The sequence below is a fragment of the Oncorhynchus masou genome, chromosome 1, assembly GCF_036934945.1.
Source record: "Oncorhynchus masou masou isolate Uvic2021 chromosome 1, UVic_Omas_1.1, whole genome shotgun sequence".
Taxonomy (NCBI): Eukaryota; Metazoa; Chordata; class Actinopteri; order Salmoniformes; family Salmonidae; genus Oncorhynchus; species Oncorhynchus masou.
The window spans coordinates 30,950,512-31,094,690 of NC_088212.1; the positions used below are offsets into that span (position 1 = coordinate 30,950,512).

General features: G+C 43.1%; 2 protein-coding genes across 5 annotated transcripts in view; both read right to left on the bottom strand.

The window, feature by feature from the left end:
• Positions 1–43,221: 43,221 nt before the first annotated feature.
• On the bottom strand, positions 43,222–117,324 carry LOC135541787 (probable E3 ubiquitin-protein ligase HECTD4). 4 transcript variants are annotated; one of them, XM_064968193.1, is made up of 75 exons: positions 116,697–117,324; positions 112,094–112,650; positions 107,141–107,230; positions 106,907–107,034; positions 105,824–105,932; positions 104,776–104,914; positions 104,488–104,658; positions 104,201–104,393; positions 102,801–102,959; positions 102,576–102,689; positions 102,341–102,481; positions 101,951–102,186; positions 100,906–101,048; positions 100,719–100,789; positions 100,493–100,598; positions 100,169–100,289; positions 99,930–100,052; positions 87,146–87,270; positions 86,775–86,928; positions 86,473–86,573; positions 86,151–86,355; positions 85,789–86,013; positions 85,507–85,670; positions 85,068–85,313; positions 84,763–84,955; positions 84,581–84,685; positions 84,416–84,504; positions 84,144–84,310; positions 83,842–83,977; positions 83,584–83,728; positions 83,305–83,471; positions 78,299–78,445; positions 77,943–78,127; positions 77,352–77,505; positions 76,953–77,233; positions 76,692–76,881; positions 76,505–76,586; positions 76,133–76,335; positions 75,850–75,985; positions 75,513–75,695; positions 75,146–75,310; positions 74,837–75,006; positions 70,660–70,775; positions 70,411–70,514; positions 70,083–70,244; positions 69,798–69,946; positions 69,580–69,659; positions 69,214–69,377; positions 68,885–69,122; positions 68,461–68,597; positions 68,242–68,368; positions 66,676–66,813; positions 65,558–65,694; positions 65,280–65,440; positions 65,008–65,189; positions 64,621–64,826; positions 64,382–64,512; positions 64,063–64,268; positions 63,328–63,507; positions 61,756–63,143; positions 61,432–61,639; positions 61,116–61,339; positions 60,818–60,963; positions 60,289–60,389; positions 55,191–55,314; positions 54,645–54,835; positions 54,317–54,463; positions 50,194–50,313; positions 49,946–50,101; positions 49,748–49,851; positions 49,266–49,487; positions 47,726–47,892; positions 47,298–47,493; positions 45,746–45,968; positions 43,222–44,936 (listed from the first exon to the last, which is right to left on the bottom strand). In XM_064968193.1, exons 1-75 carry the CDS (start codon positions 116,841–116,843, stop codon positions 44,800–44,802), a joined length of 13,338 nt encoding a protein of 4,445 aa, XP_064824265.1. In that variant the 5' UTR covers positions 116,844–117,324; the 3' UTR covers positions 43,222–44,799. The 4 variants fall into 4 exon arrangements, with proteins under 4 accessions (XP_064824265.1, XP_064824248.1, XP_064824257.1 ...); XM_064968176.1 differs by having other exon boundaries at positions 99,924–100,052; XM_064968185.1 differs by having other exon boundaries at positions 102,801–102,962.
• A 15,713-nt stretch (positions 117,325–133,037) lies between these two features.
• LOC135551281 (uncharacterized) overlaps positions 133,038–144,179 on the bottom strand; it is a 17,777-nt gene continuing 6,635 nt past the window's right edge. Inside the window, exons 3-7 of the mRNA XM_064982556.1 lie at positions 141,317–141,451; positions 138,808–139,775; positions 136,608–136,737; positions 133,736–133,855; positions 133,038–133,520 (exon numbers count right to left, since the gene is read on the bottom strand). Of these exons, the coding sequence (XP_064838628.1) occupies positions 133,355–133,520; positions 133,736–133,855; positions 136,608–136,737; positions 138,808–139,775; positions 141,317–141,451 (1,519 nt within the window). The 3' untranslated portion in view covers positions 133,038–133,354. The remainder of the gene's footprint in view (positions 133,521–133,735; positions 133,856–136,607; positions 136,738–138,807; positions 139,776–141,316; positions 141,452–144,179) is intronic.

The following is a 144,179-nucleotide window of genomic DNA, read 5'->3' on the forward strand; positions in this document are numbered from 1 at the left end:
TGCCCTGATACCCAAAGGACTGGTTCAACAATAAAAGGAGTGCACTTAAAGCCTCCAGTTCTTCATTTCCGCATATACCATGGATATTCATACCACATACCAGGACTCCGAAACCTCATGGGGCCAGACCCTCAGGACTCTATGCCTCGCAGCCCAACATTCTACTCCCCCTTGGTAAGACCTGCGACACCCCCTACATGTACACAGCCTGAGGATGTGTTTGATGGGGTGGTCAGTACTATTTTTGTGGACACCATCAAGGCCTCTGTAGCCACGCTTTTAGAAGTGGTGATTGGAGAGTATATACGAGAAAAATGCATTGTTTGTGAGATCAATCTCCTCAGCCAGCGCCGGCATCCGTGCCTATACGACCCCCCAAGATACTACTTCTTCAACCATTTTGAGGCGCTGGAGAAAAGACTTTGGTCCTGCAGGTTTATACCATCACTGGTCAGAGCCCTGGAGTCTATGGGTCTTGTGCCGTCTATTCCCAGAGTTTACGGGGTAACCGAGGTTTTCCTACATGAACTGAAGGAGGCAATCAACATCCACGAGAAACTCAAAGAAATCCGACACACCCTGGTGGACAATAACAAATACAGGGACAAATAACAAATACAGCTGTGGTGGCTGATGTGATGACTTACTGGCTCAAGAGACCGAGTGACAATTTGTTATTTAGATGTAAAGCAATGGGTAACTATGTGTATACGATGTTTGAGAGAATACATTAAAATCTTTTGAGAGAACTTACAAATGTTATGCATCAAATTATTGAAAATAAAGTGAGCAATGTATCGTTCTACACAACCCACAATGCCTGGGAGAGTGAGTGAGTGTAGAGAGTGTGCTGAAAATGGAACAAATCATGAATCATGTACGACATGCGGGCGAAAGTCTACAATTGACACAACTGGTATCCCGTCTTGTGGATGATTCTGAAAAACTAGAAACAACTTTGTCTAAGATTTTACTTTATTTGTTTGAAACACCATTTAATTGTAACATGTATCATATTTGTTGTTTATATACTTATATAGCGGATGTGTGTTTTAAAAATTCAGCGACACAAGCCTGTTAATCTAAACCAAATATACAAGGTGTTGCATTTATTTTTCATTTTTTTATTTTACCTGTATTTTACAAGGCAAGTTAGTTAAGAACAAATTCTTATTTTCAATGATGGCCTAGGAACAGTGGGTTAACTGCATGTTCAGGGGCAGAACGACAGATTTGTACCTTGTCAGCTCGGGGATTTGAACTTTCAGTTACGAGTCCAACACTCTAACCACTAGGCTACCCTGCCGCATGCTGTGATCGTTGAGAAAATGGTGACATGTATCCTGCAAAGAATTCTGAATTGTCTGTATACGTAATACTTGGGGTATACTTAAAATAAAAATTCAAAAATTAAAATGAAATGTTGTTGTTATTTGAAAGTGGCTCATTAACGTTATTGTACCTCAGAGAGGCAAGAAGGATGGCGGAGCAGATGTTGAAAAACATTTATTATAATCCCTCTAACCCCGGGTCTTATGGGGGTAAGGAACATTTACGGAGAGCTATAGCCGAAGAAACAGGTAGCTGGTTAAGCGATGCTAAAGTGAATGAGTGGTTATCAGTGCAGGATGCACATACACTACATAAACCTGTAAGAAAACAATTTCCAAGAAATATAGCTTTTTCTACTCAACCATTGTCCCAATTTCAGGCGGATCTATGTGACATGCAGGCCCTTGCAGATAAAAATGATGGAAATTGCTACATGTTAACGGTTATAGATATTTTCTCTAAAATAGCATTTGTAAGGGTCTTAAAAAATAAGAGCGGGGCAGAGGTGACCCGGGCCTTTGACTCTATCTTGAAGGATGGAGGAGCCCCCAAGAAAGTGCAGACTGATGGCGGAAAATAATTTTTTAATAATATTTTTCAGAAACTCATGAAGAAGCACAATATAGTACATTTTGCTACAGGCTCGGATTTGAACGCTTCAGTTGTTGAACGCTTTAACAGAACTCTGAAGGAGCGGATGTGGCGATATTTTACAGCTCACAACACGCTTAGATATATTGATATAGTTCAACATTTAGTAAAGGGTTAAAACAACAGCTACCATAAGAGTATCCGTATGAAACCCTCCGAGGTCTCTTCTGAAAACTCTTTTCAAGTCTTTAAAAATCTGTATGGTTTGTTACCCCTTCACCATAAAAAAAAAAACATTTTAAATTCATAGTGGGGGACTTGGTGCGTATATCCAAGTTGAGGGGTGTTTTCAACAAAAAATATGAGCAAGGTTACAGCGATGAGTTGTTCACGGTTACCGAATGTCTGCCGCGCTTACCTCCGGTCTACAAATTGAAAGATTATGACGGGGAATTTATAGAGGGATCTTTTTTTATGAGAAGGAATTATAGAAGGTACAGTTGGGTAAAGACAAAGTATTTCACGTGGAGGAGATTCTAGATCAAAAGATAGAAAAGGGTCAAAAATGGGTGCTGGTCCGCTGGAAAAACTGGCCCCAGCAAGATGTGATGGAGGCATCGGGGGTTAACTTAAAAGCTCATGCATGATAAATACACCATAATTTGCGTGTACACAGGAGTGCATCATGGAATCATCATGTGTAACTCTGTGTCGTTGTATGTGTCGAACTGCTTTGCTTTATCTTGGCCAGGTCGCAATTGTAAATGAGAACTTGTTCTCAACTTGCCTACCTGGTTAAATAAAGGTGAAATAAATCAAATTTAAAAAACACAGCAGCTTCTACCTGACTCCCCCCAGTAATGCGTCTGCACATATACTGTATATCGTAATAATCAGAGTTCAAATTATGCAACCAATTTTCCAAAGCCTATAGAGTTATCAGAGGCCTGGGAAGTAGGTCTCAGCGAGATTACATACCCCCATAGTTGGTATGATATCAAAGATAAGGACCTGTGATTTTTATTGCAAAAGGATATCGGAATCTGCAAAACTTATTAAGCTTAAAAAAGGGTTCTATAGAACCATCGACAGGATCGTCTCAGAGTTGAATGAACACCTAACCCTGAACAATATGGAAACACTCCTGATCTACAACCCTATACATAAACGTGTACAAATCTCAGGGGATGCTGATGGGGGTATAAAGACCAGCGGTAATTTAGCCTACATGTTGGGGATGGGTCCCAATAAATGGACGTATGTGAAAGATAAATTATTCCCATTCCCTGTGGATATACATGCAGGATTTTACAACATATTTATGTATACCGATATCATATCCTATCAAAGGGTTGGAGACAACTGTGTGCCTCTCCTGAGAACAGTTCATATTACATTTACATTTACATTTAAGTCATTTAGCAGACGCTCTTATCCAGAGCGACTTACAAATTGGTGAATTCACCTTCTGACATCATATATCATATAGATGGAAAGGACGGGGACATAGTCACAACAAGCCACACTACGTACCTGTAAGCAAGAAATATATTGAAAACATTCTGGTTGAGCTTAAAACGGATCAGAACGAAAACATAGAATTTACTTATGGTAAAATGATTGTAAAACTCCACTTTAGACCCACCAAAAACCTCTCCACATATATAATATTAGTATTATATTTAGACCCACGGGGATAGGAGGTATATTTCGTAAAAACCTAGCCAAACTCCACTAAAAATATATAATATTAGTATTATATATTTTTAGAAACCAAATACAAATAAATTAAAAAGGGTTATGGACCACCAACATCTCGACCCTAACCGTAGCTGTAGTCGATGAACAGCATTCTCACATAGGTATTCCTCTTGTCCAGATGGGTTAGGGCAGTGTGTTACCTACCCTCACCACCAGTGTGGTTGAGAGGGTTGCATCGTCTGTGGACCTGAACAGCATTTTGGTATTCCTCTTGTCCGGTTAAGTGTGCAGTGTGGTTGAATTGAGTGGGTCTAGCAAATTGGGTGTCAGGTAGGGTGGAGGTGATATGGTCCTTGACTAGTCTCTCAAAGCACTTCATGATGACGGAAGTGAGTGCTACGGGGCGGTAGTCGTTTAGCTCAGTTACCTTAGCTTTCTTGGGAACAGGAACAATGGTGGCCCTCTTGAAGCATGTGGGAACAGCAGACTGGTATAGGGATTGATTGAATATGTCCGTAAACACACCAGCCAGCTGGTCTGCGCATGCTCTGAGGGCGCGGCTGGGGATGCCGTCTGGGCCTGCAGCTTTGCGAGGGTTAACACGTTTAAATGTTTTACTCACCTCGGCTGCAGTGAAGGTGAGACTGCATGTTTCCGTTGCAGGCCGTGTCAGTGGCACTGTATTGTCCTCAAAGCGGGCAAAAAAGTTATTTAGTCTGCCTGGGAGCAAGACATCCTGGTCCGTGACTGGGCTGCATTTCTTCCTGTAGTCCGTGATTGACTGTAGACCCTGCCACATGCCTCTTGTGTCTGAGCTGTTGAATTGAGATTCTACTTTGTCTCTGTACTGACGCTTAGCTTGTTTGATAGCCTTACAGAGGGAATAGCTGCACTGTTTGTATTCAGTCATGTTACCAGACACCTTGCCCTGATTAAAAGCAGTGGTTCACGCTTTCAGTTTCACGCGAATGCTGCCATCAATCCACGGTTTCTGGTTAGGGAATGTTTTAATCGTTGCTATGGGAACTACATCTTCAACGCACGTTCTAATGAACTCGCACACCGAATCAGCGTATTCGTCAATGTTGTTATCTGACGCAATACGAAACATGTCCCAGTCCACGTGATGGAAGCAGTCTTGGAGTGTGGAGTCAGCTTGGTCGGACCAGCGTTGGACAGACCTCAGCGTGGGAGCTTCTTGTATCACCTCCTGGTACGGCAACTGCTCCGCCCTCAACCGTAAGGCTCTCCAGAGGGTAGTGAGGTCTGCACAACGCATCACCGGGGGCAAACTACCTGCCCTCCAGGACACCTACACCACCCGATGTTACAGGAAGGCCATAAAGATCATCAAGGACATCAACCACCCGAGCCACTGCCTGTTCACCCCGCTATCATCCAGAAGGCGAGGTCAGTACAGGTGCATCAAAGCTGGGACCGAGAGACTGAAAAACAGCTTCTATCTCAAGGCCATCAGACTGTTAAACAGCCACCACTAACATTGAGTGGCTGCTGCCAACACACTGACACTGACTCAACTCCAGCCACTTTAATAATGGGAATTGATGGGAAATGATGTAAATATATCACTAGCCACTTTAAACAATGCTACCTTATATAATGTTACTTACCCTACATTATTCATCTCATATGCATACGTATATACTGTACTCTATATCATCGACTGCATCCTTATGTAATACATGTATCACTAGCCACTTTAACTATGCCACTTTGTTTACATACTCATCTCATATGTATATACTGTACTCGATACCATCTACTGTATCTTGCCTATGCTGCTCTGTACCATCACTCATTCATATATCCTTATGTACATATTCTTTATCCCCCTACACTGTGTATAAGACAGTAGATTAGGAATTGTTAGTTAGATTACTTGTTGGTTATTACTGCATTGTCGGAACTAGAAGCACAAGCATTTCGCTACACTCGCATTAACATCTGCTAACCATGTGTATGTGACAAATACAATTTGATTTGATTTGATTTAGAGTGTTTCTCCTTAACCCAACATTCAATAGAGAGGTCCAGTTATGTGGAGATAGCCCCCCTCTCTGCCATTACCGACAACGTTCCTATAGAATTTTTATACCAGGCCATGGTGACAACTATCTGGACCTCAACAACACCTTGGTACATTTGCGTCTAAAAGTGACCAAAAGAGATGGTACTAATATTGCAAATGATGCAAAAGTGAGTCTCATTAATTACCCAGTGGCCACCATCTTCTCCCAAGTGGATGTGACTTTGGGTTAACGCCTAATCAGTCAAAGCAGTGCCACATACCCTTATAGGGTCATCATGGAGTGTTTACTCAACTACCCCGAAGACACTCTCAAGACACAATTCAGCGCCGGGCTGTTTAGCAAGGATACTGCAGGAATCGACAGACCCTTCCACTGGTGCAAACAAAGGACTGGAGGCACGCGCTCGCTACTGTGCCAAATCTCGAGAGTTTCATCTGCTAGGGCCTATACACTCTGACATTTTCTTTCAAGAACGTTTACTCTTAAATTCGGTTGATTTAAGACTAAAATTAACCAGGGCCAAGGAGGAGTTTTGCCTGATGTCTACCCAGGACGGGGACTTTAGTTTAAAAGTGTTGAGGGCAAAGCTTTATATTAAAAAAGTGTCTGTATCTCCGGCAGTTTGTCTGGGTCACTCACAGGCTTTGATGAAAGGAAATGCCCTTTACCCTCTCCAAAGAATTACCATGAAAACCTTTAGCATACCTGTGGGCAGTAGAATCTGCAGTCAAGAAAACCTATTTCTATGCCCTTTACCACGATACATGGTTATAGGTTTGGTTGATCATGCCTCTAATACGGGCAGCTTAAGTAAAACCCCATTTAATTTTCAACACTTATATGTAGCTCTCTGTCAGGATGGATGTCAGGTCCCTGCTAAGGCTTTCCAACCGCAATTTAATAACATATCTGTGCGAGAATTTTACAATCTATTCCTGGCTACCGGGAGGCATCTAAAAGATCTCTCTTTACCTATTGACAGAAATTATTTTGCCGAGGGTTACACATTGTGTATGCTTTCAATTTATCACCTGATGATGACACCTCAGGAAATCCTTCGGTGGTGTCCCAAGCTAACCTCAGTCTGGAAATGCGTTTCCGTCCACCTTTAGCCTGTACCGTTAGCATGATTGTTTATGCATGCTCTGATTCAATCTTGGAAGTGAATACCCAAAGATAGGTCTTAGTTGATTAAGTTCATCATTAGACAGGGATTCAGGTATTCCTTCAACAAACTTGATTTTTATTTTCTTCAACAATTCATCATACAGAGGTTGATAACACCACACAATATTATCAGGCTTTTGAGATAACACATGTTCGGAATTCTCTAAAAATACTTTTTACAAAACAAGTTTTACCACTATTAGATGGGCCTGCGATTAAGGCCGAAAATGGTAGTTGCTACCGGGGGTCAAAACCTTCTACAGCAGTCAATATATATTAAGCTTTAATGACACACTGTGGCTTGTAGCATAAGTCAGTAGCCAAAGGGCAATGTGGTCCCGTCAGGCAAAAGCAGTCTCTTGTCATAGACTACCCTGAATCTTTTAATAAGTGGGGCATTCCTTAGATGGAAGCCCTTTTATCCCTAACAAGTCCCTATTCCTGTCGTTTATGAACCCCTCGACCAAGCGTGTGATTGATTCCAAGTTTACACGCGGGGCATTTTCATAGATTTGAGTCACGCCTTTGGCTTTCAACACCATGTTATTGTTTTTAGTCCTAAAAGCATAGTTTTTGGGACCACAGGAGGACCATTCTGTGATATGGTCACCATCTTCGAGTTCACTCATTAAGCCACCCAGATAGTTGTTGAGTGGGGGGATCCAATCCCCCTGTTTGCACAGAGTCTGTGTCGTGGTAAAGAACCCGCCTGTGAAGCTGCTCAATGAGGGAGTACAGTTCAAGTCGGCCATAGGCCGTGGTAAAAGCTGCAAGAAACACATTTACATTAGAACCCACTTCTTGTTGCGCCTCCATTGCACCAGGGCAATGTCTTGACTCAAGAATGAAAAATGTGAAATTTCGTATTGGTCCGAAAAAACAAATCTTTAATGATCGACGTTGTTAGCATATTACATTTCTGCGATAATTAGCCCCAAAGCAAGTTCAAGTACAATTTCGACACATATCTTTTGGTTTTGTTGACCTCTATTCTGTCAGGGTCAAGAAGTATGCCTTCTCTGTCGTGATAGTCTTGAATGTACCGGTCTTTGCTCTCTTGATCTGTGACCGATGCAGGATAGCCTGAAGCCATTTGCTTGCATCTCAAGAAGGTCTTGATGTACTCTTTAAAAAGAGTGTCTGATTTCCTGGAAAAGTTCCACACTTCAAAGATTTTGGCCACAAGACACCCCATCACTAGAGCCTTAGAGAATTCAACTGTGACCCATACCCCTGTCAGGGCTCTTTCTTGATCTGAGTGATCACATGGGTTTTGCTGGTTGTTGTTTTCACTGCAGGTGCGACAAAGGGAAAATAAAAGTTTTCCTTGAGGGCCCTTATAAGGCATCACTGGTATAAACAAACCCCTAGGAGGGTATACAGTTGCTTTGATCAGACCATAGTTTTGAGGTAAGTCAAAGTCGCGGTGAATAATTGTCTCGTCGGGTTGCGCTACATACCACAATGTCAAAGCATTGGCCTCCATAAGAGACCTGTCGTGGTTCCAGGGGTTCTGGTGTGTCATAGCTGGAAAGGAAGACTTGAACATGAGGATCAGACTTTTTGAGGGCGGCCATTCGTGCTCCCACAAAACCTCCACTTTTAACCTATAAGTAGCCTGTAAAGAATCCCATTTGTCTTGAAACTCTTGGTACATTTCCCCAAAAGTCTTTTGGGTTAGGACACACATGGCCTGGGGCACAAAGCAAGATTTACAACCGTGGAAGAAACAACCGTTGTACTCATACACGGTCTCAACCCCGTCAATCTGTGTGTATCCATGTACATGGTAAGAGCCAAACGCATTCTCCCCTCGATTCAAAGCATGTTGAATAAAAATGTCTTTATCCTGGGCCAAGTACTCCAACCATTGAATGGACCCACTAGAGTAGGACTTGAATTGGCGTTGGTAGTTGTCAGGCGAGGGGATAGCTATAGATGCTGTAGGTAGAAAGTGTGTACGATAGGTTTTCGTGCATGCCGATGCAATAGTTGTACAACTCCAGGGGTCAATGCCTCATCTTTGATTACCTCTTCTCTGAAGATTACCTCTTCTCCTTCACGAAGTATAACCACATCATTGTCGCAGTATGATTCCATCTCTTTATGGAAATCAAAGGTGCCATGTCTTACTGTCTCGTACCACGTCATGAATCTCTCACGCTCTTTGGAAGACATTTGATCACACCCATACATTTCGGGGCTGGGATAAGATCCAATATAATGTAGATTCTCCTCAGATGTGAAGAAGTGGGGGAACCAGCCTTTCAAAACCCAAGACCTCTGGCATTTGAGCCAATCTCATGGGTAAGAAGCTTAAACTGTCAATGTATCTCTGGTTGAAGGTGGGGTCTACAAAACACAATACTTTACTATCTTGAGCTATGACACTGGTGCACAGTGTTTCCTCCGACACATTGGTGCGGCTGGTTTCCGGGTTGGATGCACGCTGTGTTAAGAAGCAGTGCGGCTTGGTTGGGTTGTGTTTCGGGGGACGCATGGCTTTCAACTTTCGTCTCTCCCGAGCCCGTACGGGAGTTGTAGAGATGAGACGAGATAGTAACTACTAATTGGATACCACGAAATTGGGGAGAAAAGGGGATTGAAAAAAAAGTAAAAAATAATTTGGTGATTGACAGAGTCGAAAGCCTTGGCCAGGTTGATAAATACGGCTGCACAGTAATGCCTCTTATCGATGGCGGTTATATCATTTAGGACCTGAGGTGCACCCATGACCAGCTCTGAAACCAGATTGCATAGCGGAGAAGGTACGGTGTGATTCGAAATGGTCGGTAATCTGTTTGTTAAAACCTGTTGAGGCGAGGGGTTCCCCTAGGAGAACTCCAACCCCCCCCCCTCCCATTCAGCTGAAAAAGTGGCGCAGAGAATGCAAAAATATTGTTTTGAAATATTTAACCTCCACCCATTAACAAGTCCAATACCTCAAATGAAAGATAAACACCTTGTTCATCTACCCAGCGTGTGTCAGATTTTTAAAATGTTTTACAGCGAAAACACAACATATATTTATGTTAGACCACCACCAAACCAAAGAAAAAACGTAGCCATTTTTTCCAACAAAAGATAAAAATCACAAAAGCAGGATTTAAAAAAAAATCTATCACTAACCTCTTGAAAATCTTCATCAGATGACAGTCATATGACATGTTACACAGTACATTTATGTTTTGTTCGATAATATGCATTTTATATCCATAAATCTCGGTATACATTGATGCCATGTTCAGAAAATCCTCAAAAATATCCGGAGGAATTATAGAAAAGCTACGCCAGATAACAGAAATACTCATCATAAACTTTGACTAAAGATACATGTTCTACATATAATTAAAGATACACTGGTTCTTAAAACCTGTTACATCTATGGGGGCGCTATTTCATTTTTGGATAAAAAGACGTGCCCGTTTTAAGCGCAATATTTTGTCACAAAAAGATGCTTGACTATGCATATAATTGATAGCTTTGGAAAGAAAACACTGACGTTTCCAGGACTGCAAAGATATTGTCTGTGAGTGCACCAGAACAGATGCTACAGGCAAAACCAAGATGAAACTTCAACCTGGAAATGAGTAGGATTTTTGAGGCTCTGTTTTTCATTGTCTCCTTATATGGCTGTGAATGCGCAAGGAATGAGCCTGCCCGATCTATCGTTTCCCCAAGGTGTCTGCAGCATTGTGACGTATTTGTAGGCATATCATTGGAAGATTGACCATAAGAGACTACATTTGCCAGGTGTCCGCCCGGTGTCCTCCGTCGAAATTGGTGCGTCATCTTCAACTGCACGTCTTTTTCCAAGCGATTCACCGGAGAAAGGAGACTACCACGAACGATATATCAATGAAGAGATATGTGAAAAACACATTGAGGACTGATTCTAAATAGTGTTTGCCGTGTTTCAGTCAATATTATGGAGTTAATTTGGAAAACAGTTTGCCGTTTTGATGACTGAATTTTCGTTTTTTTTTGGTACCCAAACGTGATGTACAAAACGGAGCGATTTCTCCTACACAAAGAATCTTTCAGGAAAAACTGAACATTTGCTATGTAACTGAGAGTCTCCTCATTGAAAACATCCGAAGTTCTTCAAAGGTAAATGATTTTATTTGAATCCTTTTCTGGTTTTTGTGCAAATGTTGCCCGCTAAATGCTACGCTAAATGCTACGCTAGCTATCACAAATGCTTGTTTTGCTATGGTTCAAAAGCATATTTTGAAAATCTGAGATGACAGTGTTGTTAAGAAAAGGCTAAGCTTGAGAGCTAGCACATTCATTTCATTTCATTTGCGATTTTCATAAATAGTTAACGTTACGTTATGCTAATGAGCTTGAGGCTATAACTGGATACAGGTTTTTTTCATAGCCAAACGTGAACCAAACGGAGCGATTTGTCCTAAACAAATAATATTTTTTTGAAAAACTGAACATTTGCTATCTAACTGAGAGTCTCCTCATTGAAAACATTTGAAGTTCTTCAAAGGTAAATGATTTTATTTGAATGATTTTCTTGTTTTTGTGAGAATGTTGCTGGCTGAATTCTAGGCTTATAGCTATGCTAGCTATCAACACTCTTACACAAATGCTTGTTTAGCTATGGTTGAAAAGCATATTTTGAAAATCTGAGATGAGTGTTGTTAACAAAAGTCTAAGCTTGAGAGCAAATATATTTATTTCATTTCATTTGCGATTTTCATGAATAGTTAACGTTGCGTTATGCTAATGAGCTTGAGGCTATAAATAGAATCCCGGATCCGGGATTGCTCGACGCAAGAAGTTAATGCAACCGCTGTCACATTATTTTTAACGTTACGGAAAAAGCCTAACATTGCAATAATCTGAGACGGCGCTCAGACGTAACAATATTTCTCTGCCATGTTGGAGTCAACAGAAATACAAAATTACAACATAAATATTACCTTACCTTTGATGATCTTTCATCAGAATGTAGTGGAAGGAGTCCTAGTTCAACAATAAATCGTTTTGTTTCATAATGTTCAATTCTAGTGTCCAAGTAGCAGCATTTGCTACCACTTTCAGCTCAAATGCCCAAAAAATGACTTCTGGTCCAGGATAACTTTGCATCAAAACTTCCAAATGACATATTACAGGTCGACGAAACTGGTCAAACTAAGTGCAGAATCAATCTTCAGGATGTTATAATCATATAGATCCAATAGCATTCCAACTGGATCATTCGTTTTCATCTGGGGCTGATTGGAACAGCCGAAGCCCTCAAACGCAAACGCGCCTCAACAAAATGGAATCCTTTTGCGACACCAACTACTTTCCTTCCCATTAGGTCAAAGTTCACAGCAAATGCTCCATTACACTTTCTACTGAATGAGGACATCTAGTGGAAGACATAGGAAGTGTTTCCAGAAAGGGAGGGGGCGATGACGTCAATGTTGCCCCAACTTTCAGGATTTCAAAACTTGTTTGGAAGATTGCCTGCCCTGTTCTGTTATACTCACAGACATAAGACATAATTCAAACGGTTTTAGAAACTTCAGAGTGTTTTCTATCCAATAGTAATAATAATATGCATATATTAGCAATTTAGGACAGATTTTGATGCAGTTCACTATGGGCACGTAATTCATCCAAAGGGGAAATACTGCCCCCTATCTCTAACAGGTTTTAACCGTTCGAAGACCTTAGAAAGGCATGGTAGGATAGATATAGGTCTGTAGCAGTTTGGGTCTAGTGTCTCCCCCTTTGAAGAGAGGGATGACCGCGGCAGCTTTCCAATCTTTGGGAATCTCAGACGATACGAAAGAGAGGTTGAACAGGCTAGTAATAGGGGTTGCAACAATTTTCGGCAGATCATTTTAGAAAGAGAGGGTCCAGATTGTCTAGCCCAGCTGATTTGTAGAGGTCCAGATTTTTCAGCTCTTTCAGAACATCAGCCATCTAGATTTGGGTGAAGGAGAAATGGGGGAAGCTTGGGCGAGTTGCTGTGGGGGGTGCAGGGCAGTTGACCGGAGTAGGGGTAGCCAGGTGGAAAGCATGGCCAGCCGTAGAGAAATGTTTATTGAAATTCTCAATTATAGTGGATTTATCGGTGGTGTCAATGTTTCTTAGCCTCAGTGCAGTGGGAAACTGGGAGGAGGTGCTCTTATTCTCCATGGACTTTGCAGTGTCCCAGAACTTTTTGGAGTTTGTGCTACAGGATGCACATTTCTGTTTGAAAAAGCTAGCCTTTGCTTTCCTAACTGCCTGTGTATATTGTTTCCTAACTTCCCTGAAAAGTTGCATATCACGGGAGCTTTTCGGCTATGCCATTAAACTCTGGAACTGTTTTAAAGTCACCAACTGAGTTCGGAAGAATGCCTGTATCTTCGCAGCGACTGGTTTTATACCATCCAAAGTGTAATTAAAAACTTCTTAGGGCTGAAATCCCGTTAACGGTATCGATATGACAACAGCCAGTAAAAGTGCAGTGTGCCAAATTCAAAACAACAGAAATCTGAGGAATTAAAATTCCTCAAACATACAAGTATCTAATATCATTTTAAAGGTCATCTTGTTGTTAATCCCACCACAGTGTCCGATTTCAAATAGGCTTTACAGCGAAAGCACCACAAACGATTGTTAGGTTAGAACCAAGTCACAAAAACACACACAGCCATTTTTCCAGCCAAAGAGTGGAGTCACAAAAATCAGAAATAGAGAAAGAATGAATCACTAACCTTTGATGATCTTCATCAGATGACAATCATAGGACTTCATGTTACACAATACATGTATGTTTTGTTCGATAAAGTTCATATTTATATCAAAAAATCTCAGTGTACATTGGGCGCGTCATGTTCAGTAGTTCCAAAACATCAGCTGATTTTGCAGAGAGCCACATCAATTTACAGAAATACTCATTATAAATGTTGATGAAAATACAAGTGTTATGCATGGAATTAAAGATATACTTCTCCTTAATACAACCGCTGTGTCAGATTTCAAAAAGCTTTACAGAAAAAGCAAACCATGCAATAATTTGAGTACGGCGCTCAGACAACAAATACATATATCTGCCATGTTGGAGTCAACAGAAGTCAGAAATAACATTATAAATATTCACTTACCTTTGGTGATCTTCATCAGAATGCACTCCCAGAAATCACAGTTCCACAATAATAAACAATAAATGTTTGATTTATTCGATATTGTCCATAATTTATGTCCAAATAGCTACTTTGTTAGCGCGTAAACAAATCAAAACTCACAAAGCTTCCGTTATAGTCCGAAGAAACTTGTCAAACGATGTATTGAATCAATCTTCAGGATGTTTTTAACATAAAACGTCAATAAATATTCCAACCAGAGAATTCCTTTGTCTTCAGAAATGCAAATGGAACGGGAGATACCTCTCATGTGAATGCGCGTGACTGCTGGCAGACCTCTGACTCATTCCCCTCTCATTCAGCCTTCCTTCATAGTAGAAGCATCAAACAAGTTTCTAAAGAAGGTTGACATCTAGTGGAAGTGCAACATGACCAATATCCCACTGTGTCTTCGATAGGGACTGAGTTGAAAATCAATCAACCTCAGATTTCCAAATTCCTGTTGGATTTTTTCTCAGGTTTTTGCCTGCCCTATGAGTTCTATTATACTCACTGACATCATTCAAACAGTTTTAGAAACTTCACAGAGTGTTTTCTATCCACATATACTAATAATATGCATATATTAGCAACTGGGACTGAGGAGCAGGATGTTTACTCTGGGCACCTTATTTATCCAAGCTACTCAATACTGGCCCCCAGCCATAAGAAGTTAATAACTTCACTAAGCTAAAATGGATATTCAATGTCGACTGAGGGACCTTACAGATAATTGTATGTGTGGGGTATAGAGAGGAGTCATTCACAAATCATGTTACATACTATTATTGCAGACAGACTGAGTCCATGCAACTTATTATGTGACTTGTTTAAAACATGTTTAATCCTGAACTTATTTAGCCTTGCCATATCAAAGGGGTTGAATACTTATTGAATAAAGACATTTTAGCTTTAAATTTGTAACTAATTTGTAAACATTTTGAAAAACATAATTCCAATTCGACATTATGGGGTATTGTGTGTAGGCCACATCTCAATTTAATCCATTTTAAATTCAGTCTGTAACACAACAAAATGTGGAAAAAGTCAAGGGGTGTGCATACTTTCTAAAGGCACTGTATATCGTCCAACGAACTGCTTACCTGAAGGTTCCTTCTCGACAACAGTTAGAAATAATAAAAGATATGAATACAAACATAAAGTAAATGGCAGTAGAATAGAATAGTGGGTGTGACAAGTGGGTGTAACACCTACTCCCGTTACCTGCTGCACTGCTGCTTGGATTCCACCTGGCAATCTGTTGACCATCTGGCCTGTCTCCCCTTGTTTGGTACAGGTACCCCCGCCACACTCCCCCCTCTCTCCCGAGCTTTCTCTGAACTTACAATGACTAGCCTGAAGTCGTTATATTTTTTCTTGTGCTTTATGCTATTTACCTCATGACTTCTCCGTGCTTTGTTGACTATGAACTTGCTTTTACCCAACTTTGGGACAGACTGTTTTTTCCCACCCTCGGAACTCTGACTCTCTATTGGTTACACAGACACTTGGCCTCCCATCCTATTCTAACCACCTCTCGCTGGCTTTGTATTCATGTTACCTGATGAAATTGCTGTACAATATGACGTTGTTGCCATCTAATGCACATTCAAAATGTGCATGTACACCCTGGCCCATCTACTGTTGATTGCCCCAATTCTGAATTGTGCTCTGATATTTGATTCACTGATTTCTGCTCTCATAAATGCCTGGGTTTTCTGCACGTTAACACTAGAAGTTTATAACTTAAATTGATCAATTGAAAGTGTAGGTTCACAGCTCTAATCTAGATGTGTTGGTGATCACTGAGACGTGGTTAAGAAAGAGTGTTTTGAACACTGATGTTAAACTTGGTGGAGTGGCAATCTTTACCAAGGAACACCTTCAGTGATCGGTTGTCTCCACCAAATCTGTCCCCAAACAATTTGATTTACTGGGTTTAAGCATCAAAATTTCAAATAGCTCTTTGTTGACTGTTGCTGGGTGTTATCATCCACCATCAACATTGGCCTGTACCCTACTTGCCCTAAACCTTCTCCTGGCCCTTTACACTAAGTCTGAATGTGTCCTGCTAGGTGACCTAAACTGGGACATGCTTAAACCACCTGACCAAGTCCTAAAGCAACTGGACTCCCTAAATATTTCTCAGATTATTACCAATCCCACAAGGTATGACTCCAAACACTCAGAGGCTACTCTCCTTGATGTTAATCTCACTCTTCTGTAATGACCTTAGTGATTGCTGTTCTACAACCTGTGTCCGTAATGGCTGCTCAGTGAAACGAACTGTCCCGATATGTCATAGACGCTTGCTAAAAGAACTTTAATGAGCAAGCCTTCCTTTATGACCTGGTCTCTGTAAATTAGTATAAAATCAGCTTGATCCCCCTCTGTTGAAGACACTTAGACCTTATTTTTATTTTAGGTGGTATTGTTAATAAATACACCCCCCCATAAAGAAAATAAGAATTAAAAACTGGTTCAGCCCGTTGTTCGACCATGATCTGGCAGAGTTACTACACCTCAAGAATTCCATTTGGCAAAAGGCTCGGCGCACACATACTCAGGCTGACTGGCTCTCGTTCAGCAAATTAGAAATAAGTGCACTCAGGCTATCCAGAAAGCCAAAGTTAGTTACTTTATGAAGCAGTTCCTGCAGACCTGAAGAATAAACCCTCCTCCTCACAGCTACCCATGTCCCTTAATGTTGATGATGTGGTTGTTACTGGAAAGGAACACATGGCTGAGCTCTTTAATCACCACTTCGTTAAGTCAGGATTCCGATTGGACTCAGCCATGCCTCTTTGCCCATTTCCTCACCTCCCACCCTTTGTAATGCAACTAGCCACGATGCTCCTCCCCCTTTTCCCCCTGCCCTGCTACAAAGTTTCTCCCTGCAGGCAGTCACTGACTCAGAGGTGCTAAAGGAGCTCCTTAAACCTGACCCAAAAAAAACATCTGTCAGATGGTTTAGACCCTTTCTTCTTTAAGGTTGCTGCCCCTATCATCACCAAGCCTATCTCTGACCTTTTTAATGGGTCTCTCTTCTCTGGGAAGGTTCCCATTGCTTGGAAGGAGGCAACAGTGTGTCCTTTATTTAAAGGAGGAGATCTAGCTGATCCTAACAGTTATAGGCCAATTTCTATTTTGCCCTGTTTATCAAAAGTGTTGGAAAAACTGTTCAATAATCAACTGACTTGCTTTCTTGATGTCAATAGTATTCTCTCTGGTATTCTCTTGCTTTCTTGATGCAATCTGGTTCCGCTCAAGTTATGGATGTGTCAATGTAACGTTAAAGGTCCTAAATGTCACCATTGCCCTTGATTCTAAGCAATGTTGTGCTACTATTTTTATTGACTTGGCCAAAGCTTTTGATACGGTAGACTATTCCATTGTTGTGGGCCGGCCAAGGAGTATTGGTGTCTCTGAGGGTTCTTTGGTCTGCTTTGCTAACTACCTCTCTCAAAGAATGCAGTATGTAAAGTCAGAACATCTGCTGTCTCAGCCACTGCCTGTCACCAAGGGAGTACCCCAAGACTTGATCCTAGGCCCCATGCTCTTCTCAATTTACATCAACAACATAGCTGAGGCAGAAGGAAGCTATATCTCATCCATGTATATGCAGATAATACAGTCTTATACTCAGCTGTCCCCTCCCCAGATTTTGTGTTAAACGCTCTACAACATAGCTTTCTTAGTGTCCAACAAGATTTATTTGCCCTTAACCTCTCTGGGATATGTCCCACCTGGCCAAAAGCTAGGGAAAATGCAGAGCACCAAATTCAAATAAATTACTATAAAAATCTAACTTTCATTAAATCACACATGCAATATAGAAATTAAAGCTACACTTGTTGTGAATCCAGCCAACATGTCAGATTTCAAAAAGGCTTTTCGGCGAAAGCAAACAATGCTATTATCTGAGGATAGCACCATAGTATAACAAAGAGAGAAACCATATTTCAACCCTGCAGGCACGACACAAAACGCAGAAATAAAAATATAATTCATGCCTTACCTTTGACGAGCTTCTTTTGCTGGCACTCCAATATGTCCCATAAACATCACAAATGGTCCTTTTGTTCGATTAATTCCGTTGATATATATCCAAAATGTCAATTTATTTGGCGCGTTTGATCCAGAAAAACACTGGTTCCAACTTGCTCAACGTGACTACAAAATATCTCAAAAGTTACCTGTGAACTTTGCCAAAACATTTCAAACTAATTTTGTAATACAACTTTAGGTATTTATTTACGTAAATAATCATTAAAATTGAAGACGGGATGATCTGTGTTCAATACAGGAAGAAAACAAACTGAAGCATGCTTTCTGGTCACGCGCCTCGAACAATACACTTTAAGTGGCCCTCGTTCAAGATGGCCGTACTTCTTCATTACACAAAGGATTAACCTCAACCAATTTCTAAAGACTGTTGACATCCAGTGGAAGCGAAAGGAACTGCAAGAAGATCCCTTAGAAATCTGGATTCCCAATGAAACCCCATTGAAAAGAGAGTGACCTCAAAAAGAAATCTGAATGGTTTGTCCTCAGGTTTTCGCCTGCTAAATAAGTTCTGTTAGACTCACAGACATGATTAAAACGGTTGTAGAAACTTCAGTGTTTTCTATCCAAATCTACTAATAATATGCATATCTTATCTTCTGGGGATGAGTAGCAGGCAGTTGAATTTGGGCATGCATTTCATCCGGACGTGAAAATACTGCCCCCTGTCACCAAGAAGTTAACCTTGTTCTAAACACCTCAAAAACAAAGGTAATGTGGTTTGGTAAAAAGAATGCCCCTCTTCCCACTGGTGTGATTACTACCTCTGAGGGTTTAGAGCTTGAGCTAGTCACCTCATACAAGTACTTGGGATTATGGCTAGACGGTATACTGTCCTTCTCTCAGAACATTTTAAAGCTGCAGACAAAGGTTACATCTAGACTTGGTTTCCTCTATCGTAATCCCTCCTCTTTCATCCCAACTGCCAAACTAACCCTGATTCAGATGACCATCCTACCCATGCTAGATTACGGAGACAAAGGAATAGATTGGCAGGTAAAGGTGCTCTCGAGCGGCTAGATGTTCTTTACCAGTCAATCATCAGACTTGTCATAAATTCTCCTTATAGGACACATCACTGCACTCTATACTCCTCTGTAAACTGGTCATCTCTGTATACCTGTCGCAAGACCCACCGGTTGATGCTTAATTATAAAACCCTCTTCGTCCCCGTCCCCCCCCTCCCCCTCTCTATCTGAGATACCTACTGCAGCCCTCATCCTCCACATACAACACCCATTCTGCCAGTCACATTCTGTTAAAGGTCCCCAAAGCACACACATCCCTTGGTCACTCCTCTTTTCAGTTCGCTGCAGTTAGCGACTGGAACGAGCTGCAAAAAACACTCAAACACACAAACACTCATTCAAAGACTCAATCATGGACACTCTTACTGACAGTTGTGGCTGCTTCGCGTGATGTATTGTTGTCTCTACCTTATTGCCCCTTGTACTGTTGTCTGTGTAATGTTTGTACCATGTTTTGTGCTGCTACCATGTTGTGCTGCTGCCATGCTGTGTTGCTGTGATGCTGTGTTGCCATGTGTTGCTGTCATGCTATGTTGTTGTTTTAGGTCTCTTTATGTAGTGTTGTGGTGTCTCTTGACGTGATGTATTTTGAATCCCAGCCCCCATCCCCACAGGAGGTCTTTTGCCTTTTGGTAGGCTGTCATTGTAAATAAGAATTTGTTCTTAACTGACTTGCCTAGTTAAATTAAGGTTAAATAAATAATAATAATAAAATAAATACAAATTTGAGCTTAAGTATAATACAGGAAGGCACAATTTATAGTCCAATATTTACATGTGTATTCGGGAAGGGGGGGTGGGCGAGTGTATATATTTAGCAGTATAATAAGAGTCTGGTAGCAGCAGTTGTGATGTGTGTGTGTGTGTGTGTGTGTGTGTGTGTCTGTGTCTGTGTCTGTGTCTGTGTGCATGAGTGAGTGCATGTGTGCTAAGGTGTGGAGAATCAGAGCAGGTGGTCAGTCCAGTTAAAGTGTTCAGCAGTCTGATGGTTTGTAGATACCAACAGGGTCAGAGACAATTTATATCAGACGTCATGCTCCGATACCGTCTGCCCGATGGTAAAGGAGAGAACAGCTCGTGGCTGGTGGGGGTGGGGTTCTTGATGATGTGTGCCTTCCTCAAACACTGTTTTGAGTAGATGTCCTGGATGGTTGGGAGACGGTCCCTGTGATGTACTGGGCTGTCTTCACCACCCGCTGGAGGGCCTGGCAGTCGTGGACGGAGCAATTTCCGTACCAGGCAGTGATGCAACCGGTCAGAACGCTCTCGATGGTGCAGCCGTAGTATTTGGAGCAGACTCTGGGCAGCATGCCAAATTTCTTCAGCCGCCTTAGGAAGTAGAGACTCTGTTGCGCCCTCTTGACAAGAGTGGTGGTGTTGTTGTTGGTCCATGACAAGTCCTCTGTGATTTGGACACAGAGAAACTTAAACTCTACTGCAATCCCGTTGATGTGGATTGGGGTATGTTCACTCCTCTGCTTCCTGAAGTCAACAATCAACTCCTTTGTTCTGCTGACGTGTAGGGAGAGGTTGTTGTCATGACACCACAATGCCAGTTCACTTACCTCCTCCCTATAGGTTGACTCGTCGTTGTTGGTTATCAGGCCTACAACTGTGGTGTCGTCAGCAAACTTGATGGAGTTGGCGTCATGCAAAGCCATGCAGTCATGTGTGAACAGGGAGTACATCAGAGGACTGAGGACACACCCATGGGGAGCCCGTGTGTTAAGAGTCAGTGTGGAGGTGCTGTTGCCAAACCTCAGCCTGTGGTATAGCACACACACATGCTTTACTGATTGATCTCCATCTCCCTGACACCAACGACAAGCGTGAGGAGGACTGCCATTATAATAGTCACAAAGCTTTTAGGTCATCCAGATTAGTTGGTAACAAAGTTTACAAAAGGTACATTACTTACTGACTTATTGATTCATTAGCCCATTGATTCAATAACCCCATTTCTTACTAGCACTGACTTTGGGGGAAAAAAGACTGATATGCAGTTGACTCTCAGAGCTGTATTGGCTGCGTTTACACAGGCAGCCCAATTCTGATCTTTTCACATCGGAATTAGTCTGCCTGTGTAAACACAGCCATTAAGATGAATGCGTCCAACTGTAAGTCACTCTGGATTAATGACTCAAAATAACGTTACATTTTTTTTTGAATAATGTATACAATTATCTGTTCTATAATCATGTCACTCAAACAACAATTTGAGGCCATTATTACTACATGTAAAACAAATAGATTCAGGCATGCCAGTATTTCATATAACTGACTTATAGAACTGAAAGCTGCAATATGTAACTTTTTGGGTGTCCTGACCAAATTCACATAAAAATGTGAGTAATAGATCTGTCATTCTCATTAAATGCAAGTCTAAGAAGTGGTAGATCTGTTCTATGTGTGTTATTTCTATGCTTCCATTTTTGCATCTTACTTTTGGTTTTGTACACCAGCCTCAAACAGCTGAAAATACAATATTTTTGGTTATGGAAAAGATATTTCACAGTGGCTTAGATGATACAATGATTCTCTACACCAGGTATTCCCAAACTGGGGTACGCGTACCCCCAGAGGTACGTGCAATGCCGTTGGGGGTACGCCAAATAAAAATGTGATTCACATTTAAAAATATATATATTTCTTTTTAATTCTTCACATTCTCCAACAGGGCTATAAATTTGGGTGAGTTTTTTCCCCTCACCTGAGTAGACTCGTTTCACTGCCAAAAATAAAATTAAACCATCTAGTGTTCAGCGAAATAACAACACAATGTCAAATACAGGTAGCCTAGTTGAGTAATTAACATCCAATCACCGTTACTCTCTCGCGGGAATTCCATTAACAGTCTGTATGTAGCCAAACGTAGCTGCTGCTCATTCTGTTTGCTCGAAAATGGATAAAGGGTTAAAAAAAAGTAAGGCCCGGATCCATAGAGACACATACCAGCTGTACTGTTAGTACTGCTACTACCAGCAGTACTACACCTGCACCTGTCGACGACACAAGTCATTCTGCTTCCACGAGCACATCCAATGTTAGCATCAGTAATTCTACATTTGTTGTTAGCCCAGCTAGCATGGACACTGACAGTTGTGAATCTGATGCTGCCGAAGAGCTACTGCCCCCTTACCCAGGAAAGCACCGCACAACAGACAGGGACGTTGGACCATCGAAGAGGTGTAAATATGATGAAAACTATATTGATTTATACTGGGAGTAGTGCCTTTCCTAGGCCACAGTGTGTTATATGTGCAAAAGTACTATCTCACAACTCAATGAAAATTTCACTCTTGTGCAGACATTTAGAAACAAAACATGCCAATTTGCAAAATAAGCTACGGGAGTTTTTGGAGCGAGAATAGTAATACATGTATAAAAGCCACAAATACCATTAATAAGAAGGGGTTAGAAGCATCTTATATGGTGAGCTACTGAGTGGCTAGGACAGGCAAGCTCCATACTATTGTGGAGGACTTAATTATTCCTGCTGCCGCGGATATGGCTGGGACAATGCCAGGAGAAAAGGCCCAAAAAACTATACAGACAATTGATCTTTCTTCTGGAAACCAGGAGAGGATATTTTTAAAGTACTGGACCGCTTTGTGACATCAAATGTACATTGGTGGTCAAGATGTTTTGGTATCTGTACTGATGGTGCAAAAGCCATGACAGGGAGACATAGTGAAGTGGTAACACGCATGCAAGAAGTTGCTCCGGATGCCACTTGGGTACACTGCAGCATCCACCAAGAGGCTCTTACTGCCAAGGAATGCCTGACAGCTTGAAAGACATTTTGGACACTACAGTGAAAATGGTTAACTTTGTTAAAGCAGGGCCCCTGAACTCTAGTGTATTTTCTGCACTAAGCAATGATATGGGCAGCGACCATGTAACACTATTACAACATACAGAACTGTTCTGGTTATTAAGGGGCAAAGTATTGACCTGTTTTTTTTTAATTGAGAGAGGAGCTTATAGTTTTCTTTACTGACCATAATTTTCACTTGTCTGACCGCTTGCTTGATGACGGGTTTCTCACATGACAGGCCTATCTGGGTGATGTTTTTTCTCGCCTGAATGATCTGAATCTAGGATTACAGGGACTCTGCAACTATATTCAATGTCCGGGACAAAATTGAGGCTATGATTAAGAAGTTGGAGCTCTGCATTAACAAGGACAACACACAGGTCTTTCCATCATTGTATGATTTTTTTGTGTGCAAATGAACTCAAGCTTACGGACAATGTCAAATGTGAAATAGCCGAAGCACCTGAGTGAGTTGGGTGCACAATTACGCAGGTACTATTCAAAAACATATAACACAAACAAGTGGATTTGTTATCCCTTTCATGCACTGTCTCCAGTCCACTTACTGATGTCTGAACAAGAGAGCTGCATTGAAATTGCAACAAGCGGTTCCGGGAAAATTGTATTAAATCTGAAGCCACTGCCATATTTCTGGATTGGGCTGCGCTCAGAGTATCCTGCCTTGGCAAACCCCGCTGTTAAGACACTGATGCCCTTTGCAACCACGTACCTAGATGATAGTGGATTCTTGGCCCTCACTAGCATGAAAACTAAATACAGGCATAGACTGTGTGTGGAAAATTATTTAAGTGTGAGACTCTCCAATACAACTCAACAGAGTTATGCAGAGTTATGTGCATCCTTTCAAGCACACCCTTCTCATTAACCTGTGGTTAATTTTCGATTAAAAAACAAGGTTTTATATGTAAGATGTTTAAATAAAGAGCAAAGTTATTGATTGTTATTATATTATTATTTGTACCCTGGTCCTATAAGAGCTCTTTGTCTCTTCCCACGAGCCGGGTAGTGACAAAAACTAACACTCATTCTTATGTTTAATAAATGTATCATATCTTGTGTGTGTAGCAGGCTTACAATGTTGGCAAAAAACAACATTTGAGCATGCGCTGACCCTGGTGCTAAAGGGGGTACGCAGCTGAAGGATGAATGTTTGAAGGGGTACTGGACTATAAAAAGTTTGGGAACCACTGCTCTACACTATACTTGCTTGTTTTGTCACAAACTGAAATGGGGCGAACAATTATAATTTTAGCAACCAGGAAATGGCAGGGCGATTTCTGCATATTGCATCTTTAAGGCTGAGCTCTATCTTAGTTTTTTTATTATCTTTGTCTGTACCAGACCAGAGGAACATTAACATTGATCTTTCTTTATGCAATCATCATAGAATTTAAAACTGATCGATAGTCAATCACCATAGCGACTATATCACTGCATGACTGTCACATCCCTATACCAAACACAGATTGGTAAGGCTAAGTGAGAGGCATTCCACCCATTTACATTTTTTCTTACCAATTTGGAAGATAACATTGAATAAATGTATTGTGTAACAAATCTCAGAGCCATATACTGTATAATGGCTCTGAAGAATATGTGACAAGACTGTCCCCTAGTGGTGATCAGAGACAGGATAACAATTCAACTACTGCTTGAATCACACCTGACACAAAATACTGCTCCTTGACAAACAGATTTGGGACGACACAGAAGCTGCAGTGTTGTCATAGTGCAAGCAGAAGCAAACCAAAGCATCAGGTATAACACTGTGTGTAATACGAGGATAGGCTGGCTCAGTATTAACCATCCCGCAGTCAGAGACCACAAAGAGGTCATTCATTGTACTGGCCTATTAAAATAGCTTTTAGCTATGGTTTTTGAGTCCAGCATCCGGCCTGTTGTCTGTTTTGAATATTTATTTTATACTGTTTATTTATATGCACGGATGTATTGTGATTTATCTGACATCAAACAGAACTACCATAATGTTCCCTCTCTTCCACACCATTCCCATCCTCGCCATCAACTCCCACCATGGAAATTGCTTTGACACTGCTGGACTCTGTTAAATTCGGTACTTAGAAGTTTACAGACGACGACAATGTATCAACACCTTTCGGCCGTGAGAATGTGTTGGTGAATTGATTGATAACATCAATACGATAAATCAAGGTTTTCTTTGTGAAACAAAAAGAAACAAATCAAATGTATTTGTCACATGCTCTGAATAAAATTAGATTTCATTAGTTTATTTTTGTTTCACAAAATAAACATTGATTTATCGTACCTGAATATCAATCCAATACTTCCCTTGACCTCAGTCAGATGACTTGTGTGTTGATGAGCATTAAAAACAATCACATATGTACACACACATACAGTCAAAATCCTGCTTTTTCTGCCTAATCATTCAGCCAAGATTCTAGTTGGGTGCTGAGAGGAATGGCCCCCCTACTCAGCCTCTGTGGAGGGGCAATGTGAAATCTATGGTAGGTTAAAAAACACGCCTCAGACAAGACCACAGATAAGACCTAGCAAGTCTTCTTCCTTACCTTCCTCAACCTTACATTTATCAACTCCACTGACGAACAATCAAAACGAGAAACAAATGAATTATTCAGCAAACCATAGCACATAGATCCCAACACCAAGTGGACACCCATTCTTGTAACTCAGACTTGTGCACAAATCTCCCACAAATCTTCAGTTCAATCAGGTTATGTGAGCCAGACCTTAAACCCATGAACGGTACCTGTGAAAAACAATGCACTATTCTGTTTTGGAATGAATTTAGCCGTTTCTATGTTCACATATCCTTACTTATGAGGTTAAGATGGTGGTTCAGAGGGACTCACCTTGGGCCACTTGGGGTTGAGTAGACAGGCCTTGACAGCGTCGTCCAGGGAAGCCTGGTAGCGTCCCAATTTGAGAAGGGCTGCTGAGCGGTTGCTGTAGAGGATGCAGTTCTGTGGGTCGGCTCGAAGGGCGTCGCCATAGAGACTCACAGCAGCCTGGAAGTCACCGCGTTGGCAGGCCTCGTTGCTCTGCTGAACTCTCTCCATGAACTCTGCCTTGTTGAGGCCACATCGGCCCCCTTTCTCTTCAGCTTCACGCTGCGCAGCTCTGCCCACTGTCCGGGAGCCGAAGATTGAAAACTGGAGATAGAGGGCAAAGAGGTGGAGAAGTTCCATAATGAGGAAGGTTGAAAATGATAACCTTATAGAGTGAGGCAGGTCAAAAGCAGTGCAAAGTGAAATCATTAAACAACATTTAAAGAGGGAGATGAGAGCAGAAATGAAATAGTTTTCTGCTTTTACAGAGGATTTGGGTATAATATAAAACACTAAGACAGAACTTGTCCTATCATTGATTCAGCCCATTTCAAAGCCGTGTTTGCAGACCAGCAGAAACCCCTGACTCAGCATTAAATAAACAAAGTCAATATCTTCAGGCAGTAGTTCACTATAAACCAACTCAAGATTTAGAATTACTCCATTACCATTGCAGATCCCCAAAATACAGCTCTGTTTAGGTAGCAGAGGCGATCCAAGTCTTATTAGAAAATGACTAGTACGGAAATGTGTCAGCTGACCAGAGATGTTTTGTTAAGCATTATTCTATGACAAAACCCTCTGGGTTGTCCATCTGATGGAGCAACTTCCACAATACTACAGTCATACCACACCTCCTCCAGCTGAATTCTGGGATAGCGCCGGCCTCCGGCCTGGTAATTACTTCCAGAGGTTGAGAGAGTGAAAGGGTAACACAGGAGGAAGGATAGACGTTGGCTATGAGTGAAGTACAGTCAACATCACACTATTGTGGAAAGTGTGGTTTTGCTATTCCTTACTTTACATCCTTTCCCTCTGAAAATGTAATTACTGCAATTACAGCATCACTTAGGGCAGTAAAAATGCAAGAGAACTCTGATCTGAACAAACCCTATGCTAAATAATGTCTGCTGTTAAATGTCCTCCTTCGCTATGTGTTGTTTGTTTTGCATGCCGCCTTTGAGTGTTAAAACTGGAGAGAAAGCATGTTGTAGTAGGATAAATAATGGGATTGGGGTAAATCTAGGCTAATTGGGAGTGTGCATAGCTGGTGCAGCCACCCACTGGTAAGGACATGGTTTAAGATAAGAGCTGGTTATGATCTAAGAATACACATCAACCATTGGTAAATAACAGACTGGGTCCTGGTGTGGTTTGGGGGGGCTGTTTTTTTATGTCTGGGTGCATATCAATGCATTTATGTTGTGAGCTTGTACATGAGAGTGTTTCTCTGAGTGTCTAAGGGGAGGTGGACAACTGGAAGTTCTGGAGTCAGATTTAAATGCTTAGTCATCATCGGAGGAGGCGGATTGGCAGGTTTGCGTTCAAATCTAGTGACATCAAAAATAATACTGATGACAAATAACGTCTGCTGTCATTCTATTCATATCAACCACTTTGGCTGATGGATGTGTGAGTGAAGGTCCCCTCTGTGATCTAGACTACACTCTGGCAAAAAAGGCTTATGTTGTCCCCATAGGAGAACCCTTTTTGGTTCATGGCAGAACCCTTTTGGTTCCATGTAGAACCCTCTGTTGAAAGGCCTGTAAATGAAACCCAAAAGGGGTCTACATAAAACCAAAAGGGTTATACCTGGTACCAAACAGGGTTCTTCAAAATTGTTAACTTATGGTGAAACCATAGAACTCTTTTTTTCTAAGAGCGTAGGGTACGTTCTGATCTCTGGCCTGTCACATCCTGAGGTATCTCTGTGTGGGCACTACACTGGGCAGGAAGGGTGGCGATTGAGGGAGAGAGAGCTGAGATAATGAAGAACCTAAACTCCTAGGTGTCCCTATAGAGAAGATGGGGAAAACTCCCTAACATGTAATTCACAAGGACTGCAGAACAGAATGAGAGAAAACATACACACACACAAATGCACAACAGGAATCAGTGAGAGACATCTATTCAAATATCATGGTAAGTAACACCAGAGCACCAGTGTGGTGGTTTATGCCTTCTGACCAAAATAAAAACATGCCACATGCCAGCAATCACTTGATCTGCAACAAGTTACAGGGCATGAAAACTAGAGGGTTTATGCATGTTTTTCCATTAGTATAAGAATAACATTTAATTTTAAGAGATTATGATAATTCAATAGCTGATAAATGTTGCATGTAGGATCAAAGGTCCCACATGCATATGGCTCACTGACACTATGTTTCTACATTGTATTAACATTGAAAGATATACAGTGTAGAAATAAATATATACATCTTGTAAAAAAATATATACATGTATAAATATACAAATCTATGATTATTAAAGAGAATAGGCCTACTTACAAATGTTTCCTGCCTGGAGTTTCAGTACTTAAATTCAAAGATTTCCAAATTAGCTCACAATAGGCCTACATCATAGTACAATACTGGGATAGTGAAATGCATTAAACAGAATTAGGTTTAAATGCATTAAATTAGTAACAATGTTTGTAACAATGTTTCCATGCATCATCCGTGTAATAACTTGTAAAAAGCTTCTCTGCACTGTAGTTAAAATAACACTGTATTGTAAAGTGGGACAGGTCTTGAATTCTGATTTGCAGCATTGATAGCGTCATTCAGGATGTTGTTCGATACCATCGTTAGCGTTGACCCGGCATCCTTTTGTTTAAAAGCTGACTGTCGACTCGCTTCATCTGGAGCCTAATAGCTAAGCATGACTGGAAAATCGATAGAGTTTATGACGTTCTTGCAGTGACCATATCCAGTCGACAGAGCAAAAGTGAACGTGATTGTTATTTGAAAACGACTCACTAACTAAATTAACTAGTATGGTAGGCCATATATTTTTTAAGTCATATCACTTTACAGCAGTTTTGTGCTCTGTTTGTTTACCTTTTCCTTTAAAGTTGCTTGCTTCTCCATCCTGTGTGTATGTAGGTTACTTGGCTTCTGCAACGGGCTTCTCTCATCCCATGATAAACGCCACTAAATGTAATGCAAAGTTAGTTTTTTCACCACCAACAAGTCTTCAATTCTTTCCAAAGTCTGTCGGTTTTAGTCAGATAGTCGAGAAACTGTAAAAATGTCACCTTAAACGTGGTTTGTTTGCGTTAAACTTTTCTCAGGGAAAGTGCGCCATGTTGTCAAATTCTTGTTCCTTTTTTTTCTCGTCTTATCCCCTGTTGCCATAGCGGATTTCAGTGGAGCAGACGTATATTGAGCCAGTTTTATTGAATAGGCAGCCAGCGCAGCTAGCACATTTGGTTCCTTAGAAGTTGTAGGAACGTCAGTATTTGGTTTCCCATTTGTTCTGGGAACAAAGCCATATGTTTCCTGACCGGTAAAACCTTTTTATTTTAAATTTTGCCTGTTCTGGGAATTTACATTTGTTAGGTTGCAGGGAGATTCTGAGAATGTTTTACTATGGTTCCTTGAAAGTTTTTCCTGGGAGGTTTTATTAGTTATGTGAATGGAAATTAATTAAATAGCGTTCACAGAACATGTTTCAATAAGACTTAATAACACTGCTAGCTTAGTTTAGCTGTTTTGAAATCCAAGCACAGATATAACACATGGAATTTTATTTGCTTAGGCATTAATCATGCAAACACATTCCTTTTTTATTGTGGCATAGCATCAGTGAGATTCAAACCTATGATCTTCTGTTCTTTATCCCCAGAATTATACAACTGCGACACCAGGATGGACCTAGCATTCCATGTTTTTATTTTTTACTTATACAAAGTGTTCATTTTAGTCTATTCAAACAGATCCCAACAAGCACTCTTTAAGAACACACTTTATATATATTTATATATTTATATATATATATTTATATTTATATATATATATATATTTATATATAGCAGGGCTAGCAGGGAGGCTACCAGTGACAGTGGGGAGTTTGCCTACCATGTCTTCATTCCCTACACCTGTGTTTGTATTTGTTTAATGTGTGGTATTTATTCTAATCTAAACCACGTTGATCTTGAATATATAAAGAGTCTTCAAAACTCTGTGGAATGTTACTGCTTCCTTCTCACCCTTGATTGGCCTACCCTCAGCGGAAATGCTCTTCGAGAGACAGATTTTCTTCCATGGCCAGCAACACTTCTCAATACATACTGAATATGTGTTGAATTGTTCAATGTCCCCATGCATGCCGGACAGTTCGATACTTTCTGCCATTGCCTGTAGAGTTTTTTGACAGTATTATATTGAGGAATTTCTATGCATATCGGCATAGCTAGCCTATAGCAGGGGTGGGGGTATTATTTTGGGGTTAAAAAACACTCCAGGACACGGAAACCGAGCCCAGGTCACTCTTGAACGTCTACAACTTTAAACAAAGTATGTAGAAATTATAATGGACCTAAAAGTTTTCAAATAACTTATAACAGCAAATCATTCTGGAAAAAAATCTGTGCCGCCCACAGCTGAAATTTGAAATCCCGATGTGGCTCTCGAGATAAAATTATTGACCACCCCTGCCCTATAGCCTACTGGCCTATGTTGCAGGAACCTAAGGAGTCGAGAATGGACTCTTTCAATGTAAATAGCCTGCCACTCGAAGTTGTGCTTCTCATAGGAAATAGTCCATAGGCCTTTTTTCCTTTGTGTATCATCCTATATCATATTTTATGTTACACTTTAGTAGTTTAGCAAAGCAACTTACAGTAGTGAATGCATACATTTATATGTAAATGTTGTTGTCCACAATTGAAATGGTCTATATTTACACATGCATAGCCTATTTGCTTTTGGGCATATTTTAGAAAAATCACGTTTATTTGGGTATGTTAAGTATATTCAACACACGTGGGCCTACGTGGTATGCCCATAATAAACTTACATTTGGTCCCACCAAGACTGTCTCAGCACTCCGTTATTTAATCTCCAGTGGATAAAGTACACTGGCCACCAGAGGACGCTGCCAAAATACATGTAGACCTGTCGTATATGTCTCTGTCCTGAGCCTGGACTCCCTCTCTCAATGTGCCATCTAGTGTGTTAATTAACTGCACTGATACAACTTCAAGATAAAGATAGAAGTGGGCTAAATTATAGTCCTAAACATTTATACAACAGGCCTAATATGAAAGGGCTTTGAATAAAGATATGCCTCCACATAGCCTAATTAAAAGGGTTCAAGGGTCAGCATGCCACCTCAAAGTAGTGGGTGTCTAACCCCTGGAAATGTTGCAAATTCCATGATAATGCAGACAACGCACGCTGTGCGACCAGGTAACACTCTATTATCTAAATCGTCACTATCTGCACAACGCATCACCGGGGGCAAACTACCTGCCCTCCAGGACACCTACACCACCCGATGTTACAAGAAGGCCATAAAGATCATCAAGGACATCAACCACCCGAGCCACTGCCTGTTCACCCCGCTATCATCCAGAAGGCGAGGTCAGTACAGGTGCATCAAAGCTGGGACCGAGAGACTGAAAAACAGCTTCTATCTCAAGGCCATCAGACTGTTAAACAGCCACCACTAACATTGAGTGGCTGCTGCCAACACACTGACACTGACTCAACTCCAGCAACTTTAATAATGGGAATTGATGGGAAATGATGTAAATATATCACTAGCCACTTTAAACAATGCTACCTTATATAATGTTACTTACCCTACATTATTCATCTCATATGCATACGTATATACTGTACTCTATATCATCGACTGCATCCTTATGTAATACATGTATCACTAGCCACTTTAACTATGCCACTTTGTTTACATACTCATCTCATATGTATATACTGTACTCGATACCATCTACTGTATCTTGCCTATGCTGCTCTGTACCATCACTCATTCATATATCCTTATGTACATATTCTTTATCCCCTTACACTGTGTATAAGACAGTAGTTTAGGAATTGTTAGTTAGATTACTTGTTGGTTATTACTGCATTGTCGGAACTAGAAGCACAAGCATTTCGCTACACTCGCATTAACATCTGCTAACCATGTGTATGTGACAAATAAAATTTGATTTGATTTGATTTATGCTGAGACAGTAAAGGCTTTGTAGAAGACTACAATAATGTGCGTAATCGTTGAATAGCCAGCGTAGAAGGGCTGTAATTTCACCATTAGGACACTTTTCAGCTTTTCAGATGTTATTTGATAGAATAACTATATTTCAATGTTTGTATTTAGATGTCCATGTATACCTTTAAAGATAATGCTTGGTCTAAAGTATGTTGGTGCTATGTGTTTGAAAGTAGTTAAATTGTGTCCAGCAATGCATTTCTTAAGAGCATGATATATAGTCTATTTAACGTTGATATTTTGCAATGTGCTATTTTACTGTGAGTTGTCCATCCAGACAGCGATATTACGGTTCATACGGATCATTTATTAATTTATTGTCATCAAAAATGTCTGTTAATATACTTGTTATAATGCATATCCTTGCGGGAGCAAATGTCATGTTGACGACGATTTAAACCTGCCTGATCCGGTTTAGCGTCGGATCCGGCAGGTTTGAGTTGTCAACATAACATTTGCTGCCGCTGAGCAGATTCCACTCGTGGATATGTCACAGTCGAACCCGCCGGTTTTGGTAGTGCGGTGCAGAGTCAAAATAGTGGTGACTCTTTTGGCAATGCCGATGGTGTGGACCCCTGCAACAAGCCAGAGCAAAGGAAACAGTGTAAAAATGGTCTGCATGCAACATTTATCTATAGACTGACTGACCCATGATCCCATGATTAAATTATTAGTGGAGTAGTCAATAACGTGCGTAAAATGTCAATAAATCTAAAGCAAGGGACATAAAAGCAAGAGACACAACCGTGTATTTGTGAATAAAAGCTTTCCTACTATAGGGAGTGGAAATAAGTCGAGTATAACGTTGTTTCCATTATACAAATTCTGAGCATCATAATTTCAGCATTAGCAATGTTGTATCTGTTAGATCTATTACATACTGTAGGCCTGATGTAAGTTCAGGTGCCCTTTAAGAGTTATGATACAGTTCCTATAGGCCCAGCAACTCTAAATATAATGTATCTTAATATGCAGGACAGTTACAAAATAAATTCATTTCCAAAGATATGTCTGTTTCATTATAATTAAACCCTATTTTGCTGTCATTTTGAGGTTAAGGTGATCAATTTTAGTTAATGAAATTGACCACATCACCTTGGTATCTTAAATCAATACATTTGACAGAAATATACAATATATTATTTTGTCTTATACTTAGGCCTACTTATTACAGGAAAAGGGGGTAAAATTCCTTATTCGGTGGCATAAGGTCTTACATCCCCACCTGTCTCCTCTAAAGGAATTCGGGTGTTGTGACAGTGGAGGAGTTCCCAATGGTGATTGGTTGCAGAGGGAGGTCGCTGCTGCCTAGCCCTCTACTGTAGGAATAAATCCACCTACTAGTTCTCATCAGGGAAAACTCTACTGGAACTGTCTAGTGTCCCACAGTACTTGACTTTTGAGAAGTTAGCATTTTACTCTAAAACAGAAGTCTATTAAGGTAAAGTAAAACGTTTTGAAAATGATTCTTGCTTTGATTTTCTTGGTCTTAAAGCCTGAAACAGATGTGCTTGTTTGAATGATTCATATTTTCTGTTTATAGGGTCAGTGATTTTATACATTGTAAGTGCTTTGAAAGATAATTATGATAACACAGAATTAATTTGTAGTAGGAAATAGTAATGTAATTAATTATGCTATTATAAGCACCTGTCTGTTTGTTATAAGACACATTTACCACCGGTTGTTTTTCAGTATTCATCCCTGAGTTTCTATTATGTCTTAGATAGATTGGCAGTCTACTCCCTTGCTTGCTTGTATATAGGTTTATGTTCATCTTCTTTCTGTAGTGCTAATATAGTGATATTGAACTCAACCTTTAATGAGGGTGATGTTCATTGATATGGAGCTCTTTCTCTAATGCTTGTATCCACTGCTGATCATTGTGAATAAACACTAAGTGCACAAACTTAGTTTATTGATGTTAAGCTCTTCCTCCACAGTTATATATATATATATATATTATTTTTTTTTGTGTGGGGGGGGGTTAATCCATTGTTTTTAGTAAGGTATACAATTATTGAATGTATTGAATTAATTGTGTGTACGTATTCATTGTTCACACTTGGAACAGAGATTAATTCCTCAACTTGTCTGTCCTCAGCTCGAGAAATGAAGAACCCACAGGAGAGAGCTCTTCACGTGGCCACCCCACTGAGGGAGAGCCTTGCCCTAACCAAAGTGGCAGGCACCTCTGTCTATCTGAAGCTTGACTCATCCCAGCCCACAGGATCCTTCAAAATCAGGGGCATTGGACACCTTTGCAAGACAGTGAATGAATCACCCATATCTACAGCTTCGGCTCATGAGTTGGGAGAGGGAAAGGATGTGGGTGGAGGGAGGGTGTGCTTGTGATAAGACTGGGGGATGGTGTTACATAATAGGTTGTGCTAGTACGCCGTAAATCAGTAGTGGGTTGGGGGTGTGGATGGTGAGAGGGATTGTGTATATATACAGTGCCTTGCGATAGTATTCGGCCCCCTTGAACTTTGCGACCTTTTGCCACATTTCAGGCTTCAAACAAAGATATAAAACTGTATTTTTTTGTGAAGAATCAACAACAAGTGGGACACAATCATGAAGTGGAACTACATTTATTGGATATTTCAAACTTTTTTAACAAATCAAAAACTGAAAAATTGTGCGTGCAAAATTATTCAGCCCCTTTACTTTCAGTGCAGCAAACTCTCTCCAGAAGTTCAGTGAGGATCTCTGAATGATCCAATGTTGACCTAAATGACGATAAACACAATCCACCTGTGTGTAATCAAGTCTCCGTATGAATGCACCTGCACTGTGATAGTCTCAGAGGTCCGTTAAAAGCGCAGAGAGCATCATGAAGAACAAGGAACACACCAGGCAGGTCCGAGATACTGTTGTGAAGAAGTTTAAATCCGGATTTGGATACAAAAATATTTCCCAAGCTTTAAACATCCCAAGGAGCACTGTGCAAGCGATAATATTGAAATGGAAGGAGTATCAGACCACTGCAAATCTACCAAGACCTGGCCGTCCCTCTAAACTTTCAGCTCATACAAGGAGAAGACTGATCAGAGATGCAGCCAAGAGGCCCATGATCACTCTGGATGAACTGCAGAGATCTACAGCTGAGGTGGGAGACTCTGTCCATAGGACAACAATCAGTTGTGTATTGCACAAATCTTGCCTTTATGGAAGAGTGGCAAGAAGAAAGCCATTTCTTACAGATATCCATAAAAAGTGTAGTTTAAAGTTTGCCACAAGCCACCTGGGAGACACACCAAACATGTGGAAGAAGGTGCTCTGGTCAGATGAAACCAAAATTGAACTTTTTGGCAACAATGCAAAACGTTATGTTTGGCGTAAAAGCAACACAGCTCATCACCCTGACCACACCATCCCCACTGTCAAACATGGTGGTGGCAGCATCATGGTTTGGGCCTGCTTTTCTTCAGCAGGGACAGGGAAGATGGTTAAAATTGATGGGAAGATGGATGGAGCCAAATACAGGACCATTCTGGAAGAAAACCTGATGGAGTCTGCAAAAGACCTGACACTGGGACGGAGATTTGTCTTCCAACAAGACAATGATCCAAAACATAAAGCAAAATCTACAATGGAATGGTTCAAAAATAAACATATCCAGGTGTTAGAATGGCCAAGTCAAAGTCCAGACCTGAATCCAATCGAGAATCTGTGGAAAGAACTGAAAACTGCTGTTCACAAATGCTCTCCATCCAACCTCACCGAGCTCGAGCTGTTTTGCAAGGAGGAATGTGCAAAACTGATAGAGACATACCCCAAGTGACTTACAGCTGTAATCGCAGCAAAAGGTGGCGCTACAAAGTATTAACTTAAGGGGGCTGAATAATTTTGCACGTCCAGTTTTTGATTTGTTAAAAAAGTTTGAAATATCCAATAAATGTCGTTCCACTTCATGATTGTGTCCCACTTGTTGTTGATTCTTCACAAAAAAATACAGTTTTATATCTTTATGTTTGAAGCCTGAAATGTGGCAAAAGGTCTCAAAGTTCAAGGGGGCCGAATACTTTCGCAAGGCACTGTATATATATATATATAGCATGTTCCCAGGAGGACCAGACCAGTTTGAGGTCAGTCCAAGTCTGAACACCGGGTTATCATGGCAATGCGGGGGGAAGGTAGTATTTTTAATGTGGGGTTCTTCTTCTTCTCGTAAAGGGGAATAGAACTGTGAGTCATGTTACGTGCTCATTGTTGTCTTTCAGTGGGCCAAGGGAGGCTGTGAGAGATGTGTCTGCTGTTTAGGTAGGCAACTGATCACAGCCTTGCCTTGAAATCACCATTAAATGTTTTGTCACAATACAAGAAGCGTAACGTTATCTCAGAATTCCATAAGCTTATGGGCTCTTTCAGACAAGCACTCTCTGTATAGTATCCATTTTCCTAAAGTGGCTGGTGTCATTGCTCCATCACAGGAGGAAATGCTGGGATGTTGCTGCATGAACCTACTCGGGCCACCGCCATGATGTTGGTTACCTGCCACAGGGTGTTGTCCAGGATCACACCCAAAGGTTCTGGAGAGGCTCTGGGAGGAGGACACAATGGAGTTGTCACCGTGAAGGCGAGATCATGGAGCATTGAATAGTCCTTCAACCCGGGATGGATCTTCAGCTCCATTTGATGATCCGAGGTTCATCTGGTGAGGTGGTGATCCATCATTCACACTGATATGTCTGCCAGACATGCAGTGTTTCGCCACCTGGTCATCTTAGAAGGGAAATGAAATTAATTGTGGAAAGTCTGATAAGCAATGATAGGAAACCATGTGAGGTTATTGACAAGCCAAGTGACTTGGTGTATAAGCGAGATATTTTGTTATGTACATTTATGAACAGTTGGGGACACCAGTGGTTAGCGCGTTTACTGAGTAGAAATTCTCGTACATCATTCTCTATGCGACCTGTCAGGATAGGATGATTGGCAGAATGGAGCAGGATATCTTATCTCGGAGTGTGCTGGTGTTAACAAGAGGAGGATCTGATGGTTCACAGATCATTTAATCCGACAAGGTTCTAGAAGGATGATGAGCAGAGGAGATATTTCTGGTTTATTTCATAGCCAAACACTAATTATACACCTCAGCTGAATACACTTCAGTTGAATGACTAGTCTTGAAACCTGACTGATTTGGATCAAGAAGGTCATTCTGAGAGAGATAGCGGGAGAGCTGGCCAAGGACGGCACGTTCAAGAGATTTTGGAGAGAACTGAAAGAAGGGATACTGGTCTTTGTTGAATGACATCGGAGGGATCACTTTTTCAATGTCTTTTCAATGTGGGTGCAAGGGGGGCTCTCTTGAAGACGGAAGGGACGTAGCCAGCGGTCAGGGATGAGTTGATGTGCGATGGTGAGGTAAGGGAGAAGGTCCCCGGAAATGGTCTGGAGGACTGAGAGGAGGGGATACGGGTCCAGTCGGGCAGGTTGTTGGGGGGCAGTCTCGGCCGTCACAAGAAGCTAGATTTCATCTGGAGAGAGAGGGGAGAAAGTCAGGACGGAGCACAGGGTAGGGCAGTCACTGAAGCAGAACCAGCGGTGTCGTTTGACTTAGCAAACGAGGATCGGATGTCGTCGACCTTCTTTTCAAAATGGTTGACGAAGTCATCTGCAGAGAGGGAGGAGGAGGAGGATTCAGGAGGGAGGAGAAGGTGGCAAAGAGCTTCCTAGGGTTAGAGGCAGATGCAAGAGTGGTAGAAAGTGGCTTTAGCAGCAGAGACAGAGGAGGAAAATGTAGAGAGGAGGGAGTGAAAGGATGCCAGGTCCGCAGGAGGCGGTTTTCCTCCATTTCCGCTCGGCTGCCCGGCACTCTGTTCTGTGAGCTCGCAATGAGTCATCGAGCCACGGAGCGGGAGGGGAGGACCGAGCCGGCCTGGAGGATGGGGACATAGAGAGTCAAAGGATGCAGAAAGGGAAGAGAGGAGGGTTGAGGAGGCAGAGTCAGGAGAAAGGTTGGAGAAGGTATGAGCAGAGGGAAGAGATGATAGGATGGAAGAGGAAAGAGAGCGGGGGAGAGTGGTGAAGGTTGGGAGGCGCGATACCATCCAGTAGGGGCAGTGTGGGAAGTGTTGGAAGAAGCAGCTGGGAAAAGGATACAAGGTAGTGGTCGGAGACTTGGAGGGGAGTTGCAGTGAGGTTAGTGGAAGAACAGCATCTAGTAAAGATGAGGTCGAGCGTATTTGCCTCCTTGTGAGTAGGGGGAAGGTGAGAGGGTGAGGTCAAAGAGGAGAGGAGTGGAAAGAAGGAGGCAGAGAGGAATGAGTCAAAGGTGACGTGGGGAGGTTAAAGTCGCCCAGGACTGTGAGAGGTGAGCCGTCCTCAGGAAAGGAGCTTATCAAGGCATCAAGCTCATTGATGAACTCTCCGAGGGAACCTGGATAGGCGATAAATGATAAGAATGTTAAGCTTGAAAGGGCTGGTAACTGTGACAGCATGGAATTCAAAGGAGGCGATAGATAGATGGGTAAGGGGGAGAGAGAGAATGACCACTTGGGAGAGATGAGGATGGTGCCACCACCCATGACCAGAAGCTTTCGGGGTGTGCGAGAACACGTGGGCGGACAGAGAGCAGTAGGAGTAGCAGTGTTATCTGTGGTGATCCATGTTTCCGTCAGTGCCAGGAAGTCGAGGGACTGGAGGGAGGCATAGGCTGAGATGAACTCTGCCTTGTTGGCCGCAGATCGGCAGTTCCAGAGGCTACCGGAGACCAGGAACTCCACGTGGGTCGTGCGCGCTGGGACCACCAGATTAGGGTAATCAGGCCCACGCGGTGTGGAGCGTTTGTATGGTCTGTGCAGAGAGGAGAGAACAGGGATAGATAGACACATAGTTAACAGGGTACAGAAGAGGCTACGCTAATGCAAAGGAGATTGGAATGACAAGTGGACTACACGTCTCGAATGTTCAGAAAGTTTTATGTTCGTAGCAAGAATCTTATTGACTAAAATGATTGAAATGATACAGTACTGCTGGAGTAGGCTAGCTGGTAGTGGCTGATATTTGACACTACACTAATCATTCGTTCCTGAATATCGAGTGTAATAGTTTCTATAGTGCTGTTATTTAGGGGCATTTAGCTGGCTAGCTAGCAAGGTTGATTGCAGGTTCCGTTACTTTAAAAGATACGACAATAGCTGGCTGGCTAACCTAGAAAATGACAAACACTCTAGGCTACACAATTGTCTTAGATACAAAGATTGCTATGTAGCTAGCTAGCTACGATCAAACAAAACAAACCGTTGTACTGTAATAGTTACTACAGTGCTGCTATTCGGGGGCTCTAGCTACGTTAGAAGAACGACAATAGCTGGTCAGCTAACCAGAAAATCGCTCTAGGCTACACAATTGTCTTAGATACAAAGAAGGCTATGTAGCTGCAAAACTATTTCAAACAAAACAAACCGTTTGTACTGTAATAGTTGATTCAGTGTCCTCTAAGATCCTGTCGGGGGCTAGCTGGATCGGAACGTTAGAAGAACGACAATAGCTGGCCAGCTAACCTAGAAAATCGCTCTAGACTACACAATTGTCTTAGATACAAAGACGGCTGAAGCTATACAAACAAGATCAAACAAATCAAACCGTTGTACTGTAATGAAGTGAAATGAAAATGTGATACTACCTGTGGAGCGACGCGGAATGTTGACCGGGTAGTTGGAGTTCAATTCGGTAGAGGTTGGCTAGCTGTTGGCTAGCTAGCTAGCAACATTTCCACGTTAGGACTACAAATAGCTGGCTAGCTAACCTCGGTAAATTAAGATAATCACTCTAAGTCTACACACTCTAAACTGCACAATTATCTTGGAAAGACAACTATGAGATATCTCAGGTAATCGAGTCGTTTAGTTGAGTGTAATAGTTTCTACAGTGCTAGTGGACAGTGGATGTTAGCTAACCCTTATAAAACAGATACGCTTGAATGGAGAGTTTTCGAAATACGATAATTATGCAATTATCGTTGATACAAAGACTGGCTATGTAGCTGGCTAAGAAGTTTGCTAAGATTAGACAAATCAAACCGTTGTACTATAACGAAATGTAATGAAAAGTTATACTACCTGTCTTAGGTCAGTTAGATCACCACTTTATTTTCCAACCGGAACCGTAGAGAGAATAGAGAGAATTATTTATTTCAGCTTTTATTTTTTCCATCACATTCCCAGGGGGTTCAGAAGTTTACATACACTCAATTAGTATTTGGTAGCATTGCCTTTAAATTGTTTAACTTGGGTCAAACGTTTCAGGTAGCTTCCCACAATAAGTTGGGTGAATTTTGGACCATTCCACCTGACAAAACTGGGGTAACGGTTTTTAGGCCTCCTTGCTCGCGCACACTTTTTCAGTTCTGCCCACACATTTTCTATAGGATCGAGGTCCGGGCTTTGTGACGGCCACTCCAATACCTTGACTTTGTTGTCCTTAAGCCATTTTGCCACAACTTTGGAAGAATGCTTGGGGCCATTGTCCATTTGGAAGACCCATTTGCGACCAAGCTTTAACTTCCTGACTGATGTCTTGAGATGTTGCTTCAATATAGCCACATAATTTTCCTACCTCATGATGCCATCTATTTCGTGAAGTGCACCAGTCCCTCCTGCAGCAAAGTAACCCCACAACATGATGCTGCCACCCCTGTGCTCCACGGTTGGGATGGTGTTCTTCGGCTTGCAAGCGTCCCCCTTTTTCATCCAAACATAACAATGGTCATAATGGCCAACCAGTTCTATTTCTGTTTCATCAGACCAGAGGACATTTCTGCAAAAAGTATGATTTTTGTCCCCATGCACAGTTGCAAACCGTAGTCTGTCTTTTATATGGCGGTTTTGGAGCAGTGGCTTCTTCCTTGCTGAGCGGCCTTTCAGGTTACGTCGACATAGGAACCGTACCTGTTTCCTCCAGCATCTTCACAAGGTCCTTTGCTGTTGTTCTGGGATTGGTTTGCACTTTTTGCACTAAAGTGCGTTCATCTCTAGGAGACAGAATGCATCTCCTTCCTGAGCGGTATGACGGCTGTGTGGTCCCACGGTGCTATACTTGCGTACTATTGTTTGTACAGAGAAATGTGGTACCTTCAGGCGTTTGGAAATTGCTCCCAAGGATGAACCAGACTTGTGGAGGTCTACAATTATTTTTCTGAGGTCTTGGCTGATTTCTTTTGATTTTCCCATGATATCAAGAAAAGAGGCACTGAGTTTGAAGGTAAGCCTTGAAATACATCCACAGGCACACCTCCAATTGACTCAAATGATGTTAATTAGCCTATCAGAAGCTTCTAAAGCCATGACATAATTTTCTGGAATTTTCCAAGCTGTTTAAAGGCAGTCAACTTTGTGTGTGTAAACTTCTGACCCACTGGAATTGTGATACAGTGAGTTAGTTATAAGTATCATGCACAAATTATGCCAAATGTTCAGTTGGGTCTGGATGGTTACACTTAGTGAGAATGTGCTTTGGCCAGGTCAGTACGGACCTTGTTGCTCCTCTAATCCTATGGGTCCCTGCCTGAGATGACGGAATACGCTGGAAGTCAAACTTTTTCCCCCTCCCTCAACCAATTGGCCGGTCAGAGGTCTGTGACCCAGTTATCTTTCCTCATTGGCTGGCAGGTCGTTAAAAAGGAGGCAGCAGGCCCTGGGTCTTGAGGTGATCAGCCAACTGTGAAAGAGGCCCTCTGATGTCAGGTTTCCTTCCCCCTTTCAAATGAACCAAACTACCTTAAGAGTCCCGGCACAAAACATTCTCAGAATTCCTAACATGCAGCCCAAGATACACGCAGTCTGGGCTTTATATAGCATGCAACAGAGCACAATATGTAGCGTACCAAAGGGTGGAGTGGGGGTGACAGTTGTCAGACAGGCACAGATCCAGCTGGAACTGGCCTCGCACTTGCTGCTCTGAAAAGGTGTCTGGTTTATTTTGCATGCTTGGGTGATGTAACACGTGTTGGGACTAGCTAGGGCCCTTAGATAAAACACACAGCAGAAGGATGGCAATAAGGAAGCAGAGTAGCCAGCTTCATCTGTCATGGTCAGCACCCAGTCTTTCACACAATGGTCTGTGGGGACATAAGATAACCAGATCCTTTACCGAAAGGGTTTTGAAAGATAAACTCTTGAGGTTTTGTTGATGTGTGAAGAAAAGCATCACAATTTATCTGTCTGGCTATTTTTTGGCAAACACACATTTGAGCAAAGACTGTCAGATTAAATAGATTTACACTGTGATTAAATGCCAGTGAATGTGACTGGGGGAAAAAAACACTCAAATAGAATAAATTATAATATATAAAATACTGACAAACCTTTTGACCTCCTTGGGATCGTCGGGGCATCCACCATGGCTCTCCACTTCAACTTTTTCAGCCCGAGGGCTTTTGCCTCTTGCCAGGATGTTCTCTTTCCATGTGGGTTGTCGTCCAGCGCCTGTCTTATGTTTGTTTAAATTTTCATGTGTGTGTCCTGACAAGTGCAATAAGTCAACAAAACATGCTTACATCAAGACATGTTTTATTGTGACACAGAAATCTCAAACTCCATCTTATCCTTTACCCCTGTATAGTCCATTTTAAAGATCTGTGTTATGTTTGATGTGCAGAGGTAAGACAGTAAAAGTTAATTTAATGCAACCATAAATAATTGTAATAAATATCAAGTAAATGTACAGAACACATTTTCTTATCTCAACACCTCTTCGTATGAATGTCCTTTGTAATGGTCTGTTCTACTCCTCCAAAAGAGGTCGGAATAGAAGGAGCGTCCTTGTTAGCAGCGATTTACCCTTTAAAAGAACAAAACCAAAACTAAATTGGCAAGCAATCCAAACATCCATCTCAAATATTTTGCGGTAACTGTTGTGTTCTTCAGGTCCCGTCCAAGTCAAACGGCTGTTTTACTCACACAAGAAAACATGTTTCACCATGGTGTAGAAGAGAATGAGTGATAGAATCCATCTGAGTTACAAGACATCAGGGCCGGACGACTGCATTTGGGGCCCCGGGGAAACCAACGTCCCCAAAAACATAATGCATTTCAACACAGTAAGCCATGGTGCAGAGAAAAATGTGCAGTTTTATAATGATATTCTACACATTTTGTTATGAGGCTAAGATTTTTTTTGCAGAGTTAAAGCGAATTTCCTGCAATTCTACACTTTTTGCCAAGGGGCTAAGGTAAGATTTTCCCATTTTAAAGCTAATTTCCTGCAATTCTACACATTTTGCTATCATATGCTATTTTTTGGGGGGGTTGCCCGTTAGGGAATCCGGCCCTGCAAGACATTAAGGTGATATATTACTGGTAATTTCAAAATTTGTAAAAAATTAAAAACCAACAAACTGGATATCCAATAAAGAATATCCTAGTTAGCTCATTTTTAAATAATAATTTTCCCTGGAAGAATAGTGCAGAAAAAAAATAAATAATAATAATTGGTGAAGTGATGCAACAATTTAAAAAAACTGCCATCAAATATAACGTAGAAGTATATTTACATTTTTTCTTTACACAGCTAAACATTTTGGTTATGGGTAAAATAAAACAAAAAAACAAACAGAAATCCTGCTCATTCATCACAGGAAATCTATAAAAAGGCAAAATGAAAGTGAATTCGACCCCCTGGTGTGTGTATTGTGTGTTGGGCAAGGGGAGTCAGCCCACATTCAGTAGCAGTAGCACACAAGCAGCTCAGGAGAACATCTCTCTCTCATTTCACAAAGAAACACAGGTTTCGCAACCTGAAATGGAAGTATAGGAGATCTGGAAACACAGAAGGCCAGATCTGGCAACCAGGTAGAGCTTTAGTCTGGTAGTCCAGCTTCAGTGTACGTGACCTTACCCTTCTGCCACAGCTACTAGGATACCTTAATTAAACTCAAAACTGCAACTTAATAGATTAAAATGACTTTTTACATGACTTATATACCCTCTTTATAGATTTGAATAAAATATATTCACCGTATAATATAGGCAGATAGCTAGTTTTGTCCTTTAGCAGTCCAACTTTACAGGCAGTAACTATATAATGTCCTATACAGCGCTTGTCAAGGTTTTGAATGCAGAGAGCTGAACTGGTAATAAATAGGCAGCATCATAGTAGTCCACTTAATATCTAAAATTAACTCTAACATCAAACAATACTCAACTCTTGCTTCCAGAAGAATATTTGGGGTTCCCTTTTCACACAGAGCCTCCCTCTCCCCTTTTTGAGGAAGTACTGCTTGTGGTAAAGGCATGCCTTAGAAAGATAGACCCCTCTGGTAGTGAGTGGGAGGGGAACTGTAAGGACCTCTGAAAGAGAAGGAGGATAGGAAGAATAAAGAAAAGTGAGGGGAAATAAGGTGGAAGAGATTAACTTCCCCAATAAACAATAATGGTATGTGCCCTGTCACAGCTCCCTCCCACTCGGTGTAGTAATCAAAGAGTTACCTCAATGTCACTCTAAAACTCAGTGCAACCAGAAGAGACACCAACATCAGTGTCAAGGCAAGTGGGGCTGAACTCCCCTACATCAGGTCTGAAAACATGAGTCAAAACACACTCCTGAAAGGCTCAACCTGATTACAATGTTATTGAAATGAAGCGCTGGTACAAAGCCAAACATAAAACAAGCCGAGAAAGGAAAAGCTTCAGTGTGTTCTTGGTAAAGCAGGCTGGCCTTCTGTTCTGTGGGTAGTCCCAGCTGAAGGTCCAGGAGAGGGCGGAGGTAAAGGTGGGCGGGGGATGGGGATGGGGATGGGTGATGAAAGGGTGGGGCTGTATGGGTAAGAAATAGTAGGGTTGGTGTTGAAGCTGCATTTATATGGAGGTGGTGTACTCCATCCATCAGGTCCCTTTAGCCGCTGAGAGGGTCCTCACGGTAGTGGATGGAGTAGCGCAGCTTCTCCAGCATCACATCCAGGGAGCTGTACTGGGGCAGCTTCACCATAAACATACAGGTCTCCACCCGGATGTAGCGAGAGTCTGGCGAACCTGGAAACCACACAAATAGGTAAACATACTGTAGGAAGAAAAAGCAGCTTAAACATTAAAAGGAGCAACATGTAATATTTTAGGCCTAAATTGTATTTCTTCATGGATTTCGCAGGTGGAAATGTCACATGTATAATATAACCTTTAACAAATGTAACATCTCAAGTGCACTTCTACCATGTTCACATTAATCTGCAGAGAGTATTATGTAGTCTAGAAAGTTATTTTCAATCAATTCCATGTTCTCCACGTCAATAATGGCCCATACCTCTAATCATTCATTTTTTATTCAACCTTTACTTAACTAAGCAAGTCAGTTAAGAACAAATTCGTATTTACAATGACAGCCTACCCCGGACAAACCCGCCCCTAACCCAGAAGCTACATGTGCTCTAATCTAAAATGTGCAGTTCATACTGCTGTGATTGGAGTCTGACTTGGTGTAAAATGTTTTTGGGAGTCGTGTCCAAAATTGTGGGGTAAAAAGTCCTTTGAGCAGTTCCAAAAATCTTCATTGGAGCCTGATAAACTACAAGGCGAAAAACAGTTCCCTTACTTGAAGCCTATACAGTAGGCCTAATACACACAGCAGAGTTGTGAGGTCATTCGTTTTAAGAAAACCGCTCTGTATCTTCTCCCCATAGAACAACCCCTACTAATCTCCAGACATAATAAATCCAGGAAGGGTAAAAAATAGCAAACAAAATGTTCAATAATTCCAAGGTTTGAAGACAACAAATCAGATAGCAACACGAGTGACTGACTTGTATCTCTCTGTGACACACACATTGACTTTTCCCAGCACTTACCTGCTGCCCCTTCCGAAGGGGCAATCTTCATGGGGTAGGGGGGTACGTGGGCGGTGTCCGGGCCCCCGTCCTTGCAGGGGCAGGTAAAGGGGATGCGCTCCTGGTTGCAGGCAAACTTTATGAACTTGCAGAGCTCCTCCTGGGTGAACATCTCCAGGGCCGTCCAGAAGAACTCAATGTGCTGGTCTGTCTCCATCAGACCCACCTGGTACATGGTGTGGGCCTACGAAGGGAGAGATAACAAGGGTTCAGGCAAAAGGGCCAATGATGAGACTCTCCTAGGTAAAGACATTCACTATTACTGCCCTCCAAAAATATAGTGATTTCTTCTCATTACTCTATACCGAGACCAGGGTAAAAAAATAAAAATAATTGTAGCACTGGTGCTCCTAACTTAGAGAAGTTAGGAGCACCACAAAATGTAGGAGCACCAGAAAAGTCTTTTTTTTTTTAATTGATTGAGATACAGCCGACATTGGGCCTATATGAATCCTGCTTACTTTTAAAGCACATCTCCCAATGAAAATATCAATTTTCCTTTCTTTCTGTGCCACCAAAAGTTTGCATATACTTGTAAAAGTTACCAGCGCTGCACGATATGGGCAAAAAAATAGAACTGATTTTTTTAACCAAATATTGCGATTTGATTTGCGATATAGATCAAAACACTTGCGTGAACTGTTGAAATCATAGAATTAAAATGCTTATTCTAATTCTATGGTTGGTGTTGTTTGGCATGACAACAAATGAAAAAGCCAGATAGGAGGGTAGGAACCAAATTGTTGGTCAGTGTTTCCCAGGGGGCTCTAAACACATTTGAATAGATTTTGCATTTAGACAAACATTTTAGAATAATAATAATCAGATTGAAAACATGCCGTTCCACAAACACACTGATCTACACCACCACCGGTAGCAACCTGTATTAGAGCTAACATTTGCTTTGCACTAGCTAGTACATTTATCTCAATGGCATTTAGTTAGCCAAAAGCTAGTTAGCAATAAGCATTTGTGATTAGTACTATTTCAGGCACATGCCAACTAACAGAGATAGAGAACACATGTAGATTCATATTTAGAAGCAACTTGGAAAGCAGCATCATTCTTGTTTTGGAAAAATATATTGATTGCATAAAGAGACAACATGTTGAGAAAACAAACAGTAAGGAGTAACTGTGCTGGCTGCTTGACTGCCATGGGGCGGGGCTCATGTGTGTGGCCCAGGAACTGGAAGCAAGCAGCCGTGGGAGGCAGCCTGTCTTTTTTTAGCAGTTTAGAGAAGAGTGTTGCGGCCAAATATTGTCACGCATTGAATTTTTGTGGGACTTTCTGTAAGTCGCACTGGCGTCCCAAAATAAAACTACAGGTCGCACAGCAAAATATTTTGTCACATACGCAACCAAATTGGTCGCACTTTAGAGCCCTGGCTGTGACTATTACTTCTTACTGGTGGATAAGGATGAGGGCAGTGGAGTGTTGATTGGAGCGTCCTAGGGTTTCAGAAGGGGGTGTGTACAGCAGGTTTGAGGTGGCAGGTGTATGCGTCAGCTACCTTGAGGAACTCCAGGTTGATGTAGGGCAGGCCACAGGTTCGTAGCTCCACCTCCAGGGGGCTGAGCATGGTGAGGAGCTGCAGGGGGATGATGGAGCCCAGGCCCGCTCGCACCGCTGTCATACACTCCACATTCTGAAGCTCCTGCAGACGCAGGCCCCGCACTGCTCGCGCATACACATCCTTATTCTCCCAGCTACGCACGCACGCACACACACACACACACACACACACACACACACAGTGTAGAGGGATAGAGGGGTTAAACAGAGATAACACATTCTGTCAAAGTCAGAAAGTACTCTAGACTACATGAGCAAAATTATTTTTAGAGAAGAACTGATGGGTAAAGGGAATCATAGTACATCAACAGAGACCCATGTGAACTGAACAAATCGCCTGGCCATAGAGGCAGAATGTCCCTGTACCTGACACTGAGGTTGTGTCCCCCTTGGCACAGCTCCACCTCCTCTCCGGTCATGGTGATGTAGGTGAAGGTGCAGCAGGGCCGGCTGGGGGAGTCTGGGCTTTCTCCTGAGTGGTGCTGGGACGAGATCTCTGCACACAGGGCCTCCAGATCATCCTCCTCACTCACCTGGGGGGCAGAGGGCAAGGGTTGTGGAGAGGTCAATGGAACACTGACCTTGGGGACAAGAGGTGACAGTGGAATGGAGAAACTACAGTCTGGATGTGAACTGTAGAAAGCAGTGACCGTAGGGACAGTATAGAGTTACAGTAGAAAGGGATTGGTCAATAGGCTAGCTACTTGCTGAACCATGGAAAACCTGCTTCACCAGTTCTGATTAGTTGTTTAGATGATTAGATGAAGACTCATCTCTTCAGTGGGTCATATGATTGAGTGTCGTCTGGCCCAGGAGTGTGAAGGTGAACGGAAAGGCTCTGGCGCCACGAACTGCCCTTGCTGTCTCTGCCTGACCGGTTCCCCTCTTTCAACTGGGATTCTCTGACTCTAACCCTATTACAGGGGCTGAGTCACTGGCTTACTGGTGCTCTTTCATGCCGTCCCTAGGAGGGGTGAGTCACTTGAGTGGGTTGAGTCACTGATGTGATCTTCCTGTCTGGGTTGGCGCCCCCCTTGGGTTGTTCCGTGGCGGAGATCTTTGTGGGCTATACTCGGCCTTGTCTCAGGATGGTAAGTTGGTGGTTGAAGATATCCCTCTCGTGGTGTGGGGGCTGTGCTTTGGCAAAGTGGGTGGGGTTATATCCTTCCTGTTTGGCCCTGTCTGGGGCTATCATCGGATGGGGCCACAGTGTCTCCTGACCCCTCCTGTCTCAACCTCCAGTATTTGTGCTGCAGTAGTTTATGTGTCGGGGGGCTAGGGTCAGTTTGTTATAACTGGAGTACTTCTCCTGTCTTATCCGGTGTCCTGTGTGAATTTAAGTATGCTCTCTCTAATTCTCTCTTTCGGAGGACCTGAGCCCTAGGACCATGCCTCAGGACTACCTGGCATGATGACTCCTTGCTGTCCCCAGTCCACTTGGCCGTGCTGCTGCTCCAGTTTCAACTGTTCTGCCTGCAGCTATGGAATCCTGACCAGTTCACCGGATGTGCTACCTGTCCCAGACCTATTATTTGACCATGCTGGTCATTTATGAACATTTGAACATATTGGCCATGTTCTGTTATAATCTCCACCTGGCACAGCCAGAAGAGGACTGGCCACCCCTCATAGCCTGGTTCCTCTCTAGGTTTCTTCCTAGGTTTTGGCCTTTCCTAGCCAACGTGCTTCAACACCTGCATTGCTTGCTGTTTGTGGTTTTAGGCTGGGTTTCTGTACAGCACTTTGAGATATCAGCTAATGTACGAAGGGCTATATAAATAAATTTGATTTGTTTCTGGTCAGAGCTTTCAAAATCACCCATCCTTTTTCCAGAAAGAGGAGTCACTACATTACACGTATCAATGACACTGCCCATATGACTGTCTATATGATGACTGTCTCTTACACTCTCAATCTTCTTGACGTAGTTGTATGTGAGCAGATCGGCCTCCTGCAGGTCCTGCTCTGGGTCCAGGGGCTCACCCACCAGGCCCTTCCAGAAGGAGCCCAGCAGGTCCAGGGGCAGGGGCACGTCTGCTCGGATGGCGATGCCCAACAGCTGGCCAAAGAAGTGCAGCAGCTGCTCCTCCGCATAGCTGATCGGACAGGGCGTCAGAATATACTTCCCCTTTGGAACAAATCGGCACAAAAGCACCACAATCAAGTTAGACCCTTCGAGCCTATCAGTAAAGCTGTGATCATTGCCCATGCAGTGCTCAACTGGTTTGCAATCTAGACATGGTTCATACTCCTAGTATATACTGTGGGGAGCAGGATTAATACAAATGTACACAAACTATTTGGACATTATTCTCTCCCTGGTGTTAAAATGGTGCTGCAACCAGGGCATACTGAGGGAGAAGGCAGATTGGCGTGTCACTACAGTACCTTGTTGCGGTTGGCTGCTACACTGGGACAGGGGAGCAGCAGGGAGAGGGCAGAGCTCTGGAGTTCCTTACACACTTGCCACAGGAAATGACGGAAAGAGCCGCCTGGGGAGACACAGAGGTCAGGGATCAACAGACAATGTTTCACCTGCAGTCTGATCCAAGCGGACAAAGTTAGGGGAAAAAGGTTAATACTAACTGGTGCCGTGGACCTCCTCTCCAGTGAAGCGAATGTTGAAGGCATAGGTGGGGTCTCCTCCGCTGGCCAGCTTCACACACAGCTGGGAGGAGGGCACACAGGCCAGCTGGCGTGCCGCCTGGCAGAAGTAGGTGTTCTCTGACGAAGGGATCTCTCCTGGAGAAGTACACACACCATCAACACTCAAAGTAGAGGGCATAATGTGAAAGAACTTAAAACAGGACTCTGGGCTTGCACTATGAGCTCACCTCCTACAATCTCCAGGGGGTCCAGTGTGATCTCGGGGGCAGCGTGGTCTGCAGTCCGCTGTACTGTGGCGTTCAGCACCTGGTTCATCACTATCACTTTGGTATCATAGAACACCAATCCTGCATAGAGATAGGGTGGAGGTAGAATGGGTGGAAGGTAAGCAAGCTTTAATCCAGTTCATATTAGATATTCAAGATTCAAACAAACACGATATTCCGAGATCCGACCCAGGACCAGAACAGGTCCGGGTCATAAATTCAGAATTTTGTCTCGTATTTGGTCTGATAAAATTACCATGAGCCTCGTGTATGTGCAAATCAAATTGATTTAACAACTGGACCCAATTGGCCCTGTACTCTGTTAATTTAGTGTTTGTGTGATGAGAACTGCCTTAGTGTCAGTCAATTGTAATTCAATAAAACATATAGCTTATGCCCAGCTGAAACTGGTTCCGGATGCTCACCTCATGTGTGCCTACTGCTGGGGGGATAGAAAGAAGACTAAAAGGGGCCTTGACCTAGGCTACTGTTGATTGCCAAGTGCTTTTTCATTGATGTAAAACCAAAAGTTAGAGAAGAAAGAGTAGAGTGAAAAGAAACCGACAAGGGGAATGTCCTCGGGGATGTTTTAATATTGTAGTGGACAAAGATGAGAAGAATATTGGTGCGGCCAAATGGACTGTGCACAACTTGCAATTCAGGTTTGATGCAATTTTCTACCTTTTATTTATTTTCGTATTTATTGTCAAATGTTTAGTCATTACTATCATCATCATCATTGTAAATAATTATTATTATTATAGGCCAATTTAATCATCTAAACAGTTCTCTAAATAGCCTACGCAAAAAGTGTTTTGTTTCATTTTGCTGAGACATTTTCATTGGCTAAATCATGTTCTGTATTTTTAAATTTTGTGCTTTGTATTTAGTTGAAGGTTAAAAGCAGGCTTGTTGTAAAATAAGTAGTAGTAGCCTATTGCTGTCATTTGTTAGGTAGGCCTACAGTAAGCAATCGCAGTTGTTGGTTATAGCCGCAATATAGGCCTAGCCTGTTAAAACCTTTTTGAAGGTTTTATTCTGTTGAGACATTTGTTGGCCAAATTAAGTTCCAGTTGTAATGTGTTTGCCGCAATATAATAGAATTACCAGTAGGCCCACTATGCTACTCGGATTCAAACCATGAAAAGGAAAAACCAAAAGATGCTAAACTTAATTGAATGCCACAATAAAATAACCTGTTCGTATTATATATAGTTAAGACACTTGGTGAAGGTTTGGTGTGCTATGGCTATCATTAGGCTTAACTACTGCAGGCCTGTGAAGGCAATGCGTGCGCAACAGCACTCCAACTGACTCTGACAGTTTCCCTTAATCTAACAAGATAATGCTCATCTTTGGACCCCTTGTCGTTTTCCATATTTTGTTAGTAAATTTTAGAATAAGGCTATAACCTAAATAGTTTTCCCCCCTCATCAATCTACACAGAATACCCCATAATGACAAAGCAAAAACAGGTTTTTAGAAATATTTGCTAATTTACTCCAAATAAAAACCGGAAATATTACACTTACATAAGTATTCAGACCTTTTAACTGTTGAAGCACCTTTAGCAGCGATTACAGCCTCAAGTCTTCTTGGGTATGTATGACACTACAAGCTTGGCACACCTGTCCAAAAGCCACTCCTGGCTCGTGTTGGCTGTGAGCTTAGGGTCGTTGTCCTGTTGAAGGTGAAACTTCACCCCAGTCTGAGGCCCTGAGCGCTCTGGAGCAGGTTTTCATTAAGAATCTCTGTACTTTGCTTCGTTCATCTTTTCCTCGATCCAGACTACTCTCCCAGTCCCTGCCGCTGAAAAACATCCCCACAGCATAATGCTGCCACCACCATGCTTCATGGTCAGAGTCTTTAGGTACCCTTTGGCAAACAAAAGCGGGCTTTCATGTGCCTTTTACTGAAGAGTGGCTTCCATCTGGCGTACTCTACCGTAAAGGCTTGATTGGCAGAGTGCTGCAGAGATTGTTGTCCTTCTGGAAGGTTCTCCCATCTCCACAGAGGAACGCTAGAGCTCTGCCAGAGTGACTATCGGGTTCTTGGTCACCTCTCTCAACAAGGTCCTTCTCCCTCGATTGCTCAGTTTGGCCCGGCAGCCAGCTTCAGGAAGAGTCTTTGTAGTTCTAAAAACTTCTTCCATTTAAGAATGATGGATGCCACTGTGTTCTTGGGGACCTTCAATGCTGCAGAAATGTTTTGGTACCCATCCCCAGATCTGTGCCTTGACACAATCCTGTCTCGGAGTTCTACGGACAATTCCTTTGACCTCATGGCTTGGTTTTTGCGCTAGCATGCACTGTTAAATGTGAGACCTTATAGACAGGTGTGTGCCTTTCCGAATCATGTCAAATCAATTGAAATAACCACAGGTGGACTCCAAGTTGTAGAAACATCTCAAGTATGATCAATGGAAACAGGATGCACCTGAGCTCAATTCCGAGTCTCATTGCAAAGGGTCTGAATACTTATGTAAATAAGGTATTTAATTTTTGTATTTTTTTTGCATACAATTGCAAAAAATAATTGAAACCTGTTTTCGCTTTGTCATTATGGGTTATTGTGTGTAGATTAGCGAGGATTTTAATTTTAATTTATTCAATTTTAGAGTAAGTCTGTAACGTAACAAAATGTGGAAAAACTCAAGGGGTCTAAATAGTTTCGGAAGGCACTGTATGTACAGCAGTAGTAGCATATCTGAAAAGTATAAAGAAATCTGTCGATGTTGGGAACATAGCGCTGGCATACCTCCATCTGTACTCCATTGCCCTTAGCCCCCGCGAAAATCTAACTAACATAAAAAACATACATACATAAAAAATACCCATCAAAAGCGAGAGATATGTTATTTTTGCATGGGCCTGCATCTCAATAAACCACATCCACCGATATCGACCTTCCGCATCTGCGGTGAAAGGTGGCAGAGCAACTGTAGAGCGGTGTTTGTCAGACCTTGAGACATCTACGAAAATCGGTCTTCTCACAAAATCGCATGTAGCGTCCAAACAGTTTGGACTATTGAAAGTTTGGATTGAAAAACGAGACTCTCAAACACAGTTGTATTCTCTAGGACGCCCACAAGCCTCACAAGACTCGTCTGAAGGTCCCCAGTACCAGTTTAAAGTAATTATGGAAGTATATATGGAGATAGTTTAGAGCCTAAAATATGGGGATATTTCTCTTAGATATATGGCAGACACTTCAGAACAAACTTCCTTTAGATTTTGGGGGGGGGACTATCTGTTGTAGTTAATCTGTTATTCAATGTGTTTATGTTAGCTCATAGCAGTAATGCCATATTCAATGTTTCATCCAATAATTTTTTTAAATATATATATTTTTTTAGACCTTAGTGGGTCTTAAAATTCTAAATTAAATAGCAAAATAATCCTTGGTATGACCATCTTAAAACAATTCCATGTTCGCTTAGACCCCTCTCCCCCGGCTTAGGGTTGATATATATATTATTTTAAAATATGAATACCATATAGTCGACACTTATAATGCATGCAATGCCCTGATGCATTTAGTGGTCAGATCTCAGACAGCTGAACAATTATTGTTTTAGGGGAAAAAACAATAAGACTGAAGTTTTTAATATGGTACACATCAAAACAAGTATTTTTTAAAGACAATTAACTGTGGATATTTTGGCCAATATCGTATTTTTTATTGATGGCGCTGGCAGCACCCCGTTGGAGATTTCTTTCTCACACTTTTTCTACTCTCAGAGCCGAACAAGCACGGGTCTGTTTTCTGTGGTCCTTTTCGGAACATGTCGGACTGTCCTCGGGTCCATTTGGAACAGCTCTCCATTTAACTTTATTTATTTATGAGTATGGTGGGAAAGCTACGGATCCATTTTGGAACTTTTTGGACCCATGAAGACCTCTAGTTCATATGCCCCACCTAGAACCCCAGAGGCAGTCACAATATAAAACGTTTTAAAGATTTATCAACAGGTCAATGCCCTGATACAAAACCAGTCCTTAATACCAGTCCCACATACAGCACACTGTGTGCCTTTGACCTGACAAAGCTGTGCTGAGAAGTTATTGTTATGTGTGTGTGTCACCTTTGGCCCCACAGAGCAGTGCTGCGATGCTGTTCTGGTAGGTGTGTGTTTGTCTCAGCTCCACCAGCGGCAGGAAGAAACTCTCCAGGGTGTTGTTGAGAGACTGCAGTAGAGCAAAGCGTAGACGCAAGCTCTCCACAGGCACATCTACACACACGCACACACAGAGAGAAGGGAAATGTGAACACAGCAACACACATACCCATCCACACACCCACCCACTAACCATGTACATGTAAACACACACTCACAATCTCGTCTACTGACATTCGATACCATACAAACATGTAAACTGATGACGCGGTCTGTCAGTGAGTAGGTCACATACTGAGGAGACAGGCCACACGTGGATCAGCGATGTCACTGGGGTCCAGGTAGGCCTCGTGGGGGTGCAGCCTGGCAGGTGTGATGGCCAGGTGACCACACAGCCTGTTGATGTACTGAACCAACGCTACGTCCATCTCCAGACTCCACCTCCTACAGGCCTTCTGGGCGTGACGCGTGTCTATACAGGTACACCTGAAAACAGAAGAGTAGGGGAACAGCCACTAGATATGAAAAGACCCTCTTCATACATATGTCTTAATCTTACCCCAGCTGACATTCTCTGATTACGCACTGTACAGTGTAGTAGTGTGATGCAGATAAATATTGTCTTAGAGTACATCATGTGTAAACATGTGATGTGTTGACGTAACAGTCACAGTGTGTTCCATGCCCTGAATGTACACAACCTGCTCCAGTCATGTGTGTTCCGTTCCCCACTCAGCTAGGAATGTGACCTATCATCCCCAGGCTGCCTGCAGGGGCTTGGGGGGGTGATCTACCATAGGCTGACTGCAGGGGCTAGAAGGGGGTGTGTCACCAAGCTCACCTTTCAAAGTGGAGGTCGTAACCGCAGGCCAGAATGGCCCTCCACACGCTACGGATGTCCTGCTTGGCCCGGTCCACAGCAAACTTATGGAATCCCTCCAGAGTCAGGTACTTCTCCTCTGGGACTATGTCAGAGAGAGGGGCAAGGGAGGAGACAAGAAATATATAAAAATACACAAATTTGCACATCTATATTATAACTTGAGGGAAATCTTAACATACCTTAAGGGAACATTTTGACCTTCGCCATAGTTAGTTAGTGAAAGTCCATATTGCAAATGTGCGGTCCCTTACTAGACGTCCGAAAACGTTTGTAAAATTCACGGCGACGGGCCGTGCGGCAGGGCCGGATCTACCGGGAAGTCATCAAACGAACTCTCGGACATTCGGTTTCCATTTTATAAAATCATCAAATTTTTGTCATTTTTCCACTGTCCCGATAAATCCCACAAGAGGGCGAATGGAATCATATTGCAAATGTACAAAACGTCACGAATCACGACGTGGCCTTATCTCCAAAACGGAAAAGACTTCGAAGACGAAACTTGGTGAGAGTAGGTTTGGCATAATGGGCAGTTGGCCCCGAACAAGATGGTGTCTAGGCCCCAACGGTTTTTGAGTTATGGCCATTTTTCTGGGATTAAAGGTCCAAAATGAAAATAGAGCAATAATTTTTCCGCTTCACGTCAAAGTAAAGGAACCTACGGTGTCAATAAAAAAAAGAATCAGACATTTAACAATTATTGTTTAAGAGAAATCGTACAATGTCAAATTGGTGATGTTCAAAAATATATATATTTTTTTATAAACAGTTACAGATCCAGTTGCAGAGTGTTCATATGAATCTTTTTAAAGTGTGCTGCGGAGCTCTGCGAGATTTCTGTGATTTTCTGAAATAACACACACTCACTAAACCCTCCGTAAATAACTAAATAATAAATATTAATAGTTCTTAACCTCTCTGGGCAACCCGACGCGCTAGCGTCCCACCTTGCCAACAATAAATGCAAATGCGCTACGCCAAATGCTAATAGCACTCGTTAAAACTCAAACGTTCATTAAAACACACATGCAGGATACTCAATTCAAGCTACACTCGTTGTGAATCTAGCCAACAAGTCAGATTTTTAAAATGCTTTTCGGCAAAAGCATGAGAAGCTATTATCTGATAGCATGCAACACCCCAAAATACCTGAAGGGGATTATGGAACGCAGAAATAAAATATAAAACATTCATTACCTTTGACAAGCTTCTTTGTTGGCACTCCTATATGTCCCATAAACATCACAATTGGGTATTTTTTTCGATTAAAATCGGTCCTTGTATACCCAAAATGTCCATTTATGTAGACTGTGTGATCCAGGAAAAACACTGTTTATAAACGCAACGTTATTTTTTTAAATTAAAAAAGTTGCCTATAAACTTCGACAAAATACTTCAAACTACTTCTGTAATCCAACTTTAGGTATTAGTAAACGTTAATAAACGATCAAATTGATCACGGAGCAATCTGTATTCAATAGCAACAAGTTTGGAAAACGTAGTCCACTTCCATTTCTTCCTGCTGTGTACCCATCGAAAGGCTGTGCCTATTACTCATATGACCAACGATTTAGCTGCATAGAATTCACAGCACTGGCGACATCGTGTGGAAGCTGTAGGAACTGTAAGCCCATCGCTGTCTATTATACCTTGCAATAGACAATACAGAGACTGGCGGATTGATTTTTTCTTCGTCGATTTTGTGATCAGGTTTCCTTGCGATTCTGACCACGAAACACTTTCTGTTATAGTCACAGACATCATTTAACCAGTTTTAGAAACTTCAGAGTGTTTTCTATGCACACATACTAATCATATGCATATACTATATTCCTGGCATGAGTAGCAGGACGTTGAAATGTTGCACGATTTTTAACAGAATGTTGAAAAAAGTAGCCCGATCTCTAACAGGTTTTAACGTAAAGACTTAAAACTCAGGATTCTGTAAAGGCATACCCCAATCAGGATATGAGTTTATTTATAGCTTCCTGTGCCAACCGGAAGTGCCTTAAATGGTGTCATTGTGGCTGTTTTGAAGGGTTAAAATGGTCAGACCTTTTCAAAGCTTCATATGTGTGATTAGGCAACCCCCATGAACTGTAAATCAGTCATGACTCCCATAAAATTTCAAAGAAAAACTAAATCACACACACACACACAGCTTGGCAGGAGGGACCCATTGGGGTGCGTAGAGACAGACAGTGCCTGCAATAGTTACCTTTGTTCGAGCTAAAAAATAACCGTCAGACCTAGAGTTCTGAAACTTTAGAAACCTGTTCTAGACCTCAGGTCGATAGTGCGTGGTGAGTTAGGTGGCTCTAGAAGGTTCTCGGACCGAGAAACAGCCTCGTACATTTGCAATGACTTCAATTCATTTTGACCAAATGACGACATTTAGAAAAGTCTCAGAGACGCAAGACTAGGTGCATTGAAACTGGCTCGGCCCATAGAGACGGACCCCAATGTTTCTGTCTGATAGCTCATTCAAGGACCCCGTAGCAAGGCATGGAAAAAAGTGGATTTTCAGCACCAATTAGGGTCTTGCTCGGGCACCGAATGACCTATCGAGACGCAACTCGGGATTTGGGGTCGCCTCACATAGGCCTACACATAATGTCCGAACTGGACCCGCAGCTAGAACGTAACTATGTGTTTTACGTTTTTATTATGTTTTAAAACTGAAGGCGCTGTGAATTATGGGCCTGCTCTGAAATATGTGATAGTTGGCTTCTAAATTAGTTGGAAAAAGTGGGTTTGGTGTCAATTGGTATCAGTTTGGTGTCAGAATGACATCTAATTGACTGATGGACGGTGACTTGCTGGTGACTCTTGTCCATTTGCAATATGTGTAAACAGTGAGGTACCATCACCAAAGTGACATTCTGAAATCAACCCTAACGAGCAATGGAGAGGAACCAGAATCACTGCCCAGCCATCCCGAGTTCATCAGGCCAGTCAATTTTGCATTTCTGCAGGATTTTTGAGCATGACAAATTCGTGATGGTAAACGCCCATTGAAACATATTGCAAATGCACGTGCATTTGCAATATGATTCTATCGTGAAAAAAACATCACCAAATGGACATGATGAAATCAACACAACGAGTGATGGACATGATGAAATCAACACAACGAGTGATGGAAAGGAACAACTATCACTGCCCGGCCATCCTGTGTTCATCAGGCCAGTCAATTTAGCATTTCTGCAGGATTTTTGAGCACATCAAATTTCTTATGGCATTTGGCCAAAGAAAAAGTGACTTTGACTTCCTATGAAATCATATTGCAAATGGACAAAACATATGCCTTATGCACAAGTAAAAAAAAAAAAAAAAAAAGATAATAAAATATGACTAAAGTATGTTGATACAGTTCTTATACGTGTGTAATTGACACAAAATTCGAAAGAATTTCGAAAAAGGTCCAGAAAGCACTTTAAGGGTAAGATTTTGATTTTTTTCCCACTTTTTCTAAATTTTGCTTTTGGATGTTGAGACTTGTGTTGCATTTGCAATATGAAAAACCACGGTGTAGCGTGCTCGCCACCTGTTGGATGTTTAAAGTGTTACACCTGGCATTTGCAAGATGACATTTGCAATCAACCTTGAACGAAACGACGCCGAATTGAGTGGTATTGGACACTGTGTATATGGTTTGTCCAGTGCCAATGACTTCACATTCATTTTTGTCCATTTCAGGGGGGTGTTCCCTTATTGAGGATAGGGGGCAGTATTTTCACTTTAGATGAATTGCGTGCCCATAGTGAACTGCATCCTACTCTGTCCTAGATTGCTAATATATGCATATTAGTATTACTATTGGATAGAAAACACTCTGAAGTTTCTAAAACTGTTTGAATTATGTGAGTATAACAGAACTCATAGGGCAGGCAATCTTCCAAACAAGAAGTGAAATTCTGAATGTGGGTCAAATTTGACGTCATCGCCCCTTCCTTTCCAAACAAGATATGGATCTGGTAGCACCTCCTACGCCTTCCACTAGATGTCCTCATTCAGAAGACCGTGGAATGGAGCTTCTGGTGTGAACTTTGACCGAATGTGAGGGAAAATAGTCACGTCTTGGCAGAATGCAATTTCCCTGTGGCGCATTTCTCTGTGGGTGCCACCGTCGTTCCATTTGGCTGCAGATGAAAACGTATGATCCGGTTGGAACGTTATTGGGTATATATGAAAATAACATCCTGAAGATTGATTCTCTACTTTGTTTGACCAGTTTATTCGACCTGGAATATATCTTTTTGAAGTTTTCGTGCGAGTTGTCCTGGACCAGTGTCAGATTTTGGGCACGTGAGCTGAAAGTGATAGCAAATGCCGCTAATTGGACACTAGTATTGGACATTATGGAACAAAACAACAATTTATTGTGGAACTAGGACTCCTTGCACTGTATTCTGATGAAAGATCATCAAAGGTAAGGGAATATTTATGATGTAATTTCGTATTTCTGTTGACTCCAACATGGCGGAGAAATACTTTTACGTCTGAGTACTGTCTCAGATTATTGCATAGTAGGCTTTTTTCGTAACGTTTTTAAAAAATCTGACACAGCGGTTGCATTAAGAACCAGTGTATCTTTAATTATATGTAGAACATGTATCTTTAGTCAAAGTTTATGATGAGTATTTCTGTTATCTGGCGTAGCTTTCTATAATTCCTCCGGATATTTTGGAGGCATTTCTGAACATGGCGTCAATGTAAACCGAGATTTGTGGATATAAATATGCATATTATCGAACAAAACATTGTATTGTGTAACATGTCATATGAGTGTCATCTGATGAAGATTTTCAAAAGGTTAGTGATTCATTTTATCTCTAATCCTGCTTTTGTGACTAAAAAAATGTCTGTTTTTCCTTTGATTTGGTGGTGGTCTAACATAAATATATGTTGCGTTTCCGCTGTAAAACATTTTAAAAATCGGACAATGATGGGTAGATGAACAAGATGTTTATCTTTCATTTGCTGTATTGGCCCTGTTAATGTGTGAAAGCTAAATATTTCTAAAGAATAATGAGAGGGAACAGAGCGTCAGTACCTTCAGGCTTCTTGGCAGGAGATTTCTCTGTGTCCTTCTCATCAGGCCTGGATTTCTCAGGGGACTTGGGCTTCAGTACACTCTTCTCACTCAGTGCAGTCCTGATAGAGACATGGAAAGAAGTCAGGGACAGAGGCCAATGGAAAATGTCTGTCTAAATGAGTACTGACAAATGTCATGGATGACATGGCAGCATACTGAATGAATCTTGATATGATGATTATGCATAATAAGCCAACTTTAATCACTCTCCATTTTCCTTCTGTAAGTGGATGAAGAAACCACAGGGTATAGTCTTTATTGCAATTCTGTGTTCCTAAATATGAGAAGTTAATTTGAAAAACTCGCTATTTAAGTAACACATTTGAGCGTGGGAAGCGTTGAGAAAAGCATCTTAGGGGGAGTATAATTATTGAAACCCATTATTTTCTGCAATTACAAAGCCTCTAATTTAAAAGTGTGGGTGGAAACTATTTAGGAAAATGGCTTTCAGGGTGGCATTGTGTGTGTGGCGAGGGCTAAAATTCACCTGACGCTGTTGAGCACAGACTTCTCCTTGCTGGGTGGTTTGGTGATGGGTCTCTTGGTGCTCACCACCTTGACTACGTGCTGTTCCTTACCCACCTTGCTGTATTTGTTCTTGTTGGGCTTGGTGGTGCCATATTTACGCAGAATCTGTGGAACATATAGCAATGCTCAGACAAACATGGCTGCAGATGCATATAGATGTGAGTATGTGTGTAATCATGTGGATGAGGTCAATTAAGCATATAATATCTATATTTCAAGTTTGTGTGTTCAAGCACTCTCATGGGTGGTGTACCAACCTGCGTCAGTTGGTCCTCCAGCACCTTCTTAGGTGGCCGTATGTGAGTGAAGAAGACATGGAGGAGGTTTCCAGGGGTCTGGGAGTTGATCTGCTCCTTGCTCAGGTAGATGTCTGACACTTTGACAGGCTTGGCTGGCGTGAGGCTCAGCATCTGCTCTGAGTGGACACAACTCTTATAGATGTCCGTCAGTAGGTCTCGCGCACTTGGCACCAACTTGTCCCCTGGTAACACAGGAGGAGAAAAGATGACTCCTTTATCGGTATTGGTAGAGTACAGGTGGTTAAACATAGGTAGAGAGTATACTACTAACAACCTCTGAGAGACTTGTCCAGGAAGTAGTCCTCAAGGGCGGAGCTACCCTGTGTGTCAAACAGGCTTTGGTTGACACTGGAGGCTGTGAGGATCTCCTCATTAGTCAGCTCCATCAGCTCCTCCTCACCCTCCAGGGTGGATAAGCCAATTAAATCACTGCTGTTGAAGAGGCTAGCACGGATCTTCTCCACTTTGGCCCGGGCGCGAACCTACATTCAGCATATGCACAACAGAAAGACATGCAAGTCGGTCTCCATCAAAGCTCAAAAAAATAAACTATAAACAATATATTGCATTTTCAATGTAAAATGCACTTGTGACCCACCTCTATGACGGCATAGCCCTTAATGGGCCGAGCCAAGATGGCGTTGTTGTCCAGAGAGGTGACTGTGTACATGGAGCCCCCGTCTGAAACAGAGGCTGTTTCTGCACTGTCCAAAGGCTCCCCCAGGCTGCCCAGACTGCCCAGGCTCCCCATGCTGCACAGGGAGATATCTAGGCTCTCCTGGCTGGACACCGTGTGGGGATCAAGTGGACCCTGCTGTGGGGAGGGGACAGCCGATGCTGCAGCCGCTGGGGTGAGAGGTGGGGCAGCCAGCAGCTCCTGGTCCACAGAGAGTTCACTGGCAGTGCGGGAAACGCCCCCCTGCAAGGAGCTGCAGATGGAGGTCTGGCTCGTGGAGGCCGAGGCTGAGACACTCATGGCTGGAGTCACGCTGCTGGAGCTGTCTGGGCTCTCGTTGCTCGGGAAGGGACGCTCAGGCCCGGGGGCTGCTTTGCCATCCAGAGGGGTGGACACCCCAGCTCCTGCCTTGGACTTTTTGGGCTCGTCCTCCTGCAGGGGGATGAAGATTTCATCCTTGAAGAGCCCACCGTGGGCGTTGCAGGCCCTGCGGATGGCGCTGCGCACCACAGCCTCCTCCAGGTGGGTGGGGATGCCAGAGAGAACCAGCAGACGGCTGTGAGAGGTAGGTCCCACCAGGGCCTGGCAGGCGTCAGTCACAGCATCATTTGTCACACTCAGCCCCTGGGGGTCCTTGTTGGCCAGGTGACGCAGGATCATGAGCAGGGTGAGGCCACGGTGGAACCACAGCATGTCCTCAGGTTTACTACCGGCCATGTTGAGCAGGGCGCTGTCGCTCTCTGACAGGCGAGCCCCTCCAGCAGAACCCCTCTTCCCTGAGGCCGCCGCCACTGCTGCTGCACGCTCTCGCTTCATCTTCACCTTCTTACGCTTGGAGAGCAGGCTGGGGCTCTGGGGGGTCTGGCCTGGGGAGGAGGAGGAGGATGAGGAGGAGTCGCTGAGGTTAGGGGCACTGGTGGATGACAGAGCTCCCACTCCTGAGCACCCCACGTTGAGGGGGAGGGTGACCTCAGCTACAGCCAGGCACACCTCCATCAGGGCGTGGAAGTAGGTGGAGAACCTGCTCTGCTCGGCCCCCAAGGCCAGGACACCACCACCAGAGGAGCACCCTGCTCCGGCCCCTGCAGCCACCCAGCCCTGGGTCTCCCGGTCGTACAGCTTGCGGAGCTCCGTCTGCAGGGCCATGAGCACGGCCAGGCAGGGGTTGAGCAGCAGGGCGATGGAGCTGGACAGGCCTGCAGGGCTCTTACGCTGCTCCAGGTGGTGAATCTTACGGAAGTGCTCAGCCAGCAGGTGGAAGGAGAGTTCCTTGATGCAGGGTGCCAGATCTGTGGTCCACAGCAGCCCACCTAGAACACCACAGACAGGGAGAGGGGTAAATTAAACTATTTGAAAATGGAGACCAACTTGTTGTCAAGCACAAAACAGGATGCAAAATTAGTCACAACAAGGGTTATGGAAATAATGAGGGTTATGGAAATAAATGTGCAGACATTTCAAAGAGATGAGATTTTCTGGAAGTGTAGCACTTACCCAGCAGCTCCACTACCTGCAGCAGCACAGAGGAGGGCACCGTGTCTAACTCCTCCTCAGAGCACTCACTGCTCTCCCCTAGCTTCCACGTCAGCAGCTGCTCAGCAAACGCCATGGCCAGGGGGAACTCCAGCGGCAGGGAGTGCAGCACCAGCACCGCACCAGGAGGGGGCGACACCCCTGAGAGACAGAGAGAGAGACGGTAAAACAACCTATTAGAAATACATGGTAATCATGTGAAACAGAAAGAAACCATAAGAACCAGGGCTGTGACGATTATGGAATTTTGGGTCGTGATTAATTGTCATGGAAATGGCCACGGTTATTGTCATCATTTTGTTGTTTGTAATACATCTTTGAAAATTAGCTACGACACACCTAATGAATACAACACAGCTTTGGTGACACCCCAGTTTAAAAAACAAATAGTCTTGACCTTTTGCAACCTTTGGAAATCAAGCTTCTCCTCCCGGCCATGCCGTTCTGCTTGTAAAATTATGACCCACATTACCCACTTCATGTAAAAATGTAAAACTGCTATTGGGTAAACAATATCTACTTGAATAAGGAGTTGAATCCCCCTTCGCCTAAAATTGATGTATTAAGATGATTATGTTCCCGGTTATTGTCCATAATTGTCGATTACACGATAACTGTGCCAGCCCTAATTAAAACATAGACAAGCTGAAAGAAGCTAATACTGTAAGCCAGGACTAAGGGAGATCAAGCACTTACCCAGTTTGATGTGCACTTTGTCGGTGGGGATGATGACAGTGGGGTATTGGTTGGTGGTCGGAGGGGGGGTGAGTCCTGTGTTGGAGGGCGAGGCATCCAGAGGGTAGCACATCGCCTCCATTAAATTGAGTTGTCCGTTCCTGCGCACCTTGTGACCCAGGCCATAAACCATGACCCGTGCCCATGGGGCTTTGTACAGTGAGGAGCTAGTGTAGGGGGGGGGGGGAGAGGCAGAAAATGAGTCACTGTAAGGCATCTAGGGGCATCCAGGTTAATGGGTTTAACTTAGAACAGAGGTAATTGTGTTAAATTAGCTCACTCTTTACGACAGCCTAGTTGGGTCTCTTTACAGGAGACGATCACGAAGGCAGCACCCGGGAAGTTGACATCCATGCTGACCTTTGATTCTGATACTGGGAAGTCCTCTGAGATGAACTGCTCTGGTGCATTCTACACAACGGAACAAGGGAAACCAAGATTAACTACGTTAAAAGCAAAATATCTTCGTCCCTGGGGAAACATACATTGAGCCACAGAACCACAGAATCGGGAGCTAACCTGTAGGAAGCAGCAGATCTGCTTGGTGAGCTCCAGCAGGCTCTCCTCCCCCTGGTGCAGGGCGCGGGTGATGGCCACGGTGAGCCACTCCCTGATGGGCTGTGCGTTGCCCTGGTAGAACAGGTCTGTGGGAGAGCAGCTCTGGCCCTGCAGGTTGTGGAGTAGAGACTGGGCCAGCAGGATGGAGCTGGAGCTGATGGTGCCATCTGCAGGACAAAGAGAACAACATAGCACAGCGATCATGGAAAGAACTCCTCCAAATCACAACATATACTTAAAAATCTATTTCAGTGTAAACCTTCTTATTTCATTCATTGCTCTAACTTTATTCTATTTAAACCATTATTTTCTGTGGATTATCATCTCATCTGGAGAAAGCCCACTTACCAGGCAGAGGCGGAGCCAGAAGTTGATTGGACAGCAGCTGCAGGTGTTCCAGGGTGATGTCTCGAACGGCTGGGATATGGAAGAGGCGGGTGAAGGTGTGGGGGCTCTTGGGGGCAAAGATGTTAAGTAGAGCCATGCGACAGTAGAGCCTAGCCAGGGCACTCTCACAGCGCAGAAGCTCCCTGAAACACAGCAGGCCACGGAGGACGATTTATAGTTCTTAGCCGTGTTATTTCAGGATGTGTGTAGGAGTGTAAGTGTTAGTGTGTTACCTGTGGATCTGGATGTTACTGCTGTCTAGATTGACAAGGCCATTGGCCGCAGTACGGCGGGATCCAACAGGGGGGCGCTCCAGCATCTCAATGGGATACCAGTACCTCACCAGCACCCCCTCACTGCGCAGGTACGTCTCTACTTGCACCAGCTCATTCACCTGGACATACACACAGTAGAGTGAGAGAGATCATTGACACACTGTCAAAAGAGACAAAGCTCAACTTCTCATCGCTTTGTTTCTATGAACTGTGAAGTTCGGGTGTTCTACACTCACAGAGTCCACGTCCAGAACCACTCCGTGCAGGCCGAAGGTTTTCAACATGCCTCGGATGGCAAACTTTGGCAGTGCTGTTCCACCTGTGGTGCTGTTGGTGTTGTTGCTGTCTGGAGAGCGGATGACCACGGTCAAACCTGAGAAGAGGACACATATGTAAGGCAAAGCCGGGTAAAACTAGAGCATATCAGTGTACATAATGATAATGTTTAGACATCTATATTGCTAAAAATAAAATAGTGCTCTTTGTGGACCCGAGTGGCGCAGCAGTCCAAGGCACTGCATCTCAGTGCTTGAGGCGTCACTACAGACACTCTGGTTCGATTCCAGGCTGTAGCACAACCGGACGTGATAGGGAGTCCCTTAGGGAAGCGCACAATTTGACCAGCGTAGTCCGGGTTTGGCCGGTGTAGGCCGTCATTGTAAATAAGAATGTCTTCACTGACTTGCCTAGTTAAATAAAGGTTGAATAAAAAAAGATGTTTAAACCAGCTATCAGGAAAATTCCTGTGTTTACTAATGTATTTAAAGTAAGGGTCAAAGATGATGTTACATAAAGGCAGGGGTTTTTCTGCCATTGAAATCCTTGGGCGGGCCGCCTACGTCATCTAAGAACAAACCGTGCAAACAATTATTTTTTAATTTTTTGTATTTCAGTGTAAACTTAAACAAGATATAAATTATGTAGAAAAGATAAATGGACCTATATATATTATTTTATAATAAAATATTTGAGAACTAAGAATCACTAAAATAAAAGCTAGACAAATCAGGAAAAATATAAAATTCCCAAAATAAGGAATTTAGCAGTATTGACTTTGTTATTAAATTTGAGCAATAAAAAAAAACAAAAAAAAACACTGCATGTCAAAATGCATAGAATTGCAGCTTTAAAACTGCCACATTTTCTCTACGCTCCGTGTAAAACTGCAGGAAAATTGTCTTAAAAATTTAAATAATTCTCTACACCTCCAAGATGAGGGCCTCTAAAATGTTCTCTAAAATTCACTCGCCCGTGCCACGCCCGCCACCTAAGTCCCTTTTTGATCCAGAAGAAAAACTGAAATGATTCAATAACTAAGGCCTCTAGCATTGCGTTGGGTGCAAGTGCAGGGGACCTTTGCGGACTTTGTCGATGGTGAACTTGTTGGCCTCCTCCTTAATGTCCTCGATGGTGGGGAGGTAGAGGTCCCGGGGGATGCCCCCGTTCTCTTCATACAGGAACTCCACTGTCTGCCGGGCGATGTCAACCATGCCTGCAAAACATTTACAATAAAAACACCACAAAAAAAGGTCAAAAAACATCTTTCACTTCGTTTTAAAAAGGTCAAACAGTGGAGTCAATAGGGACTTGCTCTTTAAAACGGAGCTACAGGGTTTCCCACCTCTTTCACCACCTAGTTTTCACTGAGTGTCCCAAACATTTCCCACGTTTTGTTGTTTTACAGCCTGAATTTATTGTGATACTGGCCGACACAAGTTGAACAAATTAATACAAAATGAAAAAGCTGAAATCTCTTGCGTCACGAAGTATTCAACCCCTCTGTTATGGCACGCTTTAATAAGTTCAGTATGTAAAAATGTGCTTAACATGTTACATAATAAGTTGCATGCTCTCACCATGTGTGCAATAAGTGTTTAACATGATTTATGATTTACTACCTCCTCTCTGTACCCCACACATACAAATAATTGTAAGGTCCCTCAGTCGAGCAGGGAATTTCAAACACAGATTCAACAACAAAGACCAGGGAGTTTATAATGTCTTGAAAAGGGCGGCACCTATTTTTTTATATATATTTTTTACCTTTATTTAACTAGGCAAGTCAGTTAAGAGCAAATTCTTATTTTCAATGACGGCCTAGGAACAGTGGGTTAACTGCCTGTTCAGGGGCAGAACGACAGATTTGTACCTTATCAGCTCGGGGATATGAATTTGCAACCTTTCGGTTACTAGTCCCACGCTACCCTTCCGCCCCTATTGTAGAAGAGGTAAAAATAAGCAGACATTGAATGTCCCTTTGAGCATGGTGAAGTTATTACACTATGGATGGTGCATCAATACACCCAGTCACTACAAAGATACAGAAGTCCTTCTTAACTCAGTTGACGGAGAGGAAGGAAACCGAGCAGGGATTTCACCATGAGGCCACATGACTGGGCAAGGACTAGGGAGTTTGTTTTTTTTTATAAAAAGAAACAGAATAGAGCTGACCACAGGCAAAACCCAAGAGGAAATCAAATTCACCTTTCAGCAGGGCAATAACCTAAAAACACAAGGCCAAATATAAATTGGAGTTGCTTACCAAGACTAGATTGAATGTTCCTGAGTGACCTAGTTACAGTTTTGATTAAAATCGTCTTGAAAATCCATGGCAAGGCTTGAAAATGGCTGTCTAGCAATGATCAACAACCAACTTGACAGAGCTTGAATAATAAAAAATAAATAAAAAAAATGGTACAATCTTGTGTAGAAAGCTCTTTAAGAGACAAATCCAGAAAGACTGCCAAAGGTGATTCTAACAGGTATCGACTCAGGGGTGTGAATACTTATGAAAATGAGATATTTATGTATTTAATTTTCAATAAATCTGTAAAGATGTAAAAAAAAATATATATGTTTTCACTTTGTCATTATGGGGTATTGTGTGTAGATGGGTGAGGCAAAAAAATATTATTATCACCTAGCTGCAGTGCTCCCTTGATCTGGTCCAGACCAGACTTCCTCTCTGCCTCGTTGCGAAAGCGTCGGCGGATGGTGGGGAACACCTTTGTCTCCCAGGCCTTCACCAGCAGGGCATAGTGGTCCTCCTGGGAGGGGGTGGACAGCAGTACATTCATGTCCACTGAAAAATATGGATACCAAAAAAATAAGCAAATATGGTATTTGACTTTCAACTCACCCTTGGGACATCGTCATCATCTTCGTCATCACTCTCGTCATCAGCAATAGGCGGGGGGTGTGCGTCAGGCCCTGAGGTGACCAGGTTCTCGTAACTCAGTTCCACCTTGTAGTGGCATGATGAGTCACTGTTGTACTCTGTCCCGACAGGGGAGGACAAACAACAAAGCCAGTTCTTACAAACGCTACCAACTGGGACGCACACATACACACAGACCAGACAGTGAGGAGGGTGAGGGTTAGCTGTAGTGGGGTTTACCAAACAGCAAACAGAGGACTGAAATAACACCAAGTTAAGTAAAACAATATATTTTAGGTTAAGTGACCGGATGAGACCAGAACATCAAGCACACCAAACCAGGTCAAAGGTTTCAACTAAGACACATTTGTTTGGTGCAGGAAGGGGGAAGGTGATAGGAACATACGTTGCTGGGCAACTGCTACTGCGGCGATCCGACATGGGGGTCCGTGGGAGCCAGAGTCAGATGCCACACTAGCACCCGCATCATTGTCGCTGTCAGATGCCATGGCGAAGGGGAGGGCCTCAAAGTTAGCGCTGATTTCTTCTGCCAAGTCAACACAGAGGTCAGCAGCGTTGCGGTGTGCTTGGCCCTCTGCGTACGCAAACGCCCGGCAACCAAAGTTGGCACGAATCTTTGTGTTCTAAACAAAATACAACACAAACCATGACAAACATAAGCTGCATTCATTGGACTTTAAATCTTGCTTGACATGTCCAGGCATAAAGGCCCACCTTTTTCTGAATGTGCACCAGAGGCCACATGCCCCCTGCTACATCCTCGAGGAAGGGGCTGAGGCGCTGGCCACAGTAGGTGAAGTAGACCCGCCCTTTAGGGGCCTGGCCGGGGGGTGGAGGGGTGCCCTCTGAGCGCTCCCAGCCAATGCCCGCAACATCCCCTATAGGCAGGAAGGGAATGGTCACCATCCAAGATACATTGAGTTCAAAATCAGATGTTTCACCAATATCTGTTAAATATGCAATACACATTGGTTGGCATAAGTGTAAAAAATAAATAAAAAAAAGTAAAATGAATGACGGGAAAAATAGGAGGTAGGTGATATTATGAAATTAGATAAAAAGGACTGTTTCCTATCTCACCAGGAAGTAGGGCCACGTCCAGCCTCACACTCTTCCACTGCAGCAGACTGGAGCCATTATAATGCACAGCCCTACCATTACTGAAAGGGTGAAAAACAGAGACAGAGACAGGGGTAGGATGAAACAGAAAGGAAAGAGAGAAAGGTCAGCACTCAGTCAGAGACAGGGCAGTGGGAAACCTCTGAGATTACAGCTATAAAATCCATATGAACACATACTTGTGAAAGAGGCAGGTGCCAACAGGGTTTGTCCACGCTCCGTCTCTCTTCTCTGCTTCTGTGGCAAAGCCGAAAGACGCAATAGGACCACTGTCATCTTCTGAGTCTCCATAGGAGGCTATCTCTATCTCCCAGTAAAAGGAAGGCGCCTACAGGAAAAAGAGGGAGAGGAATTTTAAGATTCCAAATGAGTCAGCCTGCTTCATAAGAACGCAAAACTGAATTTTCATTCATATAAAACCCAGTGCCATTCCCAAGACATCCAGTTAGCGTAGCGGTGCCCACCTGAACAGGAACAGGTGAGGTGGCATAGATGAAGGTTCCCCTGGGCAGGCCTCCTCCAGCACTGGGGTCGGCCAGGAAGGTGACGGAGGTGAGATGGGATGAGAATACGCAGGCACGCACTGGAGGGAACCCCCTAGATGGACACCACGTCATCTCCTTGGGCTAGGGAGAGGTACAGAGCGGAACAGAGAGAGTTAGGAGACTGGCCCTACAAATCTCAAACGGAATCCCTTCATCAATCAAAAATTCCTAATACGGTTTTATGTCCGTTATTAAAATCAGTAGATCTCAGTAGATAAAAGAGTCGAAAGGCTACAGCGACACCCACCTGGCGCCTGTCTGTCTGGAGGGGAGGGGGTGGCGGGCGAGCGCAGTCTCGGTACAGCATCCTCACTCGCTCACACTGTGCTTCAACCATGCCGAGACGCTCCCCTGCACAACACAGACGCACTGTTACACACAGCAGCCCTACGTCCTTCCACACAATCAATACTACTGTCATATAGGAAAGTAAAGTCATGCTGCATTGCAGAAGTGGTCTCGTAATTGAGCACTATGCTACTGGGTGGTCACTCACCAGGACTGCACTCCTGGGCCACTAGGTTGAGCACCTCCACAGCAGCAGGACACTGCTGAATGAACTCCTCACAGAATGAGCTGTCCTCCAGGAGCTGGGCCATCACCAGACATGCCCTGGAACACACACATTTAACCCTCAATATTAACTAAACAAAAATATACAGTGCCTTCAGGAAAGTACTTTTTACACATTGTTACATTTCAGCCTTATTCTAAAATGGATTAAATAAAACATTTTCCTCAGCAATCTACATACAATACCCCTTAATGATGAAGCAAAAACATGTTAAGAAATTTTGCAAATGTATTAAAAATTAAAAATAGAAATACCACATTTACATAAGTATTCAGACCCTTTGCTATGAGACTCTGCTGCTATTGACCATGCTTGAAAAGTTTCTACAACTTGGAGTCCACCTGTGGAAATTCAATTGATTGGACATGATTTGGAAAGGCACATACCTGCCTATATTATGTCCCACAGTTGACAGTACATGTCAGAGCAAAAACCAAGCCATGAGGTCCAAGGAATAGTCCGTAGAGCTCAGAGACAGGATTGTGTCGAGGCACAGATCTGGGGAAGGGTACCAAAAATGTCTGCAGCATTGAAGGTCCCAAAGAACACAGTGGCATCCATCACCCTCAAATGGAAGAAGTTTGGAACCACCAAGACTCTTCCTGGAGCTGGCCTGCCCGACCAAACTGAGCAATCGGGGGAGAAGGACCTTGGTCAGGGGGGTGACCAAGAACCCGATGGTCACTCTGATAAAGCTCCAGAGTTCCTCTGTGGAGTTGGGAGAACCTTCCAGAAGGACAACCATCTCTGCAAAACTCCACCAATCAGGCCTTTATGGTAGAGTGGCTAGACGGAAGCCACTCCTCAGTAAAAGTCACATGACAGCCCTCTTGGAGTTTGCCAAAAGGCAGCCAAAAACTCTCAGTCCATGAGAAACAAGATTCTCTGGTCTGATGAAACCAAGATTGAACTCTTTGGCCTGAATGCCAAGCGTCCCATCTGGAGGAAACCTGTCACCATCCCTATGGTGAAGCATGGTGGTGGCAGCATCATGTTATAGGGATGTTTTTCAGCGGCAGGGACTGGGAGACTAGACAGGAACGAGGCAAAGATGAACGGAGCAAAGTACAGAGAGATCCTTGCATGAAAACCTGTGCTCAGGACCTCAGACTGGGGCAATGGTTCACATTCCAACAGGACAACAACCCTAAGCCCACAATCCACTCCTGCATTGTCTTGGCTTCGGGACAAGCCAGAGCCCAGATTGAACTCAATCGAGCAGCTCTGGAGAAAATTGAAAATAGCTGTGCAGCAACACTCCACATTCAACCTGACAGAGCTTGAGGCTCTGCAGAGAAGAATGGGAGAAACTCCCCAAATACAGGTGTGCCAAGCTTGTAGTATCATACTCAAGAAAACTCAATGCTGTAATTGCTGCCAAAGGTGCTTCAACAAAGTACTGAGTATAGGGTCTGAATACTAATTTAAGTTTTTTTTATAAATTAGCAAATATTTCTAAAAACCTGTTTTTGCTTTGTCATTATGGGGTATTGTGTGTAGATTGATGAGGGGGAAAAAAACGATTTAATCAATTTTAGAAGGCTGTAACGTAACAAAATGTGGAAAAAGTCAAGGGGCCTGAACACTTTCCGAAGGCACTGTATGAAACACAGGTGCAGAGCAGGGCTGTTGAGGTGACCGTATTACCAGCAGTCATGACCGCAGTAAAATTCCACGTGACTGTTGAGTCACGGTAACCTCCTCTTATGCGCTCAGGACATGCGTTGGTCGTAGCCTACGCAACTCGCTAATGACCATCAGGTCACTAATGGCCTGGTACTCAAGGCTCTATCGGAAAACATGGTCATTTCGGATGTTATTTCAATGCCTAAGAAAGAAATTGACCGTGCTTTTTAAGTTGATGATTCATTCAAAACACCAATTTGCACATCTCTCTATCTATATAGAGTACCAGTCAAAAGTAGACACACCTATTCATTCCAGGGTTCTACTTTCTACATTGTAGAATAATAGTGAAAACATCAAAACTATGAAATAACATACGGAATCATGTAGTAAGAAAAAGTGTTAAATCAAAATATGTTATATTTGAGATTCCACCCTTGCCTTGATGACAGCTTGCAAACTCTTGGCATTCTCTTAACCAGCTTCATGAGGTAGTCACATGGAATGCATTTCAATTAACAGGTGTGCCTTGTTAAAAGTTAATTTGTGGAATTTCTTTCCTTCTTAATGCGTTTGATCCAATCAGTTGTGCTGCGACAAGGTAGGGGTGGTATAAAGAAGATTGCCCTATTTGTTAAAAGACCAAGTCCATATTATGGCAAGAACAGCTCAAATAAGCAATGAGAAACTACAGTCCATCATTACTTTAAGACATGAAGATCAGTGAATCCGGAAAATTTCAAGAACATTGAAAGTTTCTTCATGTGCAGTCGCAAAAACCATCAAGTGCTGTGATGAAGCTTGCTCTCATGAGGACCGCCACAGGAAAGGAAGACCCAGAGTTAATTCTGCTGCAGAGGATAAGGTCATTATAGTTATCAGCCTCAGAAATTGCAGCCCAAATAAATGCTTCACAGACTTCAAGTAACAGACACATCTCAACATCAACTGTTCAAAGAAGACTGCGTGAATTAGGCCTTCATGGTCGGCCGGTACCCCTGCACATTGACTCTGTACCGGTACCCCCTCTAAATAGTCTCACTATTGTTATTTTACTGCTGATCTTTAACTACTTGTTACTCTTATTCATATTTTTTTACTGAATTGTTGTTCAGGGGCTTGTAAGCATTTCACTATTGTAGTCGGCGCATGTGACAAATAAAATGTTATTTGATTTTGATTTGATGCAAAGAAAACTACTAAAGGACACCAATAAGAAGAAGAGACTTGTTTGGCCAAGAAACACGAGCAATGGACATTAGACCGGTGGAAATCTGTCCTTTCATCTGATGAGTCCATATTTGAGATTTTGGGTTCCAACCGCCGTGTCTTTGTGAGACGCAGAGTAGGTGAACGGATGATCTCTGCATGTGTGGTTCCCACCGTGAAGCATGGAGGAGGAGGTGTGATGGTGCTTTGCTGGTGACACTGTCAGCGATTTATTTAGAATTCCAGGCACTTAACCAGCATGGTTACCACAGCATTCTGCAGCGATACGCCATCCCATCTGGTTTGCGCTTAGTGGGACTATCATTTGTTTTTCAACAGGACAATGACCCAAAACACCTCCTAGCTGTGTAAGGGCTATTTGACTAAGGAGAGTGAAGGAATGCTGCGTCAGATGACCTGGCCTCCACAATCACCCAATCTCATCCCAACAACTGCTGTAGAAACTTCTTCAAGACTGTTATAAAAGCATTCCAGGTGACTACCTCATGAAGTCGGTTGAGAGAATGCAAAGAGTGTGAAAAGCTGTGAAGGCAAAGGGTGGTTATTTTGTATCTCAAATATATTTTGATTTGTTCAACACTTTTTTTGGTTACTACATGATTCCATATTTTATTTCACATTCTAAGGTTTGTATCATTCAACTAAAGTTGACAAATAACTCTAAATCTAGTGTATTGGACCAGTTTTAAATTATATATTTTACGCACAACATAACCACTTCATATGTGCACCTGCTCCGGAATGGGAAAAATATCCTTTAAGTTCAATTATATTGTTCTTACTATAAAATCATATAATATTAAATAAAGGCACAGAACTCATAGGCATGTTTTGTCTGCTAAATGAACAATCAAGCATACAGCATGGTGCATAGCCAGATAACACACAGTAGGCCAACTCATATTCTTTTCATTCTTCATATAATGTTTCTTTAGACCTGCCTAAAATAAATAATGGATTTATTGTGATGTGTATATTAAATTGATTTAGACTTTTTTTAAATGAAGATGTTCCAAACGCGCCTTCAGCGGCTTGTATGCTGCTTGTATGCTGCTTGTATGCTTGGAGGCCTGGAAAAGCAAAATATGTTTACGTTAATTAACGGTCAATTACCATGAGACCGGCACTCTTTTGCACGACAATAACCAGCAAAATGTCATGACCGCCACAGCCCTAGTGCAGACACGCACTTTAAGAGCAGAAAAACGTTATGACCAAGATAATGTCCTCGATAGTGATTTACCTGGTCCTGATTTCAGCCAACAGGCGAACAGCAGCCATAACAGGACTGGAGCCATCTCCTGAGGCGGGGAGGGAGGAGTGGATGGACAGACTGCCCTCCTGTGGCAGAAGCATGGACTGTACCGCCTGCACCACCTTCTCTGTGATGGACAGCTTGTAGAGGGGCATCGCCTGGGAGAAAGAGGGGAAGGGGAGAGGGACAGGGATGAGAACATTAAATTAGCCTACTAGCGAACATTAAAGCACTTTCATCATTTTCAGTCAAGTTACGTTATGTGTGTCTGACTTCCCTCACCCTCCCTGTTCTTACCTCAGAACGGGGAGTGCAGAGGCGGGAGATGGGCACCGTCAGGATGTCTGAGGCCTTGCAGGCCTTCCTGTACTCGCAGGAAGGGAACTTCACCGTGGCAATGCCCTCCTGCTCGTTGATGGACATGACCACACCCACGCTGCCCAGCACTCCTTTACCCACCACCTGAGGGAGCAGAGGGACCATGATGAGAAACATGCAATCACTGCTATAGCTCTTCCTGACCACAGCACTGTTGGCCTGGTATAGTGTTGTAGGTACCCAGCATGTTAATTTCACCACAGAGACAGGTACAATGCATGTTGCTAAGGGTGTACTGCTAAGTCTTCTAATAGATCTATCAACTTGTGCTCCTCTCCTAACCCACCTGGACCTCTGAGCCAATCTTGATGGTCTCCTTGAAGCCTCCAAGGGCGCAGAGTGCCGCCACAGCCTGCCTGCCGATGGCCTGGAGTTTAGCCAGCTTCCTGCCGCTGCTGCTACCGTTCTCCAGGATGCTCTCGGCATACTTCCCCAGCTGTGGGATGAACATCAGTGCTCTGGACAGCACCTGGCACAGTCATCAGTAGCATTAAGTCCATGTGTCATCACTATGATCTTCATATACAGTATATTCTTAGAATTACATGGCTCTAGCATCTGCAAGTAGACCTTAGAATGGCTGCAGCTGCCTCTAAAACCTACGCATTCTAATGGTGCTTTACCTTCTCTGCAGTGCTGGTCCAGATCTGGGCAGTGTTGGACTCGGGAGCTGTGAGCAGGCTGTGCAGCAGGGCGATGACCTCAGCAGCCATACTGTTGGCCACATGTCCACTGATGAAGGGCCTGATCGGGTCGGACCTGAACAGTGGAGGGAGAGAAGAGTCCGGTTAGAACCGTTCTCCGCTCTGGTTAACGAGAACTAGTGTAGAAGATTCAATTCCACTGGTATTACGGTTATACAAAAGTAATAATATAAATCTTGCACAGCTTGAGTGTCACACCAACCTGGCCAGTTCAGAGTTCCTGTCCCGACACACAGCGGTCTGAGCGCTCTTCTTCTTGTCCCCTGTGGTGACTCCTCCAGCAGCCTCCGGGACCAGAGCCTCCACAGGCGGGCCCACGCTCACTATCAGCCCAGACTGGGCCCACTTATTGGCCTTCCTCAGGGCGGCAGCAGCCTCCTCTGTGATCACCTCACAGCTACCACTCTGGTGAGGTGAATGAGAGGAATGGGGAAGGAGCAGATCAGCCAGGAATAAATGGTATTATTCTTGAACATATGCCTTGACTAGGTTTAATTTTTCACTATTCTTCTTTCACTTGGTGACACCTCAATGACTTTTGCAGCCACATGAAAACTTTAAAAACAGGCCTGACCTTGGTCATGTCTCTATCCATCTTCACCACCTTCTCCATGTTGGCTCCAGTTCCAAGGCGGAACGGCCGGCCTTCTGAGCTGCTGCAGGCCACCAGGGAGGAAAAGCACAGGTGTCAGAGAGACTGCATGGATGGTTTGGCACACATGAAGTTAAAAGGTCTCAGGAGGTATTACGATGAGTCTTACCTGAGCAGTGGCTGTAGAACCTCATGAGAGGACTGGTCCTCCCGCTTGTGTATAAAGATGGACAGTTTGCCATCCACAGCCTCGCCCTCCTCCCCAGCGTCCTTATCTGACTTCAGGGTTCCCTTGGGGCTGGAGCGGCTCAGGCTGGTGTCTGGTTCTGAGGAGCTGGGGGACAGCAGGGTCTGGCAGCCTGGTGAGGGACACGGTGTTAGAGACAGCAGTCTAACAGAGGCCAGATATCTCATGACCAAAATGTCCTACCTGGTACTACGTAGTCAGCCAGCTTGGCCAGCAGCAGAGCGGCGATGCGCGAGGCTGGGTCGGTGGCGTCCTGCTGCTCAGCATCTAGGGTGTTGATGGAGTAGCTCCAGGAGGGTAGCGCCACGTTGCCACAGTCCTCTACACTCATCAGTGGCAGGGCAGCGCGGCACAGCTGCAGGATGATCAGCACCAGCTTGGGAGACGGCCGCTGGTCCAGCAGCAGGGACAGGAGCTTGGACACACAGGCTGGCTGGCTCAGGATAGCCTTCCCTATGTGGCTCCTGGAGGAACGCCAGACAATCATAGAAAATTAGAAGGTGACAACAGTCATTTCACAAACACAGAACACAAGAAGACTGACGGTGATGTGTATTTGACCTGTTGTTTGCTAGTGGTTACCTGGACAGGTCGTTGAGCAGGCTGAGGACGTCCTGCAGAGCATCGTTCCCTGCTGCCTGGTTCCCACAGCACTCTGTGGCTCTGACCAGGTGGTTGGTCAGCAGGCTGGACACCTGCCGGGCCAGACCTGAGTGCACCGCATCTGTTGAACCACCTTAAGAGAGGGGGAGAGCGATTTCTGCAGTAGTAAGAATTATCGCACACTGTACTATCTGTAGAAAACACAGATGTGAGGTTGCATCCTAAAGTCTGATTATCTATATTCAAAGGTCATGGCAATACCCATCTTTCCTCTGGTTTCTGAATTATTGGCCTAAAATCTACTTTTGCCAAGCTTGCCTAACTTTAACCTCCAACTATTCTTCTGTGTTTTGTCCTCACTTTGTTAGTAGACCCTGAAGACATGAAGACAGCCTTTCATACCTTCCTCTTTAGCTAAAAGGTACCATCAAGACATTGGAAACGTCAGAGTGAAAATTATTCTCAGATGTTCTGCTTCAGCGTTGAGGTTCTCTTCATTTCTTGGAGTGGGCTACCCATTTCACAAGCTGATAAATTACCCCCCCCCCCAAAAAAAACGATCTTGCATACCTTCCACCTTCTCCCACTCGATGCAGCGGTTGGCAAGCACCTGGAAGGCAGCCCAGGCCATGGTGGCCACCTTCTGCTTCTTGGTCTGCTTCTCATTGGAGCTGCAGTCCCTCTGGCCACTCAGGCTGCACAGGCGGTCCATGAGCTGGACCAGACCACTGCGCACCAGGCACTGCTCCTCGCTCCTACAGGAACACATGGGCAGACGTGTGGGGGTTTAGAGAATGGCAATTCTAGGAAGTCAGGCATTTTTGGGTGCCAGGAGAATGAGGTGAATTGTTTGTTCCTGATAACAAACAAAGCCGTTTTCCAAGAGTAACACGAGGATTTCGGAAGATAGAGAATAATTGTCTTGCCTAGTATAGGGGATGGTGCAGAGCATGCCAATACTGTTGGAACAAGCGATGGGGAAGCGGGCACATAGTGATACTACAGACGTCATAGTCTCCCCAAAGGCCTCCTGCACCTGCTCCACCATTCCCCCACAGGTCAGCTCCTCGATCCTGCACAGAGGACACAGATACATTTAGAAAATTGAATTTCTCCTGCATTATACACTAAAATACATTTGGATATTGGACAGGGATTTCAGAATATTTTTTAACTTATGTACAACGGGCCCTCATTCATAGTAGTCACTAACGGATTACAATCATCTCCATTTACAGTAGGGTGAGGCACAAAGGTCACAGTCTCTCACTATTTATCATAGCACTAGAATCATTAGCCGAAGCCATTAGGCCGCATCAGTCAAAGGGGTTACTATGGGAGGTTGGGAGAATAAACAACTGTTTTATGCAGACAATATATTACCATTAATGTCAGACCCGCCAACTCTCCATATTGCCTTTACTGGACCTAGTAAATACATTTTCATAGATAAAGGTAGTGCCCCTATCAAAACATTGTTTGAGAAGTGACCTCGTCAACTTGGGATTTCAATGGGTCCCTAAAAACCAAAAAGTTAAGAACTGGGATAATATACAAATGTCATTATGGGTTACGATACAGGTTACAAAGATGGTCATGGCTCTTAAACTCAATTACGTCATCAGCATGCTACCACTGTCCATGCCGGTCTGTACCTGTGGATTTAAAATTATCACTCCGCTTATTTGGGCCGGTAACACGGCCAGGATAAAACTAGTGAGATTACAGGCAAAGACTGTGGAGTGAGGATTAAAGATGCACAACATGAAATTATAACAAGAAGCCTTTATAACTGCCCAAATAGGCTTTCGTTATGGAGACCTCTAAAAGGCCAATGTTGGTGGACATGGAAGAACTTAATGCCCCATTTGGAGCATCAGATTATTTGAGTCAACAAAAGGTGGCACTACAGAATATCCCATACAAAAAAAATATATGGAGTCAGATTCATAAGAGGGAAAAAAAATGTCACCTTTCTTGACAAACTCTGCATCGTTATGGAATAACCCTAAATTGAAAATAAGAGGACACATGGTTTTCTGGAAAGATTGGTATAGAAAGGGGATAAAGAACATTACGTGTCTATATCAAGAACCTCTTTTGAACAACTAAGGAACATGTAGATTTTACAGAACCATAACTTTTGGCGATATCTCCAGCTTAGAGATTGTATGTTAAAGGATAGACAGAAAAACAACAAATTCCCTGTATATTCTAATATAAGTGTTAAGATAGAAATCCTCCGCAAATTACCACATACCGCAGGAACTTGTAAGGGCCTAAAGGTTGTATGGGAAAAATACTTTGAAGTTAAATTTTGAGAGGAGGAATGGAACAAAAAAATACAACAGATGCTCCTCCCCGTGAGAGATGCCCGGTCCTAGCTGATTCTTCAATTTCATTCTTTAGAGTCTAGGACATTGGGGAAGGGAAAGGCCAAGCATGGCAAATGGAATTGTTTTAAGATTGTCATAATATGGGATCATTTAGCTATTTGATTTTGAGGACCCCTTTAGGTATATATTTTAGGGGGATCAAATATAGGTTTTGGCCTTCACTAAAAAATCCCATAGAAACGCATTAAATAACAAATTCATACATGGCAAAAAAAAGACAGTAAAACATAATAATAAGAAGAATAAAAAGGTTGAAGTGACTGTCCTAAATCTACGAGATTTAGATATACACACACACAGTTGAAATCGGAAATTTACATATACCTTAGCCAAATACATTTCAACTCAGTTTCACAATTCCTGACATTTAATCCAAGTAAAAATTCCCTGTTTTAGGTCAGTTAGGATCACCACTTTATTTTAAGAATGTGAAATGTCAGAATAATAGTAGAGAGAATTATTTAGTTCAGCTGTTATTTCTTTCATCACATTGTCACTGTTGTCTTTCGGCCATTTTGCCACAACATTGGAAGTATGCTTGGGGTCATTGTCCATTTGGAAGACCCATTTGCTACCAAGCTTTAACTTCCTGACTGATGTCTTGAGATGCTGCTTCAATATATCCACATAATTTTTCTGCCTCATGATGCCATCTATTTTGTGAAGTGCACCAGTCCCTACTGCAGCAAAACATCCCCACAACAAGATGCTGCCACCCCGTGCTTCATGGTTGGGATGGTGTTCTTCGGCTTGCAAGCCTCCCGCTTTTTCCTCCAGACATAACAATGGTCATTATGGCCAAACAGTTCTATTTTTGTTTAATCAGACCAGAGGACATTTCTCCAAAAAGTACGATCTTTGTCAGTTTGCAGTTGCAAACCGTAGTCTGGCTTTTTTTATGGCAGTTTTGGAGCAGTGGCTTCTTCCTTGCTCAGCAGCCTTTCAGGTTATGTCGATATAGGACTCGTTTTACTGTGGATATACAGTGCCTTGGGAAAGTATTCGCCCCCCTTGAACTTTGCAACCTTTTGCCACATTTCAGGCTTCAAACATAAAGCTATAAAACTGTATTTTTTTGTGAAGAATCAACAAGTGGGACACAATCATGAAGTGGAACGACATTTATTGGATATTTCAAACTTTTTTAGCAAATCAAAAACTGAAACATTGGGCGTGCAAAATTATTCAGCCCCTTTACTTTCAGTGTAGCAAACTTTCTTCAGAAGTTCAGTGAGGATCTCTGAATGATCCAATGTTGACCTAAATGACTAATGATGATAAATACAATCCACCTGTGTGTAATCAAGTCTCCGTATAAATGCACCTGCACTGTGATAGTCTCAGAGGTCCGTTAAAAGCGCAGAGCATCATGAAGAACAAGGAACACACCAGGCAGGTCCGAGATACTGTTGTGAAGAAGTTTAAAGCCGGATTTGGATACAAAAAGATTTCCCAAGCTTTAAACATCCCAAGGAGCACTGTGCAAGCGATAATATTGAAATGGAAGGAGTATCAGACCACTGCAAATCTACCAAAACCTGGCCGTCCCTCTAAACTTTCAGCTCATACAAGGAGAAGACTGATCAGAGATGCAGCCAAGAGGCCCATGATCACTCTGGATGAACTGCAGAGATCTACAGCTGAGGTGGGAGACTTTGTCCATAGGACAACAATCAGTCGTATATTGCACAAATCTGGCCTTTATGGAAGACTGGCAAGAAGAAAGCCATTTCTTACAGATATCCATAAAAAGTGTCGTTTAAAGTTTGCCACAAGCCACCTGGGAGACACACCAAACATGTGGAAGAAGGTGCTCTGGTCAGATGAAACCAAAATTGAACTTTTTGGCAACAATGCAAAACGTTATGTTTGGCGTAAAAGCAACACAGCTCATCACCCTGACCACACCAACACCACTCTCAAACATGGTGGTGGCAGCATCATGGTTTGGGCCTGCTTTTCTTCAGCAGGGACAGGGAAGATGGTTAAAATTGATGGGAAGATGGATGGAGCCAAATACAGGACCATTCTGGAAGAAAACCTGATGGAGTCTGCAAAAGACCTGAGACTGGGACGGAGATTTGTCTTCCAACAAGACAATGATCCAAAACATAAAGCAAAATCTACAATGGAATGGTTCAAAATAAACATATCCAGGTGTTAGAATGGCCAAGTCAAAGTCCAGACCTGAATCCAATTGAGAATCTGTGGAAAGAACTGAAAACTGCTGTTCACAAATGCTCTCCATCCAACCTCACTGAGCTCGAGCTGTTTTGCAAGGAGGAATGGAAAAAATTTCAGTCTCTCGATGTCCAAAACTGATAGAGACATACCCCAAGCGACTTACAGCTGTAATCGCAGCAAAAGGTGGTGCTACAAAGTATTAATTTAAGGGGGCTGAATAATTTTGCACGCCCAATTTTTCAGTTTTTGATTTGTTAAAAAAGTTTGAAATATCCAATAAATGTCGTTCCACTTCATGATTGTGTCCCACTTGTTGTTGATTCTTCACAAAAAAATACAGTTTTTTATCTTGATGTTTGAAGCCTGAAATGTGGCAAAAGGTCGCAAAGTTCAAGGGGGCCGAATACTTTCGCAAGGCACTGTAGATACTTTTGTACCCGTTTCCTCCAGCACCTTCACAAGGGCTTTTGCTGTTGGTCTGGGATTGATTTGCACTTTCGCACCAAAGTACATTCATCTCTAGGAGACAAAACATGTCTCCTTCCTGAGGGATATGACGGCCGCGTGGTCCCATGGTGTTTATACTTGCGTACGATTGTTTGTACAGATGAACGTAGTACCTTCAGGCATTTGGAAATTGCTCCCAAGGATGAACCAAACTTGTGGAGGTCAGACTTTTCTGAGTTCTAGGATGATTTCTTTGAATTTTCACATGATGTCAAGCAAAGAGGCACTGTGTTTGAAGGTAGGCCTTGAAATACATCCACAGGTACACCTCCAATTGACTCAAATGATGTCATTTAGCCTATAAGAATCTTCTAAAGCCATGCTGTAATTTTCTGGAATTTTCCAAGCTGTTTAAAGGCGCAGTCAACTGAGTGTATGTAAACATCTGACCCACTGGAATTGTGATATAATCTGTCTGTAAACAATTGTTGGAAAAATTACTTGTGTCATGAGGAAGAAAAACTATGTGCATGTAAACTTCTGACCCACTGGGAAAGAAATAAAATCTGAAATAAATAATTCTTTCTACTATTATTCTGACATTTCACATTCTTAAAATAAAATGATGATCCTAACTGACCTAAGACAGGGAATTTGTCTAGGATTAAATGTCAGGAATTGTGAAAAACTGAGTTTAAATGTATTTGGCTAAGGTGTATGTAAACTTCTGACTTCAACTGTATATTAATGTCTGTCAAGTTATTGTTTAGTGTTAAATATAATTCAATTGCAATGTTATATTGTGAAAGGAAACAATAATTATAAAATAAATTATCCCAAATGTAAACATGCCATGAAGATATATTAATGGTAGGTGTGTGAGTGAGTGTGTGTCCATGCCTTACCTGGGTCCTCCCTGCAGCACCATGGTAACAGGTCCCACCAGGTGAGTGACCCCACCTACCCTGACTGCGGCAGTGAGCAGCTCCCTCATGTGAACGAGGGCCTGCTTCCTCGTGCTGCCCCGCCTCCACCGTGTCTGAGCCGCAGACAGGAAACTGCTGCTGGACACCTGGAGGAGGCAGAACTCGGGTAAAATATGAATAGACTCAACTTCTCTAATTGTTTGGCACCAAAAACACAGAATTCAATGTGCGGTGACTGTGGCGGACGGCTGCACTTACAGACTGGTCGGGCAAGGTCCCTATGAAAGCAAAGAGCTGCCCCAGCAGCACACTGTACGTTGGCTTGTCCCGGCTGTCCTCCATGGCTAGAGACTGCAGCAGGGTGAAGGAGCTGCTGCGGTGACTGGTGGGGTGGTGTCGCCTCCTGCAGTAGAGGAGAATAACGTAGAGGGGTGAGTACTCTCTCCATCCATCATCAACTTAGTGTCGTTATGCTTGTGATACACTTTGTCAAAGAGATTTTTGTGGACAGTGAACCTTTGGCTGCTGTGTGGGAACTCCAGGTCCTGGTTGCCGATCATCTCCAGGTCGGAGGGCGCAGACATGCTGCGCAGGAAGACTGGCTGCTTCACCCCGGGGACCACCGTCTTAGTGTCTGACACAGACTTACAGGCTGCCACACAACAACAAAAAGTCAGAATCAGTCACCTCTATTGTATCATACTACATCCAGGCAGCCAAAGTAAATCAGGAGAGGGGTACAGAGAAGCAGGTGTAAGCTAGGGAGGTGGAGTAGACTGGGGAGGTAGTTATGTAAGGAAGTGTAAGCTGAGGGGTACCTGGCGTGCCAGCAGGCGTGGTGTTCAGGCTCCTGCAGTGAGGAGCGATGGTGACGTGGAGCAGCAGCTCTGTGCGGTTCATCAGGCTCTTCACCAGGGCTTTGGTTTTGGCCAGCGGCACACCACTCTTCAGGTGGACGGAGTTCACCTCCTGGAAGAACTTCTCCCTGTGGACAAACATAGACCACAAGCCAGAAGACAACGCGGAGGAAGATGTTACCTCAGCAGTCTTAACAACGGCATTGTCACGTGGCTCTTCTGCAATGTCTTACCTCAGTGTGAGGACAACATTTTCCAAATCACCCCAGTCCAGTGGGACCTCCTTTAGTGAACACAGCAATTCTAGTTCCTTCATTTTGTTCTGGGGAAACAAAAACTAATTATATTTGCTGAACAGTGAACAACTTTATGAGAATCGGAGGTGAAGGGATGTGTACCTCAAAGAAGTGATAGTCGTGGAAGAAAGGAGCATTGTTCTCCAGCTTTCCCTGCTGAGCTTCCTCCACCTCGTTCTGCCACTTCTGCTCCAGCTCTGCAACACTCTGATGGATGGCAACAAACAAAGTTTTACACACACACACGGAGAGGGAAAAGCAGACTAGAATAGCCACTTGTGTACCTGCAGCTGGCGCTCCATGGCGTTGATCTTCTTGAAAGTCTCGGCCATGATCTTACAGAGCAGGTCGTACTCCTCAGCGTGCTCCTCACGGTACTGGAAGTTGACGAGCGACTGGAGAGCATCCACCAGCGTCAGGTGCTTTATCACACACGACACTATGACCTCCTCCATAACGTCTGGCCTGATCACCTCCCTGACACGGGCAAGTCAGAGAGAAATGGGGGAGAGGACGGGCAGTAATGACTGGTTAAAATAGAATTGGAATGGCAGTTGAATATGTGGTATATATGGTCACCACTTCTTACTTGATGCTGGGACGAAACTGTGGTCGCCCCCTGCCGGACACCTCTCGTAGCCGGCTCATGATGCCTGGAGGCAGGCGGATGCGGGGCAGGTCAAAGTAGGCCCCAGGCATGAGGCCCGGGGGAGGGATGAGCACGTCAGAGGGGTAGGTGAACTCCCGGTCCTCCTCGATGGTGAGGGGTAGCGGAGAGGGACTGGGGGTTAGGGCTGGAGAGATGGCACCATTAGCTTCCACCTGCCATTGGCACCTGGAGGAAACGGATAGCATTTAGTCTCGGCTGTCCTGGTCACCGCTCTCTGCCACGGTGTCACCGGTGTTATTTTACTAGGGTGTTACTATTTAGTTGGTTATAGCTGTATATGACTGTGCTGCGACATTGCAGTGCATTCGTGCCATCTATAGTGTGTGCTCTGTATCATTCGCCATATATGTCGAGTCACCTTTGGAGCAGCTTGGAGCAGAGCAGGTCATGGCAGGCATCCTCCTCTCGGGTTACTTCAGGTCCGTTGTAGAGGATGCGGAGCATGGAGCAGGCCAGTACAGACAGACCCAACGCCAGGTCTGCCAGGAAGGGGAGACCCCCAGAGACATCCTCTGATGATTCCTGTAGCGGGAAAACAAAGACAGATCTACGTAACAATGGCTGGGTGTGTATGTCAAACATTGCAGCAACATACTGTATTCACAACAGTGCAGTGATCTAATTCCACAGCTGTGTGTACCTGCGCTCTGACAGTGCAGGAGAACCCCCACATCGCTTTGTCTGGGGTGTTGTGCTCGCGCCCACTCCTCATCTCAAAGGAGAACGTCACTGTGTCCCCCTCCACCTTGACCAGGTCTTTGGGCCAACCTGTCCCTAGGACACTGCGACTGCCATAGCCCAGAGTGTTGCCTCCATACTCGGTCACCTTGCGACTGTTAGTGTTGGGCCCAGCATACATCACCAACTGGAACACCAGCGAGAAAAGACCAAGTCAATATCTTCCTCATAGAGCTTTGCAATGATAAACTACATTAGACATGTAATGACATAGCTTTAACATGGAAATGTGATGTGGGGTAGAGAGGTGCAGGGATTGGTCACCTTGTCGTAGTCGTACTGCGAGGAGCAGCGGGAGTCGAAGCGCAGGTAGAGGCAGCGTGCCCCTGGGATGTGTACCGTCTCTTTGAACTTATAGTTGTCTCGCACTGGGTGGACCGTCTCCACCGTCTTCCCAGCAGCCCATGGGGCAGGGATCTTCAGGCCTGTCAGGAAGCCTGGCTCCTCCCGCTCATCTAGGATTCTAAAGCTGGAGTAGGACAGAGGAAGTCAGTCAGTCATCAGGGACAGAAACACAAACACACCTGGAAAACCAGGCTTAAGGTCCTGATAAATCTTGCCTACAGAGGACCGTGTGTACTCTTACCGGTCATCATCAGCAGCAGGCGCCTTTTGGCCCAGCGGCCCTCCTACCAGTGGAATGCTGTCAGTGAAGAGAGGAGACTGGGTCTTCAACAGCAGAGCAGTCTGGGAAATAACCAGGAGAAACCCATATTATAAATATATATGCTAATTCTCCTTCCAAACTATCATCAACTTTCAATTAACAAGCACAACATGTCTACCCATCATCCACCACAGAAAGCAGAGACGACAGACAGACGTTCTAAACTAGAGAAGAATATCTACATTGAGGTGAGACGAGGGTGTTTGTTTAAGAGCCCCCACCTGGCTGGTGTAGAGGACGAGCTGCACTAGCTGGGGCATGAGAGCGTCAGCCAGATTGAGTGTCTGCAGGTTGGGGTGCATCAGAGAGGTGAGCAGCACCGGCAGCAGGTGGCCCAGCATGGTGGCCTTGGTCATCTGCTCCAGACCCTTCAGCCTGCGGCCCGGAAGGAGAGAGAAGTGGGATAAGAGGTATGTGGAAGAGAGTTGAGGCAGACAGAGAGGGAAATGCATAGAAAGGGATTCATATGCATACAAGGGGAACATGCAGATACACAGACAAAAGGTCAAGAGAGTTAGGGGTAGGCATACAACACGTAAAATGACAGGTTGACAGGTAACAGGAAAAGCAATGGTAGAGGAGTGAGGGTCACCTGGTCTCTCGGTCAGTGATGTCACTGTTGATGAGAGTGGCGGTCACCTGCTGCAGGGTCTCCAGCACCTCGTCGCAGCCCATCAGGATCTTGGTGGCCAGCGACAGGATGCTTGTCTGCAACTCCTGGGAACCACACACAGAGAAAAGGCAATGCTTCCGTAACAGTGCTAACTTTACTCTAACAGGAAAACGACCACACAACTAAACTATAACAAAAGTTAAACAAAACATGTTTAGGTGTTTGTAATTAAAAAAGGGCTTACAGTTGAACATGCTAAATACGGCGGCTATGCTGTCATGATTTAATATCCTTGCTCTATTGCTGCAGAAACTGGGGCACAAGACAGACACACACAGTGAGAGAGACAGAACGAGAGAGAGAGACCGAACGAGAGAGAGAGAAGCAGAAAAAAAAGAGGCAGAAAAAAAAGAGAGACACAAAAAGAGAGAGAGACGCAAAGAGAGAGAGAGAGAGACACAAAAAGAGAAAGACACAAAAAAAGAGACAGACAGTGAGAACGCGAGACACAGAAAAAGAGCAAGGGAGAGAGTGAGAGAGACGCAGAAAAAAGAAACACAAAAGAGAGACAGAAAGAGAGCCAGAGAGAGAGCGACACAAAAAAGAGACAGAAAGAGAGCCAGAGAGAGAGCGAGACAGAGAGAGAGCGAGACAGAGAGAGAGCGAGACAGAGAGAGAGCGAGACAGAGAGAGAGCGAGACAGAGAGAGAGCGAGACAGAGAGACAAAGAGAGACAGAAAAAAGAGAGCGAGAGAGCAACAGAGAGAGCGAGAAAGCGAGACAAAGAGACAGAAAAAAGAGAGCGACAGAGCGACAGAGAGAGCGACAGAGAGAGCGACAGAGAGAGCGACAGAGAGCGACAGAGAGCGACAGAGCGAGCGAGAGCGACAGAGAGAGCGGGAGCGACAGAGAGAGAGAGAGAGAGAGAGAGCGAGACAGAGAGACAGAGAGCGAGACAGAGAGAGCGACAGAGCGACAGAGAGAGCGACAGAGCGACAGAGAGAGCGACAGAGAGAGCGACAGAGAGAGCGACAGAGAGAGCGACAGAGAGAGCGACAGAGAGAGCGACAGAGAGAGCGACAGAGAGAGCGACAGAGAGAGCGACAGAGCGACAGAGAGAGCGACAGAGCGACAGAGAGAGCGACAGAGAGAGCGACAGAGCGACAGAGAGAGCGACAGAGCGACAGAGAGAGCGACAGAGCGACAGAGAGAGCGACAGAGCGAGAGAGAGAGCGAGAGACAGAGAGAGCGAGAGACAGCGAGAGAGCGAGAGACAGCGAGAGAGCGAGAGACAGAGAGAGCGAGAGAGCGAGACAGAGAGAGCGAGAGAGAGACAGAGAGAGCGAGAGAGAGACAGAGAGAGCGAGAGAGAGAGAGCGAGAGAGAAAAAAGAGAGCGAGACAGAAAAAAGAGAGCGAGACAGAAAAAAGAGAGCGAGACAGAAAAAAGAGAGCGAGACAGAAAAAAGAGACAGACAGTGAGAACGCGAGACACAGAAAAAGAGCAAGGGAGAGAGTGAGAGAGACGCAGAAAAAAGAGACAAAAGAAAGAGAGACAGAAAGAGAGCCAGAGAGAGAGCGACACAAAAAAGAGACAGAAAGAGAGCCAGAGAGAGAGCGAGACAGAGAGAGAGCGAGACAGAGAGAGAGCGAGACAGAGAGAGAGTGAGACAGAAAGAGAGCGAGAGAGCGAGACAAAGAGAGACAGAAAAAAGAGAGCGAGAGAGCGACAGAGAGAGCGAGAAAGCGAGACAAAGAGACAGAAAAAAGAGAGCGAGAGAGCGACAGAGAGAGCGACAGAGAGGGCGAGAGCGACAGAGAGAGCGAGAGCGACAGAGAGCGACAGAGAGCGACAGAGAGGGCGAGAGCGACAGAGAGAGCGAGAGCGACAGAGAGAGCGAGAGCGACAGAGAGAGCGACAGAGAGAGCGACAGAGAGAGCGACAGAGCGACAGAGAGAGCGACAGAGAGAGCGACAGAGAGAGCGACAGAGAGAGCGACAGAGAGAGCGACAGAGCGAGAGAGAGAGCGACAGAGCGAGAGAGAGAGAGACAGAGAGACAGAGAGAGCGAGAGCGAGAGACAGAGAGAGCGAGAGACAGAGAGAGCGAGAGAGAGAGCGAGAGACAGAGAGAGCGAGAGACAGAGAGAGCGAGAGAGAGAGAGAGAGAGCGAGAGAGAGAGACAGAGAGAGAGCGAGAGAGAGAGACAGAGAGCGAGAGAGAGAGACAGAGAGCGAGAGAGAGAGACAGAGAGCGAGACAGAAAAAAGAGAGCGAGACAGAAAAAAGAGAGCGAGACAGAAAAAAGAGAGCGAGAGACAGAAAAAAGAGAGCGAGAGACAGAGCGAGAGACAAAGCGAGAGAGATAAAGAGACACAGAAAAAAGAGAGAGAGACAGAAATAAAAGAGTCACAGGAGAGAGAGAGAGACAGAAAAAGAGAGACACAGAAAAAAAGAGAGAAAAAGAGAGAGAAAGACAGAGAGAGAGAGAGACAGAAAAAAGAGCGAGACAGAGACACAGAAGGCTAGAGGTCATGATCAGATGAGCTTCTGCTTTTTTCAGCATTTTCTTAAAAAAAGATAGCAATTTAGATAAACTTGGATTTGTCAGGAACATATACAGGATGCTACCCTCTAAAACCATAACCTTCACTCCAAATCAAAACTCAAAACCTACAACCTGATTTGGGATGGAATTAGAATCACCTGGAAGGTTTTCAACTACCAAGGATTATTATTCTATACAGCAAATTCTCTGGAAAACAACAGAAACCTGAAAACACCATCCAACCTGGAACTGAGTGAGTAATGTTTAGTCTGAAACTATATTTTATTTCCAAAAGCCAAGAAGAAAAATACACTACATTACTTTATAAGGACTGAACGCTAACATAATCCTGCCAAGCTTGATACAGCTTCAATTAGCACTGATGTGTCAAGTGGGAGGTTTCAAATTCCTTTAGCCCAACAATGGCAGGAGAGTCAAACAGTCTACTCCATCCAAATGGAGAGGCCTAAGAAGCTGCCTCCTGCTGTTAAGATGTAATTAAAATAGAGTACCCTGTGTATGTAAAGAATAATAAGGCAAGAAAAGATTACAAAATGAAGCTCCTTATGGAAAATCAAGAGACACTTTTTGCTGACTATTACAAAAATGGGAACATCAGCAACCTTATCTTCCACACAAACCATCCCCTGGCACGGCACAGTGCTATATTAGCACACTCCCCTTTTGTTAAGAGAGGGGGTGTTACCGAGGGGTGAAAACTCAGGATACTTGACAACGAGGACTCGGAGTCCGCTAATATAAATCTCAATAAGTCTGGAACAGTAATGGTACAGTGTAACCCCAAACAGTTTCAGCTGAACTTTCACCTTAACAAAAAATTAGCCCAGCAGGTGAAGCTCTACCTTGAGAAAGATACCCCCACCCCGAGAGGGTCAGACCAGACCTCTTCATTATATAACCCCACAGACGAGCCACCACCAGCGGAAAGTCAACCTCCCAGCACAGAGTACTACCCTCTCATTGAAATGAAGGATACATTTACCCAGCTGGAGGTAAGGCAGGTGGAGCTGGAACAGCAGGTGATTACACTCCAGACAGCACAGACCCAGACAACAGTCCAGCACGACAACACTCTCTTAACCAGACCCGGAGAGCTGGAGGTAGAGAGAGACATATCTGCACTCTGGACAATGGTGAGACAACTTCAACAGGAGAAAGAGCAGGAGCAGAACAGAGCACTAGAGGAGAGGATCAGATCGCTAGAGGAGAGGTTGAGGGGGATGGCGTGTGACAGAGAACAATCCACTAGAGAGGTAGCCACCCCCTGCAGAGAAGCTAGCAGAACAGCCCACCTCAGCACCCGACAAAAGTCTCGACACTACAGCAGAACAGTCCACACCAGACACTGACCAGAGTCGACATCACAGCAAAACAGACAAATGAAGAACCCCAAGCCTAGCGGCTCTCACCACCCCCCACCCTGATAGCCTTTCTGACAACTCCCCCCACACCCACTGAGGACATACATAAAACACAGATTGTTCTCCTTATGGACTCAAATGGGAAATACATACAAGAAAAAAAACTTTTTCCCCAACACAGTGTGTCTAAACTGGTGTCCAAACACCCAGCACGCCCTAGACCTTCTGTCTGAGGACCAACAAAGTTCACCAAGCCACATAATAATACACACAGGCACAAACGACCTGAGAGCACAGCAGGAAAGGGTGGCCACAGCACTGAAGGGAGTGATTGAAAAAGCTTCTTCTACTTTCCCCAACGCACAAGTGGTTATCTCCACCCTGCCACCAAGAAAAGACTTCCACCCTGCCACAATACAGCAGGTAAACACAAGTATTTCCCGTGACAGTGCCTCAAAACCAAATGTTTTCCTGGCCTACCACTCCACCCTGGACTTGAACAGCCTCTATGACCAGGTCCACCTCTACAAGGCAGCAGTGCCCACCTTTGCCCGGACTCTAAAGAACATCGCTCTCAAACGTATCCAACACTTCACACAGGAGCAACAGATCAATAGACACCACCACAGCACCCCCAGCCACATTCACACCCCAACCAATCCCCCCCTCGTCCCCATGTCAACCATGCCCACACTCCACTTAGGCCCCCTCAGATCAGCCCCTCCTGCCCAGCCCATGCACCCCACCCCCGCAAAGAGGGCCTCAACATGGAAATCACACATACGCCCAGGCAGTGAGTGGGCAAACAGGCCCAACCCCCACTCTTACACTAGCCCAAGCCAATGTCATGTACCAGATGCTCGGCAGGCTCTGCTCACACTTACTGGCCTGTGGCCAAACCACACGACCAACAACACTGGACACTTTATGGAACAAAAAGCATTCACTGTATCATCCTGGAATATCCCAGGCCTGAGGTCATCTGCCTTTGGCCTAAAGAGCAGGAACCCGGACTTCACCAAAGAAATCGGTAATACAGACATTGTTATCCTGCAAGAAACCTGGTATAGAGGAGACGGACCCACTGGTTGCCCTCTAGGTTACTGAGAGCTGGTAGTCTCATCCACCAAACTACCAGGTGTGAAACAGGGAAGTGACTCAGGGGGTATACTAATTTGGTATAGAGCAGACCTAACTCACTCCATTAAATTAATCAAAACAGGAACATTTTACATTTGGCTAGAAATTCAAAAGGAAATTATCTTAACAGAGAAAAATGTCCTCCTGTGTGCTACCTATATCCCCCCACTAAAATCCCCCTACTTTAATGAAGACAGCTTTTCCATCCTGGAGGGGGAAATCAATCATTTCCAGGCCCAGGGACATGAACTACTCTGTGGCGACCTAAATGCCAGAACCGGACAAGAACCTGACACCCTCAGGACACAGGGGGACAAACACCTGCCTGCAGGTGACAGCATTTCCTCCCACATATGCCCCCCTAGGCACAACTATGACAACATAACCAACAAAAACGGGTCACAACTCCTGCAGCTCTGTCGCACGCTGTGTGTGTGCATAGTCAATGGTAGGCTTCGAGGGGACTCCTATGGTAGGTACACCAAAAGCTCATCTCTTGGCAGTAGTACTGTAGACTACTTTATCACTGACCTCAACCCAGAGTCTCTCAGAGTGTTCACAGTCAGCCCACTGACACCCCTATCAGACCACAGCAAAATCACAATCTACTTGAATAGAGCAATACTCAATCATGAGGCATCAAAGCCAAAGGAACTGACTAACATTAAGAAATGCTATAGATGGAAGGAATGCAGTTTGGAAACCTACCAAAAAACAATTAGACATGAACAAATTCAATCCATTTTAGACAATTTCCAGGGTAAAACGTTCCACTGTAATAGTGAAGGTGTAAACTTGGCATTAGAAAATCTTAACAGTATATTTGACCTCTCAGCTTCCCTATCAAATCTAAAAATATCAAATTGAAAACCAAAGAAAATGAACAACAATGATAAATGGTTTGATGAAGAATGCAAAAATCTAAGAAAGAAATTGAGAGACCTGTCCAACCAAAAACAGAGACCCGGAAAACCTGAGTCTACGCCTTCACTATGGTGAATCACTAAAACAATACAGAAATACACTACGGAAAAAGAATGAACAGCACGTCAGAAAACAGCTCAATGTAATTGAAGAATCCATAGACTAACCACTTCTCGGAAAATTGAAAAACACTAAAACAAACAACACGAAGAATTATCTATCCAAAATGGAGATGTATGGGTAAACCACTTCTTCAATCTTTTTGGCTCTATAACAAAGAATAAAGAGCAAAAACATATACAGGATCAAATACAAATATTAGAATCAACTATTAAAAACTACCAGAACCCACTGGATTCTCCAATTACCTTGAATGAGCTACAGGACAAAATAAAAACCCTCCAACCCAAAAAAGGCATGTGGTGTTGATGGTATCCTTAATGAAATGATCAAATAGACAGACAACAAATTCCAATTGGCTATACTACAACTCTTCAACATCATCCTTAGCTCTGGCATCTTCCCCAATATTTGGAACCAAGGACTGATCACCCCAATCCACAAAAGTGGAGACAAATTTGACCCCAATAACTACCGTGGGATATGCAACAACAGCAACCTTGCGAAAATCCTCTGCATTATTATTAACAGCAGACTCGTACATTTCATCAATGAAAACAATGTACTGAGCAAATGTTAAATTGGCTTTTTACCAAATTACCGTACAACAGACCATGTATTAACCCTACACACCCTAATTGACAACCAAGCAAACCGAAACAAAGGCAAAGTATTCTGATACTTTGTTAATTTCAAAAAAGCCTTCGACTCAATTTGGCATGAGGGTCTGCTATACAAATTGATGGAAAGTGGTGTTGGGGGTAAAACATATGACATTATAAAATCAATGTACACAAACAAGTGTGCGGTTAAAATTGGCAAAAAACACACATTTCTTCCCACAGGGCCGTGGGGTGAGACAGGGATGCAGCTTAAGCCCCACCCTCTTCAACATATATATCAACGAATTGGCAGGGGCACTAGAAACGTCTGCAGCACCCGGCCTCACCTCCTAGAATCTGAAGTCAAATGTCTACTGTTTGCTGATGATCTGGTGCTTCTGTCACCAACCAAGGAGGGCCAACAGCATCACCTAGATATTCTGCCAGACCTGGGCCCTGACAGTAAATCTCAGTAAGACCAAAATAATGGTGTTCCAAAAAAGGTCCAGTCGCCAGGACCACAAAAACAAATACCATCAAGACACCATTGACCTCGAGCACACAAAAAACTATACATATCTTGGCCTAAACATCAGCGCCACAGGTAACTTCCACAAAGCTGTGAACGATCTGAGAGACAAGGCAAGAAGGGCATTCTATGCCATCAAAAGGAACATAAATTTCAACATACCAATTAGGATCTGGCTAAAAATACTTGAATCAGTCATAGAGCCCATTGCCCTTTATGGTTGTGAGGTCTGGGGTCCACTCACCAAACAAGACTTCACAAAATGGGACAAACACCAAATTGAGACTCGGCACGCAGAATTCTGCAAAAATATCCTCCGTATACAACGTAGAACACCAAATAATGAACGCAGAGCAGATTTAGGCCGATACCAACTAATTATCACAATCCAGAAAAGAGACGTTAAATTCTACAACCACCAAAAAGGAAGCGATTCCCAGACCTTCCATAACAAAGCCATCACCGACAGAGAGATAAACCTGGAGAAGAGTCCCCTAAGCAAGCTGGTCCTGGGGCTCTGTTCACAAACACACCCCACAGAGCCCCAGGACAGCAGCACAATTCGACCAAACCAAATCATGAGAAAACAAAAAGATAATTACTTGACACATTGGAAAGATTTAACAAAAAAACAGAGCAAACTAGAATGCTATTTGACCCTAAACAGAGAGTACACAGTGGCAGAATACCTGACCACTGTGACTGACCCAAAATTAAGGAAAGCTTTGACTATGTACAGACGCAGTGAGCATAGCCTTGCTATTGATCATCCTTCCGGGTTGGAGCGAGCGGTCGCATCTACACTTCGGTCCGCAGGTAGTATAACTTTTCAAAACATTTTCATTACATTTCATTATAGTACAACGGTTTGATTTGTCTAATCTTAGCAATTTCTTCTTAGCTAGCTACATAGCCGTCTTTGTATCAAAGATAATTGCGTAATTATCGTATTTCGTCGTCCTAACGTAGTCTACACTGCTATCTGCCCAGCAGCTAGCTAACGAATACCAGCACTGTAGAAACTATTCACTCAACTGAACGACTCAATTAGTGTAGTGTTAGCTAGCTACATAGTTGTCTTTGCTGTCTTCGTATCCAAGATAATTGTGTAGTTTAGAGTGTGTAGACTTAGAGTGATTATCTTAATTTACCGAGGTTAGCTAGCCAGCTATTTGTCGTCCTTAACGTAGGAGATACTGCTAGCTAGCTAGCCAACAGCTAGCCAACGTCTACCGAATAGAACTTCAACAACCCGGTCAACATTCCGCTTCGCTCCACAGGTAGTATCACATTTTCATTTCACTTCATTACAGTACAACGGTTTGATTTGTTTGATCGTAGCTAGCTAGCTACATAGCCGTCTTTGTATCTAAGACAATTGTGTAGTCTAGAGCGATTTTCTAGGTTAGCTAGCCAGCTATTGTCGTTCTTTTAACGTAACGTAATCAACACTGCTAGCTAGCCAGCTAGCCCCCGAATAGCAGCACTGTAGAAACTATTACACTCGACGGAACGACTTGATTAGTGTAGTGTCAACAACGCAGCCACTGCCAGCTAGCCTACAAAGTCAACAACACAGCCACTACCAGCTAGCCTACTCCAGCAGTACTGTATCATTTCAATCATTTTAGTCAATAAGATTCTTGCTACGTAAGCTTAACTTTCTGAACATTCGAGACGTGTAGTCCACTTGTCATTCCAATCTCCTTTGCATTAGCGTAGCCTCTTCTGTAGCCTGTCAACTATGTGTCTATCTATCCCTGTTCTCTCCTCTCTGCACAGACCATACAAACGCTCCACACCGCGTGGCCGCGGCCACCCTAATCTGGTGGTCCCAGTGCGCACGACCCACGTGGAGTTCCAGGTCTCCGGTAGCCTCTGGAACTGCCAATCTGCGGCCAACAAGGCAGAGGTCATCTCAGCCTATGCCTCCCTCCAGTCCCTCGACTTCTTGGCACTGACGGAAACATGGATCACCACAGATAACACTGCTACTCCTACTGCTCTCTCTTCGTCCGCCCACGTGTTCTCGCACACCCCGAGAGCTTCTGGTCAGCGGGGTGGTGGCACCGGGATCCTCATCTCTCCCAAGTGGTCATTCTCTCTTTCTCCCCTTACCCATCTGTCTATCGCCTCCTTTGAATTCCATGCTGTCACAGTTACCAGCCCTTTCAAGCTTAACATCCTTATCATTTATCGCCCTCCAGGTTCCCTCGGAGAGTTCATCAATGAGCTTGATGCCTTGATAAGCTCCTTTCCTGAGGACGGCTCACCTCTCACAGTCCTGGGCGACTTTAACCTCCCCACGTCTACCTTTGACTCATTCCTCTCTGCCGCCTCCTTTCCACTCCTCTCCTCTTTTGACCTCACCCTCTCACCTTCCCCCCCTACTCACAAGGCAGGCAATACGCTCGACCTCATCTTTACTAGATGCTGTTCTTCCACTAACCTCATTGCAGCTCCCCTCCAAGTCTCCGACCACTACCTTGTATCCTTTTCCCTCTCGCTCTCATCCAACACTTCCCACACTGCCCCTACTCGGATGGTATCGCGCCGCCCCAACCTTCGCTCTCTCTCCCCCGCTACTCTCTCCTCTTCCATCCTATCATCTCTTCCCTCTGCTCAAATCTTCTCCAACCTATCTCCTGATTCTGCCTCCTCAACCCTCCTCTCTTCCCTTTCTGCATCCTTTGACTCTCTATGTCCCCTATCCTCCAGGCCGGCTCGGTCCTCCCCTCCCGCTCCGTGGCTCGACGACTCATTGCGAGCTCACAGAACAGGGCTTAGGGCAGCCGAGCGGAAATGGAGGAAAACTCGCCTCCCTGCGGACCTGGCATCCTTTCACTCCCTCCTCTCTACATTTTCCTCCTCTGTCTCTGCTGCTAAAGCCACTTTCTACCACTCTAAATTCCAAGCATCTGCCTCTAACCCTAGGAAGCTCTTTGCCACCTTCTCCTCCCTCCTGAATCCTCCTCCCCCCCCTCTGCAGATGACTTCATCAACCATTTTGAAAAGAAGGTCGACGACATCCGATCCTCGTTTGCTAAGTCAAACGACACCGCTGGTTCTGCTCACACTGCCCTACCCTGTGCTCTGACCTCTTTCTCCCCTCTCTCTCCAGATGAAATCTCGCTTCTTGTGACGGCCGGCCGCCCAACAACCTGCCCGCTTGACCCTATCCCCTCCTCTCTTCTCCAGACCATTTCCGGAGACCTTCTCCCTTACCTCACCTCGCTCATCAACTCATCCCTGACCGCTGGCTACGTCCCTTCCGTCTTCAAGAGAGCGAGAGTTGCACCCCTTCTGAAAAAAACTACACTCGATCCCTCCGATGTCAACAACTACAGACCAGTATCCCTTCTCTCTTTTCTCTCCAAAACTCTTGAACGTGCCGTCCTTGGCCAGCTCTCCCACTATCTCTCTCAGAATGACCTTCTTGATCCAAATCAGTCAGGTTTCAAGACTAGTCATTCAACTGAGACTGCTCTTCTCTGTATCACTGCGGCGCTCCGCACTGCTAAAGCTAACTCTCTCTCCTCTGCTCTCATCCTTCTAGACCTATCGGATGCCTTCGATACTGTGAACCATCAGATCCTCCTCTCCACCCTCTCCGAGTTGGGCATCTCCGGCGCGGCCCACGCTTGGATTGCGTCCTACCTGACAGGTCGCTCCTACCAGGTGGCGTGGCGAGAATCTGTCTCCTCGCCACGCGCTCTCACCACTGGTGTCCCCCAGGGCTCTGTTCTAGGCCCTCTCCTATTCTCGCTATACACCAAGTCACTTGGCTCTGTCATAACCTCACATGGTCTCTCCTATCATTGCTATGCAGACGACACACAATTAATCTTCTCCTTTCCCCCTTCTGATGACCAGGTGGCGAATCGCATCTCTGCATGTCTGGCAGACATATCAGTGTGGATGACGGATCACCACCTCAAGCTGAACCTCGGCAAGACGGAGCTGCTCTTCCTCCCGGGGAAGGACTGCCCGTTCCATGATCTCGCCATCACGGTTGACAACTCCATTGTGTCCTCCTCCCAGAGCGCTAAGAACCTTGGCGTGATCCTGGACAACACCCTGTCGTTCTCAACTAACATCAAGGCGGTGGCCCGTTCCTGTAGGTTCATGCTCTACAACATCCGCAGAGTACGACCCTGCCTCACACAGGAAGCGGCGCAGGTCCTAATCCAGGCACTTGTCATCTCCCGTCTGGATTACTGCAACTCGCTGTTGGCTGGGCTCCCTGCCTGTGCCATTAAACCCCTACAACTCATCCAGAACGCCGCAGCCCGTCTAGTGTTCAACCTTCCCAAGTTCTCTCACGTCACCCCGCTCCTCCGCTCTCTCCACTGGCTTCCAGTTGAAGCTCGCATCCGCTACAAGACCATGGTGCTTGCCTACGGAGCTGTGAGGGGAACGGCACCGCAGTACCTCCAGGCTCTGATCAGGCCCTACACCCAAACAAGGGCACTGCGTTCATCCACCTCTGGCCTGCTCGCCTCCCTACCACTGAGGAAGTACAGTTCCCGCTCAGCCCAGTCAAAACTGTTCGCTGCTCTGGCCCCCCAATGGTGGAACAAACTCCCTCACGACGCCAGGACAGCGGAGTCAATCACCACCTTCCGGAGACACCTGAAACCCCACCTCTTTAAGGAATACCTAGGATAGGATAAAGTAATCCTTCTCACCCCCCCTTTAAATGATTTAGATGCACTATTGTAAAGTGGCTGTTCCACTGGATGTCATAAGTTGAATTCACCAATTTGTAAGTCGCTCTGGATAAGAGCGTCTGCCAAATGACTTAAATGTAAATGTAATTGAGAAAGGCCGCCGTAGGCAGACATGGCTCTCAAGAGAAGACAGGCTATGTGCTCACTGCCCACAAATGAGGTGGAAACTGAGCTGCACTTCCTAACCTGCTGCCCAATGTATGACCATATTAGAGAGACATATTTCCCTCAGATTACACAGATCCACAAAGAATATCTACTGGGTGAAATTCCACAGAGTGCCATCACAGCAGCAATATTTGTGACCTGTTGCCACAAGGGCAACCAGTGAAGAACAAATACCATTGTAAAAACAACCCATATTTATGCTTATTTATTTTCCCTTGTGTACTTCAACCATTTGTACATTGTTACAACACTGTACGTACGTACGTACGTACGTACGTACGTATGTATGTATGTATATATATATATATACACACACACGTATATAAAATATGACATTTGTAATGTCTTTATTGTTTTGAAACTTCTGTATGTGTAATGTTTACTGTTAATTTGTATTGTTTATTTCACTTTTGTATATTATCTACCTCACTTGCTTTGGCAATGTTAACACATATTTCCCATGCCAATATAGCCCCTTGAATTGAAATTGAATTGATTTGAGAGGGAGACACAGAAGGAGAGAGAGAGAGAAAGAGAGAGAGAGCACAACACACACACAGAGAGAGACACACCACATGGACAGACAGCAGTAGGGATATTTAAAAGGGGTGTTTACCTGTACCTTCATTGTTTCCCCTTGTAGGGAGCTGTCACTGTCGTCATTGTCGTCGGGGCGTATCAGAACGGTGTTGCTAAGCAGGTGGTTCTGAACGGCCATGAGGTAGCGCAGGCTTGATGAGGCCACCTGGTAGAGGGGAAGGAGGGAGGGGGACTACAAGTCAGTATGGAACAACTAACACACTTCATCTACTGCTGATTGCTAAACAGACCGTCTGACCAGACAAAGCGAAATACACATACTGGCACAGTGGAGAGGAGCTTCTGGAAGTCATCCCTTGCGACAGTCTGACATTTAGTGATAAGAAGGCAGGATTCACGGACAACGGTCTTCAGGATGCAGTGCAGGAGTTCATCACTTAGTCTGGAGGGGAAACACAGGCGAGATAATGAGAGTGATTCAGCTGAACAACCCTGTTATACAGAGAGCAGAGTCATATTGCATTATTATTATTAATCATGGCTACATTTTATGGCATCAGGTTACTCAGTGAAACCACTCAACTCTGGTTAGGGGAGGAATTGAGAGTTATATGAGAGAAAATGTCTCCAAAAGCTGGACTCTACCTGTAGTGGTCATCTTCGTCGCTCCCAAATCGATTTTTCTGCAGCTGGTCAGCCAGGTTGGTGAGGATGACATCGCGGAGCTGAGACAGACCACTGTTCCTCTCCCCTGAAGATCACACACAACTATTTCAATACTTCCAGTGTATCAGATATTTGAGATACACACTCTAATCATGTATGTGTTAAGAGTGATCACAAAACCCAACGAGTAGGTCGCAACTATCACCTTCTGTCAGGACCAACCTCAGCAGGCTGCTGAGTTCAGACTCCCCCTGATACAAAGTATTCAAACCCGAGCTATAGAGAGGGATGGATAGACAGACAATGACAGTAGGTGTTAATCACATCTGTAAGATCATGTCTTTACGTGTGTCCTGTGTTTATGGTTTTGTTCTGTACGGAGTTGTGTTTACCTGATAGCCAGGCACACTTCTCCCTGGATCTCTGGTCCGATCTGATCCACAGGAGCCATGAGCAGCTGCCACAGGAGCAGGCCTGAACGCCGCACGCTCTCCCTGTTCTGCTCCGACTGAGGGTTGAAGAACCTGAACACCACCTGAAGAGCAAACACCAATGTGTAAAAATGAGTGATTGAGATATCAGTTGGACTCCATGTAGCATCATAGCAGCACAGGGGTCTTAAAACTGAACTTGTCAAGGGACACCGGCAACCCAGGGACCCAATCATTCATTAGCAAATCAAAAAATAAATGAATAAAATCACGTCTTGTCTTATCAGTGATAATGGCAAGGAGAAGTAACCAAAATGATATATTATTTGGACCTCCCCATATTATAAATTGGAAGAGGAATTGTACTCGACCCTAGCCTATTAGCTAGAAAGGTAACTCCAAACACATTTTCGCTAATAGCAGCTGTTCAGCTGGTTGAACAAAGGTTAACCATGTGTTGGCAAAATTTGCCGCACTGGTAGCCTATTCATGGGAGATTTTTCTACGCCTGTGTCAGATACTCCAGTGAGAGTAATTTGCTCATATGTATATACTGTATTGTATACTACACCACTGACTGTTAAACAGCCAACTCCAGTACATTACAGGCTGCTGCCTATAGACATAGATTAGAAATCACTGGCCACTTTAATAATGTCTTGGTATCTGGCATTACCGTAGTCATCTCATATGTATAAACTACACTCTATACTATTCTACGGTACCTTAATCACTTTAATTGTGTGAAAATATTGCATCACCCATCTCATATGTATATACTGTATTCTATACTATGCCACTGTATCTTAGTTCAATGCCACTCTGACATATGTATATATGTATTCTTATTCCATTCCTTACTTACATTTACGTGTATTTTGGGTATATGTTGTGAAAATGTTAGATATTACTGCACTGTCGGAGCTAGAAGTACAAGCATTTTGCTACACGCACAATAACATCTGCTAAACACGTGTATGTGATCAATTCTCCAGCTCCACTGTACCTGGAACACCACCAGGATGCAGCGGATGATGCAGGTGTCCCTGTTGACCATGGCTTTCTCCATGATGTCGCAGATGCTGCTGAAGTGGCGAGCCTCAATGGGGTGCTGCTTGCCCATGAGGGCGCCCAGGGGAAAGCTGCTGCTGCTGGCTGCCAGAAGGTTGAGCTGGTGGATGCACATGGCGCCCACATGGTGAAGCAGCTGGTTGATCACCTCTCCGGTGGCCACGGTCTCCTCTGCAGTAGGGAGAGAGGGGTAAGTCAACTCTTAACGGTACGATTTGACTTAAAAGGAAGAAGCTGGTTGAGACACTCTTCAGCCTATAATTCTGCAGCACATCATTTGAGATCAGCGTTGTTTTCTAAACAAGAGTAAAACTGTTTTGGTTACCTTTGGGTTCCTTGATGACATGACTGACGCCAAGCCTATGGCACACGTGATGGAAGGCCTGGTTGCCAGGGTTAGACCACTGGTCCATGTAGTCACTGGAGCAGGTCCAGATTAAGTTGTTGAGGGCGTCATAGCAGGCTCCTACAACACAAATGTCACATAAGCTCTACTTTAAGAACGGTGCACTTATCTAGAAATACATTTTAAAAAGCCAAATTCCTGAACAGGAGCTTACCCAGCCCTGCCACCTGGGCCCCCCTGCCTAGAGAACTGCCAGGTGCGTCAATGAGATCTGCCCGGCTACTGAACTGACCATCAACGAGGTTGAATGCCAGACTGGATGAGAGGACTGGTCGGGGAAACAAAGGAAAGCAGTCAACAAATATACCACGAACAGTGAAAAGGAGACTTGCCTAAAACACAACAGAGAAAAACAGTGGCGAGGAACATCTGCTCTTACTCTTCAGGGAGGACAAGCCGCTGGTCCCTCCAAACAGGGAGCGTGTGGCAGAGCTACCAGACACTCCGGGCGGAGATGCCAGCATCACCAGCGACGTCCCACACACATACATGGGAGTCTTCCTCAGAGTCTTCAGAGGGAGGCCACAGCTAGTGTTTACTGCTGTGGAAGAGGAGCACAGACATGAGGGATGTGAAGTGTGAAACGCACAATGAGCAATGTGATGAGGATAATGAAGATTCAATCATATTTGTCACTGCCTAGATATCACACATTTAACTGGGGGTGAAACAAAAACTGTTGTGTTAGTGCCTTCAGAAAGTATTCACACCCCTTGACTTTTTCCACATTTTGTTGTGTTACAGTCAGAATTTCAAATAGATTCAATTGAGATGTCGTCACTGGCCTACACCCTATAATGTCAAAGTGGAATTTTGTTTTTCGCAATTTGTACAAATTAATTATAAATGAAAGGCTGAAATGTCTCGAGTCAGTAAGAATTCAACCCCTTTGTTATGGCAAGCCTAAATACGTTTAGGAATAAAGATTTGCTTAACAAGTCACATACTAAATTGTTTAATAAAAGTGTTCAACATGATTTCTGAATGACTACCTCATCTCTGTACCCCACACATACAGGTAATTGTAAGGTCCCTCAGTCAAACACAGATTCAACCACAAAGACCAGGGAGGTTTTCCAAGGCCTCCCTATAGGTAGATGGGTAAAAATAAGCAGACATTGAATGTCCCTTTGAGCATGGTGAAGTTATTTGTAACACTTTGGATGGTGTATCAATACACCCAGTCACTACAAAGATACAGGCGTCCTTCCTAACTCAGTTGCCGGAGAGGAAGGAAACCGCTCAGGGATTTCACCACGAGGCCAATGGTTTCCTCAAAACAGTTAAGAGTTTAATGGCTGTGATAGGAGAAAACGGAGGATGGATCAACAACATTGTAGTTACTCCATAATACTAACCTAAATGACAGAGTGCATCCTGTTTGCAACAAGGCACTAAAGTAATACTGCAAATAATGTGGCAAAGCAATTACCTTTTTCTCTTGATTACAAAGTGTTACGTTTGGGGCAAATCCAATAGATTACTGAGTACCACTTGCAATAATTTCAAGCATAGTGATGGCTGCATCATGGGGCGGCAGCGTAGCCTAGTGGTTATAGCGTTGGTCTCGTAACCGGAAGGTTGCAAGTTCAAACCCCCGAGCTGACAAGGTACAAATCTGTCGTTCTGCCCCTGAACAGGCAGTTAAAATAAGAATAACTTGCCTAGTTAAATAAAGGTAAAATAAAATAAAAAATGGGTATGCTTTTAATTGTTAAGGACTGGGGAGTTTTCAGGGTAAAAAAAAGTTTATATATCTAAATAGTGTGAGGTTATTACCGGACTGCTCCTCCTTGACAGTGTTGGTGATGGCAGAGCCGGTGAGAGCGGCCAGCGTTGCGGAGTGGGAGGCGCGAAAGCGTGACATGCGGCTCAGCAGCAGCTCGTTCAGACACTTGGACGACTCGCCCTCCTTTCGTATCAGGATCACTCTCTCCTGCAGGACGTCTGCCACACACAATCCTGTCTCTGTCTGCACCAGAGGGAGGAGGGAGAGAGGGGTGAGAGATGGGAAGGAGGGAGAGCCTTGTTGAGCATGGTCGAAAGGCTTGGAGAAACATCCTCACCGATAGCTGAAAGACATCCATGAAGACCGAGTGGCCTTTCTGGGTCTTCTCGTTGAGGCTGGCAGGAGACCACACCCAGTACAGGTAGGTTCCATCTGAGCACAGGTGCAGCGTGGACATGCTGCTGCCCACGGGGAAGTGGTGGGCTGGCATGAGAACAACCTGGCACACCTGAGACAGGTAGAAAGGTCAGTCTTCTGGAAGAGATACAGTACTGGATCACCCAATGTGTGGTGCTGGCCTGAGTTAGTGTAATTGAGGCCTGTTGCTAGGTGCCAGCTGCCGTACCTGCAGGGTGAAGGGGTCGATGACCTGGCACAGCTGATGAGGCTTGGCATCAAAGGAGGCGGAGCGGTGTAGAAGGCGGCCACTGCTGAACACCACCCAGCCAGGCTCCAAGTCCTCATTCCGACAGTACACAAACCCCCTGCACAAACACACAAAATAATGATCTCCATTTCCTCTGATATTTTGCTCAAAAAGTGAAATAAATCAGAGGGGGAATACAGTAGGGCAGAGGGGTTTTGAAGTTCAGGTCAAAAGGAGGGAACAGGAGAGTTAGAACAGGACATGAAGTAGCCCGGTGGCTCCCTACTTATATGTACAGTATATACACTACATGTCAAAAATATGTGGACATCCCTTCAAATGAGTGAAATCTGCTATTTCAGCCACACCCGTTGCTGACAGGTGTATAAAATTGAGCACACAGCCACGCAATCTCCATAGAGAAACATTGGCAGTAGAATGGCCATACTGAAGAGCTCAGTGACTTTCAACGTGGCACTGTCATAGGATGCCACTTTTCCAACAAGTACGTTCGTCAAATTTCTGCCCTCGTCAACTGTAAGTGCTGTTATTGTGAAGTGGGAGTCTAGGAACAACAAAGCAAAGTCCATACAGAAAATGGTTTGTCGAGATCGGTGTGGAAGAACTTGACAGGCCTGCACAGAGTCCTGACCTCAATCCCATCGAACACCTTTGGAATGAATTGGAATACCGACTGAGAGCCAGGCCTAATCGCCCAACATCAGTGCCCGACCTCACTAATGCTCTTGTGGCTGAAAGACAGTGTACCCCTGCACATCGACTCTGTACTGGTACCTCGTGTAAATAGAAAAGTTATCATTACTCATTTATTCCTCATGTTATTATTTTTCTATTCGTTCTCTCAATTTCTCTCTCTGCATTGTTGGGAAGGGCCCGTAAGCATTTCCCTGTGAGTCTTCACCTGTTGTTTATGAAGCATGTGACAAGTAAAATTGGATTTGAGGGTATTTTAAGTGAGGCACTCTCACTCTTTCTCTCTGCAGATATAGGCAGGGTGTCATGTTACCTCAGTGTCCCGTGCAAACCGGAGCCAAGCTTGCTGATCCCTCTCCCAAAGGAGTTAGTGGTGTAGAGATAGAGCCCATCTGTGGCCAGGCAGCGCCCTAGGTCTGTGTCTGCAACAGCAGGGAGGATATAGACAGAGTGAGGAACAGCAGAAGAGGGGGAGAAAAATGGAAGGGGGAGTAAAAAAACAGGAAAGGAGGGGAGAGGGAGGACAGTATAGAAAGGAGGGGATAACAGGAGAAGGGGTGTGATTAAGCTACTGAAAGATAGCATAGTAAATGTACACATTTTATAGCATAGTAAGTGTACACATGGTCTCACACCCCCACAGCATTGGCCAAACAGAATCAAAGGAGACTAGTCAGCCAATCAACAAGAAAGGCAGGGGAAAATACTTTTGGCTGAACCTGCCTGTAGTTTGCACTTGGCAGGTGAGAGGGATAAGCCCCCCAGCCCACCAGCTCTACTAGATTCTTCAGCTGCCATTTCTCTGCCACTCAACTGGCTTCCTATAGGAGAGCTGATGAGGTCCTATCACCTTACAGGGCTCTCCAAGGTCAGCCCATCGATTGGAGGAAACAAGCCATCACCCACCCTCCCTCTTTCTCCCTCAAACTTCTGCTAGTCATTACCCTGCCCTATAACCAACACATGATGCCCTCCTCAGAAGACTCAGCCAATGAGACAGAAGGATGACTCCATGTCTGCCCTTGGCTTCATGTTGGGAGTACTAAGTGGCTCCAGACAAAGGATCAAATAGAAATGATCTAAAGAGGTGAATGAATAAATCATCATCCAAATGAGAGGAAGGATTATCAGAGCCAGCAGGACTTAGCCTGGTTGCTGTTGTCACCAGAACCCTACTAATAACAACTACACTTGCAGTGCACTCACATACACATGACTTTATAATGGTACTGTGAAAATGAGGTGGCCCGGTATATATATAAAATATGATCACTAGACTGGAATATATTTAGAAAAAAAAGCAACCTCCGTTGAAACCCCCCCAGGTCCGGTTCAAAGGAAGTTTGACCCTATCCCAAGACCAATGGAGCTCTTGTTCACACACACACGGGCTTACCTTTGCACTCTGCCCCTCCAGCGCTGCTGTCAGGTGTAGGCAGCATGTCTTCAAAGCCCCAGGAGACCCTATGTTTGCCCCCGAGCAGACAGGATGGGGAGCCTGGGCCCCCCTCCAGCACCAGGAGTCTGAGTGGGACAGATCGGGAGAGAAAGAGTTCACAATGAAGACAACACAGAAAAGGGACAACGGTGTCTCACCAAGCACATCCAGACATAAGGATACTAGACTCACCTGTAGAGCACATCAGCCACAGGGAGCTGGCCCAGGTCTGTCTGTTTCTGCAACAGGTGAACTGTGTGGATGAAGGTCTTCAGGGACCCTCTGGAAACACAAAACGTGTTAAACCATGGAATGGGAGGGAGCGAAAGTCAGTGAAGTTAAGGTACCAGGTAGGCCTAATAGTGTTAAAGAAAAATTCCACCCAAAAACAACGTTTTGGTATTTGTTTCATTAGTCCATCGTTGACATAGTCACAAAATGTTTTGCATGTCAGCAATCAAGTTAAGACAAACTTTCGAAATACAGAAATACAGCCGGTACAACAAATTTTGTATCAAGTTATATACAGTACCAGTCAAAAGTTTGGACACACCTACTCATTCAAGGGTTTTTCTTTAATTTTACTATTCTCTACATTGTAGAATAATAGTGAAGACATGAAAACTACAAAATAACACATGTACTAACATGAATCATGTACTAACAAAAAAGTTTTAAACAAATCAAAATATATTTTATTATTTAGATTCTTCAAAGTAGCCCTTAGCACACTCTTGGCATTCTCTCAACCAGCTTCATGAGATAGCCACCTGGAATGAATTTAAATTAACAGGTGATCCTTGTTAAAAGTTAATTTGTGGAATTTCCTTCTTAATACATTTGAGCCAATCAGTTGTGTTGTGACAAGGTAGGGGTGGTATTCAGAAGATAGCCTTATTTGGTAAAAGACCAAGTCCATATTATGGCAAGAACAGCAATAAGTAAAGAGAAAAGACAGTCCATCATCACTTTAAGACATGAAGGTCAGTCAACCCGGAAAATGTTAAGAACTTTGAAAGTTTCTTCAAGTACAGTCGCAAAAACCATCAAGCACTATGATGAAACTGGCGCTCATGAGGACGGCCACAGGAATGGAAGACCCAGAGTTACCTTCTCTGTATACATCAATGATGTCGCTCTTGCTGCTGGTGATTATCTGATCCACCTCTACGCAGACAACACCATTGTGTATACCTCTGGCCCTTCTTTGGACACTGTGTTAGCTAACCTCCAGACGAGATTCAATGCCATACAACGCTCCTCTGTGGCCTCCAACTGCTCTTAAATGCAAGTAAAACTAAATGCAACCGTTCGCTGCCTGCACCTGCCCGCCCATCCAGCATCACTACTCTGTGCGGGTCGGACTTAAAATATGTGGATAACTACAAATACCAAGATGTCTGGCTAGACTGTAAACTCTCCTTCCAAAGTCACATTAAACATCTCCAATCCAAAATTAAATCTAGAATCTGCTTCCTATTTCGCAACAAAGCATCCTTCACTCATGCTGCCAAACATACCCTCATAAAACTGACCATCCTACCGATCCTCGACTTTGGCGATGTCATTTACAAAATAGCCTCCAACACTCTACTGAACAAATTGGATGCAGTCTACCACAGTGCCATCCGTTTTGTCACCAAAGCCCCATATACTACCCACCACTGCGACCTGTACGCTCTCGTTGGCTGGCCATCGCTTCATACTCGTCGCCAAACCCACTGGCTCCAGGTCATCTACAAGTCTCTGCTAGGTAAAGCCCCGCCTTATCTCAGCTCACTGGTCACCATCGCAGGCGCTCCAGCAGGTATATCTCACTGGTCACCCCCAAAGCCAATTCTTCCTTTGGCCGCCTTTACTTCCAGTTCTCTGCTGCCAATGACTGGAACGAACTGCAAAAATCACTAAAGCCGGAGACTCTTACCTCCCTCACTAGCTTTAAGCACCAGCTGTCAGAGCAGCTTACAGATCACTGCACATAGCTCATCCTATCTACCTCACCCCCATACTGTATTTATTTATCTTGCTACCTGGTTAAATAAAGGTGAAATAAAAAAATGAAATAAAAAACCTCTGCTGCAGAGGATAAGTTCATTAGAGTTACCAGCCTCAGAAATTGCAGCGCAAATAAATGCTTCACAGAGTTCAAGTAACAGACACATCAACTGTTCAGAGGAGACTGCGTGAATCAGGCCTTTATGGTTGAATTGTTACAAAGAAACCACGACTGAAGGACACCAATAAGAAGAAGGACTTGCTTGGCCAAGAAACACGAGCAATGGACATTAGACCGGTGGAAATCTGTCTTTTGATTTTTGGTTCCAACAGCCGTGTCTTTGTGAGACGCAGAGTAGGTGAACGGATGATCTCCGCATATGTGGTTCCCACCGTGAAGCATGGAGGTGTGATGGTGTTTTGCTGGTGACACAGTGATTTATTTAGAATTCAAGGCACACTTAACCATCATGGCTACCACAGCCTTCTGCAGAGATACGCCATCCCATCTGGTATGCGCTTAGTGGGAGTATCATTTGCTTTTCAACAGGACAATGACCCAAAACACACCTCTAGGCTATGTAAGGGCTATTTTACCAAGGAGAGTGATGGAGTGTTGCTTCAGATGACATGGCCTCCACAATCACCCGACCTCAACCCAATTGAGATGGTTCGGGATGAGTTTGACTGCAAAGTGAAGAAAAAGCAGCCAACAAGTGCTCAGCATTTGTGGGAACTCCTTCAAGACTGTTGTAAAAGCATTCCAGGTGAAGCTGGTTGAGAGAATGCCAAGAGTGTGCAAAGCTGTCATCAAGGCAAAAGGTGGCTAGAATCTCAAATATAGATTATAATTTTGATTTGATGTCTTCACAATTATTCTACAATGTAGAAAATAGTCAAAATAAAGAAAAACCCTTGAAATGAGTAGGTGTGTCCAAACTTTTGACTGGTACTGTATGTCTTGAAAACTTTTTGGAACTACACTGAGTGTACAGAACATTAGGAACACTTGCTCTTTCCATGAGAGACAAGGTGAATCCAGGTGAAAGCTATGATCCCTTATTGATGTCACCTGTTAAATCCACTTCAAATCAGTGTAGATGAAGGGGAGGAGACAGGTTAAAGAAGGACTCCTAAGCCTTGGACATGGATTGTGTATGTGTGCCATTCAGAGGGTGAACGGGGGTTTTCACACAACAGTTGTCCTTGTGTATCAGGAATGGTCCACCACCCAAAAGACATCTTGCCAACTTGACACAACAGTGGGAAGCATTGGAGTCAACATGGGCCAGCATCCATGTGGAACACTTTTGACACCTTGTAGTCCATTCCCCGATGAATTGAGGCAGGTCCGGAGGAAAAGGGGAGTGAAATTGAATATTAGGAAGGTGTTCCTAATGTTTTATACACAGGGTATATCAACAATGGACAAATTAAACAAATACCAAAAGAAAGTTCCCCTTTAACACAAAAGAGAATGTTGTGCCATGCTTCAGCTGTGTAGCCATTTCTTGATCTGCATTATTTGCCTTACTTTCCACAATGTATGATCAATTATTATTATTTATATTCTTTATATAATCTTAGAAGTCACATTGAGATGTACATCTCTTTTCCAAGTGAGCCCTGGCCAAGAAAGAAGCTTACATATAGTTAAACAATAGACAAAAAAATATAACAATGAATAGAAGTTAAAATGGTGCAAAAGAGAGCAGGTTTAAAAACATGTGCAGTCTGGTCAGCAGCACTCCAATCCAGAATTTAAAATCAATTGGAATAAAATGATCTAATATTAAGTCCTTCTGGAAAGTGTTCCAGGACGATGGGGCAGCATAGTTAAGCACTCTTACCAGACTCGGTTTGTGTGTTGTTTACAGTATAATATCAAATGTACTTTCTGCTTTAGTGTCGTCATCATAGAATATATTTGAAAGACATTCCATTTGTCATTGACATTGACGTTGTGTGTTTATGCCATCACACTGACGATAAACAGTTAGGCTACTTTGACCATTAAAAAAAGAAAGAAAGAACGCAGCGATAAGGCACACCCGAACCATCAGGGGAGACAGAGGATAGCCAAGCTCTTTAACTTCCCACCACTGTTGGTGAAATAGAGGGCACCAGAGCTGGATGGTTCCCCAACACAATGGGCTCTATACCTCTACAGAGGGCACACAAAGGGCAGAGGGTTCTGGTCAACAAGTGAAGCTCAGTTGTCAACAGCAGAAGCCGGGCTGCAGCCACAGGTGAAAGAAAAGAGTGCTTTCCTCTGTGACCTCGGTCAGGGGTTTTCTAACTGGGGTCCACGGATACCATATTCATGTCTCTGTGTCCAGTATGAAGGAAGTTAAAAAGATTGTTTCACAAGCCAATAGCATTAGCGCAATGACTAAGTCTTCAGGAACAGTGTGATGCTGTTCCTGTTCATCAGACTCTGGGGAAGTAGATTAAGGGCTTCATTGACAAAATCCCAAACGATCCTTGTAATATGGAGAAATTTACAGTCATTGGAGCTAATAACAGGGGTTCTGTATACTGGTCACTTTTCGGGATGGAAAAACAGTGTGTGTCAACTTAAATAAACAACCAAAACCAGATAGAAAGCGCGCAGAAAAGATAGAATTTTAAATATTCTACTGTTAGTCAATGCCACTCCGACGTTGCTTGGTTAATATGTGTAGGTATATATATTATTTTTCTGCCTTTATTTAACTAGGCAAGTCGGTTAAGAACAAATTCTTATTTTCAATGACGGCCTAGGAACAGTGGGTTGTTCAGGGGCAGAGCGACAGATTTGTACCTTGTCAGCTCGGGGATATGAACTTGCAATCTTTCGGTTACTAGTCCAAAGCTCTAACCACTAGACTACCTTGTCGCCCCAAATATGTGTAGGTATGTAAATATGTGTAGGTGACCAGAAAATTTGATTGGATTTTGATAATAGCAATTGGGGCTAGCCGGGGCTAGCTACGTCACTGAAAGTGGGAAACAGAAATGGGATGACACTTGAGGGCTTGTCTAATCACCATTTGAGCAGTATTAGGAAGCTGGAGTAAATGAGCCAGACAGCTAAGCAGACTCCAGTGGACCGGCATACTATTCTCTCCTCTTTATGTGTGGTGTGCTCTGTTAAGCGTGTGTTCTCACCTGGCACAGGCGAGAGCTACCAAGGCAGCGGCAGCATTCTCCCTCTGCCTGTGTGCGTGGAGCACGTATGTAGGAGCCTGGCCCTGCTGGGTCTGTGCTGTCTGCTGGACCCCCTCCTCCAGCCAGGAGCAGAGCAGCCCTTCGAGGCCGTTGAGGCAGTCAGCAGGCTCCTTGCTGAGGCTGAGGGGCTGGCAGTCACGCAGGCAAGACAGCAGTACCTCCGCCGTGACCCCACAGAGCGCCGGGTCACTGCGTGTCTGGGACTGCAGGAGGGGGAAGACCAGTAGCAGCCCCATGCGGGAGGTGAAAGGAGCCTGTTCAGGCTGCTGAAGCAGGCCTTGTCGTTTTAGCAGGGCCAGGGCCTCCTCATCGCCCCCTCCAGCCCCCTCCCGGTCCTGCTGCTCCTCCAGGGCCAACTGACGCTGAGCCCCCCACAGGCCCCGCAGAGCATTCAGACGGTATTCCAACAGGCGGGCATACGCATTGCTTTGGTTACCACAGACTGCACGAAGACGCTCAGCTAGCTCCGCAGGATTCTTTGTCTCGAATGTGAGGATCTAGAAGAGATAGAAAGGAAGAGTGAGAAAATGTGAGGGATACAGAAAATAGCCATGAAGATCTGTAACTAAGAGGAGTTGGTTTAATCCTTGGGGAGACAATGGGTCGAGATCTCAAAGCGATGACGGCATCCAGTATAGTGCACTGACTGTAAATCACCATCTAGCTGGGGTCTGGCAACCTCTAAAATCCAATTTACAACAGAGCACTGCTTCACTATGAGATAATGTGTAGCTAAATTGAATATGAGGGAGGAAAAGGAGGTTAGACCCTTTAATTCTAATGATACTCATTAAAGAATCTAAATACATGTGGGGAAATAACCTGAGATACTCCTTGTTGTATTTATAACCCACAGTCATTTCACATTTAAATTGTATTCATGGTGCAGATGTTCTTACCAAAAGAAACAGACAGATACAGCATTACATAAACAACAAAATAAGCAGTTTTAAAACGAGAGAGATTGTGGGGTTATTTCAGAGGAGGTGTGCATCATCTGCACTTACGCAGCATTTCAACCAGGTATCGATTACAGTGTCTACTCTAAGACTCCATAACACCATTTAGCAGGCACGTTTTTTTCTTCAGATATGCGACTACTGTTACGGTAAAATCCCTTCATTGGAGACTGGGATTGTTCACCGACCCTCTCCACCTTACTCTGCAGAAAGGATGCTCCTCTACAGCTAGATTTCCATCCAATTGGAGAAAGATGTTCAACCAAATATTCTAGAAGCTGCATAAAGGAAATATGCTAATTTTTCCACCAGTGGTGTTTCGCCAAATGGACTTGTTGCGGATAAAGATCAGTGCCTGACAACGGTGGGCACAACATTATCTTTTCCGCTTAAGTTTTCATGTCCCGAAAACTCACATTTTCAATATGTTCCCATCACATTTTCAACTGCACCGATACATTTGTCACTAAGACTGTTACGTTAAATACCAAATGTAACTACTCAGCAGCTAGCAGATACAGATATAGTGCGGGTAGGCTAGTCTACATTATTATGGATAAGAGCGAAAATATTTTATTTGTCAAAAGGCAGTCAAGCATCGATCATCATGTCCCCAGAATAAGACCATAGATATTTATTGGAAAGGAGCATCAAGCTCATCACCGTGCACTTTCACCACCCTGTGAAGTTCATCATAATGTATTTCATCTGTAGCATAATAAACTGCATGGTTTCCCAAGTCGTAGTGGGAGGTCCACACACCATATGATTGTGACTCCAAATTTACTTCGATATGATGGTTGTTATATCAATATCTGCGCATAAAAGCGTTTCCACCGCCATTTTATGCATAATTAATTTTACAGACACAAAATGTATCCCACTATGTCGAACGAACAAATTATCTTTATAAAATTGTACCGAAACTTCCTGTTTTCATCACAGCTGTCATGATTTTTTATTTTTTTTAAACGGTATGACTTTACTCACATAAAAACTGTGGATGGAAACGTGGTTAGTGATGCTGATAAAAATAGCCTGCATCGAAGCGCCCATGGGCTGCTGGATGAAATGATCAATCATGAGTTTGGCTACATTAACCCAAAAGAGACATGCATATGGAAACATTCCCACTGTGCTAATGGCCCCTGTAGATGGCCTCCATAAAACCAGAGGAAGCTGCTTGGAGAGGCTGGAGGACTTAACCAAACCACACATTTTAATGTTTCTACTACTCTCTGATAGGAAAATTACAATGTCCACAGACCCCCTAATAACCCCAACTTATCCTACAGCAATTAGTGTTGCACTACGTTACCTCCTCACATCATTTTTATTTAACTAGGCAAGTCAGTTAAGAACAGATTCTTATTTACAATGACGGACTACCCCAGCCAAACCCTAACAATGTTGGGCCAATTGTGCGCCGTCCTAAGGAACTTCCAATCACGGCCGTTTGTGATACAGCCTGGAATCTAACCAGGGTTAGTGACACCTCTAGCACTGAGATGCAGCGCCTTAGACCACTGTGCCACTCGGGAGCCCTACATAAGAAGAATAAGGTTAGTGAGAGCAGGGGGAAGGGTGGATGGTGGTGACAGTACAATAACTAGAGGCACACTGCAGATGCTCAGGTTACATGCCATCCATCCTTCCACTGCAGAAAGGACAAGCAACACTTCCATGTCCTGTACTGCTATTGAACTAATGGTACTGGGCTATTCTAGGAAGTGACACGGGCAATAAGACCTTTGTTTTGACCTCCACCTCTCAGACCCAAAGCTAAGCCTGTCCCACTATGAAGCAGTAGAATCAGGATGCCAAACTACTGCACCTGGGGCACAGGGCTAGCTGGCACAGCTGCTCCATCCCCCCCAGTCATTGCTCCACTCTTACAAAAAAAATAAGAAAACTTCACAAGCAGGAAATGTACACAGTAAAGTCTAGTCCTCTCTGGTTGATTGATTCTCTGTGTCCATCTGTAGCATGGAATCTGTCTGACTCTCACTCATTCACCATCCATCAATCTGTGACCCCTTTATTTATCTATCAACATCACTCTCCATCTGTGCACCCTCAGTTGCAAACCACAATTTACTTGTTCTCACCTTATCTATTCCCCCCGTTCCACCATTTTCTGTTTGTTAACAAAATTATATTCCAGTATGAGTAGTAGGAACTAGAGAAAGTCCATATTCATTAAAGAAAAACATACAGGAGTAATTATAGGTTAAGTGCCTTGCTCGAGGGCACAATTACATATGTTTCAATTAGTCAGCTCAGGGATTCAAATCAAATCCTTATTGGTCACATACACACGGTTAGCAGGTGTTATTGTGAGTGTAGCAAAATGCTGGTGCTTCTAGTTCTGACAGTGCAGCAATATCTAACAAGTAATATCTAAAAATTCTACAACAAATACCTAATACACACAAATCGAAGTCAAATCTAATCTGGAATAAGAATAGATAACCTGCAACCTTTTGAATTACAGGGCCATCACTCTTAACCACTAGGTTACCTGCCGCCCTAGTCTCTGATATGCCTAGCACATTTGTCAATGGATTCCTACAGCTAACAAAATTGATCATTCAAGCGTCCATTCATTCGGTACTTATTCTGAACCTTAATGTCAAGGTTGACCAGAAAAGGCCTTTTAAGAGTCAAGCACATAGGCTAGCTAGCTTAATAGTCAATATTTTTGTGTTTATGGTTGAGTAAAAGGCCACAAGGCGTTGCACAGGTGTCAACACCAGATGAATATTGTTCAAATAAAAAAAAGACTGCCATTGAATTGTGGCAGTTCATTTAAATACTGTCAAGTGTGCCAATGAGGAAGTATACTGTGCTTCTATGTGCTGAACTCTGAACGGTAAGACCCCCTGGCTACATACTGGTTTGAGGAGCTTGCAAGCATACCGTATTTACTTTTCCTATTGTATTTGTTTAGTTTGTATGCCAATGTGCTTTGAAGAATGTAATGCATAAGTTGATGAACACAACAACAATAGCCAGCCACCACTCAAGAGCACACAATGCCTAGGCCAAAAATGACAAGGGGTTCCCCACGAAGGGTGGGGATTTAAAAGCCAGGACATGATAAGTCTACCTAGCTACGTTGTGAGTCATCATGCCTATACATGCCTATACAGTGAGATGCATAGCTAACGTTATAGCAGCTGGTTCAGATCAATCAGGAAAGGAAACAACGTTATCACCACATTGAGTATTAGCTGGCAATAAGAATTTCAATTGACATGAATAACGTACCTAGTTATAGCTAACAACCTCTTCAAAAGGTAACGTGCTAACAGTTAGCCTGCTATTGTTACTGTTAACGTCATGACCTGCTTATCAAGCCGGGGTTGGCACCTTACTCATGAACATTATTAGTTAAAAATAGAATCCGTTTCTACAGCTAAATGTGACTTTATTCATATGGAATCAAATGTTGAGCTAGCTAGGTAACGTTAGCTTTCGGCTATTTAGTTTAACTATAGTCAGTTAGCCAGCTAACGTTAACTACACTCTGTTGTTGTCAAGAAAACATTCGAAATGCAAACATTGATGCAGAGTAGACTCACCTCCTGCTCAGTGTCCCCCTGCTCAGACACCCCGATTTCACTGGGAAGTTCAGCCAGATCCGTGACCCGAATCAGTCCATCGTGAAGGAAAATAGTCTCTTCCTTCACTGACAGCCACTGGGACGAATCCACGGCCCCGGAGCCCATCTCTCTCTCCCCCGAGAAAAATGCCAGAGAGGTCGAACATCAAAACAAATTCAATATCCGAAATGACAACAACACTACCCGACAGACATGCTGTCACTCAGATGACAAACTCAAACGTCGTCCGATCCAGCTACGTTAGCTAACTGTCACTCGTACTGCTTTACTACAGTGGCTAGCTGGCTAACATAGGTCGGCCAGCTGATTGCACTGTGTGGGACAGGTTCTTTATCTAGCCGAGGCTAGCTATCAACCGTACTGTACCGTCTTTACAGTGCAGAGTGGATGTGACACTCTGTAAACCGTAATATTTAGAGCGAAGTTTCATAAATGACTGCCTTCTCCTGCTGAACACAAAGTCTGAGCATAATCACAACACGAAAAGAAAGCAGGAAAAATGGCTCCGTTAATGGTCCAACCCCTGTTTATTAGTGACCGGATAGATATTCGAAATACCACAGCTGAGACGCCATGTTTCCTAGGCCAACAGTTCCCAGCATACACTGCAGGTTATCCTACAACAGGGATCTCTAACCTTTTCTAGCATGACAGCTCCTCTTCCCCGGGCCCTTGGTGTACAACAGGTGTTTTATGTCAATATACCTGGTAAAATAATGGTTAAAACAACACAAGTAGGCCCAATTAAATGTAGTATTTCCTGAACTCTGTTCTCTCACTAAAAAATGTCCTGGTTTTGGAAGAAAACAAATGTTTGCTCTCATGATTTAAATTGTTCAAAGAAAAACATCGAGAACTCATGTTCTGAATCCATGTTTTTTTTAAGGTATAAAAAAACTATATTTGCGTATAATTCCCCTTTAACTGCACATGTGGCAAGAGAGTAATTTGTCGGTCTGGAGATGTTTCTGCTGGGCCTTATGGGAAATGGAGGCTTTCTGAAAGCTTCGGCGCTTTCAGCAAATTGTTCCGGGAAACGGTTCAGTACTTGGAGCGTCATTATCTGTTCACAGTGCACATGACATGTGCTAGACAGCAATAGGTTTGATTATCAGGTCGGGTTTTTTTCTCCGCTGTTTTTATGTACATTTCGTGGCGCAGCGGTAAATCGTTTGCTTTAGTAGCCTACAATCAGTTGGAAGACCGGGTTTACATCAAGCTTCACGGTTTTACCTTGAAGTTTGCTATTCAAAACGGAATCTATAGTATTATTTCGGATGCATAAGACAGAGGCTTATACAATACCAAACAAAACAAATTATTTGAACAACAGTGCCGAGAGTGTGGTTTCACATAAAACAAATTTTCAAAATATTGTGCATTCGACCTCACATCGAATTCCCTACTCTACCTGCTAAGCTACCGGCCAGGTGAAATTTATTTGACAAAATCCTAACTATATTTGTAAGTACGTTCAGTAGAGGTCAGTGTTTTAAAGCAGCTTGGAATCGAAGACCCTAACCATGGAGAAATCAATGGAGTCTAGCATTTTGCAACAAGCAGTTTGAAAAAGCATATGTGATCATACAAGCTTTGCATGTCATTAATGACGAACTTCTGATAAAGCGATACACGTCTCAGCACACTGCTTCATGCCTGGATCACACCGACAGGTTTTTTGCATTTTGGTACTGCAGAAGTACGTTCATTTCCAATGGAACGCTGCGTTTGCCTTACAGCATTGTGTTGCAGAGACAGTACGTTCTGTGTGGTGCATACCTTGGATTTATCGAATGCATGGGTCAAACTATGTGTTGACGGCTTGACAGAACTGGTAGCGGGTGTCAAATGTTGAACTTTTGTTGCACACATATCCAGATAATGCTTCATATCATTTTGATCTGAGAGTGGAACCGCGTAGTGAAACAACACGTGTCCCACTCATTTTTAATGGAATAAATACGGTGAGAAGCGGAGTGGGCGGGACCGTTAGGGTGCGTGAACGTGGTGTGGGAGGGGGTGAAAAAGTTCAACATTTCCCAACTTTATGACCACTAAGCAATAACCAATCATATCGAGTGGTTCCCATGATGAATTTGACACTATGCGAACCATCGCTGGAGACTTTCTTCGATATCTGATCTGAGGACACATGATAGGTGTATGTCATCAAATGAGAGACTTCATTTCAACCAGTAGAGAATGTGGACCCATTCCAGTAGATAATGTGAATTGCTTTATTGAACGAAGTTCTTTATCCAAGTGTTATAAATACATAATACATGCATTATAAATATTTTAACTGTAATATATTATACATAGAAGTTCAATTTTTACTTCAATGCACATCTGGTGTGCATTATAACATCTGAGGAAGAAAGAGGAGGTAGGGAGAGAGGTGTGAGTGTAAAAGACAAAAAGGGAAAGAGGTAAGAACAGGGAAGACAACATATGATTAATTCATTATAGTGCTACTAGACTTAATATTCTCTCATGTCATTACAATTACATAATACTGTATCTAGCTGTGTTTCCTAACCAGCATTGAGCCGAAGGTTATCTTAAGAGCTGGTGAGGTGGCGATAACAGGACTGGGGGTTGGCATCCTCTCTCACATCAAAACATACCTGCAGACGAGAGGCAGATGGAGTTGTTTTTTTTATTCTAACACTCTCAGTCATCATAATCATCAGGAGGTGAAATGCTAAACTGACCTTGGATCATTAACTCTGGGACTACTACATCTCTATCTGTATTTCATTGTAAAGCATCTCTTTAATAATACTTCCTGTTGACCCGACCAAGTGACCTCTCACCTCTGATCATGCTGTGCCCTCTATGTCTCAGCCAGTTCAGATGCGGGAGGGTTTTAGATGCGGAAGGGGTTCACCGACACGGCTAGTATAATTTAGGGAGAGACTGTCCATTTAACTACCTTATTTTCTCAATAACAGTATTTAACAAGAATCTGTGTGTGGAAGGAGCCACAGCTACACACCTGAGCCTGCTTTCTGATTAATGCACCAGTATGTAGGTGTGGGTTATGGGGTGTCTAAATGTTCAAAAAATAAATAAATATGGGTGACTCTTAAAAAAGCCTGTTTGGTTTTGTATACACATCACCCTTACCTGAACAGCACCCTCACCTGACAAGTAGAAATCAAAGGGAAAGGAACTGGGAATTTAATGACTGGAAGAATATTCCTATTGATATGTGGATGGCTCTTAAAAAAGTATTCTGGTTGTGCATAGTGTAGTCTGTTGTTCCCAGGGAATAGCACCCTCTTTGAAAAAGTAGGAGGTGAAGATCTCGCGCACCCGGATTGCCTCCTGTGTTGCATTGTTGGCCCCCATCCTGGCAACATCCTGCAGAGCAGCAGACCTCTCCTCTAACACACGTCTGCAAAGCTGTAGATGCCATCCTGGTCCTCGTTTCCATCCTCAAGAAGTTATGCAGGACACAGGTAGCCTTCACACACACCTGAATTCCCACAGGAGGCAGTCCCAGATGGCCCTGGTCACCCAAACGTGCAGTGCCCTACACAGTAACTGTAGGCAATCATTTTGAAAGGATCTCCAGTTGCAAGGTATCCGTAGGAATATGGAAGATAATGTAATTATTAGACTTCCATCACCAGGTCATTGTGGATTACTGTCACGACTTCTGCCGAAGTCAGTTCCTCTCCTTGTTCGGGCGGTGTTTCGTGGTCGACGTCACTGGTCTTCTAGCCATTGCGATCCATTTTTCATTTTCCATTTGTTTTGTCTTGTTTTCCCACACACCTGGATTTTCATTCCCTCATTACTTGTTGTGTATTTAACCCTCTGTTCCCGCCATGTCTTTGTGTGGTATTGTTTGTTTGTAAGTGCTTGTGCACATGTTGACTGGTGCGCGTCGGGTTTTTACCCAAGTTGTTATTTTCTTGATGTTGTTAGTTTTGGAATTAAACTGCTATTACCCTATTACCTAGTTCTGCTCTCCTGCGTCTGACTTCCCTGCCACCAGTTACGCACCCCTTACAATTACTAAAGTATAATATCTCTTATAACAAATCAAGCTAACGTTGTATAGATAGATAGATAGATGCATGTGTAACGAACATGCTGAGAGTCAGGAAGCAAGTACAGTTGGTGAGTTTAATAAAAATGAACAAGAGTAATACAAAACAAGAGAAGCGACTGGACAGGAAAACAGAACCAAAACTGCATGAAGACTGATCCTGTTTCCATTGATCATCCTTGAGATGTTCCTACAACTTGATTGGAGTCCACCTGTGGTTTAATTCAATTGATTAAACATGATTTGGAAAGGCCTACACCTGTCTATATAAGGGCCCACAGTTGACAGTGCCTGTCAGAGCAAAAACCAAGCCATGAGGTCAAAGGAATTGTTCATAGAGCTCAGAGACATGATTATGTCGAGGCACATATCTGGGGAAGGGCACCAAATAATCTCTGCAGCATTGAAGGTCCCCAACAAAACAGTGGCCTCCATCATTCTTAAGTGGAAGAAGTTTGGATCTCCAGAGATCCTCTGTGGAGATGGGAGAACATTCCAGAAGGACAACCATCTCTGCAGTACTCCACCAATCAGGCCTTTATGGTAGAGTGAGCAGACGGAAGCCACTCCTAGGTAAAATGCACGACAGCCCGCTTGGAGTTTGTTTTAAAGACTCTCAGACCATGAGAAACAAGATTTAACTATTTGGCCTGAATGCCAAGAATCACATCTGGAGGAAACCAAGCACGATAAGTACGGAGAAGCATGGTGGTGGCAGCCTTATGCCGTGGGGATGTTTTTCAGCGGCAGGGACTGGAAGACTAGTCAGGATTGAGGGAAAGATGAATGGAGCAAAGTACAGAGAGATCCTTGATGAAAACCTGCTTCACAGCGCTCAGATCCTCAGACTGGGGCGAAGGCTCACCTTCTAACAGGACAACGGCCCTAAGCACACAGCCAAGACAATGCAGGAGTGGCTTTGGGACAAGTTTCTGAATGTCCTTGAATGACCCAGCCAGAGCCCGGACTTAAACCCGATCAAACATCTCTGGGTCAATACTGGGGCCCCTCCTGTTCAACCTGTACATTAATGATCTGCCTTCTGTCTGTACTGGGTCTGAAGTTCAAATGTACGCAGACGATACAGTGATATATGTGCATGCAAAGAGCAAACAACAAGCTGCACAAGAAATCACTACTGGAATGGTCCAGGTTATAAAGTGGCTCAGTGACTCATGTTTGCATCTCAATGTGAAAAAAACTGCATGTTCTTCACAAAGAGGGCAACAGATGCTACTGAGCCAGATGTCTATGTGTCAGGGGAGAAGCTCCAGGTGGTATCTGATTTTAAGTACCTTGGCATCATACTTGATTCCAACCTCTCTTTTAAAAAGCATGTGAAAAAGGTGATTCAAATAACCAAATTAAACCTAGCTAATTTACAATTTATACGAAACTGTTTGACTACAGAGGTAGCAAAACTGTACTTCAAATCTATGATACTCCCCCACTTAACATACTGCTTGACTAGTTGGTCCCAAGCTTGCTGTACAACATTAAAACCTATTCAGTCTGTCTACAAACAGGCTCTCAAAGTGCTTGATAGGAAGCCCAATAGCCATCATCACTGTTACATCCTCAGAAAGCATGAGCTCCTGAGTTGGCAAAATCTTGTGCAATACACCGACGCATGTCTTGTATTCAAGATCCTAAATGGCCTGGCTCCCCCTCCACTCAGTATTTTTGTTAAACAGAAAACCCAAACATATGGCAGCAGATCCACAAGGTCTGCCATGAGAGGTGACTGTATAGTTCCCTTAAGGAAAAGCACCTTTAGTAAATCCGCTCTCTCTGTGAGAGCTTCCCATGTCTGGAATACACTGCCATCAGACACACATAACTGCACCACATATCACACTTTCACAAAATGCATGAAGACATGGCTAAAGGTCAATCAGATTTGTGAACATAATCCCTTTTCCATGTTTTCTGTTGTCTGTAGCTTTTGAGGTGTGGAAACACTTTGTTGCTTTTATGAATTTTGTCTTGCTGCTCTTTGTTCTATGTTGCTCTGTCTGCATGCTACGTCTTGCTTGTCCTATGTTGCTCTGTCTGTATGCTATGTCTTGCTTGTCGTATGTTGCTCTGCGTGTGCTCACTGCTCAATGATTGTCTATATTGTAATTGTTTTTAATAACCTGCCCAGGGACTGCGGTTGAAAATTAGCTGGCTGGCTAAAACCGGCACTTTTACGGAAACGTTGATTAATGTGCACTGTCCCTGTAAAAATAAAATCAACTCAACTCTGGAGAGACCTGAAAATATCTGTGCAGCGACCCTTCCCATCTAACCTGGCAGAGCTTGAAAGGATCTACAGAGAAGAATGGGAGAAACTCCCTAAATACCGGTGTGCCTAGCTTGTAGCGTCATACCCAAGAAGACTTGAGGCTGTAATCCCTGTCAAGGGTGCTTCAACAAAGTATTTAGTAAAGGGTCTACTAACTTGTTTTTTTTGTACATCTGCAAAAATACTATTAACCTGTTTTTTCTTTGTCATTATGGGGTATTGTGTGTAGATTGATGAGGGGGAAAAACATTTTAATCAATTTTAGAATAAGGTTGTAACATACAAAATGTGGAAAAAGTCAAGGGGTCAGAATACTTTGAGTCCACTGTAATTACCACTTGAAGCTTGATGATGAGTTGATCATTCGAATGAGCAGTGTAGTGCTAAGGCAGAAACGAAACATATGTACTCCTTTGAGTTCCCAGGGCAAGGATTAAGAACCACTGCTCTTTATTGAGACCTCTCCATCTGTAGACAGGCTTTCACAGCCCTCTGAGGACAGAAAACAACACAATAAACAGACTTCATTATACTCAAATTAGATAGCACTGTCTATTACGTTAATATTATCTCTGTCCTCACTTCAAGGAACTGGAACTACACAAACATACCTGCCCTATCCAAAATAGCCTACTCTCTCCCTTATTTGACAGTTGGAACTGCTATCCTTTCAACCTCCTCCATGGCTGTTAGCTGGTTACCAATAAATGCAAATGCATTTGTTTTTAGCTAGCTGGTGATACTGAATTCACTTAGCTAGCTATACAGTATGTAAAGTTGGCTAGATAGCTAGCTAGCTACATTAGCAGCTCATTTGAGTTAGCCTGCACTGTTGACATTTTCAAAACGTATTTGCTTATTTCAAATCAAAATGTATTTGTCACGAGCCGAAAAGTGAACTTATTACTTTACAAGCCCTTAACCAGCAATACAGTTAAGAAAAAAATAAAAAAGTGTTAATGAAATTATTTACTAAAATAAACCAAATATATATTTTACATTTTTTAAAGAAAAATAGAAAAATAACTAATAATTAAGGAGCAACAATCAAATAACAGTAGCGAGGCTATATACAGGTGGTACCGGTACAGAGTCAATGTACCGCCTGGTATTGAGGTCCTGGATGGCAGGTAGCTTGGTCCCAGTGATGTACCGGGCCGAACGCAATACCCTATGTAGTGCCTTGCGGTCGGAGGCCGAGCAGTTTCCATACCAAGCAGTGATGCAACCAGTCAGAATGCTCTCGATGGTGCAGCTGTAGAACCTTTTGAGAATCTGAAGACACATGCCAAATCTTTTTAGTTTCCTGAGGGAGAATAGGTTTTGTCGTGCCCTCTTCACGACTGTCTTGGTGTGCATGGACCATGTTAGTTTGTTGGTGATGTGTTTTGGGTTCTGTTGTTTTGGGTGTGTGTTGTGTATGCCGCAATAAAGTCCGGTTGCCCCCATTATCCTCTTCTCTCTGCGCTTGACTCTGCACCCACCACTCCAGGCTGTGTAACACTTCCGGGTTAGAGTCCCGCTCCTTGAAAGCTGCAGCTCCATGGCTTCTGGTTGGGGCATGTACTCGAGGTCGACCGATAATGATTTTTCAACGCCGATATTGATTAATCGGACAATTTTTATAAATATATTTGTGATAATGACAATTACAACAATAGTGAATGAACACTATTTTAACTTAATATTATACATTAATAAAATCTATATAGTCTTAGATAGATATTAAACATGTTCAATTTGGTTTAAATAATGCAAAAGCACAGTGTTGGAGAAGAAAGCAAATGTGCAATATGTGCCATATAAAAAAGCTAACGTTTAAGTTCCTTGCTCAGAACATGAGAACAAAGCTGGTGGTTGTAGTTATTTTCAGAATTATGACGCGTCGACTATTTCTCTCTATGCCATTTGTATTTCATATACCTTTGACTATCGGATGTTCTTAGACACTTTAGTCTTGCCAGCCTAGTCTCGGGAGTTGATAGGCTTGAAGTCATAAACAGCGCTGTGCTTCAAGCATTGCAAAGAGCGGCTGGCAAAACGCAGTAAAGTGCTGTTTGAATGAATGCTTATGAGCCTGCTGTTGCCTGCAACCGCTCAGTCAGACTGCTCTATCAAATCATAAACTTAATTATAATATAATAAACACAGAAATAGGAGCCTTTGGTCATTAATACGGTCAAATCCGGAAACTATCATTTCGAAAACAAAACGTTTATTCTTTCAGTGAAATACGGAACTGTTCCGTATTTTATCGAACAGGTGCCAACCCTAAGTCTAAATATTGCTGTTACATTGCACAACCTTCAATGTTATGTCATAATTATGTAAAATTCTGGCAAATCAGTTTGCAACGAGCCAGGAGGCCCAAACTGTTGCATATACCCTGACTCTGCGTGCAATGAACGCAAGAGAAGTGACACAATTTCCCTAGTTCATATTGCCTGCTAACATGAATTACTTTTAACTAAATATGTAGGTTTAAAAAATACACTTCTGTGTATTGATTTTTTTTAAAGCATTGATGTTTATGGTTAGGTACATTTATGAAACGATTGTGATTTTTCACGAATGCGCTTTTGTTAAATCATCACCCGTTTCGCAAAGTTGAATTAGGCTGTGATTCGATGATAAATTAACAGGCACCGCATTGATTATATGCAACGCAGGACAAGCTAGTTAATCTAGTACTACCATCAACCATGTGTAGTTAACTTGTGATTATGTGAAGATTGATTGTTTTTTTCATAAGATAAGTTTAATGCTAGCTAGCAACTTACCTTGGCTTCTTGCAGCCACAAGGTCCAGCCTGCCACGCAGTTTCCTAGTGAATTGCAATGTTATCGGCGTCCAAAAAGGCTGCTTGCCGGAATTGTTATGAAAACTTGAAATCGGCTATACCGATTAATCGGTTATGCCGATTAATCGGTTGACCTCTAGTATGCATGTATGGTCACTGTGGGGACGACGTCGTCAATGCACTTATTGATGAAGCCAATGACTGATGTGGTGTACTCCTCAATGCCATCGGCGGAATCCCGAAGCATATTTCAGTCTGTGCTAGCAAAACAGTCCTGTAGCTTAGCATCTGCTTCATCTGACCACTTTTTTTAAATGATTGAGTCATTGGTGCTTCCTGCTTTAATTTTTGCTTGTAGGCAGGAATCAGGAGGATAGAATTATGGTCAGATTTGCTAAATGGAGGATGAGGGAGAGCTTTGTATGCGTCTCTGTGTGTGAAGTAAAGGTGGTTCAGAGGTTTTTCCCCATGGTTGCACATTTAACATGCTGATAGAAATTTGGTAAGATGGATTTAAGTTTCCCTGCATTAAAGTCCCTGGCTACTAGGAGTTTCTACCTATCTATTTGTTGAATGCATATTGCATGCAAGTGTAATGATAGCACATTATGTTTTATGTTTTCAGAGTTGCCAGGTTTGCTCCAGGAGGTGAAAAACCTAGAGAGGGAGAGAATGAGACAAACAACTTCAAAGGGTCTGTGTGTGTGTTTAAGCATGATGACCAGAATATGAGGAGTAGAGGTTGAGAGTAGGAAAGAGGATTAGAAGTTGGAAGGAGGTGGTTCAATGAATCTGTATTCATTTTCTCTAACTGTCTGTCATATTGTGTGTTCCCAGATATCATGGCTAGTGGATCCCCACCCATCTCCAAAACTCACAATGGTGAGAGAGGAAACAGTTTCTAATGGTGTGTGTGTTTGGTTTAAGCATGATGATCAGAATTTGAGGAGGATTTGAGATTGAGAGTAGGGGGGATTATCAGAAATTGTGAGGTGGTTGAATGAAGCTGTATTAAATCTCTTAACTGTCTGTCATACTGTGTGTTCCCAGACATCATGGCTGGTAGATCCACACCCTTCCTCCAACCCCCAAAAGCAGCACTCCAAGACATTGCCGTCACAACCCTACCAGACAGCATGGCAGGGGGACTTCAAACCTTGAGCTGGAAAGCAGGGATGCAAACTAGTCACAATTTGAATACAAAAGCAGGTGTATTAACATTGTAACAATACAGCAAGCAGAAAAATACTGTATGCATGTGCAGTTTTTCTTAATTGAATGTAAATGTTTAAGGCATATTGTAGTACAATGATAATTTGTTTTATAAGTGTTTTAATTTATAGAGTGCCATGTAGGATTATGCAAAACATGTTCACAAAACTATTTCTCGTTAACTATTAAAACTATCTAGTACAGCAAGCAAACAACTTGAGTCTTGGCAGAAAGGACTACAATAATGGTTTTATACTTCAAATACATTTACTTACTTAAAAGGGTGGTTCATCGAAAAATATGTTTAACCTCATTAGAATATTTACCTAGGCATTAGCCTTTACCAGAGACAGTTTTTAGGTTAGTTGGATCAGTATTTAGACTTCTGCAATTTCATTTCAAAATGCAACATTTACGATTTTATCTAGAATGTATGAAAAACTATATGTATTTATCTTCACTTTATGCAACAAATGTTGTCTCGTCATTGAATTGCCCAAAAACAATCTGTTTTGTTTTGTTACAAAAATCAGCCTACTAGAGCTAATGTTTTCTTCAGTTTGTGACTCTGACCCAAGTCACGGACTCGGATTTTAATGAAAAAATTAGCGATATCATTGGGAAATATTATGCTAGGTAAATATTTTAGCAAAGTAATCTTATCAAGATTTTAACTACAAGGGCTATTGCAGTGATTGGGGACACCTTTGGTGTCTTTCTAAGGTATTTATGATACACATTGACATTAAATGGGGTTTCTATGGGAGAGTGCAAAGTAGAATTTGCTGATGCGCTAAACTAAATACTGACCCAACCAACCTAAAAACTGTCTATAGTGAAGGATAATGCCTAGGAAAATGTTCTAGTGAGATTAAACATATTTTTCGATGAACCACCCCTTTAACATAGTTGATGAAAACATTAAACAAGGCAATACAACAGTTTACATTTCAAGAGAATACTTTATGAGCAAAGCATTTATCTAAACATGAATCTGAGAGGTAGGCAGAGAACATATGCTTGACTAAGCCCAAAACTAAATTGTAATATACTGTACTTAGAAAGGGGGAGAAAGATAGAAGGGGAGAGTGACAAAGCGAGGGAGACAGAGAAAGAAGGAGATAAGAGTTGTATAGTTACCACAAGGGCTGGAGGATAGGACGACAACCATCATCAATGGTGACCACGTGACAATGTCAAAAACAATGTTTTGTTACATTTGTAGTATTTCTTGATAAATTCTTTATTCTGAAACATTTTATTGTGCAGAACACAATTTTCATATTTGTGTTCTGCAAAGTCCTAATATCAGTAACAATAATGGTTTTGTCCTAATACTTGGCAGACCCCTATTAAAGACATACTGGGGTTGATTGCACTAACAAGACAATAGTTTTTTTTAGAACAGGTGCACACAAACTAGAAGTCAGAGCAAATCCTAATATTAAAATACTGTATTGATTTCGGATATCATGTTTTATCGGATATCATGTTTTAAAATATGTTTTAATATATCATGCAAAAAACTGTGTTTCTGTCCATCACAAAGGAAAGTTTGAATACATTGTTGATAACTACTGCAGTACTGTGCAAATAGCACATTTTGACCACAGCTTCTAAAGGTCCAAAATTATGTGTAACAGGCTTATGTATTTTATTAAAGTTATTGTTTTATGATGTTTTACATGTCAAACTGGCAGAGGGTGTTCAACTTCAAGCGAACATTATCACTCGACTGAGCAAAGAACCATCAAAGTGCATTTCTTAGCTCATGACAGCTCTGTTTCCCAGAGGTGATGGCAGTCTCTTCGTTGACAGGCATTTGCAGTAAGTTGCTTAGTCATTTTTAGTATAAATAATGTACAATAACATGTAAAATTATGAAATAAGACGTTTACTTCAAAATACAGCTGAACTACTAGTACTGTAAATGGCCAAAAAGGGATTTTGTAGTTTATTTTATTATTTAATTGTATTATTTATTTATTACAAGAGTGTGAATGTGTGTGAGTAACCTGATCTCAGGTCTATTAATGCCAAGACTGTTGATTAATTTGGGGTTAGGCAGGCTATTCTGTACTCAAAGCAAATTTGTTTAAACCCTCTTTTCTTTTTCTCCACAGCCTTTTTAATTAGGCGAAACCAGATGGATGAGAAGGATGTCTTAAAAATAATTTAATCGAAGCTTGAATCGAAATTGCTTTAAGTCCATGATTTAGGTTTAAAACTGCTTTTTTTGTTTTACTCAAAGGGAGTAACTTGGAGGGTAAGGCCTAACTTTTTGATTTGTTAACTCAGTTTAGTATTAAAATTGATAATTTTTCAAATATGATGTCCTCATATCTGTCAACTTCTTAATGTACACTGAACAAAAACATTTCAAATCTACTATAGTTATTGCTGTAGTATTTATTTTATTTATTTCACCTTTATTTAACCAGGTAGGCAAGTTGAGAACAAGTTCTCATTTACAATTGCGACCTGGCCAAGATAAAGCAAAGCAGTTCGACACATACAACGACAGAGTTACACATGGAGTAAAACAAACATACAGTCAATAATACAGTATCAACAAGTCTATATACGATGTGAGCAAATGAGGTGAGATAAGGGAGGTAAAGGCAAAAAAAAGGCCATGGTGGCAAAGTAAATACAATATAGCAAGTAAAACACTGGAATGGTAGATTTGCAATGGAAGAATGTGGAAAGTAGAAATAAAAATAATGGGGTGCAAAGGAGCAAAATAAATAAATAATTAAATACAGTAGGGAAAGAGGTAGTTGTTTGGGCTAAATTATAGGGGGCTATGTACAGGTGCAGTAATCTGTGAGCTGCTCTGACAGTTGGTGCTTAAAGCTAGTGAGGGAGATAAGTGTTTCCAGTTTCAGAGATTTTTGTAGTTCGTTCCAGTCATTGGCAGCAGAGAACTGGAAAGAGAGGTGGCCAAAGAAAGATTTGATTTTGGGGGTGACTCGAGAGATATACCTGCTGGAGCGTGTGCTACAGGTGGGAGATGCTATGGTGACCAGCGAGCTGAGATAAGGGGGGACTTTACCTAGCAGGGTCTTGTAGATGACATGGAGCCAGTGGGTTTGGCGACGAGTATGAAGCGAGGGCCAGCCAACGAGAGCATACAGGTCGCAATGGTGGGTAGTATATGGGGCTTTGGTGACAAAACAGATTGCACTGTGATAGACTGCATACAATTTGTTGAGTAGGGTATTGGAGGCTAATTTGTAAATGACATCGTCAAAGTCGAGGATTGGTAGGATGGTCAGTTTTACAAGGGTATGTTTGGCAGCATGAGTGAAGGATGCTTTGTGGCGAAATAGGAAGCCAATTCTAGATTTAACTTTGGATTGGATATGCTTGATATGGGTCTGGAAGGAGAGTTTACAGTCTAACCAGACACCTAAGTATTTGTAGTTGTCCACGTATTCTAAGTCAGAGCCGTCCAGAGTAGTGATGTTGGACAGGCGGGTAGGTGCAGGTAGCGATCGGTTGAAGAGCATGCATTTAGTTTTACTTGTATTTAAGAGCAATTGGAGGCCACGGAAGGAGAGTTGTATGGCATTGAAGCTTGCCTGGAGGGTTGTTAACACAGTGTCCAAAGAAGGGCCAGAAGGGCCAGAAGTATACAGAATGGTGTATACTTAGTGTATACTTAGTATCAGTAAGATTGCTATAATATTACCATAAGATATACCATTAGTATATCTTTGTATATTGGTATAGTAGTGTATAGTGTTAGTTATTATTATAGTATCGCTATAAGATGATGTTATAGTATTCCTTTAAGATTACTGTAGTTATTCTATAGTATCTCTGAATTTACCATAAGAATACTATAGAATGTGAAAAAAAGTTTGTAATTTTTCTATAATATTCTTCTATAGTTATCTTACAGGATCACTATAATATTGCTATAGTTATTGCTACATTATTACTATAAGATGTTATAGTATTCCTTTAAGATTACTGTAGTTATTCTATAGTATGTCTGAATTTACCACAAGAATACTATGCTTTTTTGTGATATTTATATAATACTCTTTTTATTGTAATCCTATAGTGCTTTTTGTAAGGGGTGCTCCAAATCGTTTTGAAATCGGAGCATCTGCGACTGTAATTTAACATAACGAGCTGAACCTCTATCATTTTCCTGTCTTGCCACAGCACTGAACCGCGACACATTAAAGCATATGATTGGTCTAGTTATGTAAGGGATCAAGGGGATTTGATGTTTTGAAGAAACGCCCCTCAAAATTACTGGAGTTGAATGGAGCGAGAGAACGTTCTCTGTTGAGTTTAGAAAACTAAAAAGAGTAGCATGGTAGCGCTGTTTCATGTACAATGTTGTCAACAAAAGTAGGTTGCTGTTACTTCAGTCCATATTGCTGAATGCAGCCTTTTGACAGCATGTACTAAAATCAATTTAATCCACTTGCATTAGTCCCTTCGTTTGGTGATTGGCATTTAGGCTGTGACAACAAGGCAGCAGATAGACCTACGTTTTAGCATGGAAGTTTGGTACGGTGGCCTGATTTGTAACTATGAAATCAATTTGTCAATGAGATAGTGAACCGAAAAGTGTACGTTTGATTCTAAAGGGACAATTAATATAACAATTATTTGGTTAGTGTGTAGGGGCAGATTTATATAATTCATTCTTCAATTTCATTAACTATTTATTTATTCTGATCAATGGAACAATTTTCATTCTTAATAATGGGCTAAAATATAGTGTAATTACTGTTCTTGTCAGCAACAACACTACGGTTATTCTACTTTGTGTCCTTAACTTGAAAGCAGTCTATAGACAAGTAGACTGCAATCTATTATTTGGTTACCCAATGCCAACAACCATTATTATTATTATTATTTTTATTATTATTATTATCTCCTGTGCAGAGACTTGGTGTAGTGGTAACATGTTGCATGCAACTTTCACCTGAGAACAGGGAACAATCCCTGCTTTCAACCTTCCCACTGTTTCTAGCATTTGCCTGTCTCCCCACATTAAATTTTTGTCTAAATAAAGTGTCAAACCACCTAAACATTTTTTTTAAATATTATCATTCTTTTAAATGTATCCCCCAAAAATCTCAAAGTAACAGTGTCATCAAATTGAGTGTTCATTTAATGTTCAATATACCCTGAATACACCTGACCAGTGTCATATGCTTAAGCCATGTGAAAATATGTAGAATTGCAGGAAATTAGCTTTAAAACAGTAAAATTGTACATATAGGGGTTGTGCCAGGGGGCAAAGAAATTCACATAACAAATCTCACTCCAAGCTTTTTTCAAAAGTTGGCAGCCCTGTTTAAGCTAGTAGTGGCTAACCAGGGATGGGATAATGTCAGAGTGGCTTTGATTGGATAGTAGCAGGAGCTTTATGTTTATGACAGTTTACAATGGAACACATGGAAAAAAATGCATGTACTTTCAGAATTGATTGGCAAGTTACACATAGCTGGGCTGCGAGCAACTAGTAACTCACGATCTACCTGTTGGAGACCCCTGGCCGACAAACATTTCAACAAACATACTTACTAGTAATGCAAAGGTTGTATTAGGGTTTGTTTAATACTCATGGTTTAATTTGTTTTCTTAAAAGTATTACTGTACTTTTTCTGATTGTAGTGACAAGGTAGGTAAATGATGATCATCATGACACAATATTACAATTTCAAGCCTTTAGGTAAGAAGTGAAAATCCCACACTGTTTACTTCAGTATGATCAATTCATGACATACTAAAACTAAGAAAAATAACAAATGAGTGTGTGAATGTCAATTACCTTACTGTTAGAGGTAGAAGGGTGCCACCTCTTGAGCAATTTTAGAAATGCTATTGGCTAAGAAATACTGCACCTTAAGGGAATCTTGTAATGTGAGACAATGACGTAACAGAGACTGGTAATATTCAAGCGTTTTAATCTAGAAGTACAAAGACTCAATATAAATATATGAAATTGTTGTCAGAGATCATAGTACCCTCAGCAGGAGAATTCTGTACAACTCTAGTTGTGGATCATTATTTACAGCTGAGGTCAAAGATTTGGGGAAAAGTTGGAAGGTATAAGGAACTCCCTCTTATACCGAACAGCAGCAAATCAAGTCCTTCTGCCACATTTATCATCTTAAGGCTTAAAAATCTTTCAAAAACACAATAGAGGGTGATGTTGGACAGATGCATTGCATTCCCATTCTAGTAACTGGTACTTAAGGGTGCTGATGTTTGGGAATCATCAGTCAAGGCTTCTTGAACTCAATAATCCTCAGACATCGCTTGTAGAGGCGTATAGGAGTCCCTCTTTTTGAGTCTTTACTTGTGTCCTGAGCATTAAGTCTTCCTCTTTCCTCCATGTTTTTAAGGACTTGAATTAGGTCAGTGGCTTGGGAAAATCCAGCAGTACAGCTACAGCAAGAGAGCAAAGAAAAATATATAAATACTTGAACCGACAGGCATATGCAGTTATTGTGCATATGGATTATTGTTATTAGATTGACAGTAGGTAAGACACTGACACATTGCATGTAATGTAACAATGAACAATTAGCCTTGTGAAGAGATCCATTGAAAAAGTTGTGGCTCATTGCAAATCTATCATCCTTTGAATTTGAGCCACCAACCTTTTCCCTCCATGACAGTCTTCCACACTCGGCACGTTGAAGCAGGATAGAGATACAAAGTCCTGCAGGAGGGATTGGAGAATTGTGGTCTTCTCCAAGTGTCTGATCTGATCAGCCAGCCTGAAATGTGATGGAAAAAGATAGACAGAGGAGACCAGCGCTCCAGGGAGAGAGCCAGTGGATGAGGAGAAAAGGTTAAGAGAAAGACAAACACTATCAGAAAGGAAATATGTGAGACAGTGTGTGTGTGTGTATGCATGTAACATGTGCGTCCATCTTGCGTAGTTATCTAACCCAGCAGGCCCTAACCCTCTAACCCTTAGTTATTTAAGGCAGCTTCAAAAATACTTTAACACAGTCCATTTTAGTTACAAAGTGCTCAGGATACATTGTACCAGTGGAGGCTCCTCAGAGGAGGAAGGTGGAGGACCATCCTCCTCAGTGAATTCCATAAAAATAGAAATAGTGAAATATGAAAAAAGTTATGCTTTTTAGATAAAACTATACTAAATATTTTCATGTCACCAAATAATTGATTAAAACACACTTTTGTAATGAAGGTCTACAGTGGCCTTAACAGCACTCTGTAGGGCAGCACCATGGTGTAGCCGGAGGACAGCTAGCTTCCGTCCTCCTCTAGGTACATTGTAGGGCTGTCCCCTACAACAACAAAAATCTTGGTGACCAAAAGTCATCTGTTCTTTCGACCACTCAATTGGTTGACATTTTTTTTTAAATGTGTATTTTTCCATATATAGACCTACCCTGTGTTTTAATAAAATCAACTATATGCTTGTCTGATGCTGTTTGATGAAATAAGACACAAATGACTCAAGAGGGAGCAGAGATCAAGATCATCAGAAAAGAAAAAGCTGACCAGATCAACCTCCTCCCGCTCCTACTGGCTTTCGCAGGTTCTGCCATTACTCTCCTATTACCGGCAACTTCAGGCTACACTAGGAGTCTGCAACTATTTTCATGTGGAATACAATTTTCTCTTACAATTTCTACCGATCAGCATGTCAGTTATGGTTTTCATATGAACATTTTCATGTTATAGTTTCATTTAATTGATAAATAACGTCTTTGTATCTCAAATTCATTGGGATGTGGTTAATCAAAATTCTATCCAACTCTAAATTAAAATGATACAAACCTACATAAAGCCATAAAATAAAAACATTGCAGGCTGCAGGTAGAAAATATCCTAATAAAAATAGATCTCCTATAAATCACATAGGCCAATATTAGCCTGATTGCAAAAAACTTTAAAGCTCACACTAGCAGACTTGTAACATAAAATATTCTGGGCACCCAGAGTTTCCCACACCAGTAAGCTTGGGACAGACTCATCAGGTCGACCTATTTTATGACTGTTTCCATAACATTTTCCCCTTTCACGCGGACTGGTTATTGAAAGGGATATTTTTCAAATACTTTAAGGAACTATTGTCATTTTCAATGTGTATGTAACAACCCAACTTTGCTTGCTGTTTGAGGGGAAGATAACATTACTTTGAGAAGCTCCACAGCTCATTAGAGGTGGTGCGTTAAGCTAATCAGAAATACTATTTGATCCCCAAATCGGTACATTTATATGCCTACTTCTATACGTAATCAGTGCGCGTCCTTACTCAACATTGACAGTAGCGCTCCAAACAAAAGACAATGACTAAATTGACAAAACTTGTAAATGGAATGAAACTTGTTTCTCACAAGTGTAGCATAGGTTGTGTGCTCTGCAAACAACTTGTCCACTCTGACAATGAGAACGGTAAAAGACTGGAATAATAATATATTGAATGCATTAACAGAAATGAACATAACCAAACAAACATTGCAGATTAGAAATTATAGGAACTAACAGTAAATGTAGGCTACTACTGGTGATATGGGTCATGGGGAATTGATAGACAATAAAAATCAAGCCAAACAATTCACACAATGAAGTTATGAAACAATGATTTTGCGCATTCTGGAGAGCGAAGAACATTGTGCATTTTAGCCACTCTGATCTTCTTCTAAAACTGTGGTCAAGGTCAATTTTTGGTTTTATTAATTTATTGTCACCGTGGCCCACCGGTGTAGCTGCTAAACTGCTTGCTGACTGTACTGTTCTGCATGAATGCAGCGGCTTTACTAACACGTTAGTTATAGTAGCTATGTTGACTAGGTATGATGTTAGCTAATATGGTGACAACGATGTAGGCTGTGTGTAGCGGTTAGCGGTTATGATATGAAGGTTTGGGTTGGAAAGGTTTTTTCGCCTTGTCACAGACAGCTGATGTGTTGTGCACTGAAGTTCACAAGCGAAGGGAAAAAGTGAGAGGAGGAGAGCGCGTAGATTCAAAAAGGAATTATACAATGAGCAAAATTATCAATCTGTTTGTATGTGGCTGCTATGAAAGTGAACGGTTAGCGTGTGATCAGGTGTGTATTTATTCCGCCCATTCGGCTGAATTTTTTTTTCTTAAAACTGAAGCAAACGGAATGGGGATAAACATACCTGAATTTGTCCAATAGAAACTTTAGTTTGCAACTGTTGGACTAATGGTTACACCCTAGATCAACTAAATTCAGGTAAGAGTGTGCCAGGCAGTATTTAATGTCACTGTCTGTCACCTTGATGACTCAAATGTTTCTCTCGTCCTGTGCACCTACGTTGAAAACTTTTCATAGGTTAGGTTGTAGCAACCTCATGATAGGTATAGTTTTAAAAAATGGTATCATGTAGTAGCCTAAACCTATCGATGTTACATTGAGCTGGGTGAATGGGATATGAATGACAGTCATCCAATATGCTGTAATAGAAATAAGGCCATGCTCATAAAAATAAGCATCACTGCATTGTACTGTATGGATACTTTCTCACCTGTGGGTGCAATCACAATGGTACACAGTCTTTGATCCCATGTTGTGGAGATCATATCTCTTCTCTAAAGGGGGAATTTTGTATTTACATTCATCCAAATGCTTGAGAGTGCCACAAAGAAGCATATTATCTGTAACACAGAGAACAAACAGAACATAATGAAGCTAGCTGAGTCATGACATGCAGTAAGTTAGTGTCCTTTGTAATTATTGGGACTGAGGCATTTTTCTTCTTTTGACTACATCAAGCTTGTGACTCTACAAATGTGTTGGATGCATTTTCTGTTTGTTTTGGTTAAGTTTCAGATAAGATTTTGCCCAAGATAAATGAATGGTAAATAATGCATTGTGTCATTCTGGAGTCACTTTTATTGTAAGTAAGAATATAATATGTTTTCCAACACTTCTACATTAATGTGGGTGCTACCATGATTACAGATAATCCTAAATTAAATCGTGAACAATGAGTGAGAAAGTTAGACCCACAAATATCATACCCACCACCCTTTAAAAAAATACTACCCTCCCCCGTTATTGTACTGGTGAGAGGTTCTGCCTTGAGGGTATGATATTTGTGCGTCCGTAACTCACTCAACATTATTCATGATTCATTCAGGATTATCTTTAATCATGGTAGCATCCTAATTACTGTTGAAGTGTTTAGAAACATATACTATTCTTATTTACAATAAGTGACCCGAAAATGACATTACATTTTTCCATTAATTTCTATTGGGCACAAAACAATCTGAAACAACCAAAACAAACAGAAAATGCATCTAACACATTTCTAGAGTCACAAACTTGATGTAGTCATTGCGCACTATGAATATGGAACCAAATTCTTAACTTTTGACTACTTTAATACACAAGTGAATTTGTCCCAATACTTTTGGTCCCCTAAAATGGGGTAACTATGTATAAAAGTGCTGTAATGTCTAATTAAAGCTGACAGTCTGCACTTAACCGCTCTTGGGTAGGGGGCAGTATTTTCACTTCCGGATGTAAAGCATGCGCAAAGTAAACTGCCTGTTACTCAGGCCCAAAAGCTAGGATATAATTGGTAGATTTGGATAGAAAACACTCTAAGGTTTCTAAAATAGTTAAAACAATGTCTGTGATTATAACAGAACTGATATGGCAGGCAAAACCCAGAGGACAAACCATCCCCCCCAAAAAACAATTCAGCCTACCACTATTTTCAATGGCTGTCACTTTTATTCTAAGTTGAAGTCCTCCCAGATTGCAGTTCCTAGGGCTTCCACTAGATGTCAACAGTCTTTAGAAAGAGTTTCAGCCTGGTTTTTGGAAAAATGAGCCAGAAATTGTAGTTTTTCTAGGTGGCTCCCATTTTGGCTGTAGTGGTTCCAAGCGTGTGAATGAGAGATAATAACGATTCTCTGTCTTAAATTTGATTGTTTATTTACATATTAGGGTACCTAAGGTTCGATTATAAACGTTGTTTGACTTGTTTGGAAAAGTTTATTTGTTAACGTTTGGGATGCATTTTGATGGAGGGAAACTGGGTGGATTATTGACTGAAGTGTGCCAGCTAAACTGAGTTTTTATGGATATAAAGATGGATATAAAGAAGGACATTATCGAACAAAAGGACCATTTGTGATGTAACTGGGACATTTTGGAGTGCCAAAAGAATAAGATCATCAAAAGGTAAGGCATTTTTTATATCGCTATTTCTGACTTTCGTGTCGCACCTGCCTGGTTGAAATATGTTTTTAATGCTTTTGTATGTGGGGCGCTGTAGTCAGATAATCGCGTGGTGTGCTTTCGCCGTAAAGCCTTTTTGAAATCTGACACAGCGGATGGATTAACAAGAAGTTAAGCTTTATTTTGATGTATTACACTTGTGATGTTATGAAAGTTAAATATTTATAATTAGTTTGAATTTTGGGCTCTGCAATTTCACCAGATGTTGGCCAGGTGGGACGCAACCGTCCCACCTGCCCATAAGAAGTTAACCTCACAGTCATTGGATAATTTCTTATACAAAGTGCTGGAGTACTGAGGCAAAATAAAAAATAAATGCTTCACTGTCCCAATAATTACAGAGGGTTCTCACTGTATATCTAGAATGGCATCATCAAGCTTTTCCTAAAAAGTCAAATTAAAGCTTGGGGCAGTTGCAGGCTGGCCAGTTACCAGACTGATAGTGGGCTCATGGAGAAACACAAAACTACTACCTGTTGTCATAGATGGTGCACTCTCAGTAGGGGTTTGTATTAGAGGTGTGGTCCTTAGCTTTGAGGAGGCGGTCATCTTAGTAATTGTGTTCTTCCAAAGGGTAGATGAGGTCATCACAGTTGCAGATGTTGTTCTCTTATTTGAGGGCATTGTTCTCTGAGTTTGAGATATTCTCCTCTGGGTTGGAGATGCAGTCTGGTTTGCTGAGGATATGGTCGTTGGTGTTTTAGTTATCTGTTCCAAACAGGCTTTGCCTCGTTCCCCCCTCCAGCGGCGAGGCTGAAAGGTATCTCCTCTTGGAGGGCCACAACGGTGAAGTCTCCTAAGGACCTTTGGGAGTTTGGGACTTTTGGGTATAAGAGTTGTGGTTGTTAAAGTTGTTGTCTGTGGATGAGGTGAAGGCTTTGGTGTTGATGTTGTCCTCTGTCGTGACCGTGGTTTTTTCTTTGGTGTAGCTTGATTTTGATGTGAGATCGTTTTTTCAGTTCTTGAACCAGTCTTTTGTGTAGCAGTTTTCATTTTTACCTGTGATCTGGTTGAAATAATTTTCGAAGCAGTTCTCTGAGTTGTGGGTGTGATTTTCTGTTTTTGTGATGCACTACTCGGTATCAGGGATGCAGTTGTCTGTATTAAGGGCGTGCTGGTCTGTGTTTGACTTGTGGTTGTTTGAGTTGTGAATGTTTTCTTGCCCCTGCTGCATCCTTTCCTGTGCTTGATCTGAAAGGTGTCTCCTCTGGGAGGACCTCTTGGAACACAGTCCTGTGAGGGGGAAAATAGCTTGGGGCGGTTCCCTTTGGGGATTAACCTGGTTGGGCTAGACAAGGGTCTCACTGTAACCAGGTTTTCCCCGGTGCCTGCTGAGGTTTGGGGGTCACTGCTGCCACCATGTTTACTTGCCGTGCGGTTGATGGTGTAATCTTCGGGATTTTTGAAGACTGCATATGGGGCCACCTTGGCCACCTTGCACCTGCACAGAGCAAAAATTGACTTATTAGACAGGCCAAACATGCTAAGAGAGAATCCTTTCATAAACTCATAGGCAGTGTTGGGGTCGTTACTTAAAATAAGTAAAGTATTACGTCCATCAACAGTAACATATTACTTTACTTATCACTCCCTGGGAAAAGTAACCACTTACACTACTATATTACTTTTGTGTTACACCTCAAAATATTGTGCACCCTCACTCAATGTAAATGTTATGTTACTTAGGCCTATACACTAACACAAGTAACCTAATAATGACAGACACAAAATCTACAACATACCAAGCTACAAGCTTGTTCACCTCTCCCTGGGCTAAAGCCTGTCATCCTGAACGATTATAATCAAGCCTGGGTTGTTTGGAGGGGGTAGGCCTACATAGTCATCTTCAGCAGCAGTGATCAGGCCTTGGGGGTTTTCCGCTATGAGTTTTGTCTTGGCGTGTTGCTTTTGCAGGTGCTTCAAGAGATTGGAAGTTGTGTTTCTAGCAGTGAAGTGTTTTCTCATGCCTGGGCACAGTTTATGTTTTAAGGTTATATTCTTGTAATTTTGTCCTCACACCACATCAAAGTTTACTTTAGTTTAGTTGCACAAATAGAAAGACAGTTTGTTTTTTACTATTACAAACTGTGTGGGGGAGGGGAAAAAAAGGCCACAAGTAATGGGAGTACTTCCCCACTGAAACTCAGCGTTTTAGATGCTTCTGCCATTTTTCATTGCCCTCACTAAAGCAGTTTGTAGTAGTGCGTTCGTAAACAGGAACTTGGTGCGAGGGCGTCAGACTTAGGAAGAAAACAATACTGGGAGGGGGGGGGGGGGGTAAAAATGACACCAACAGAGAGGGAATAATAATCACAAATATTTATTTGGATCCATAACTGTAATGGGAAGGGTAACAAAAGTAACAACAACCTATCTTTGATCAGTAACTATAGTATTATTACTTAAAATTGGAACAGTATTTTATTATATTACTTGTTACTGCAAAATAACATTATTATAACGCTTTACTTTGTAACGCGTTACCCACAACGCAGGCCATAGGTCTCTCTGTATTTTTCACAATATCTCACAACATTTTTCTAACTTTGTATACATTAGCTTACTGGATGTATTATTTGTAATTTCAGAGTCACTGTATATTTCATATGGGGGGGGACATACAGTAATTACATTATCTAATACAATCTAAAAAGTTTCACTGCGTATTTTGAATACAGGGAATTACTTTTAATTTTCAATGTTTTGCTGGGATGGACCAGGGCAATGTGGTGTTGTCTGGAGGAAGAGTGAGGGGGCTGGATATCAGGCAAGTTATCACAAGCATCTCAGTTAAAACTGGAGAGTTTTTGCTGCAGTTTCAATTGCCCATCATATGATCCTTATTCAATTTTTTGATGAAACAATAGCATGTCCCATATTACTATCCTTATCACAGTATTATAGAACAAAGTCCATGTACTGTAAAGACTTGATCAGGACAATATCGCTTACACACACTACATTATTTCTGACAGTACTCACATTCCCCACCAGTTAAGCTCAGTACATTGACTCCTGGGAGTGAACTCGAAGCAGGGCATCTTGAGGAGGTTGAAGAAGCTGAAGCCCACCATATTGGAGATGGTATCATTTACATGCTGAAGGCACTGGCGAAACCTGATGACAACAGAAAGAGGGGTAGGTAATGCCAAGACCGTGGCATTAAAGGGACATTTCTAAAATGTTGAACTTCATATTCATCATATCCAGCCCCACTCCAACATATGTGAAAATGGTGTTTCTTTGTGTTGTAGTAAAAAAAAAAAAAAAAAAAGAGGAATATACGCGTTTCCAATGACAATCAATCAATTAGTAGCCAATGCATAAGCACAATTGCTTAAAATTACATGATACACACCGATGATGTCATTGGAAACATTTATCTTCATCCATCTTTTACTACAAAACATAGAAATGCGCTATTTTAACATATGTTGACGTTGGGGTGCTGCTCGAAATAATGAATGAAGTTTAACATGATAGAAACGTCCCTTTAAGTCATCAGTTTTCCTAAGCTTACCATTGCTGTTTTAAGCTCAAACAACAAATCAGGGATCTCTCAACTAAAGGAATAGTTCAAATAGTTTGGCAAACTTGGCATGTTGTCAGCCAGAGCAAATCTCACTGTGTTGTATAACACTTATTATTATTGAGTAGTTGATGTTTCCCATAATTTCTTTAATGCCAATGTGTCCAACAGAGCCACATATCGTTGTTGCTTGGTATTCACAGGGAGAAGTGACAAGTCAAAACATGACATTTTACAGGAAGATTTAAATTGCTTACGAGGAAACATGAAGTGACGTGCTATACATCGGTTTAGGGCCGGGTAGGGAATGTTGATTCATAACTAGGGCACAGGCAGGGCTCGGGTATCACTCAATTGATCAATAACATTTTGAAGCCGAGCCATGGACGTGCTCTGCTTTAGAGCTCTTCACAGGCATGGAGTTTAAGCCTGAGCCCGACCCATGTCCTCGACGTTCAGGCCTGATTGCTTCTGCCAAAATTAAAGGCCCTGCCTGAAGCGTGAAATCAGAAATAATTTCCTCTGTTAATAAATCCATTAGCTTCGGTAGGAGAGCTCTAGGGACAGAGCAGAGCAGCTAATGGATTTACTAACAAAATAAGTTATTTCTGATTTCGAGCACGGCTGGGCCCTAAATTTGGCAGAAGCAATCGGGCCTGGGTACGGTACGGTAGGGCCTGAATGTCACGGGCATGGGTATGGCTTAAAAGTCATGCCTGTGCAGGGCTCTAGTGCTTACTGTGGAATTAATCATGTGTATGACCTTGTCAGTTAAACCTAGGAGGAGAACGAGACTGCATTGTCTGTCTGGCATTCATGCATAAAGGAAATTAATCAGAGTATAAGTGTACTACACAAACATCGGTCTTGTGTTCTGTGGCAACTCAGAGCTAGGAGTTGACACCTCACTTACATCTCCAAAGTGTCTGAATAGGAGTCCTGAAAGAGACGGGCAATTATTGCTCACCCTAAAAAGGTTCTAAATAGAACCTTCTAGAGTTCTTTGGTTTGTTCCCTAAGGGGAACCCTTTTTGGTGCTAGGTAGAACCCTTTGCAGAAGGTTTTACCTTGAACATTCTATGTATGGTTCTTCATAGAACCTCCTGTAAATGGTCCTACCAAGAACCCTCTGACAGGTTCAACAAAGAATGCTTTTATCTTTGAAGGTTTTTTCCTAGAACACTATATGAATGGTTCCACCAACCTTATTAGCCTTTAAAATTGTACTTTTTATGACAATACATTACATAAATCATAAGGTATTTCTTTGAGTGCCTATTTAGTCCCAAACAGGAAACACCTGGTTTACAGGCCAAATCAAATTTTATTTGTCACATGTGCCGAATACAACAGGTGTATGTCACCTTATCGTGAAATGCTTACTTACAAGCCCTTAACCAACAATGCAGTTCAAGAAATGGAGTTAAGAATATTTATTTAAAAAATATTTTTTTAAATAAAAGTACAAATTCAAATAAAATGTATCACAATAAGATTACATAACAATAACGAGCATATATACAGGGGGTACCGGTACTGAGTCAATGTGCAGGGGTACAGGTTAGTGGAGGTAATTTGTACTTGATGGTAAGGGTAAAGTGACTATGCATAGATAATAATAAACAGTGAGTAGCAGCAGGGGGGGGAGCAGAGAGAACAGTCTATGACTTGGATGACTGGAGTCTTTGACACCGCCTAGTTTATAGGTCCTGGATGGCAGGAAGCTTGGCCCCAGTGATGTACTGGGCCGCACACACTACTCTCTGTAATGCCTTGCAGTTGGATGCCAAGCAGTTGCCATACCAGGCGGTGATGCAATTGGTCAGGATGCTCTCCATGGTGCAGCTGTATAACTTGAGGATCTGGGGACCCATGCCAAATCTTTTCAGTCTCCTGAGGGGGTCTTGGTGTGTTTGGACCGTGATAGTTTGTTGGTGATGTGGACACCAAGGAACTTGACGCTCTCGACCCGCTCCACGACAGCCCCGTCGATGTTAATGGGGGGCCTATTCGTCTCTCCTTTTCCTGTAGTCCACGATCATCTCCTTTGTCTTGCTCGCATTGAGGGAGAGGCTGTTATCCTGGCACCACACTACCAGGTCTCTGACCTCCTCCCTATAGGTTGTCTCATCGTTGTCGGTGATCAGGCCTAGCACTTTTGTGTCGTCAGCAAACATAATGATGGTGTTGGAGTCGTACTTGGCCACGCAGTCGTGGTTGAACAGGGAGTACAGGAGTGGATTAAGCATGCACCCCGGAGGGGCTCCGGTGTTGAGGTTTAGCATAGTAGTTGTGTTGTTGCCTACCTTTACCACC

Bases quoted from the DNA above. Each gene is read 5' to 3' on its own strand.
- LOC135541787 (XM_064968167.1), bottom strand. From the start codon at position 116,843: ATGGGCTCCGGGGCCGTGGATTCGTCCCAGTGGCTGTCAGTGAAGGAA. The intron at 84,505-84,580 runs GTACACATCCCT...TTGTTTCCCCAG, and splicing joins ACGACTATCACTTCTTTGAG to AACAAAATGAAGGAACTAGA. The intron at 70,245-70,410 runs GTGGGTGTCGCT...ACCTCTCCCTAG, and splicing joins TCCAGACAGACAGGCGCCAG to CCCAAGGAGATGACGTGGTG.